This window comes from Equus asinus, chromosome 6, assembly GCF_041296235.1.
Source record: "Equus asinus isolate D_3611 breed Donkey chromosome 6, EquAss-T2T_v2, whole genome shotgun sequence".
NCBI classification, from domain to species: domain Eukaryota; kingdom Metazoa; phylum Chordata; class Mammalia; order Perissodactyla; family Equidae; genus Equus; species Equus asinus.
The window spans coordinates 43,175,443-43,319,621 of NC_091795.1; the positions used below are offsets into that span (position 1 = coordinate 43,175,443).

The 144,179-nt window shown below is 44.5% G+C and overlaps 1 protein-coding gene across 2 annotated transcripts; it reads left to right on the top strand.

Moving 5' to 3' along the window:
- The first annotated feature begins 313 nt into the window (after positions 1-313).
- TGFA (transforming growth factor alpha) lies at positions 314-109,263 on the top strand. 2 transcript variants are annotated; one of them, XM_014836690.3, is made up of 6 exons: positions 314-5,113; positions 39,191-39,244; positions 87,661-87,778; positions 99,683-99,832; positions 102,596-102,705; positions 104,698-109,261. In XM_014836690.3, exons 1-6 carry the CDS (start codon positions 5,074-5,076, stop codon positions 104,703-104,705), a joined length of 480 nt encoding a protein of 159 aa, XP_014692176.1. In that variant the 5' UTR covers positions 314-5,073; the 3' UTR covers positions 104,706-109,261. The 2 variants fall into 2 exon arrangements, with proteins under 2 accessions (XP_014692176.1, XP_014692175.1); XM_014836689.3 differs by having other exon boundaries at positions 4,884-5,113; positions 87,658-87,778; positions 104,698-109,263.
- The last annotated feature ends 34,916 nt before the right edge of the window (positions 109,264-144,179 follow it).

Here is a 144,179-nt window from a genome sequence, read left to right on the forward strand (position 1 = left end):
TGTGCGCCCCAATACCTGGACACTTCCTGGATGCTCCAAGAGGATGGAGATTTGCCCCTCCCGACTTTCCCATGATTAATGTTTGTCCGTAGCCTTGTCACAACCAACCTTGGGAGTGTTGCTGGGTTCTGGTGGGGGTCCCTCCTGAGAGAGGCCTTTCTATTCTGTGAGGTGAATTGAAGGCTGTCAAACCTTTCGCTCAAACTGGTCTCATCTGCATCAAGTCGTACAGAAATTCCTTGAAATGTCTGGTATGTGGGCGGAATCCTTTTTCAGTTTTGAAGAATGACAGATTTTCCCCTATCATTATTTTCCTTTGGCTGTGTCAATGGGAGTTTGGAAGAGAGACAGGATGGGAAGTTCAATGTGAGGATTTGAATGCCTGTCACAGAATAGAAGTCTGTCCTTGTACTTTTCCTAGTCTCTTTAGACAAAGTCCCCTCCACCTTATAGCCCTATGTATGTATAGCCCTATGTATGTATGTATGTATAACTGCCCCCTTCTCATCACCAAGCCCTCCCGTTTGGAGATACAAGAACAGTTTCTCTTCTATCAGCTCCCTGCTCCCTTCCTGGGCTCCCTATTAAACATATTTTGGATATCCTGGCTTTGTTTTTCTCTGTCTCATATCTTATGTCTCATAATTTTTTTTCCTTTTCCTCTGAGCTTGGGGAGAATTTCTTTCATCTCCAAGTCTTAGAGACTCTGACCAGTCTTTGTAGCTGCTTAGATCACCAGTGGAACCATCAACCTTCAAACTTTTACTGGGCTTTACACCCATCCTGTGATCTCTCTCGGGAAGGAAGGAGTCAAGCTTAATACACAATATCAACATGCATTCCCAAGGCAGACCTGAGAGCTGGGGGATGGAAGATGTTAAGCAGACGGTCAGACCGTCTTTGGACAACACTGTCCGTGAAAATTACCCAGGTAGCTGAGGACAAAGAAAATGCCTCTATGGCTTCTTGCCCCACCCATTATGCTGGTGATGAAAACCATGAAAATGGATTCAGCATAAGGTTTCCTATTTTTCTTTGGCTAGAGATAAGGAATACACTAATAGCTGAGGCCTCAGCGGGGGCGGATCCTTGGACAATACCTTACTTTGGATTAAATTTCTTTTCCTAAATCCCTTAACACATTAAAATCTCCTCACTCTGCCTAAACACAGTTCTCCAGAGCCCTTTATAAAACCTCTCTCTCTTTCTCTCTCACACACAGATGACATCTGACCTTTGCCATCCTACTGTGCCAGGCACCCTTTACTATTTTCCCTCTGGGTCCCCGTCTGCCAGTGCCACTGAGGAAGGCCCTGCAGCCACCTGAAGTCAACTCTGGTCATTGCTCTCCAAGGCCTGCCTGCAGCAATTGAAACTCCTTCAATGCTGTGGCTTATGGCTGTGCTTCCTCCATAAGAGTGTCTGGGCCATTTAGTCACTAATATCTTGGGTAAGTGCCGAGCTAAACAGTGAGCTCAGCTGGCCTGAATCATTCAGGGAAGACTCTGATGCTTGTGGCCCCACAATCCCTTCCACAAATGAATCAGGAAGGAGGGGGAGGCTGATTACAGTGAAGAAGGGGACTCTTTAAACATATGCTCTATAATGAGTACGTAGAAGAAAGGAAAGGGAAAACTGACAGAGGGATTTTACTAGCCTCTGAGTAGAACATACCTAGTTCTCTTGTTTGCACAGGGAGGAGAGGCTGTGATTCACTTGTTACAGAAGCGATTATCTTTGAGTTCAAGGCCAGCTGAAGTAAGTGTGTGCAAAGGCAGCCCAGGCGTATTCCTAGAGGGGAGGCCACATATTCATCAGGCTCCACATCACACGGAAACAGGACCTTCAGTGGCCAAGTGAACTGGCTTCTGTGCCTGTAGCTGAAGGAATGCACCCACATCTCCACATGGCTTCCAGGGGCCACAGCTGGAATTTCACTCAGCTTGGAGAGCAATGTCTTGCATACTCCTAAAATGCAAAAACGTCACACCACCCTTTAGGAAAAATGATCCTTGCTCTAATTTGTATCTTTTTACTGTTTTTTCCCCCCTCATTCCTCTTACATCACAGGCTGAGAAACAAATTCATAGCCCTGGATTACCTGTGAAATGACCCCCCCATAGAAGGTGCATACGCACACATATGCATATGCATGGGCAAAGGAACTGATATGGAAATGATAAAACAAAGATGATGGTGGGAAATTGAGAGAAGGCAAAAGTATGTCGACAGAGTTTTTCTTTAAACAATAGCTATGTTCATTGATATCAAATACTATGCTAAGCATGCAAATAAGTTCTTGCAACTTGTCCATACATCAACCCAACGAGTTCAGTATTATCCTTATTAAAAATGTGGAAACTGGGGCCGGCCCGGTGGCACAGTGGTTAAGTGCTCACGTTCTGCTTCAGCGGCCTGGGGTTCACCGGTTCAGATCCTGGGTGCAGACCTACACACTGCTTGTCAAGCCATGCTGTGGTAGGCGTCCCACAGATAAAGTAGAGGAGGATGGGCACGGATGTTAGCTCAGGGCCAGTCTTCCTCAGCAAAACGAGGAGGATTGGCAGCAGATGTTAGCTCAGGGCTCATCTTCCTCCAAAAAAAAAAAAATGTGGAAACTGAGGCAGCATAGCATGGAAGCCTTGGAACGAGCTCATTTTGCTTTCAAAATAAGGCTCTGCCACTTGCTGGGGAAGTTACTAAATTCTGTTAGTCCATTTGTTTTCACATAAAAGGGGGAGGGACTCTACCTCAGGAGGCTGTTGTGAGGATTAAATGAGATATATAAGATGCTAAAGGCAGAGTGTTAACATTTTAGGAGATTCATTTCCTCCTAGTTCTATAAATAAATGTTCAAAAATTAGTTCAGTCCAGTCACAAAAAATTGTAGATTTCTTTAAAAAAAAAAACCCAACCCCGATTATCTGACTTGAATGATTTGGAAGGTTTATAAAACCATAGATATAGACTAGCTCTTGAAAATGTTGAGGGAGAATTAACGGTTTCCAAGCACTAGAGTGTACTTTGATTTGGGTATTCTTTAGTTTACAAGATATCAGATTAGCCTTGATTAGAAAGATTTCACAGTCCCAAAGGGGACAAACTCATTTGCTTGATTCTGCTGTTTCTTCCCTCCACCCACAAGTCTGTGTGTAGGAGTGGGGCAAAGACGGAACTGCTGAGCCTGACTCCCACCAGCTTGGATGGCCAGCCCTCAGCCACAGTGAACTCGGTATGTGTGTCCCAGCAGGAAACACAGTGACAGGTCCATTCTCCAGTCCTAGTTGGGGGTCCTGGAGAAGAGGAGAAGGACTTGGAGAGCTCCTGATTTCTTCCCTCAGGTAGCCAAGGCAGACTAGTCTAGGAAGGAGACAGAAAGCCGCCCGAACAGGTCAAGACCAGTCTGAAGGAGGCAGACACAGGTGCTGAAGGGAGCGAGGGACAACTTACTAAGAGAGTGTGTGTACCCTGTACATGCATGCATGTGGACACAGGAAAAGAGCTATCCCCCTCCCCCTTACCATGAAACTCTCACCGTGGATCATTAAGGGTTGAAAGACCAGCAAAGTATCCTCTGACAAATGTACTGAAATGAATGGTTTCTCAAGGTAACTTTACACTGTTTTCAAAATCCCTTTCTACTCTGATGTTTCCTGCTCAAATGTTGAGGCCAATGGTCTGGTGCTTCCTTTTTGAAAGTAGGCCCCTCAGCTCATATGAAACTAACTTAAAAGTCAACCCTGAGAGTCTGAGCCTTGGGCCAAGCAAACGGCAAGTGATTCCCTCACTGTCATCCCCCACCTTCCGGAAGAGAGTGGGTCTACCCTGAGCAGCTAGCCCGGAGGGGTCAGGAGAAGAGAGTTCGTCCCTGAGCTCGAGGCATCTGAAGACTACTACTGGTTACTGCCTCTCGGGGGCATACTGTCCCCTAAGTACAGATCCCAGGGAACCTATGGTTCTTTCATTCTCTGGCCAGACCGTCTTCCTTCCACTTCCCCGACCTCCAGCACCAGGGCCCAGCTCAAGGCCACAAATCCTGAAAGGGCCAGCCAGGTGGCTCCAGCCCATACAACCCCCTCTCGCGGCGCACGCTACCCGGTTCTTGGCCTCCGCTTGCTGTAGCAGGGTGGAGTGGGGTGGACTGGGCATAGTGGTGGCTAACCAGGCGCCCCACAGACAGGAGACTCATCTTCATTACCAGCCACAGTCAAGATGTTTGTACGAAGGCCCGCTGATCTTAACAATGTGCCCGCCTGGGAACGTGGGGTGGCTGTGCTCGGGCGGCTGGCGTCCCTAGAATCGAGCGTTCTTCGCTGGGATGGGGGCGCAGGTGGGAAACCCGGTTTAACAAATTCTTCGCTTGATTCTGGGGAACATGTTCGTGGCGCCAAATCTTGGCAGGCGGCGGCCGAAACTCGCAGGTCCCGTTCCGGGCCGCGGCCCCAGTCCCTTGGCGGGGAGAGCCCTCTGCAGCGGCGGTCGGAGCAGGTGACGGGCCGTCCGGGCGGCTCCGCTCCCCTTCCTGGAGCCTAGAAGCAGCCGCTGCGCCCCGTCTGCTCGCCCTCCGTGGTCGGCGCCGACCTGGGAGCGGGGGCCCGTGGCCACACTGCGTTGCTCGTCTGCGGGAGGCGTCTGAAGTCGGCGCTTCCTGCCTTTTCCCCGGCCTGGGCTCCCCGCTCGCGCGGCGGGTACAGAGATTCCCGGGTCGCCCCGCCCCGCCCCGCCGCCCGCGCCCTGCTCGGTGCGCGCAGCGTCCCCGCCCCCAGCCCCAAACCCCCACCCCCAGTGCCCTTAGGGGGGCACCCCCATTGGGGCGGGAGGGTGGTCCGCCGTGCCCCGGTCCCCGAGTGGCGGAGAGGTGACGGTAACCGCCTTCCCATTTCCGCCCGGTCTGCAGCGCGGCAGGGTGAGTGCCAGCGCAGAGGGCTCGGTCCTCGCTCCGCCCGCCCGCGCCGGGGGCTGGCCTTGCCTCAGCCGGCGCCTTTTTCCCCCCCGCACCGCGGCGCCGCTTCGCCACTCGGGCACCGCAGGTAGGGCAGGAGGCGGGAGCGCCTGCCGCCCGCCGCCCGTAAGATGGTCCCCTCGGCTGGACAGCTCGCCCTGTTCGCGCTGGGTACGTACGCCGCCTGCTGCACGCCGGCGCCCCCTGCCCTCCGCCGCACCCCGCTTTCCCTGTCCTTCATGTCTCGTCCCCGGGCTTTTCTGCGCCCGCCTAGGAGGCTGGAGGGAGGCTAATACTTTAGGGGTTGGAAGTTGGGAGGCGAGGGGCGTCACTGGGGCTTACTGGGGGTTTGGGGAACCCGCTCCAAAGAGGGGGACCGTCGAGCGCCCAGGCTTGCCCGGGAAGTGGCCGCCTGGGCCGTGCGTGAGAAAGCCCGCCGGGGAAGGGGAAGCGGTGTGTGAACTTTAATCCGCCGCGGCTGCGTGTGTCTGTTCGTACACTTGCCCACACCTACCTGTTCACCTGGCTGCCTCCAAGCCGGTCTTCACCGGCGTTGGTGACGTGTAGACTCTGGGGGTGACCGGCGACCCACCCTCCGGCAGGACCTTGCCTGCTTCCCTTTCCTACCCCCTGCCCACCCCTGCCCACCAGCGATGGACAGAGGGTCACGGTCAGCAGCGGCACCCTCAATCTTCTAACTTGCAGAGCTCTTGAGCTTTGGGGTAGGTTTTGGATTTTTGTGCGGATTAATTGTTCTTTTAATTAACTTCCCCGGGAGACGTGGTTGAAGTGTCAGCCGAGGGCAGGAGTGAAACCCTAGACGGAGCGTTGCCAATTTCCTTTGAGTTTGTTCTGGGGAGGGAACAAGGGATGGGGGAAGGGAGGAGCAGACGGGTCTGCGGAGCCCGTGAGCTGCTCGGCGGTGGCGTCCGCAGGCCGGCGTGTTAAGTGGCGAGGGGCGCAGCGCCGCGCGCCCTGGCCGCCTCTTGCCCTTCGCGGTCGGGTCGCTCCAGTGTTGAGATAGCAAATTAACAGCCCAGGTGCCCTGGTTATTGCTGCCGCTCCCGTGAAAGGAATTGTTCTGCCGATATCCCCTGAGTTTAACCCTGAAAAGCAAGTTGCTCGCTACAGGGTCGTGTATTAGAGTGCGAGGAAAGCTATGGAGCCCCTCCCCCGAAAAGCTCAGAGCCGCAGCCTCACCCGGTTTTGCACAGGGTTTCACGAGGCGCACGGACCCGCCTGTAATCCTGCTGATGAAACGCTCGTAAAGAACCGCGGCCCGAAGGGAGGCATCCACAGAGGGAAACACCGAGCAGGGATGGAACCGGATGCGCCAACAGTACCCTATTGAAACTCACCAACAGGTGGCACGATTATGGGCCGCTTTCCCCCCCCCTCCCTTTTGCAAGATTTGATATTTTTTTTGTATTGACGGTTCTGATTTCAGATTTTTTTAAAGCAATGAAACATTACCAATACAGTAGCAGCTTCCTGTGTGCGGTTCCCTGTTGTAATGTGTTTTGCAAACACTAGTCGTAGTAATAATGAATGCTAATACTGTTGGAGCGCTTACTCTGTGCCAGGCACTGTTCCAAGTGCTTGACGTGTATTAACTCACTTAATTTTCACACCAACCTGGGGAAGAAGGTATCATCCCCATTTTATAACGGAGGAAAGTGAAGCTCGCAGGGCCCACCGTTAGTAAGTAGTTGGGCCAGGATTATTAAAGTGCGGAAGGAATGTGGATATGAAAAGTCGCCTAACTGGGGTCACTCTAGTCCCATCTCCCAGGTTTGGGATTTTTCCTTGAGGCTAGATTCTGTGAAATACCCTGCAACTTGCTGTTAAATTGGGTTTTCTGTTGGACTCCTAGGATCTCAAGGTGGCCTGAGGTTATTCAGTGAAAATTAAAGGCAGGAAATAATGAAGGTAAGCAAATTTGAGGAAGCATTGGAAAGTTGCTCCCCATCATAGCATACTTGCCCATGAAGACTGCATTCATTCATCGTGTAGTTTTTCTCTCGCCTAAGAGTTCAGCTTGATCTTTGTTTCCTTCCTTAAGAAAAAGATTTATTGGGGCCGGCTGGTGGCGCAGCAGTTAAGTTCGCATGCTGGGCTTTGGTGGCCCGGGGTTCGCTGCTTCGGATCCCGGGTGTGGACATGGCACCGCTTGGCAAGCCATGCTGTGGTAGGCGTCCCACATATAAAGTAGAGGAAGATGGGCACGGATGTTAGCTCAGGGCCAGTCTTCCTCAGCAAAAAGAGGGAGGATTGGCAGCAGTTAGCGCAGGGCTAATCTTCCTCAAAAAAAAAAAAAGATGTATGAACTTCAAAAGATTGGTCAATATGTAAAAGCTGGCTTCTACAATTCCAAAGTGTGAGCAGTTGAAACAAGTAGAGGAAAAACAAGAGTGGAGTAATTTACACCCTGAGGAGTCCTTTTCATTTATATATCTTTAAAAAAAAAAAAGCCATTAGTTCTGTGCCTTGACTAGAACTTCTGCCTCCCACCTCATTTTCCATAGATTACTAAATAGTACTTGTCAGTACCACAGGCAGCTTTCATTTGCACATTTCCTCCAGAGCTGCTTTCCTCTTTGATTTTTCTTAAATTAGCTAAAGGCAGTTCCAGGCAAATCAGCCAGTGTTCCATTGCTAATCAAGATCTAGAAAACTGGGATGTCTCCCCTTCTTCCCCACGCTGGTGGGGACAGTCTGAGAAGGAACCAGCTGTTAGGAGTCTCAGTCAGCACTCCTGATTGCTTGGAACCTGAACGTTGATTGATGTTTTGGCCGAGAGGATGTGTAGGCTGTTGCTTAAATGGCAACATTGGAAAAGTAATCCAGGTTCCTGTGGTGGCTGTCCTCCCATGTAAGGTTTCCATCACTGGCAGCGCAAACCTCACAGGGGCTTGGCACCTCCAGTCCCATATCCTCCTCTGTGTCCAGGGAGCAAGATGTGTAATCTTGGGCAAGTTACATAGCTTCTCTGTGTTTTTGTGGGGGTTTTTTTTGTCTGTAAAATGGTGATATTAATAGGGTTGTTGAATATGTTTAATAAATGCAGAATGGTGCCTGGCACTTAGTAAGAGCTTAATCGATCTTAGCGCCATCATCATCATCATCATTGTTCCTTTGAACCTCATAGAATTCCAGATATCATTCATTGCAGGTTATGTTGATTCCGTATCTGGAAGAGTTTCCCTTATCTCCCAGCTCCCACCCTTCCTAAGCCAGAAAAATACCATCCCACCTGAAAACCTACCTCATTATTTTGGTGAATATCCTTTGGCAGGTGACAAATTCAAGCGAGTTTAGGGGTTCTTTTGGACATCGTGAATTCTTTCATTTTGATGCAGAACATTTGTATTTCCTCCTTAAAGTTCATCGGTCAGTTGTTCATTAAAGTCAGCACTCAGTTCCAGTTTTCTCATTGTAAAGTGGGAATAATAAAACTGTACCCACCTCACAGTTTCTTATGAGAATCAAATGAGATGGTAAATATGGAAACTATTTAAAAACAGTAAAAGTAAAGGACTACACACAAAATGAAATTGATTTCATAGTACAGAAATGGGTTTTAAAATCCAGAAGTAAACATTGTTATAGCAGCTCCCAGAAGTAGAATGGATGTAGATCTACCGAAGGACGTCTTAGGATGCGAAGTGTCATCAGGGGTGGGTAGAGATGAAACAGCTCAGCTTCCCTGTGGATTCAGGACTGAGGGACCAGTAGGGGGCATGAAGTAAGATGTTTTTTTTCTCCATTACATGTAAATAATGTCTTTCAGAGTAGACAGTGGAGGTTGGCCCAGGACACATGTTTTCCTTATTGGGCAGCCATAATTAGGGAAAATTCACTTAGAACAAGGGCTGTAAAGGTGAATATGGAAGCTTTAGAGTTACCAGTATTTGCTTTTCCAAAATTTGGTTTCCTCAGGATAAAGTAATCTTTCTGTAAATACTCAATGTACCCTGGAAAGGAGACCTTTCTTATAGGAGTAAATGATGCTTCATGTTGCTGTGGTAACACATGAAAAATAGCCGCCTTTTCCATTAGCCCTACTACCTCTAAGGACCTTTTGAAAGTGTATTTGAACATGGTGCTATTCTTTGGGCTGCCCACTAAAAGGAAGCGGCAATGGGAAGTGGAGATTGGGTCAACCAAAGTGGGACTAGCCTGACACACTGAATTGGGCATCTTGTGCTCGGTTTCACACTCAAAACCTCTGTACTGTCTTCCACAGCAGTGCCCTTAAATCAGAACCACGTGGAAGGCTTGGTAAAGCAGATAGCAGGGCAGGAGGTGGGAGAGCGCGTGTCTGAGGAGTTCCCAGGTGTGGCTTATGCCCCAAAGGGGTGGGACCCTTTGAGCACCACTGCTCTATAGTCAGTTGCTGTTAGGGAAACTTCGGGCTTAACCAATTGCATTTTATCCTAAGTCCGTTCTGACGTTTATAAATGCCACTGTGGTTTTATGGGCCATTATTAAAGGCCTGTCTTGCGGACCAGGGCTGAGTTAAAACTCTTGCTGAGATCTCTTAATTGTCCTAAGTGTTCTAGTACTTTATCCATGGAAAATGTAACGGTCCCATGTTGTGACACTTACGCTGACCAATGCTAATCATGTCATATTTTCTCTTTTTGGATCACCAAAATTTGACGTTGTTTGGCTGCCATTTCAGATAGTTTTAATCACTTCATTTTAAAGTATGAACTTAATTCTATGCTAAAGGCTAATATGCTTCAGATTGCATCTGGATAGAAGATTGGGGTACTTTCATGGTGACTATTGGTTTGGTTTTGCTTTTTTTTTTTTTCTTGTGAAATCGCAAGTATAAAAATCTTTCATAGAATCAGGAAAGCCATAAATCCAGACTACCAGAACCAACTCTTAGGAGCTGTTCATTTCAAGTACAAGGCACATTCCCTATAGACCAGCTCTGAAATCTGGGTAAATTCTTTCAAAGCATTATGAATCGTTGTATTGAACATGACTTAAATAGTTGTTACCTGGGCTTAGAAAATGTTGGAAATTTATTGAAATGGAATTTTATGTATTTACTAGTACATTTTTGTTTTTTCTTAAGTCAGAGGAAACAATTTTCTTTCATATGGAGTCTGTCCCCTGTCAAGTTAATTCTGTGTTCACTACTTTTGCCTTTAATTTTTTCTTGTCCCGTTACTTTGAAAAGCTTCCGGTTTTCCCCCACCTTACAGTTTCTGCTTCTCAAGTGTCCTAGGTGGTTAGGGCTTCCTCAAGAAGGGATGTACACGTAACTTGTGTAACAAGCTCGTATAACTTGGTGGAACTCCAGACTGCTACTGCCTTGCCTTTTTTGGTTTTCATCTTTGACAGTGTTAATTTTTCTGGCTGGGAACCTCAGCAACCGAGTCCCGGCCCCTCCATGGCTTGCCTTGCATTAATGTTGGCTGGTGCTCACCCTCTCTTCCTTCCTAGTTTGAGGGCTCCCTGAGGGCAGAGACCTTTGGTTTTCGTCTCTGCCCTTGGCACCTCTGAGGACAGGCCAAGTCTCAGAGGAAACCAATAAGCCCTTGATGACCCCTTAGGGTGCCGAGCGCTGGATACTCCAAGTGTAGACTCAGTTGGCAAACACTTGGCCATGTGGTTAACATTAATCCTGAAAAATTCTGTAGTATGATAATAAAGGGTGCTTGCATGTAAATTCTTGCAACACCAATGCAACTAGTCTTCAGAATTCTTTTATTGTTGTTTTTAAAAAATAGTTTATGATTTAATGTTTTAATGATTGCAAAAACATTTTTCCTCTATAGCACTTGGAAAATTCAGGAAAGCATAAGAGAAAAAGTATTTTAATGACCTGTAATTCCACCACCCAAAGATAACCATGATTAACAATTTGTTTTGGAGTCTGATGGATGAATGTATAGGTAGATATTCTGTAAAAGCCTGTGTGAATTCCCATGAGCTTACCCTGTTTAACTTACTTCTTTTTGTAATGTAATTTTTCATAATAGAAATTTTTTATGTCATTTAACATTCATCTGTAACATCATTCTTAGTGGCTGGAAAATAATCCCTTGCATATATTTACTATAATTTAACTAATTTTGAAACCCTTTGGCCATATATGTTCTTCTTATTTCTCACTGTTATGAATAATCTGCACGTTGTTCTTGAGAATTTAAATTGATACGTTTTTGGAAGTCAGTGTGGCAATAGTTATCAATTTTAAGTGGCATAGGGGCTGGCCCCGTGGCCAAGTGGTTAAGTTCACGAGGCCCAGGGTTTTGCCGGTTTGGGTCTGGGTGCCGACATGGCACCGCTCATCAGGGCATGCTGAGGCAGCATCCCACGTGCCACAACTAGAAGCACCTACAACTAAAATACACAACTATGTACCGGGGGGCTTTGGGGAGAAAAAGGAAAAATAAAATCTTTAAAAAAAAAATTTAAGTGGCATAATTTGAGTCATCAATTCTACATAAATACTTGCCTAAATGTGCAAAGAAAAATATAAAAGATGGTGATTATTGACTTGTTTATAATAGTAACAAGTTGCTAGTACCAGAACTGTTATAATTATTTAAAGAGATTCCTTAAATAACTTACTTTTATATATCAATACAATGATTTACTACGTATCTATTTAAAAGAATAAAGGTTTTCATGATATATTAAATTTTTGAACACAGGTTCTAGAACCATATGTATAGTCCAGTGCCCTGGTTTGAATTGGTCAATTTTTTATAATAAGCATATATTAAATTTAAAATGTCTAAAGTCAAGGAAGATAAATGATACAACAGACATTCTTGTACACAGATGTTTGGCACATCTTTGATCACTCAGGATAAAGTCCTAGTAATTGGCCTTTTTTCCCACCAGCAGTGTGCGAATGCCGGTTCTCTTGAATCTTCCATGACACCTGAAGTTAGTTTTAACATTTGCTGAGTTGATTGGAGAAAAAGAACTCAGCTCAAATTTTGTATTTAGTATTTCTTAGGGTGAGTAAACTTGTTAACCATTTGTCATCTCGTTATTTGCATCTTAACCTTTTCAAATTTTTTTCTTATTGATCATCCTTTTCTTACAGCTTTATAACAACATCTTATATATAAAGGATATTAATACTTGACAAGTATGTCCCCCACTTATTGTTTGTCTTTTACTGTTTTATAAATGGTATTTTTGGTATACCGAAGGTTTTTATTTTTATGTAGCAGAAGCTATCAGTCTTTCTCCCTAAGCTTCCTACTTTTGCTTGTATATTTAGAAAAACTTTCCCTATCCTAAGATAAGGCAAATATTTACCCATTTTTTTATTCTAATTCTGTAGTGGTTCCATATATTGTATTGAACTATTCTATCTATAATTTATTCTGGCTTGTGATGTGAGGTATAATTCATATTTCATTTTTTTAAAACAGCCTACCAGTTAGTAGCCTGAACTGCCATTTGTGGAATAATCTATCCTTCCCTTTGTGGTTTGAAATTCTATTTTTATCATATGCTAAATTCTTTTAAGTACTTGACTGTGGAATTTCAGTTTGGTCCTATTATTTTGTATTTTTGCCCTTATGGTGAACTTCTTCCTTCATGTATTCTACGAATATTTATTGAGCACCTATTCTGGGCTGGGACCCCTTCTAGATGATAGGGAATCTGCCAAGAATGAACCCAAGTGCTGTTCTCATGGAGCTTGTATTCCAGCGGGTGAGACCTTTCCCCTATTCTCTATTCTAATTGCTTATCGCTGGTTTTTTAAAAACTTAAAAATATATGTTAACTTTAGTAGTCTTTCAGTTGATTCTCTTAGGGTCACAGGTAGATGATCATGTAATCTTGAATAGCGATAACTTCACCTCCTTCAGTTTAATATTCTGATCTATTACTTTTTCTAATCTTATAGTGCTGGTAAGAACTTTAAGAACAGCCTTTTTTAAAGGCAGTAGATATCCTTGTGTTTTTCTTGACTTACACATGATGTTTGTAGCATTTAACAGTTAAGTATGAGGCTTTTTGGTTATGTATATATGTGAATATGTATTTAGATATGTATATATACATGTAAACTTTATCATGTTAATAAAATGTATTTCTCTTCACAACTTACTAAAAGATTTGGCATTTTGCTTTATTTTTTAAAGCAAGATAAATAACATGTGTTGTTTTTTGGCTTTTTTCCCAATGTTTTGAGGACATTTATTGACTCAGTTATGTTATAGCCATCCGCAGATTCCTGGAATCAATCCTTATTGGGTTTGTGGTATTTTCTCTGTATATACTGCTAGATCTGACTCATCCTGAAGTGTTTGGGGTCTTGTTTTCTTTTTTTAGTTTTGATATCAGCATTATATCAGCTTTATAAAATAAATTTTAAAACATTCCATCTGTTTTTTTGCTCTGGAATAGTTGAAATATCATGAACCAACGGTTCTGTGAAGGCTTGAAAGAAATTGCTTCTGAGGCTTCTGGGCCTGCTCCCTTTTCAGTGGTCAGTTTAAGTTTTCTACTTCTTGAGTCATTTTTGGTAATTATTTATTTTCCTCACAATCTTTTCAATTCAGATTTCTAAATTTTTAGTATGGATTTGTAAATGATCTCCTTTTAATTAAAAATTTTTCTTTTACATCTGTGGCCTCAGTTAATGTGACTTTACCAAATATGAAACAAAGTAAGCACCCAGGCCCCCAAAATAGAATATATTTGTTTGTTTTTCTTGATAAGGATATTTTGAAAAAAAGAACCTTTTTTTTTTAGTTAAATCAAATTTAAGTCAAAGCTTCACATTTGATAGTGTTCCCAGAAGCCAGGTAAATAACTAGTTTACCTGCATAACTGCATGTGCCAAAGTAACAAATATTACAGTAATATACAGTTACATATTATCATTATAATTATACAATGTTACAGTATCATAGTAACAAAGTAACAAATATTACTTTGTGATAGTAATGTTTCTGAGTTGGATGCTGCATGGCATTATCATTTCTAGCAGAAGCTGCTACAGTACCTTCCTGATGGTTCCTTACACTTTAAAAGTTTAAAAACCTCCAAATACACTATTTTGCCCATTAGATGCTACTGTAGTGTTTGGAGCAAGATGACCAATGCCTGAGTGGGAGATTTCTGTGGTTTGCTTGTTTGCTTTTTGGGTTTGTTTTTGTTTTTGTTTTTTTTTAAGATCAGTACTTCTAGGTAAAAATATTGGATTCTTACAAAGAGACCGTGTCTTCCTCTTGGATTCTTTAGGGCCTTTAAGTTTGAATGAGGTCAGCAAACAATTCTCCTGGGCACTTAGAAGACAGATGTACCTTTACTGCTCTTTCGTCATCTCTGGCCAGGTCTGAGGCACTCTCTGTGTAATTACTGTACTTCCAAGAGGTGCAGGAGATTAACTGGCTAAATGGTACATGTAATGTGGTGACACAAAAGCAGCCAGAGCTGATAAATGGGAGGTTTGCAATTACACACTCTGCTCCCCTCCCTCTGCCAGGCCTTGGCAACCAACAGGGGAAACACAAACTCAAGATACTTTTCTTGATTGAAAGAAACAGCATAAGACCTGTAACTTTTACTGTGAGTGGCTCTGAGGAGTTGGCGTATGGACTACGAAGGGACATAACCTGTTCACCTTGTCGCTGAGCTCAGCTGGAAACTCTGGGCTTGAGCACTTCTCACCTTGGGACAGTTTCTGGGTTATTATTTTTGCACTGGAGGAGCACATCATCTGGCCGGTTTGCATGCTGTGCACACTCCCTGCCAGCAAATTTAAACAATGACAGCTGTTTTTTGCACATAGCAGACCTTGGGTGTTATAATTAGGGTTTCAGGGGATGAATCATAGGTCCCTGAACTGGAATGAAAGCAAGCCTGGGGCCTGAGCAATTTTTACAGAGGTGAGGTAAACTCGTAGATCACATAGATGGGGAATCCTTCTGGATCTGGGCTGTCCCTAAACCTCATCAGCTACTCCCTTGCCCCCCAAAGAAAATGCCCCAAACACACAGCTTTAGTGCTGGCCACAGTGTAGGCCACCCTGTGGTTGCGACCTCCTCATGTAGGGCATTCAGGATACGGTCCTTCTCTCCTGGCCTCGGTTAAATCCTGCTCCTTCTTTGTCTAAAATGAAATAGAAAGCAGAATCTACAAACAAAAGAATCTACAAAACACCCCCAAATTCAACTCACCAGAGACATCCTCTGGTAAGGTTTAATTACCAGGTGCCTTACCAGATCTCTTTCTGTGAATGGATACAGATATTTGTATATTCACTTTTTTTCCTTCGAAAATGGCATTTGGTATTTTAAAATCTGCTTTTCACTTACAGTATATAGGGGAAATATTTCCATGGCAAAAATACAAATATATCTATCAACCTATTCTTTTTTTTAATGACTAACACATTCCATTGTCCAACGCTATCATTGTTTACCCATCCTTTATTGATAAACATGTAGGTGGTTTTACTTTTAAATATTGAAAACTGAAATGAAAATTTTTGTAGCTAAATCATTACCAGCATCTCGTAATTATCTTCTATGGGTAAATCCCCAGAAATGGATTACTAGGTCAAAAGGTACGTGTTTTTTAACCTCTTAATGTGTTTTGACAGTCTGACCTCCAGGAAAGCTATACCGATTTATACTTCTGTGACCTATGTGTGAGTACCTGTTTATCAGCAAACTTGCCTTTGATGATTAGTATCATTTTCTAGACTTGGCTAATCATGTTGGCAAAATGGTATCTCCTTGTTTCAATTTGCATTTCTTTGGTTAAAACCAACCTTTGGTACAATTGACTGCTTTCTCATGTTTGCATATTTAAACCCACTTTCTTGAGGGTTACACATTTCTGTCCTTAGCTCATGTCTTGGGTAGGTGGGTTATTTTCTTATTGATTTGTAAGCAAATTTTAAAAGATATTAAATATTTTCATCATTTTGTCATTTTGCCTTTTAAATTTATATGTGTTGTGTTTGGGTTTACAGAAGTATGGTTTTGTTTTTGTTTTTAACTTTTCAAGACTTAAAATCTGTTCACTATTCCTTTATGATATCTGCTTTGTCTCGTGGTACGAAAGGGATTTGCTATGACTCTTTCATCTCGCCTTTCCCTTTGTACTTTTATTTTGTTACTTTTTGAAGTTCAATTTCAGTTCTTCGGGAATGTATTTTGGTGTAAGATGTGAGATAAGACTCTAACTGGCCTTTTTGTCAAATACTGATCCAGTTACCCTAACACCATTTGTTGAATAATTTATTCTCTACTCACTGATTTCAAATCCCACTTTTGTAACTCGATCCCTTCTCAGGAGTACGTGGGTCTGTTTGTGGCGTTTCTGCTCTGTTCCGTTAATCTGAGGCTCACCCTGTAATGAACCATTCTTTTGGGTTGGGAACGTGTCATTGCCCAGGGAAGTCGGAGCAGATAACTAGGAAGGTAGACAGTGTATTATAGGGGGTATTGCTCACTTCTCCCTTTCCTGACAAGACTTCTACTTCCCTCCCAGCTAGGGCGTGTTGGAGGAAGAAATGCATGTGGTGGTGGAGGCAAGGCACACTTACTGTGTTAGTGGGGAGGAGTACTTACCGTGTTTCAGTCACTGGGGAGAAAGGATGACTTACTCATTCCTCAGCATGGCTGAAGACTGATGGACCTTGGGTCTCACTGTCTTGAAAGGCTTGTTGAACCTGCCTGTGTGCTCCTATTCTTTCTGGAAATTTGTGCTTTGCAGGAATTGGGGGTCACGAGGCAGGCCTACAATTCTCCATGTGACATTCTCATTAACTGAGGCGGTATATTTCCATGTCCTCTTCTCAAATGGGAGTACTGAGGAGTAGGCTGTGGCATACCTGGAGCCCGAGACCAAACCTGGTGACACCTCCCTGGAACTGGGAACAATTAAAGAATCAAAAAGGAACCCAGCTGGCAAATCATAACATTGTTTTCTATATTAAAACAAACTCAGATGTATTAGTGAATAGAATGCAAGATTGAAATATCAAAATTAATTTTTAGGATGTAAGACTTTGGGTGAATTGTGATTTTTTTCCTTCAGTTGTTTCAGGTTGTGCCCCCAGACTCCAGAGGAATGGGTATGAGTTCCTTCTCTTTGCCATTTCAGGAATTTTGATGGAAAAGTTTGAGAAAGTGCTGTCCCATGTGAATGACTAATTTTCAGATGTTTAAAGTAGAACAAAACAGTAACTAAATGAATAACTTCATTGTTCTTCTGCTTACTTTGGATTTACTTTTCTTTTTCTAAGTTTTCCTAAGGTGAAGACTTAGATTATTAATCTTAGATCTTTCTTCTTTTCTAATATATTCATTCAATGCTATAAATTTCCCTCTAAGCACTGCTTTATATTTTTTGACTTCTCTTGAGATTTCACGTGTTATTTAGGAGTGTGTTTATTTATGTTATTGATTTCTAGTTTAACTCCTTTGTGGTCTGAGAGCAGACATTGTATGATTTCTGTTCTTTTGTATGTGTCAAGGTGTGTTTCATAGCCCAGAATGTGGTCCATCTTAGTGAATGTTTATATGAACTTGGGAAGAATGTGTATTCTGCTGTTGTTGGATGAAGTCGTCTCTAGATGTCAATTGTATCCAGTTGGTTGATGGTGCAGTTGAGTTCAACTGTGTCCTTACTGATTTGCTGCCTGCCGGATCTATCCATTTCTGAGAGAGGGATGTTGAAGTCTCCAACTATGATAGTGGATTCATCTATTTCTCCTTGTGGTTCTGTTAATTTTTGCCTCACGTATTTTGATGTTCTGTTGTTAGGTGCATTCACATTAAGCATTGTTATGTAACTTCATCATTCTTTAATGATTCAGAAGCTCTTTCAGGGTCTCTCAATGTCTGAAGACCATCACTAGTACACTCTCATCCCCAAGTGGTACCTGTAGTTGATGCAAAAATTTTATTACTATCTGTGAATGAGAAGTTCCAATGAGTAGAGTTTTCTGCCTGACTTAGTTAAGCAAAAAATCTGCTCTATTTTAACTTTCCTTATGGAGAGATAAAAACATAAAAGGCATTACTCCAAGTTCCTCTATTAGGATCAAGAGAGTGGGACCTTCTTTGATTGAGGCCATCATTTCATATAAGCTCTTATTTTGAATCCTCTGTAGGTTGTCGAAGGTTTCAGTGAATGGACTGGTTATGCCCCAGTGAACCGCTTGAAAGTTAGAGATTTACACTTAGGAAAACAACATCAACTCACCGTGTAATGTGAGCTTATTTTCTTGTGATGTGCCTTTTTCCTCTGTTGTGGAAGAGAGGGAAAAATAAACAAAACAGTCCTTTCAACTAATTGGATTTTTTGGATTTCAGATAAAAGGGAGGACATTTTTCTTTTAACTGTAATAAAAGAAGCATTTGGAGTATCTCAGCTGTCATCCCATGGAGAATATATCCAAATGATCAAACGGTAGTTGTGATTTTTGTGAACTGAGACTAATGTAACATTTGGTTCTTAATTCACCCAAGGTAGCTACTTTATTCGCTGAATGCTATATTTTAGAGCCAAGGGGATGAATAACAAAAATAAAATCTATCAGCTCAAAGTGTGGGATGCTATTTGTGTGTTTAGGTTATTTATTTTGTACGTGGTTTGTTCACTTTGGCAAACATTTAACTGTGTATCAGATTCTCTGCTGGGTTTGGTGATATTAACGCAGAAGGCAGTGACCTAGCCCTTGCCCCCAACCCCTGAATTCCTTGTAGATTGTAGCAGAAGCAGACACAGTTTTTCACAATATGACGAGATACACAGTGGGCACCTTGGGCTCAAGAGGAGGGTTCTTGGTATGACACGGCAAGGCACTCTGAAGAGATAATGGCCATCACTTAGAGCAGTGTCTGGTACATGCTAATTTCTTTAAGTGCCTTACGTGTTGCACAGGCTCCTTTAACCCATCTAGCAATCCTATGAGATATGGTGGTTATCCCCATTTTACAGATGAGGAAACTGAGGCACAAAAATGTTAAGTCACTTGCCCAGGCTCCCACAGGCAGCAAGTGGCAGAACAAGGATTTGAACCCAGGACCCTTGCTTGCTGGGCTAGCCATCCTGCTATTCTGCTTCTCCTTGTCCGTTACGGAAGGCTGTGGATGCTGAGGTGTCGAGAGTCATGTGTGAGAGTGCCATTTTGTAGCTAACATGAGGCCAAATGTAATCAGACTTTCAGACAGCCGCTCTCCTAAATATTTACCAAGTTGAGAGCAATTGCCTTGCAGGTAATTGTCATGCTGGCTAAAAAGAAAGAAATTTTGCTACTTCCCAAGGCCATGAAATATCATAAAGAAGCAAGTGTGGTAGAGTTCTTTTTTTCCTCCTTCAGTCAAAAATTCAGATGTTCAGAAGACAGATAATCACAAGATGTGCTACTTAATATATTCTGTTGTGACCAGGAAACCTCTAATAATAAATTTGTTATTGGAGGCCTGCTGGCATTTCTACCATGGCTTTAAAACGGCGTTTGTTTTAAAAGGTGATCTCTTGCATTTATGCAGGGATCCTCTCCCCCAGTGGGGTGACATACTTGAACATCACAGTGCATGTGAACTGTAACCTCTAAGGCCCCTGCTAGGGTGCTGGCTTCACTTCCTCCTCACCCCATTTCTACACCTCCCCAATTGACATTTCCCCAAATAATAGCGGAAGATGGCAGAGTCCGTAGCACTTTTGCTTCAACGCTTTTCTTCACAGTCCAACTAAAGATAGAATCTGTATGAGCACATTTGCTAATAGCTGGCTGACTTTCAGACTCTTCACCCCCAACTCTGGCAATGACATGTACCCACAAAAACACATGCATTTCCGTTGACTTGGTGGGACAGCAGATCAGAGCAAAAACATCATCTACTGTTTCACTGTATATAGGAATTTCCCTCATTCAGCTGGCAGCATTTTTTGATGGTCTTTGCACCTCTGAATAGATGGTTTAATATCTGGATCCCCAGGTGTTAGAGCAGGGCCACAGTGTGGACAGTCTACAGATGTTTATTAAAGGTGATTTTTGTTCCTTCAGTGAAGGTAGTGGAGTCCTATGCATTGGCAATCAGTATATTACTAACACACAAAACAGCCAGTGGGATGGACCTCTTTTGCTATGAGTGAGCTTCTGAAAAAATGTGGGTTTTAAAAATCTAGATCTTATTTCAAGGACCTTATTTGATAATCCTTTTCTAGAACAATCTTGCCTTAATTTGTTTATAAATCCAAACCATTCCCATCTCTGGTTTGCTTAAAGTAGATTCCTTCTCCTAGGGCCCCCCCCCCCCCCCCCGCCAAAAAAAAGTTGCCTATTTGGTAATTGTGTAAAAACCCATCCTGCTGGCCCAGGGAAGAGGAAAAGTTGATAGTTTAGTTTCCTGGCTCCCTAAAACATCTCCTGAGATTTTAAACACACAGATAGTAGCCCCTTATAAAAATTCTGTAGTTCTTGGAGCAGAGGGCCTGCTTGTATCTTCACAGCTTTCTCCCCACTGCGCTATATACTCCTTGGTCTTCATTTGCATCACCAATCTCTTAGTGACCCGCCATCTGGCATTTCTTCCTCTGATTGATGCTCTTTAGCTGTAACATTCAACAGGAGGAAAACGAAAAAGAAAGGTTTACTTTTGGAAGAGAGCAGTCCTTTTGGGTCAAAATTTCTTCATCTTTTCAGCTTGCACCTCAGAACTCGAGGAAGCCAACTGCATGGAGCTGGTGAGTGATAACACGGAAAAGACGGGGGAGATAAGCCTTGCTGTTTCCCAGCAGTAAAGAAAATAACCGAGCTTAGTCGTTCTTACATGTGCTTCACCTGCTCATCAGGGAACAACACTTCCCGGCTGTTTTCTGTGCTCCTGTGGGAGGAACCGCCTGAAGCAGGAGAGGGTTCTGCTCCAGGGGGTGACCGTTCACAGGCCAACAATAGAGTGGGGCTGTCGGAGAGGCAGCTCCTGCAAGGCCACCGTGCGGGTGGACAGCTTATTTGAGCTTCCAGCCTTGAGAAGTGAACAGCAGGGGTAGGTGTGGGTATGTTTTTTACCCCCAAAGATAGGATATGATGTGTGTCTTCCCTTGAATATGCTTCACTAGACAAGGCAGGTACCGACTGTCCTTGTAAATGGGGGAGACGGTCAGGCTGCAAGGTGAGTCCCCCTCCGTGTGCAAGGTCTTCATCCCTGAGGGCACCAGAGGCTGGTCCGGCTCAACCTAGAATGCCCTCTGGGGGCCTTGATGTCGTCTGACCTCCACTGTGAGCAGAGAAAAAGTGGGAGAATGGCCTCACTGTTTGGCCTTGAAAAGAACGTTATTAACTGGTGAAAAAGCATTTTTAGGCTCCCAACAAGATAATGAGAAAGCATTAAAGAAATCCGGATTGTTCTAAATTACCTTACTCTTGGCTGTTCTTGGCTTTCTCCACTTTAGCCTCTTTCATAAATGGTTCAGTCATTGTTTTCACCTGGGCTGTTTACCACCTGATGAGCTATTTTCAGAGGCTTCCCAGGCAGAAATTTTCTGAAAATCTAGGGCTTTGTTTATATAAAAATCTTTTGCTTTGAGGAGGTGGATAAATCAGTATGAATAGCTATTGACATTCTTAGGTATTGCCTTTCTTACACTTGGGGAAAAAAAGAATCCAGTTTCATTTTGAATTTATATCAGTGGATGTCTCTGGATGACCTCTTGCTCCCTTGACAGTAATTGTGTGTGTGTGTGTGTGTGTGTGTGTGTGTGTGTGTGTGTGTTTCATCTAGGGGTTTCATTTCCTACTTCATGGGCTTTTTCTTTCACCTTTCCCCTTGCCCCTATTCTCAACTTCTGCAGTGCCTTGCATAATACCTAACATTCAATGGTTGACCAGTATGTTTTTATTGATGACAGATAATTTGCTGCTAGAGTCTCTCTTCACTTCTCTCTCCTTTTCCTTCCCCTTCCCACCCCTTGTTCCCAAAACATCATTGACATAGCAGCAGATATTTTTTGAGCAGAAGTGGGAAATAGTTCCATCATCTAGGCCAACTGTGATCACTGAGAAGTGGCTGTTTAGAAGGATTTAGGGGGGCCGGCCCAGTGATGCAGTGGTTAAGTTCCCATGTTCTGCTTTGTGGCCCAGGGTTCACTGGTTCGGATCCCAGGTGCAGACGTGGTACTGCTTGTCAAGCCATGCTGTGGCAGGCGCCCCACATATAAAGTAGAGGAAGATGGGCACGAATGTTAGCTCAGGGCCAGTCTTCCTCAGCAGAAAGAGGAGCATTGGCAGCAGATGTTAGCTCAGGGCTAATCTTCCTCAAAAAAAAAAAAACCCAAAACCTAGAGGGGTTAGAGGCTGCATCTGAGTTCAGTGGGAAACAGTGCTGTAATCAATTAGTAATGTCTGCTGTGGGCTCAGTATGGAGGTGATGATACATGTGCAGTGTATTTGCATTCTGGCTTGAGATGGTGGGACCTTTTTCTTAAGGATGAGAAAAACACATGTGTTTCCAAGGAATTAGTTGAAGATGTTCCCACTTTTTCCGCCTACATTTCATGCTTTTTTTTTTTTTAATACAGTACTTCAGTTTTTAGAAGGTGTTCCATAAACCTGAAACCATAGCCATGTGCTATGGAGTCCTGTTAGGCACGATTAGCATCCCAGCAAGGCAGGGAACCTGTGGAACTGGTATGTCCTGTCATCATTCAGGACTCTGGGGTATTTGCCTCCCTTTGAGGTAAGAAGTGGAAAACCACAGCTAATGCTGGATCCTGGAGCTCTGCGTTCATGTTAAGTCTGCCGATCTTGGACGCTTGTTGAGTTTGTAGCAGGAGTGTTCTGGCTGCCCCTAGCTAGAAGGAACACTGACTTCTACCTTTCTTAGAGGGAAGGACTCCTTTCCCAAGAGGATATGTGGCACGTCGTTGTGTTCCAACCACAGCAGCCATCTCAGCATCGTTATACTCGCTTCAGGGGGGGTGACTGTTTCTGTTTAATTCTCTCCCGCAGGCACTGTGGGGAGATAGGAAGCAAAGTCGAGAGCTGGGCTGTGCCCACACGGGGCATAAGAGGTCACTGAGGAGGCAGGACATTTAGAGTAGAGAAACTCAGAGCAGAGAATAGTCTCTGGGTCTGTCTGTTTGTAGCTTGCACAGGCTCTGGTCACAGGTCAGCGTGGGGCCCGTTCACTTTGCTCCTTGCGGGCCCTCCCTTTCTGAGCCTGGGATGCTCTAGTGCAGCCCACGGGCCGTAGCGGAGGGACACGTGAGCGGGATTAGATTCTGCGCGTGCGTCCAGAAAGCCTTGGGTACAGCCATCAGCATCTGGAGACTAATTTATCCTGGATGTTGATCGAGTGTCACACAGGTAAGTGTGGGGTGACCCTGGACTGAGATCCCTGGGACCCGCCTGGGGAAGACCAGGGGCAGAAACTTCATTCCAGTTTGTAGCCTCCTGGAGGATCTCGGGGAGAGTGGGCAGACTTTGGAAGGGAACTGTTCGTGAAAACTGTTCAGAGAACCAAGATAAGGTTGACTGGTGTGGTTTGGCTCTTGTGGGCGTTGAGCCTGCTAATGGGTTTCTCTAGGCCTGTGTTCTTGTCTTTTTATTCATTTGTTTTTAATTTTTTGAGGGAGACGGGGGTCTTCCATCTGAGGTGGTCAGGAAAGGTTTTTGAAGACATTGATGTTTGAACTGGCTTTGAAGGTCGAACATGGCCTAGGAAGGTGAAGAGAAAGCAGGGACTGGTAGAGTAGAGAGGGGGTGAAGAGAGGAGGTCCCTGACAGAACGAGGCCAGAATGCACCTCCCATGTTCAGTGAGTCCTGTCCGCTGTGTTTCTGTTGTATTCTGCATCCAGCCACTTTTAACGTCCTCCCCTGCTCCCCCTCTCCTCTTTTGCCTGGACTTCTGCAGTAGTCTCATCCCCACTGCTCCAATTTCCAGTCTTGCCTCCTTAAGGCCTCTTCTGTTCTCAGTGCCCTGAGCAATCCTAACACACACATCAGATGCTGTGGCTCCTGCTCAGAACCTTGTAGTGGCTCCAGCTTGGAATAAAACTCAGACTCTAGCATTCCCCGTGTGAGACACCTGCCCTGGCATCTCTCCAGCCTCGTCTGCCGCCACTGTCCTGCTCCAGCCACACCAGCCTTCTTGCTCTTCCCCAAACAGGCTAAGTTCACTCCCACCTCAGGACCTTTACACTTGCTCTTCTTTCAGCTTTGGATGCTCTTCCCCCAGATCTTTGCAGGACTGGTTCCCTCATTATATTCAGGTCTCCGTTAGATGTCACCAGTTCAGAAAGGACATCCATGATGACTCTGTTTACTCACACACACGCCCCTGCCCCCATGATGAAGAAAATGCTCCAGTGTCTGCATTAGTTCTTGGAGAACTGTCATCACAGGAAAGTTCGAAGGTGTTTTCTGATTCCAGGATGAAAGAACCTAGATTCTGGAGTTCTTAGCAAGTGCTCCTGCACAAATAGGAGTTCAGGTGTTAACTTCTTTGGTTCACACTCCATGGACACCTCTGTGGAACTGTCTGGCAGGTTTGGCTTGGAAAGGAACTGAATTCATTCAGCAAGTATTGTTGACAGCTGTCTATGTGTCAGGCACTGTTCTGGGCACTGAGCATACGGTGAACCAAAAAACACTATCTCCCTTGCCCCTACTTGGTCCCAAGGAGACAGAAAATAAATAAATAAACATACAATAAAATGTCAGGTTGTGACAGTGCTGGGGATGGGGGGTGAGCCGCTTGTGTTGTTACCTTGCTCGTAGGTCCTCACAGAAGGATGATGTTGGACGATTAAAACACCACCACTGCTCTCTTGTTCCTTTTCTACCTGAATGTAAGAAAGGACAGGAAGAGGAGGTGGAAAAGTTCTCCATAACTGTAGCTTCATTTTGTTATGATAAAAGCTGTGCCTGACACCCACTTGGGAGCCCACTCTTGGATATAACTGGAGGGTCAAGAAGTCGGATTAGGGGCTGGCCCTGTGGCCGAGTGGTTAAGTTTGCGCGCTCCACTGCAGGCGGCCCAGTGTTTCATTGGTTCAAATCCTGAGTGCGGACATGGCACTGTTCATCAAACCACACTGAGGCAGCGTCCCACATGCCACAACTGGAAGGACCCACAACGAAGAATATACAACTATGTACCGGGGGGCTTTGGGGAGAAAAAGGAAAAAATAAAATCTTTAAAAAAAAAAAAAAAAAGAAGTTGGATTAAACTATCCTTCTAGCAACTCTTGTATTCTGCTCCCTCAGTCTCAGAGCAGATGACTGGCTGCAACAGATTGAAAACTGTATTAATAACTTGTCCTCTGGGACAGCATGTCTAGGATACGTCATCTGTTTTACATTATAAACCACAGAAGCAAGGCCAGTTGCCCTGAAAGCAGGATACTGGATTTCCTTGGTTGTTTCAAAATCTGCTCAGACTCCTGACTGTGCCTATCGCTCTCTCTATTGGAAGACCCCTCGCCCATTGTTCCTCCTCTTACTCCCCTCTGGTCCCCTCCCTTGCCTTATCCATGGCCTATTTCCACAAGGAACCTGGCTCTCTTCTGCTTCCTCTCATCTGATATATTCCCAGTTTGAGAGTAAGGCTCCGAGTACACTGTGGCCCAGCCCAGTCCTATCAGCCACTGACCAAAGCTGGTCGTTGCTTCTCCCTGGGAGCTGTTGTCAATAAACGTTCATTGAGCACAGCCCTGTAACACATTTCACAACATACGAGAACTGATTGTGCTGCTTCCCTCCCTGAGTTTTCAGCTGGCTAGAATTCACAGCGATGGCTGGGAAAGCAAGCTTTGTCGTCTGCCTGTGCACCCAGCCAAGCTGAGGGGGCAGCGATGAGGCCAAAAGCCATGGGGCTCCATGGAAGGTTGAGCAGTGTCTCCTTTGCATTTCCAGAAAAGTCCAACCCAAGCTGTTTATGCCAGCTTGGCCTTCCTAGGAGAAGGACTTTTACTTAAACTTAGGGAAGCAGTCTGACTGGACAGTTTAGGATGTGGAGTAAAGTAATTCAGCTTCATGGTGTTGTATTTGTCATCAGCTGTTTTTTTTTTTTTTTTAGTTGACAATTTTTTTTTTTAAGAGCAGTTTCAGGTTTATAGAGAAATTGGATGGAAAGTACAGAGAATTCCCATATACTTCCTTACCCCATCCCACACAATTTCCCGTATTAACATCTTGCTTTAGTGTGGTACATTTGCTATAATTGATGAGCCAATGTTGGTACATTATTATTAACTAAAGTTAATGTTTTTTAACTGAAGTTAAATGTAACCTAAAGTCACTAGTTTACGTTAGGGTTTCTCCTTTGTGTTATGCATTCTATAAGTTTTGACAAATGTACAATAACATGCATTATCACACAGAATAGTTTTACTGCCCTAAAAACCCCCTGTGCCTCCCCTATTCATCCCTCCCACCCTCTCTTCTCCCAAACCCCTGGTCTTGTCACTGTCTCCATAGTTTTACCTTTCCCAGAATGTCATATAGTTGGAATTACACAGTCACAGTGTGCGGCCTTTTCTGATTGGCTTCTTCCACTTGGTAATATGCACTTAAGTTTCCTCCACGTCTTTTTATGACTTGATAACTCACTTTTTATTGCTGCACAATATTCTGTCGTCTGGATGTACCACAGTTTATCCATTCACCTACTAAAGGACATCTGGTTATTTTCAAGTTTGGGCAGTTATGAGCAAAGCTGCTGTAAACATTTGGGTGCAGGTTTTTCTGTGGACATAAGTTTTCAACCATTTGGGTAAATACCAAGGAGCTTGATCGCTGGACCATATGGTAAGACTGTTTAGTTTTGCAGGAAACCACCACACTGCCCTCCAAAGTGGCTGGGCCATTGCATCAGCTGGTTTTGGTTCCTACATCACTTTCAGATTTAGATGAGTCTGATTTTTCTAGGCTGTGCTTCAGAAATACATTCAATATTAATGACCTAGGACCCTTTTCTTACTGCACTCCTATCTGGGACTTAAACCTACAGGGCTGCCACCCACATTCTCCTCTCTACGGTCCTCCTACTCGTGCTAGAACTAAACCATCCTAGCAGAAAAATTCCTCTTTTTTCTGCTCCTCCTTCCCTTTTGCTTCTCATTTCCACCATTTTCCCCTAAAAAGTCAAAGAGGCAAATAGAGAAAGGGGCAGGAGACGGGTTGGTGGGGAGATCCCACTCCTCTTGTCCCATAAAAGAGCTACCCGGTCTTCCTCAGGTTTGTGTCTTCCTTTAAAATGCTTTTTAGTACCACTGAAAGGTACATGATGCTCTCGACCCCGCAACTGTGGGGACAGGTGTGCCTTCTTCCTTACTGGCTTGTCTCCAGTCAGCAAATGAGACTGTTGCCCCACGACAAAGTGCTCTTGGGGCACTCACTGAGCAGCTTTTCCACATGTGGCCAGAAGAACACACGCTGGCCAGAGGGAAATGCGTCAGAGGTCCTAAAATCGGGCAGTGGACCAAGAGACAGTCAAATCCATCACCACCCTGTCAGTTCCCTCTCTCTCGGGCTCCTGGGAGTCTCTTTGGAGACTCATGACCATAAAACACCAGAGCGGGTTTATTTGTGGCTTGTCAGTCTTGTTAACTTTATAGGTAGGATTGTATTGTGCAACCCGAATGCTTCAGGTTAGTATGGAGAGTCAGACAGATGAACATGAGGATAGAGGGAATTACTGAGAGGGGAAGCAAGGATCCAGTTAATGAGGGCAGGCACATCTCCACAGTCCCGCTGTGAGCTTCCCAGAGACCGTATGCAAGCCTCCGATGAGTGGCCGGGTCCGTTCATGTGACGGCCAGCTTGTTCCCTTTCCCCTGAGTTTTGGTGCCTCGGCCCATGGGCACTTGGAGGCTAAATGACCTGTGGTTGAAGGGACTCTCCCTGTTGGGGTCTAGAATTTCTCAACAGGGTACCCTATTAGCATCTTATGCAGGACAAAGTCCTGTGCATTGCAGTAATTTAGCATCTCTGCTCTCACCCTCTATACACCCACAGTGGCCCCGAGTCATTGTGACCATCAAAAACTACCTCCACAGGTTTGCAGATGACCCCTAGGAGCACCACCAAATGTGAACCTCTGGGCTAGGGGTGTCCTGGTCAGGGTCTCCCAGTGAAAGGAGGTCAGTCTGAGCATCTCCTGCCCACTCCTCATCCTGGCCCTTTTCAGCGGCTGGTATCTGCACTCATCACCCAGGCCTTTTCTCACCAGTCTCTCCTCTTCCTCCTCCTGCCACTCACTTCCAGGGCCCAAGGAAAAGAACGTAGACATTTTCCTAGCCTGCAGTGTGATGTGGGTTGAGAAATGTGGGGTTATGAGAACCTCGGGGTGTTTTCCCCTTAACTCTTGAATATCTGTAGTTCCAGGGATTTGTGTCCTGTGTTTGAACCCTGCTTCTCAATCAGTGACCCTTATCTAGTCAAATGAGTTCTCTTAAGGGGTGTTCTGGGGCCTGTCCCAGGAACACAGGACACAGTGGAAGACTGACAGTGGTGATCAGCCTTGTGCAATGCTGTTGCCTCTGTCCACCCTGCAGGCTGGTGCTGCATTGATCTGAAGTTCTGCCAGGTCACACGGATATTTATCTTGGCCCAAACTCCAAGCCTCGCAATTTGTTGTCTGCAGGCTGGTTCCAAGGGTGTCCTGAGCAGAGCGGTGGGAAGGGACGAGTTTGTCATCACCAAGCTATTCACATGGAGGAAATGGGGCAGAGTTCAAGGATTGCTTATTTTTTACCTCCTCCCCACTCATAGCCTACTTTCAAGCCCCTCGCTGTGAGTGGCGTGTACCTGTGGCCTTGACAGAGCTGAGGGATGGGCCTGGTTTGTCAGCGCTGTCGAGAGGCTAACTCTGCTGGTCTGAGGTCCACACGAGCAGAGCCACTTCTGACTTGGGACCCAAAGGAAGGCAATTCTGGGGCCACCACAAGGCCAGGGGAAACTGAGATGGGGCCGGTGGGCCTCCACAGAACGGGGGCTGGCTTATAACATCCCAGTGGACTTCCCCAGAACTGGCATGATTCCTGGATTTCCTGGCAGCCAGGTCTCTGCTTAGTTGGATCACAGTGCTGAGGGGCTGGGCCCTGCAGCTAGAGCTGTCACGTCTGCCACTTTATCCCAGCCTTGTCTCTAGCCCACTCCCCTACCCCTTCTTGCCTCTGGGACTCTGGGAAAGTCGAGCATAGCTCTTCTCACAGACACCTCGATGCCTCAAATCAGTGTCACTCAGCTGGAACGAGGTTTCGGAGCGCCTCAGCTTGGCGCAGCTTCTTGCGACTTCAGAGCTCAGCTCTGGTAGAGCCTGTTGGTGATTCAGCAGCTGGGGAACTCCAGCTGGCCGGGAGGGCTCGGTGATACTCGCCTTCCTGCTGTGCAATCCCTGGATAGGGGCCCTCAGCCAGCCAGCGCAGGAGCAGGCCCCGTGGAAGAGGAAGTGTGACTAGTCCCCAGCCTATGCTCCAGGTCTTTGATAAGACTTTAACTCTGCCCGAGAGGTAACTGCTTCCTCCTAACAAAAAAGGGTGTGTTGTAAATCTGTGTGGATGGGAGTGGGCACAGGGCCTTCCTCGCTCAGAGGAGATGCTCAGTGCATCCTGGTTAACTGATTGTTTGATATTTTGCGCCTGTGTACTATTTGCTATCTCATAGGAAGGGGTCCTCTCAGACCACCAGATCGGTGGGCAGCCTTGTTCTGTAAGGCTTTGAAGTGGGTGGGGAGGGTGGAGAGGAAGATATCTGTGTAGCAGTGTGAGGCATTGCATCATGCCTGCCAGTCCTCAGAAGCAAAGGTCTCTCATGTCACCTCCTTTTACAGCTGGGTTGCTTCCCTGATGCCTGTGCCTGTGGTGTCAGTCCCGGGCATTTATGAAGACCTCAACTCTAAAGAGCTCAGAGCATCTTGCAAATATTCTCATTTGCCCCTTGAAGTGGGGAAAGAAAGACAGTCATCAGTTGTCCTAAATCAGAGATGGTAGAAGTGAGGTCTGGGGTAGGATGGGGAGACCAGCCCATGGGGGTGACTGGAGTGGACTCTTCACCTGGCCTGGGTGCTGACGGTTGTCAGGAGGTGAAAGGAGAGAGCATCGCCTGCTAGAGTGGTCGGCGGGCATTGTGGAGGACTGGGGGTCCAGCTGCCTCCTCCTGGGGGTTCCTGTTTTCTTATAAAGATTTCTGGAAAAGCTGACAAAATGAGTTAAGGATATAAAAATAAAACGTTTCAGGGGTCATCTCAGTGGGTAACCAAACAGCCCCGGATCAAGCTGGCATGCTGGTCCAGCAGGCCTAGTCCAGGTTCAGGAGAAGGATGGCCCTTCCCCTCCTCTGCCGTGGTCTTCTCCATATTCTAGTGAGGCTAGTTAACATCATTATTGAATTGGAAGACGCATTTCAACTCCCCACTCGCCTGAATGACGGTGCAGCCAGATGTTTATAATGGAGTTCAGTGTGACGGTTTCTAAGAACTGGAAGGGTTATTTCTCATAGGACGAGTGCGTGCAGGCATGGTGAGAGAAGGGACTTCCAGGCCTTTGCAGTCTCTGTAGCACCTAGACTGGTGTCTCCCACATCGTGCGTGCTCCGTGTTCACTGAATGAATGCCAGGTTTCGAGTGTTCTTTGTCTCCAGTGAAGTCAGAGTAAGAGCCAGGACTTAGAGCTGTAGCCGTGGGAGCCTAGGATGGACGTGAGGAAGGAATTCCCGAGGATCGGCTGCTCCTCTCGTTGCCCACCTGCACACTCTCAGTTCTCACCCCTCTAGTGCTGTTTTCAAGCTGGTGACCTCTTAGAGAAATTCAGCTCAACATACTCAGCATGAAAACCCTAACCAGATGCGAAGCATTGCGCCAGGTGTGAGGGTCCAGATGAGTAAGGCCTGGTTCCTGACCGCAGTAGAGGCGGGGGGCAGACAAGACTTGAAAACTTCTTAACTACAAGGCAGAATCAAATATGGACTGCTCTGGGGAAGAAATGATTCTTTCTGGCATTTGAGCGAGGCTTTAAGAGCCAAATTTGATTCCCATGGGTAGAGAAAGGGGCCCACCGACTCGAGAGATCAGCATAATATTAATGGTCACTCTCAATAAGCGTAGCTGCCGTTTGTTGCATATTTACTAAGTGGCACTCAGTATACCACATGCTCCTCACGTGTCCCCTCATTTCATCTTTACAGCAACCCTGAGCAAGAGATGGTTATCTTTATCTCTTTTTACAGTGAAGGAAACCGAGACTCAGACAACTAAGCAAAGGTCACACAGCTGCAATGACTTGACTCAGGACCCGAGTGGCATGAGCCCAAGGCACCGAGCTGAGTGGCTGAGTGAGGGCAGGTTGCATGCGGGGAAAGAGGGACAGTGCCGGGCAGCTGGAGTCAGAGTGCCTGACGGGAGTGGGTGGGAGGAGCCAGATGGAAATGGTGTTTGCGACCAGGTTCTGCCCCTAACTCTCTGCCCAGGACTTCAGACTGGGTTCTGTGAGTGGGGGAGCCCATGGAGAGTTTAGAGGAAAGGAGGGCTGTGGTCCAGCAAGTGCTTCAAGAAGCTCACCCTGGCAGCTGGAGCAAAGGTGAAAAAGCTGTTGGCAGGAAAACTAGTTAGGCAACTATTGTGATAGCCCAGGAGGGGTTTGAGGCCTGAAGGGAGGCACTGGCAGTAGGGATGCAGGGGATGGATAAGATGGACAGCGTGGAGGCGGGACTGTGGGAGGGCTTGGCTTGGATACAGGGTAAAGGGGAGGGAAGGGTGGGCGATGGCTGGCGGTTCTTCAGCCCCACCTACAGCTGGGGAGGAGGAGGTGGAACCAGTCAGGGGATGAGATAAGTTTATTTTTAAAAATATGTGGTTTGAGGTACAGGCCTCTGGAGAGTGGTCAGGGTTCCATGGTGCTTGGGGTGTGGAAGCAGAAGAAGCGCCTGTGGGAACGTGACGGGTGTGTGGTGCCTTTGGCAGCCCTCACTCATCTGCCTTTGCTGTGCTATGAAAGATTCCATTCTTCTCTGACTTTTATACTCCATTTCTTTTCACTTAATCCTTGCAGTATTCATGGGAGGAGGTGTATCTCCATTTATGGATGAGGACAGTGAGGCTCAGCAAGGTTAGATAACATAGCCAAGGTCTCACAGGTAAGGAGAGGCAGAGCTCGGATTTGAATCCAGGCCTGATAGCAAGGCTCGTTTGTGCTCTGCCATGATAGACCCTGAGTCAGAATTAGAGAATGGGAGAGAGTTGCAGTGTAGGCACCCATCTCTTCATTTCTTCCACCTCTCTGATCCTAAAGGTTCATTCTGAATGCTTTGGTTTTTCCCATCCACAGATATATTGAGGTGGATGTGAAGAACACCCATGAGCGTTCAGGTCACACTGGCTTGTTTTTCATGACGTCATAATCATGAGGTATTGCCTTAGCCTCATCAAGTTGGACTTTGCTGCTTATGGCCACCCCAGAGGTCATTAGGAAGGTCAGCTGAGGGTGCTGAGTTCAGTGACCCAAGTGCACTCCCTCATGGATGGTGAGCTTGGAGTATATTATCAAGCCAGTAAAAGTGTCTTGAGAATGTAGAAATGAAAAGTGTCCATCTGGATTTAGGATCTCTCCCATCTTCTGATATTTGATGTAAGTGCCATGCTAGATTGAAAGACAAAGTTGTCATAAACCGAACACAGTCATTGAGACAAATACATGCAGCCTTCATTTTGCCTGATCCATGTTCAAGGCAGGGATCCACTTATAAAATATTGGAATGAGGCCAGTGTGCCTTGATGGCATACTGTGTGCCAGATGGTTAAGGAAGATGAACAGCCCTGTATCTTCACAGATGCTTGCAATTTAGAGACTGGGCAGATCTTCTGGCCCAACCCCGTCATTTAAAGATGAAGGACCCAAGATCAAGAGAGGTGCAGTGACTTGCTAAAGATGACACCTTTCATAGGTGACACTAGTCTCTGGGCTCCCCATTAGCCTGCACTCCCCATATCACAGGACATATCTTGCTTATATCCAGGAGAGAAGAGGAGGAGGCCTTTTCTTTTTTTTTTTTGAAAGATTGGCCCTGAGCTAACATCTGTTGCCAATCTTTTTTTTCTTCTTCTTCCCAAAGCCCCCATTACATGGTTGTACATTCTAGTTGTAGGTCCTTCTGGCTCTGCTACATGGGACACCACCTCAGCATGGCTCGATGAGCGGTGCTAGATCCACAAGCCCAGGATCCAAACCAGGGAAACCCTGGGCCACCAAAGCAGATTGTACAAACTTAACCACTCGGCCATGGGGCTGGCCCCAGGAGGTCTTTTCTAACATGTCTGTGTTCTTTGGCTGTACTTCACAGGGTAACCAGAAGCGAAGTGGGGCCAATGGACCCTGTAGCATGAGCTTGCAACATCTGACACTTAGAAGCTGGGTGACCTTGGGCAAGTTACTTAATCTCCTGTACCTCCACTTTCTTTCCTCTAAAATGGGAGCATAGTAGTCCCTGCTTCCTAGGACTTGCTTTGAGTATTGAATGAGATGATGCTGGGCACATGGTACGTGTTCAAGCAAATGTTGTTGCTGTTATTATTAATAACACCATCAGCCACAATAATCTGTGACTGAACAATGTGAAGAGAGAGCTCTGGAGACCAATCAGGCTCTAGTGGTCTTCCCTCCAGCACCCCACCCCTGGCATAGAAATGTCTTCCTGGCTAACTTGTCCCATGTCACAGCTGTGTTTAGGCACAGGGTCGGGACCTCACTTGCGTGGGTTTGTAACTAAAAGCCGGCCCCTCCCTGCACAGTCGGTCTCTTTGCTCTGTGCCTCAGGACCTGCCACCTGAAACACAACACTAACCTTTTCAAATAATTTCTTGATAAGACTCTCTCCTTAGGTAGCAGAGTCCAACCTGGGTTTTGAAAGCAGTGTTCCAGATGCTGGGATGGTGGAAGAAAGAGCCCTCTGTCCCATGAGCCCGGCTGGCCACGGTGATTCATTCCCGTGTCACATATTTCTAAACTCTCCTTGCCATCCTCAGAGTTTTCCTAATCCCGTCTGGCCAGTTCCTCCACAAATTTCCCTGCAGCTTTGCCTGACATCCTCTGAATCGAGCGTCACTGAAGTCTCTGTAAGCAGGGACAAATGTGAACTTTCACCTCTTGGAGAGAAACCATGGCCTCCTGGAGGGCCGGCCTCCCTGCACTGGGCAATGGGGGGTGCCGTGTGGCTGCTTTCTGCCATGGCATGTATGGATATTCCTGCGGGGGGCAGGTTCCTGGTGCCACCAGCTTCCCTCCTTGCCCCTACCTACAGTGTGGTCCCTTTTTCTTTCTTCCTAATCAGTTGTTACCCTGAAGCCAGCATCTCACCTGGCTATCAAAACCTTTTGCTTTTAAAAATACGTACTGATAAAGTCATGCAATATTGCAATTTTTGCTGTGTAGTCAAAATCCTGCCATGTTTGCAGATAAAATTTAAATCTCAGGATATAATTCATAAGGGAAGAGGCCTTAGAACCTGTACCCAGCAGGCCCTGGGTTCTGTGTGACCCATTTACACATATTTTTGTGCCCACAAGGATGCCCATGGATGTCCCTTGTGCACCTCATGATTCTCACCCTCTAGGTACCACTCACCACTTCCTGAGCTCCTGATTCTGTCCCTCATGACACCCAGCCCCAAGCATGGTAGAAGAGGAAGGGGGGATCCTGGCTGCCCCCGGAGCAGCCACAGTCCCTGTCCCTCTCTGGCCTGACTCCTGCCCCTCCCACCTGCATTACTTTACCTATAGGACCTTGCTCACCACCTCCTCTAAATCCAGGACATCCTTCATCCGAAAGGTTCTGCTGCCCCCTCCCTCTCTCCTCCCCACATCTCTCTTGACACCAGAACTTCACCTTTGCCCCTTCCCTCTGGGAGCCTGGTTTAGAGGGTCGAAAAATGGATGAGATGGGGAGCTCCTGATTTTTTAGGGGGAACAACTGATCCGAACAGCGGAGTGAGCAAATACTGGCTGTCACAGATGCCAGAGAGCACACGGTCAACTCCGCTGGGATGACCGGGGGGGCCTGAGGATGCTTCTCCCAGGTCCAAACACTAGAGCTGAGTGTCCACAAAGAAGGCAGTCACCAGGCTGATAGGTGGGAGAGGATGGAGGGTGTCCATGTTGAAGGCACAGCCTGGGACCCAATCCCACGTGTGAACGAGGAGCTGCACTGAGGGGCTGGAGGTGGGGGGGTGCCCTGCTCTATGGCCCAGGGCAGATGGGTGCCTGGCACCTTGCAACAGCGTTTCCCATTGGCACACCAGTGGACGGGGGGTCATGATGGCTCCCTTCTGTGAACTCATGAGATAGATAGGTAGTCTCTCTTCGGACATTCTTTCTGATGGAAACTTTCATCTGCCTGCCAAACAGCTGAATTATAAGCACTGCAACCCTTGTCCTTCCTGAGGGCAGGCCTGGGTTCCCACTCCATCGCGGGGGCAGGGGCTGGGGGCCGGGGTCAGCCGTTCATAAGGCTTTTCTTCCATTGTGTGTGGTTTTCCCCTCACCGCCACCCTTTTTCTTTTCTTTTTTCCTTTTGAAGTCCACAATCCAGGGATTCCCCTCTTTGGATCTATTTAAACAGAAACGGGATGCTGGCAGGAGCAGCCTAAAAGGGATTCCTGCCCCAGCAGGAGGCTGGCTGGGTGGCCCTGTGGCAGCTGAGGTCCAGCTTTGAAACTCAGGCGAGAGGAACCTATGGCTGCGGCCAGCACACCTCCGTCTGCACGGTGTCTTGTCTCCCTGGAGCCAGTGTGTGTGGCGGCTGTCCCTGCGGCTGTGCTGTCCCCACACAGGTGCTCCAGGGGAGGATTTCCTGTGTTTCCGATGAGTCTCAGAGCCTGCCAAGGCCACGTGTTTCTGGAAGGCATTCATACAGCCAGCTTTTCCAAGACAGCCATGGGCTGGCAGCCTGGGCACCTGGGCTCACACAGATCGGCCATCTGGGAGTCTGGACGTTCACCCCGTACCCTCAGCAGACCTTGCTCAGAGTGGGGAGAGTTGGAGGCAGTGGGAAGGTCAGCGCCTCTGCTAGGCCTGCTGAGTCTGTTGTTCAGACTTGTTTGGGGGTTGTAACTGGTGAAGACACACCTACTGGTGTTTCACGACAGGCTGTGGGCAGAAGGACTGTTGCGTGGTGTGGTAGTTAAACCCTGTCTTGGTCATAGGAGTTGGGCAGACTTGAGCCTGAATTTGGCTGCAAGAGATCGGGCAGGTTTCTTAACCTCTCTAAGTCTCGATTTCCTCGCCTGTAAAACCAGGTGTTTCCACAGGCTGGCCCAGAAGGCAGGGAGACTGGAAAGTGCCTGTATCATGGGTTCTCATGAGGACTAAATAACGTAAGACACGTAAAACCCTAGTGCTGGGCCCGGGACTGGTACATGCCCAATAAGTGGTATCCCACCTGCTGAGAAGTGAAAGAGGCCTGACCCCTGACCTTTTGGTCTGGAACCCTCTGGGGAGCTCACCACGTCTGAAGGGAAAGCAGACACCTCACCACTCACCCCAGGGCCTCAACTGAAGTTGTGCCTGAGTCAAGATTGCAGAGAGGAGCCCAGGGCCTTAAGACGTGTTTCCCATGGGAATGTGAAGATTAAGGAAAGAACTGTTCTTCTGGTCTTGCTCAAATTATGAATAAAAACCTAGTGTCTTTCATCTACGGAATATGGTGGTTCTGCAAATTCTAATTGGTTCCCATAACACCTTTGTGGGTTTGGCAGTTGAAAGCTTACAGATGAGGAACACAGGGGACGAAGTAACTTGCCCCAAGGCTGGGAGAGCGGCCCCTCTGCACGCCCTGGAGAGTTGGTGATGAGCTCTGCTCTGTCCCGGCTGCAGTTGATCAGTATTTGTGTTCTTGTCTTAGTTTTGCTTAAGCAGAGGTCGACATGGAGCCCAGGAACTGTACGGACCATGCTTTCGCTGACTGACAGGATATGGGGCCGAGGAAGGAGGTGGGAAGATAATTCACTCGTTCAGGGACAGTTTGTGACAAGCCAGTGGCGCTTCTTCTCCAGAGGCATTTGAAACATCCCTGAGTGGTTCTTCATGGGACCACAGGTTCCTGGCTGACTTTGGCCCAGAGTGGTTTGTGGCAGTGCCAGCAAAGTCAGATTGCGACGAGTCCTCAGCTCACACTGTGGAACCACTAAGACTTTTCCTGGCTTTGGCAGCAATGCCTCACTTAGCACTTGGTGTGTGGATTACAGACTCAGCCTTTTAGATACGTCCAGGGGAACTCAAGAGCTGTGCTTCCAGAATTCATGACTGTTGGGCAGCAAGAAACAGTCACATGGGGAGGACATGTGTGATTTTATTAATTTTCTCTCCTCGGCCCTCAACTCCAGCCCAAATATCTGATTCAGGACTCTGTCGCAGCATTTGGGAAATCACGCCATGCCTCCTGTAAAAGGAAGCAGGTGGAAGTGTTGGTGATCTTTCTCATTCCAAAGGCCTAAGGGAAAGTCATGAGCATGGTTGCTTTATCTGTTCCAAAATATGTTTCTTCCCTGAGAGTCAAGGGCTTCTGTGTCTACACCCTGAGTGAAAGGGGAGAGGAGCCCCTGACACTGACCTGCACAGCAGGGGTTTGCACTGGTCCTGGGTGACGGAGGGGTAACAGCATAGAGCTCTGCTTGTTTTCTGTGCTGACTCGATCCATCTGCCTTCTAGGCTAACCCATAGGTGGCCCAGCCTCTTTGTATGGTCACCATGGCATCTTTTTGCATTTCAGTTTTAGGAAGTCATTCTAATTTAGTTCATGCTGATTGCATAACTCCTAAGAGGTTCCTTCTTCGTTGGAATTTTGCTGCTGTTTCCAGAAACCTCCGGTACTGTGCTGTGAGGGCACATGAGGTCATCTGCTGGCAGGGGAGGCTTCAGGGGCCATGAGACCTGTGTAGTTGCACAGAGTCTTATGCTCAGATGGACACCAAGCTTGGGGTTTAATACCATGCAGTTGTGGTCTTGAAATTCTTAATAGTTTTATCTCTGAGTTTATATCTTATACATGAAGTCCATTGGGCCAATGGACTGTGCACTGTGCCTTGGCTCTCGTGGTCCTGCCTACCACCACCTCCCTGCCTCTCCTGGGTGGGTTCTTTACCCCTGGAAGGGCCTGGATACAAGAACGGTTGGGAGTAGGTGCATGCACCCCTTGGCATCTCAGGGTAGGGCACGGTGGCAGCTGTCCCATCCCCGACTGGCAGTTCCGTGGCATGTTCAGAGAGTGACTAGACAGGGCCAGCCTCTCCCCAACCCCTGATCCCAGTACCTAGTGCATCCTGGCACAGAGGTGGTAATACCCTTGGGGGTCACCTGTCCACCTTGGGTCGGAGCAGCTGGTCCCTGGGATGAAAAAATACCTGACTGGATTTCCCTGCCCCTAGCTGGGTCATGGCATGTGGTCCAGCTCTCGGCTGGAGGGGAACTTGGCAGTTGGTGGGTCACGTGTGCACTTGCTCACTGTCCCTGGGGCCCCCATGCACCTGTAAGGAGCTGTGCTCACCTTGAAATTATCCTCATATCCAAAAAGGAGCAGGGACATAAATAGCAAATAACACCATGACATGCCCAACAACGTGAAGGTACTTAATGCCTCACAACTATACACTTAGAAATGGTTAAAATAGGAGGAGCCAGCCCTGATGGCCCAGTGGTTAAAGTTTGGCTTTCACCACCCCTTCAGAGGCCCAGGTTCAGTTCCTGGCGTGGAACCACACCACTTGTCTGTCAGTAGCCATGCTGTGGCAGCAGCTCACACAGAAGAACTAGAAGGACCTACAACTGGAAGATACAACTATGCACTGGGGCTTTGGGGAGGGGGAAAAAAGAGGAAAATTGGCAACAGATGTTAGCTCAGGGAAAATCTTTCCCAGCAAAAATAAATAAATAAAATTATGCTCTTAAAAAAAATGGTTAAAATAAGTCAACTCTATGTTCTGTACATTTTACCACCAAAAAAAATGTTGTAAGGTGTTTAAAAAAAACAAGAAACACCATGACAGGTGGAGGGACAGACTGTAGAAAGAAGGATAAAGCTTTATGTTTTAGTAACTCTCATACGCTCAGTTTTCCTGCCTTTTGAACAAGGGGTCCAGCATTTTCATTTTGCACTGAGCCCCCAAATTGTGTAGCCAGGCCTGCCTGTTGGCCACTTTGTAAAACTACCCAGTCTTTACCTCTCGAGATGCCCTTCCCTCGGATCCTGAAAGTCATTTGCTGAGCAGACTCTTACCTTTTCTCTCTTCTTCCCCCTCACAGGTGTTTTGTCGGCTGTGTGCCAGGCCCTGGAGAACACCACGTCCGCCCTGAGTGGTGAGTGTCGCCCCCTCGGTGTGGGATGGCATGTGGAGGATGGGAAGGGAGCAGACTCTGCCTAGTTTGGGGAGCCTGAGCTCAAAGCTTCCTCCCTAGGCACATGCCTGCTGAGCTCACGCACTGCTGTCCCCTGAGCCACCTCTGCCCTTTGTCCCAGGGGCCAAGGTCACGCTCCTGGGAAGTCTTGATCACAAGCCAGAGGAAGGCTGTTCCCCGCCCATGTAGGACTCACTGGCTCCCGTCTCTCTGTTCAGACTATCAGTGTGGGCAAGGCTGCTGGAAAGCAGAGCCCGCAGGACCCACAGTTGGAACTGTCCCCATTTTTTTAGCTCACGTAATAATCCATCTAAAGAAGAACCCACATTCCTGAACCGTCTTATCTGCTTCTGCCTGGTGATCTTTGTTTCGTTATTTTCTGGTTTATCTTTTGACATTAGTAGTGATATTTTCATTTCATTTTAAAGATCCTAGATCAACAGATGGAAATTTGGGAAAAGGTAGGAGGCAAACCCCCCAAGGTCAGAGTCCTACAGAAACATCCACTGTTACATTTGTGCATTGCTTTTAGCCTTTGTCCGTGTGCACTAATATTTTTATACAATTAGTCATGGTGAGGAAACTGTTTTGATTCCTGCTTTTTAAACTCAAGGTTTGAAGTTTTGCATTTTTCCATGTTGCTGGAATGTCTCAAAATTTATCTTTTTAAAATGTCATGATATTCCATTAAAATGGATGTGTCTAATTTAATTAAGCATTCCCCATTGGATATTTCTGTTGCCTCCTGTTTAATTATGACGCTACGTCTTCATGCCTAGAAGCTTTTTCCTTCTTTTGGATCCTTTCATTAGGATATATCTCCAGGAGCAAGAATAAATATATTATGACCCTTGGTATGAATTGCCAAATCACTTTCTAAGTGAATTGAGGTGATTTTTAAGCCAGCGATGCATGAGTGTGCCAGTTTCACTCTTCCCTCATTGACATGGAATATGCTCCCATCTGTTACTGCAGTGGCCCCCTGCTCTATCTCCCCAGTTATTTCAGGGAGGTCCTGGGAAGGGAGTGGATGTTTTCTATGTATTTATAAATTCTCTAATCAACCACACAGTGTCCCTGGTACTTTGCTCTTTTCCTCTTGCAGACATTTCCCTCCAAACACCGGAGGTGATGCTGCCACTCCCACTGGGTACCCTTCTGCGGCCCCACAGTCTCCCCTTAGAGCTGTCATCCTTGATGTACTTGAACCCTTAAGGTGTCCAAGCCACTTGGTGGTCCATGATGACATAAAAGAAAGTGACTCTCTTCCTCTGTGTCGCGCTTTGTTGGGGCCGGGGAAAGAAGGGTGTGTCCATCCCAAAGCAGTGTTTGTAGGGTCCAGGGTCTACCGGGGTTTCCACGAAGCAATTCTTTCACTTTTTAATTACCTCCCACATCACAGAGGGCTCAGATGTGAACATATGGGGAGCGGGATAGCTTAGTGACTCCCCCACGCTGTTCTCAAAATGGACCCCCTTCCTAAGAGCCATTTACCCCCAAGTGCATCCTCATCCCCTCCTGGTCCTCACTGTAGAACCTGTAGGCGAAGATCCAGGTTCTCTCCTGAGTTACTTGCAAGTGACAGGTTGCAATGATGGCAAATGCTGACACCACAGTTCTTTAGGAGGGGATGTTCTGGTTATTTGACTCCCTCCTCCCCGTCTCCATCCATTCATACAAGAATCGCCTAGGGGATGTGCTACCTGAGCGTATTCCCTCTGGGGCCTCATGTGGCTCCTCCTAGGCCCTTAGGGGTTTCCCAGTCTCTCCTGAGCAGGCATGGGAAGACCTGCTACATTGATCCACAAAATGACTGTCCTTGCTGCAGTAGTGACCAACCTCTGTTCCATGTCTCCTTGCTGGACTTGCTTCTGGGAGAATGTCTCTGAGAGCAACAAGTGCCTAGGTTTGCTCTCCCTCATTATGATGCATGCTCAGAAAACAGTAGTTGAGCCCTGCTATGGTGCACATTACCCTGTAACTGGCTGAGTGCCACTCTGTGGCCCAATATAGTGAGTGACAGCAGGGACAATGCCACAACTTCTAGTGTCGAGGGGGCCTTGAGGGCCCAGATTTGGTGGGTGGTCTGTGGAGAAGGGAGGTGGGCTGCCTGTCTGGCCTCTGTATTGTTCTTGGTTTAATGGGTTAGTGAACTATGAGACGTATGCCCCAGAGAGGTGAATGGAATAGCTCTTTCCACATTTACTTATTCTCTGCCCTGCCCTATTGGACCCAGACATGAGTCTGGAGAGGGCTAGGCTAGGAGACAAGTCCAGATGGTGATGACCATGTCATAGCCACCCCTCCAAAGACCAGGGCTTTGCAACTGAATCAGACTTGTTTAAGTTTCTCTTCCTATAGGGTGACCTTCCTGTCTCCTAGAAGATTCCTCAGACCCTGGTAGGCCTTGACCACCCCCATCCTACCCCCAATCTTTCCTCCCTAGACATGGCTGAAATCCTGTGGTGGGTGCAGCTCAAACTGGGGACCACCCTCACCAGCCACACTCACTACCCCAGCATTGGAGCATGCATGTATTTAACTCTTGGGTAATATAAATAAAACTATTTGCTGATATTTACTATAGGAATCTTCATACACAGCAGAAGAAAAGTAACAGTGAAATCAGTTCCCACATACCATCACCCATCTTCGACAATTAGCATCACTCTGCAATTTTTCTTTGATCTAATTCTCCCACCTTTTTGATTTTTCCCTTTGCTGGGTTATTTTAAAGCAAAGCCTGTCTCACTTGTGAATATTACTTATGTCTAACAGATAGGGACTTTTAAAAACAAAACCGTAGTTTCATTACACTAACAAAAGCTACAGTATTTCTTTTTTTGTTAGACCCTTAAATATGGAGGGTAGACGATGCTGCATTCAATTTTATAGCACTTCAATTTATTTGCATTTCCTTTAATGTTCTTATATTTTGCTTTCTACTTATATTTACTTTCAGGTGAACACTGTTTTTGTAAAATGTGCTCATTTATATAATGAGGGACTGACTTTTACATCTGAGTCCCTCCTAACCCCTTAAGCTCTGGATATTGGTGGGCTCGTTTACTAAATCCCAGAACTATCCATTTAGATGTGACGATGGGTCATTTTAGAACAGAAGCTACAGGGCTTTACCCATGATGTAAATATGCAGATCTCTTCACTCTGAGAGTCTACATAAGAAGGTTTGATCCACTCCTGAAGGATGGTTCTGGAACAAAGGACTGCAAGCATGCTCAGGATTAAGCACTAACATTTTTATGGAGCATCACGGAGAGAAAATTGCAAACTCCGTATGCCAATCAAGGATGGTATGTGAGCTTGAAGGATCATGGGCTGATCCCATCTGGCTTTCTTGTGCCTTTTGAAAAAAGTTCCATGTTCTTATTACTTGACAGTTCTCCTTGGGCTTTCTTGTTGAGATTTCATTGGTTTCTTCTAATCTTCCTCTCTCTTAGATCCCCAAATGTAGAGAGTAGATGATGCCATAGGCATAGGAAAGTGGCATTATTGTCATCAGTAGATACCTCTCAGACATCCACTTGGGTCCAGCTGGTCTCAGTTTTGCCAAGTCCCTGGGCAAGTTATTCCTCTGGTTCCTGTTTAGATCTTAGTTTCCTCATCTGTTGGACTTGAATCAGGAGTAGCCTGTGAGATTTTTCACATGACCACTCTGATGGATTGGTAGAGACTACTTGGAAAGCTTTGTTGAGAAGGATTATGAGGCTGCCTTCAGGCTGTTGGGAAATACAGCAGTGATCAATTGATGGCTGCCATGGACCCAAGGTAGGGAAGTGGTAGTGTGACTGCCATATATTTAATTCTCTTGGAACCAGATACTATGTTACGTTTAGGTTCTAACATTCTAGTTGCTGGAATTATACAAAGAAGCTGTCCTCTGTCCTTGTCCTCAAAGAGCCCACCACACAGGTGAAAAGACAGCATGAGAATCCATAATGAGAGCCTTGTAGTGTCATAAGGCAACCTCAGCTGCCTGCTTAGTGTGTGATTTAGAAAATAATTGCTATGGGAGTGACATCAATAGTTTGGGGATTAGGACAAAAATTTTATCTGGTTGGTTGTCAATTTGTAAAGCATGCAGAGAAACATTAGCTGGCAGCAAGGTGAGGTTGGCAGCACTGAGAGCTTAGAACATCTGTCACACCCTCCCAAGGAAGGAGTTATGACCTATCTTCAAAGGCACCTTGTAATGCCCCTTAAAAGAGACAGAATGCACCCGGTTAAGTTGTTGGGTGGCTCCTTGCTTAACCCTCCGAAATGTTGCACCGTTCCCAGGCCGCCCATCTGGTTCTCATATTTTCATGAGACTCCCTCTAATGACGGAGGGTGTGGTGACGGCCTCGCTCAGGCACCTGGCAGCCAGGCTGCAGACTTCCCTCAGCTGTCTGCCTTGCACGATCTGGGTACTCAGCGTGGCTCTTTAAACCTCTGAACTTCTGCTCCTTCCTTTCGCCTGTGTCCAATGACAACCACCTGGCATGAAGCAGTATTTGATTTAGTGTCTGGAAGACTTTTCAGAGGCGGTGATGAAAGAACATGGAAAATTCAGAGTGGTGTTATTCACGGGAAAGTCACCACAACCAGTGTGCTTGGGGACATGGTGGTCAGATTTTGGTGGGGACATTTCGAGGGTGAGTTTGGGCTGGGAGTGCACAGAGGAGGGCGAATCAGATGATAGGGAAAAGACTTTGAAGACGGTACTTGTTTGGAAAACAGGTAGAACGTGGGTCAGCCAGCAAGCAAGGGATCTGTTTATTGCTCATCTCACCTAACAAAAGCTTTTCAGAACTGCAAACTGCTTCCCCGTTCCATTGTCTGGAGTTTTCTCACGTGGAGCTGAAGTCATTCTAAAATTAGAAGGCTCACGTGTTCTACCCAGGTACATGGTTCACTGTTCCAAATATGTGTCTATAGCACAAGAGACTTGGCATGTCTTAGTTTGGGCATAAAAGCTCATACACCTGTCTTTGCTTGCTTTGGAGAATGCTTAGAGGAACGCGGAGCCTCAGGAGAGAATGAGGGATTCTTTCCTTTCCTCTCTAGGATTGATTCTGGTCGTTCAGTTCCTCATTTCACCTACTTTTTGCAAAGGAAACTATGCTGGATCAGGAGGAAGGTTGCTCGAGGTGGTTGACAGACCATAGGGTGTGGATCAAGGGTCATAATTCTGACTACAGTAGCTGTGTGACTTTAGTAGATCTCTTAAATCTCCCTGAACGTCAGCTCTGCCACCAATAAAATTAAGGAGTAGGATTAAGGCAGTATCTTTTCAGGGAGTCACAAAATCACTTTAGTGGTCACAACCAACAGTATTTTTTTAAATGACATTAAGTAACTTAGAATAGAGAATTTCAGAGTTCATTATACGAAGGAAGGACAGATAATGTCTCACAATACTCTTGTTTTAGTTATTACTTGTTTCATATGTTAGCATTCTGCATCATTTTACTTGTATAAGCTGCACCCATATTGCATCCTCTGTAATTTCCAGATTTGCTTTCTTCAGTGTAAGAACTTAGACACTAGCAGAGTAAATGCCGTAAATTTTTCTAGACCTGTACATTCCCCCTCACCCACCCCAGTGTTTTATAGTTGTTCACTCCTAATTTGACAGTTCTTTTCATCCTCTCACCTTTATCAAGTCTTTTCAAAACACTCAACTTAGAATAGAAACAACAGCTCTTTCCTTATGCATAGACATTTCATTAGTGTACATAATAAGTAATTAAATTACGTAAATACAGTAATGAGTATAACTGACATAAACAGGTTTGGGAACAAACACAAATGTCCTCTTGGTAAATATACCCCTTAACTGGTAAAAACAGAAATGGGCTGGTAAACTAGAGTGGCCACCCAACTGAGCCTTGCGTGCTGAGGCCATTGGTCTAGATGTTTCTGCAAAGGAATAGAGAGGATAGGGTTGGGCAATTCAGGGGTGTGGTCGAGCTCAGTTAAGAGAGCATCTACCATCTTTGAAGAAGGAGGGTAAGTGATACAACTCATGGGGGTTTTTAAAAATCCAAGCCTGTAGAAGCCTTCCTGTTCTCCCACTTTTTAGTTTCCAATGTTTATTTCGCACACATTTGTTAAATACTACCTTACACCAGGCATTGTGCTAGGCCCTGGAGATACACATGAGAATTAAACATGAGCCCTGCCATCTGAGAGCACAGGGTCAGGCAGACAACGTTGGTGATTTCTACATCTCAAAGTAACTCTAAACAGACAAAGCTGTGATCTACCGAGATGGAATTCTTTGAAGAAAACGTTTGTTTCTACTACATTCAGACTTCCCATTTTTAATCATAGTGTTTAACCGTATACTTTTTATTCTCTTTGTTTAATTGTGTCTTGCTAAGTGTGGCCCTTGGTGCTGGGCTGGTTTTCCATCTGGTTGGTCACTCTCCTGGGCTGCGGTTATCTGGGAAGTTGGCAAAGAGGGCGCCTCTGCCAGCCACCTTGGGTTGCAAGAACAGAACTCGACCACACGTCAGCCTCAGTAAAAGGGTGTTGATTTTAAGGAATCAGCCCTCTGAGAATCCATGGAAATGCTAAGCAGCCTGGCCCCAGGGAGTGCGGGAGCCAAGGTGACTGAGGCAGTTGGTGGTCATTTACTCTTTGCCTACCACGAAGGTAGTTCTCATGTAACTCCTTCCATCTCTGTGCTTCTTAGCTCAGAGCTTCAAGAGAGAGAATCAGACTGTTTGTCTTCCCTGGTCAGGTGGTCACCCAGCAGCTGTGGCAGGGTTGGCGAGGGAGGCTGCAGGTAAGAAGGTACCAGAGAGCAGCGTAGCCTGTGCATGGTGGAGTCCCTGGTTAGACCTGGAGGAGTGCAGATCAGCATTCCAAGTCACGGCTGATTTTTTGAATCTTTCATTCGATCAACAGATATTTCTTGAGCACTTACTATGTGCCAGGCCCTGATCACAACAGACAAAGGCTCTTTTCTCAAGGACCTTATTCTTCCCTAGGAAAGGTTGACATAATGCCATATTTTAGGTTATCAGATTGGCCTGCTTTTGAGAATGTCCATGCTGAATGCTAGTGTGTGTGAAGTGAGACAGCTACATATATTGTAACGAATGCAGATGTTGGTTTTCTGGGAAATAACTTAGTATTAACGGGGATCTTAACTCCTTAGTATGAGTAAGCAAGAATCTTAACAGTTGTCCGTGTCCTGTGACCCAGCAATTTCACTTTTAGGCATCTATTTTACAAAAATAATCAGAGATGTTAGATTATTATCCATTATAGTGAAACAGAGCCAATTTAAATATCAGCAAGAGAGAAATGGAACAGGTAGACAGATGGGCTGCATTAATAGTCCTTTAAAATCATGTTGATGAAGACTATTTAATGATATCGGAAAATGCACATGATGTATAAATAGAAAAAGTAGTATATAAAATTGAATGATATATCTCAATTTTACAAATTATACACACAGATACAAAAATAAAGGGCAAGCATCATATAGTATTAACGTTAATTAATTATCTCTGGTTAATGGGAATATAGATGATTTTAATTTCTTTCCTGCTTTCTTGTTTTTCTACCATGTCTGCAGTGAGTGTGTTTTAATGCTATAATCAGAAATAAAAGAGGCTACCTTTTTAAAAAGAAAGGAAAGGCGGTGCTGCTGTCCTGCCAGCATGGGTTGAGTGCCGGTTGTCTCGGTCGTGCTGTCCAGCGACTGCAGCTGTCACTGAGGCTCAGGCACTGCCGCTGTTACTGGAGTGTGGGGACCTGCCACACTGGCCTGCATGAGAGCTGCCCTCGTCCCTGCAGCTTGGTGCCTGCACCTCGCTCCCCTGCACAGCAGGCCCTCCAGGGACCTTGCTTTCTGGAGAGGTTGGCCCCAAGAGAACAATTGCCACTTCACTTCAGAGTTCTGGGGATGTTCATCCAGACTCTTCTTCAGTGATCATTTGGCTCCTACATCTTGATCCACTTTGCAGAAATTTTAAGTACGTGATATCTCTAGGTTTCAACAGAGAGGTTGTGTCTTTCTGGGCCCCCAGCTCTAGGTTCAGTCTCTAGAATGAGAAGACTCTGGAACTAGACAGACTGAGTTCAAATTCCACCTCTGCCACTTACTAGCTGAGACCTTCGCAAATCACTTAACCTCTCTGTGCCTCATCTTCCTTACATATAAAATGAGAGTAATAATACTACCTCCTCATAGGGTCATTGTGAGGATTAAGAGGTTGTATGTAAAGCATCTGGAGCTGTGCTCACACGGGAGAAACTCTAAGTGTGAGCTGCTGCTGCTCTTACTATGTTGTTGAGGATGCATATATCGTGAAGCAAGACCTGTATCTTTATGCTGGTTTTATCTCCCGGAGTTAAGTCCTAAGGCAGTGTTTTTCACACTTGAGTGTAGTTAAGAGTCATCCTACTGAGTGTGTTAAAATGCAGATTCCTGGGCCCCTGTCAGAATGTGACCCAGAAATCTGCACTTTTGGTCCTCAGCTGCGTTTTGCTGAGGCCCGACGGGAAGAAGCTCAGTGGTACCCGTCCTTATAGGCTGAGGTGCATTCTCCTGAAGGCAGTAGCACTTCCCCGTCCCTGGAGCTCTTCCTCATCCTCAGCTGGACAGTACTGGTTCCCGGGAGTCTGTGAGCTGTTTGTGTTCCAGGACTGACTTTCTCGCATTCACCCAGGAGCTTGGGAAGGAGAATAAAACGTCTTGGAACTTGAGCCATCACCTTGCAGCCTTGCTGTGATGAAATGATGAACACGGTGGCTTTTGGGTAAAGCGTCAGCTTTGTATTCTGAGAGCCGGAGCCCAGACCTCCAGCTCCTGAGTTTGGGGAACAGCCTGGAGTGTCTGGGTATTTGCTAATGAAGGACCTGTAGCTATTTTAATCCAGCCAGGCTCAGGTGTCCTCCTGAGCAGGCTCAGCAACCATTTGATTTACAGATTCATTATGTATCTCTCTTAGTTTCCTGCCTTGAAAGTTATAGCCCTACTCCCTTATCAGAATGTGTAATGGAAGATGATTGCACATATCTGGCCATTTTTTCACCAGGTTGCATTGGCTAAAAATATTTCTTAAATACCAAAACATGCTAGCACTAAACAAGGGGGAAACAGATAAGATGAAACAGACTGGGGGGCCTCAAAAAAATCCCACTTGCACGCTGGTGCCGTGTAGCCTTGGTTCAGAAGGAGAATGCTTTTCTTCCTAGTTGTCTCGTAGCAGCCTGACTAGGAATCTCTTTCTCTGGGTCTTTTTTCAGTCTGACTTTTAGGGGCTTGGGATAAATGAGCGTGTCTCCTGCCTTATGCAGGGCTAAGAAGGCATTTTTGAGATCTTGAAACTGGAAGGTGTTAGGTCTTGCAGTGCAGCCTGTCACAAATGAATCTCCTGATGCCCTGAGGCATGATGCATGGAAATATAATCAGGAATCATGTAACAGTCTCTGGGAGCCCCTATAAAGTCCTGTGTCTAGCTGGCTTTCCACCTGATAACCTGTTAAATAAACACAGCCCACCACAGAGAAAGGCTCCAGAAACCTCGATACATACCTGACCGAATGATACCAGATTGTAGTTGTCACTGGAGGCAGTTGCCCAAGGATGTAACCCTAAGTCAGTACTTCCCAACCTTTTTCAGGATAAAGACTCAATTTGAACATGAAAAGTGTGTGATAGTTGCTGTGCCTTTAGTATTAAATTACATTAAATTAGTTAATATGCAAAAGCTGCTATGAGAACTCAGTAACACTTTAAAATAAATTTGTATTTTATTGATCTCAGTAGAATTCGCACAGTAATAATATGAGCTAACAATTCTAGAACTCACACTGTATGCTGGCTACTGTTCTGTATCTCCTCACTCAATTCCTGCAAGTCTAAGAAGAAGGTGCTATTATTAACCCCATTTTACAGTTGACAAACTGAGGCACAGAGAAGTTGAGTAATTTGCCCAAGATCGCATAGTTAGAAAGTGACAGAGCTGGGATTTGAACCCAGGTAACTGCAGAGTTCTAAACGCTTCACCACTAAATACATGCAGAGACTCACATATATCTCATTCAGACCACAGATATTGTTTGAGGGGAGATTTACAAACACTTTGCGTTAACTCTGTGATTCTCTTTTTTTCCCCTTCCCAAGATAGATTGGGTACTACTTTCTGGGTTTTTAAATCCTCCATTCCACTGAAAGTTGGATATACATCTTCAAGCAAAGTATGGGTGTGTATGTGTGTGTGCATGTGTGAGCATTCGTGTGTGTGCATGTATGTGTGTATGTCAGCTTTTATTTAGTTTTATGTTCTCCTTAACACAAAACTGTGGAATCTTCCTTTACACATTTATTCCTCTATTCCACAAAGACTGACTCAGTTCCTATGATGTGCTGAATACCAGGGGAACAACCAAGACATCACTCCTGCCCTTGAAAATCTCACCATCTCGGGGCAGAACTGTCTAGCTAATAATCACACTCTTGTGTGGCACGTGTGCTGTCAGGTGGCTGCACAAGGTGCCATGGGACGGGGAGAGAGAACCCAAACTTGTTCTTTGGGACGCATCAGGGAAGGCTTCTCAAAGGAAGTGACTTTTGAACTGAGTTTGGAGGCTGAGATGGAGGTAGGCAGGCAGACTTTGGGGAAGAGGACATACTCGTAGGGTGTGGAGGTGAGGCTGGAGAAAGCAGTAGCCAGCTGAGGAGGACCATGCATGGACTTTGTTCTGAGCTCTATGGATTATTATTATTATTGAAATGTTTTGCATAGATCTAATCACAGGTGCTTCCTAAAACAATCTTTTCATAGATTAATGTAAAATGGCAGTGTTACTAGGCTCATGAAGCACAGGGGGTTAAACCTATAGGACTCCAAGATCACAAAGTCCGTGTGGATGAAAACGTGGTCTTTCCACTCTTTCACTTTATTACATGCGGTGTCCCCGTTTGCTAGCTGCCTCGGGGGTATATCCAGTGGGGATGGTTTCTAGGTTAGAAATTCTCACGTTATTCTTAGAGCATATGCTTTACTTGATTTCAGCTTCTCATTAGCAGGTGAGGGAATTAGGCTTTTTTCATCTATTTAAGTTTAGCTTGATGGAAAGGTGCCTAAAAATAAAAGTCATTAGAATCTGATAGCAACAATGACTAGAGTCTAGAGCCAGATGGCCTGGGTTCAAATCTTAACTATGCCTCTTGGGGACTGTGACCTTGGGCAAGCTTCTTAACTACTCTGTGCCTCAGTTTCCCCATCTGTAAAGTGGAGATAACAGCAGAGCCAATCTCATACGGTCATTGTGAGGATTAAATGAGATGACATATGTAGAGCGCTTGAACAGTGCCAGGTCATGGTAAGTTCTCTGTAAGTATTTGTTATATCAATAATCTTTTCATCTAGATTTGCAAAGATAGGGCATGAGAAAGCAATAACACATGTGTGAGCAATGGTACTGGAAACACCCAGGTGGCCTGAGCCAGTTGGTGGCAGGGATGTGATTAGAGTTTCAAGTCATAAGGGGCCATGGCGGGGGAAGACACATAACTTGTCTTTCAAGGACGTGCCCTTGAAACTCAAAGAAAGGGTCAGAGGAAGCCCCACTCTGCCTGTTGGGAAGTGGTGTTGTGGAACCTGCTACTAGATGGTGCCAAAAATTAAGCTTCATTTTAATATTATGGTACCCAAAGCAGAGGAAACCCAGTCTGCCCCTTCAGTGACAGTTACAGGAGATGTGATGTGTGCTCTATTCTGAGCAATGAGATTCAGGAGGAACATGGAGAAACCAGAGAGAACCACCATATGGAAAGGCTCAAGGCCAGAGAAACCGAGGCACCAGGGGCAGAAGAGGAAGATGAAGGAAAGTCTCAGCTCCCTGTGCCAGATGCCCGGCACGTGTCACAGGAGCACAGAGGCGAGAGCAGCACAGTCACTTGCTCCAGGACTTCACATCCTTGCTCACTACACGGAGCCCTTCGACACTGTTGTTTAAAATAAAGTATGAACGGGTTGCTCTCACTCCTGTGAAGGGTTCAGGGAGAGGTTGATGCTGTGGGGGCTATTTATAGCGATTTACATGAGAAAAGTTCACTCCTAATGTCTCTTTTATTCTAATGGTTTGACCCTCTAAGCGTGAGTACAGGTTCGAAGTATATACCAATGGGGAAATAATTAGGTAGTTAAACTGAGAGTGTACTAATTGAAGAGCTAGAGCTACTGGGATTAAATCGCTCTTAGGATTAACCATCCAGTGACAAAATGGAAGAAAACCATATCTTTTCAGAAAAAGAAAAAAGGGAAAGTTCTCTGGTACCCTTGAGAAAGAGGATATTATGCTGAAGGGATCTTTGGCCCAATTTAAGTTGACTTTTTTTTATTCTTATGATTGAATGTGAGGGCTTGCTGCAGGGGGCTGTGCTGGGCATCAGAGATGGACAAGGGACAACCCGTGCCCTCAGGGCCCTTTAAGTGGTGGGGGTGAGGACTAGAACTATAAACCTAAACCATTACTTGACTTAAATGACTGCTCACCAGAGTTATAAATAAATCAGTGCCAGGAAGGGCCAGGTGCAGGCTGTCCTCTGCCTGAGGGGACTGAAGAAGGTGCCCTAGAAAAGTGAATTTCTAATCTGTGTTCCACCACCATGGAAGGCCTTCCCAGCTTGGGAATCAGCGTCAGCAATGACAGGAGGCTTGAAAATGTGTGTTTGGAGCATCCTGAGTTAGTATCCAGGACCTCTCATCTGTGAACCATGGAAAAGGATACAGCCTCCAGACCAATTCTCAACAAGTTAAATTTAATATTTGTTGAGGATCCTGCAATACGGTGAAAAGTCTAGGCCCCCTGCTACCAGTGTTCGCCTTGGTGTGTCTTGTGCCAATTATGGCCACAGTTGGCTTCTCTAGGAGGACAAAGGGCCTCTCTGATTTGGATACAGTGGAGGAGGCCCAGCCAGCCTGTTTTTACTCTGCTTGAGGGAAGAGCTCTGCTGAGCTGGCTTTGCTCCCTACTGGTCACATTTCAAGTTAAAATTACTGACCTTGGTAAAGAGTGTTGGTACTGCAGAAAGCTGTCCAAATAGCTACTCTTGTAAAGTGTCATACTGGCTAATTAAGCCAAAGGAATTCTCCAAAGGTACATTTTGGCCATTAAAACTACAGGTTGACTGATTTTTTTAAACTTTACTTAAGTAGCATAACTTTGTGAGTAAATATAATCCCCCGAACCAGGATCTTGTTTGGGGAGAAAGCTTTGACAATGTCAGTACTTTTAAGTATCAGTGTATTTTTATTGGTGTTCGAAGACTTATATAATTGAAAGTCTGGCACATGGAGGATGCTCAGTTCATGTTAAGTGAATGAGTGCCCAATGCTCAGGCCACTTGCATATGTGTCTTCCTCGAAAGGACTCTGTCTTTGGAAGCCTCTGGCAGCTGTCTAGAACTGCACTGTCCAATACACCAGCTAAATCTGTCTATGGAGCACTAGATGTGTGGCTAGTCCAAAATGAGATGTGTTAAAAATATACAGTATACACCAGATTTTGAAGACTTAGTATATAAAACAGAAGAATGATCGATATCTTAATAAATATTTATATTGGTCATTCATTGAAATGACACTATTTTGACTGTATTGGGTTAAATAAAATATATTATTCAAATCAATTTCACCTTTTTTCCCCCTAAAGGCGACTCCTAGCCAATGTAAAATCACCCGTGTGGCTCACACTTACTTCTGCTGGACAGCACGGCGCTAGAACTTCGCAGCACACCTGTTGCCACGCCCATCACTTCCCTCCCTCCTGGGTCTCTCCCTAAATCCCAGCCTCTTGGGTCATCTCTCCTCAGTCTCATCCCAATGGTGTGCTCCAGCGCAACTGTCTAGTGCTTTCTTGTGCCTTTGTACCTGTGACAGTGTTCCGCTTAGGGAATGTTGACTTCTCCTCGAAGATCCAGGTCACATGTCTCCTTCAGAAAGCTTCTCTGACCATCTTTGAGAAAAATTAATTTGCCCCTCTTATAATCCATCCCCTTGTCTTTGAAATATTTGTTTTGTCCCCCCTGCTGTCTCTTCTCTCACGGTAAGCTCCTTGAGGACGAGGGGACGGTGTCCTGGTCACCTCTATGAAAGATGCCCTTAGCTCACTGCCTGACACAATAGATGCACAGTAAAGGGGGATGAATTAATGAACCTAACTCTCTGTAGCTCACCAATTTCTATATCGAGAAAGGAAACACAGAAAGTTAACATAGTATTGGGCTTGCATCTAAAGTGGAGGCCATAGGCTGCTAGCATAAGAATCACCTAGAATGCTTGTAAAAATTGATTCCCAGGCTTCACTCCAGACTAACAGATTCATTCAGATGTTAGCTTATGCTACAGGAACAAAATTTCATTGCCTTAATAGCAAAAGTTTAATTCTCACTCAGTCCACAGTGGGCCGTTGAGTGACTCCCCAGGGAAGCTGATGGTTCAGGTTATACGCCATGTCAGCAAGTGGGATGTAAGGTCTAGTGCTGGCAGTGGAACACTTCCGCCCAGAAATGTCTCAGTTTTTAGTGCTCATATTTGGTTGCCTGACACAACTCATATTACCATCCCAAACTTCAAGAGTGGGGGAAGACCAAGCATCCTGTGGGCCTAGAAGTACACATATTGATACACAAGCCAAATGCACATCTCTCAGGTGGGGCCTGAGAATATACATTTTTAACTTCCTTGGCGATCCATGTTCATACTAAAGTTTGAGGACCGTTGGGTAGGACAGGAGTTCTCAACCTTGGCTGTACATTAGAATTACCTGGGGAGTTTTAAAAACTGATGCCCTGGGGCCAGCCCCGTGGCCGAGTGGTTAAGTTCTCCTGCTCTGCTTCGGTGGCCCAGTGTTTCGCTGGTTCAGATCCTGGGCGCGGACACAGCACCACTCATTAGGCCATGTTCAAGCAGCATCCCACAGGACACAACTAGAAGGACCCACAACTAAAAATATATATAACTATGTACTGGGGGTATGTGGGGGGGAAAAGCAGGAAAGAAACAAAAAGATTGGCAACAATTGTTAGCTCAGGTGCCAATCTATAAACAAACAAAAAAACACTGATGCCCTGCCCCTCGAGGTCCTAATTCACAGGGGCTGGGATGAGGTCCAGTCATCAGTATGCATCTCCCCAGGGGATTCTGGTGCACGACCAGGGTAGAAAACCACAAGTGTAGGGAAAAGAGCAAGGGCCTTGAATCCTGACTGATACTGCCTGAGCCTTGGTTTGTGTATCTGTCAATGCCAGTGAAGATCAAACGAATGTGAAGGTATTTGTCAGCTGCGGCATTGAACAAATATTGGCTGTTATTATACACCAGTGGGGTGGACTTTTGTATAAACTGGATTTGTGCGCTCCCCTTTGTATGCATGCCATTAACCTTCCTCTCCCACACAGAACCAGGGAGGAAGGAGAGCATCCTCCACACCTTTGCACCTGCCTCCTTTATAGTCAGTTAAGTGGGTGGTCCCTTCTCCCTCACCTCTGCTTATCTTGGGGATGAAGGGGAGAAAAAAAGAGGACAAAAACCCCTTCCCTGGGGCCGGCCCTGTGGCGCAGCAGTTAAGCTTGCCAGTTTCGCTTTGGTGGCCCAGGGTTCGCTGGTTCGGATCCCGGGTGCGGACACGGCACTTCTTGGTAAACCATGCTGTGGTAGGCGTCCCACATATAAAGTAGAGGAAGATGGGCACGGATGTTAGCTCAGGGCCAGTCTTCCTCAGCAAAAAGAGGAGGATTGGCGGCAGTTAGCTCAGGGCTAATCTTCCTCAAAAAAAAAAAAAAAACCACCTTCCCTGCCTCTATTGTCCTCTCCCTAACCTCTTCCAGCACCCTTAGCCTAGGGCTGTGATTCTGCCATCGCCTTTCCCAGGTCCTGTTCCGCTCACTCTCCCTTCCACCTGAGACCTGAGCCTTATACTTCTAATCCCCTACAGCCCTATCTCCAACCTCTTCCCGTAGCCCATTCCCCTCTGACACTCCAGTCCCATGCCAGGACAGACAGTGAGCCCCCGGCCCTGGGAGAGGTCCCTTCCTGCTTTCTGACAGGTTGAGCAGCGTAGGGAGTCCATATTCTCAGCAAATGTGTACCCAAGGCATTTTCCCATAGTGGTGTTGGCAATGGCAGATTCCACAGCACTCTGTTTAAGAGGAAAGTATATGACAGGTAAGACCGGCTCCTGTGAGCTGGTCCAGCACTCTCGCTCGCTCTTTGGAATATTTTATTTCAAGAGCTTTGATTTGCAAGCAAGCTCTTGAAATATAACCATTCTGTAAGCTAGAAATTGCCTCAGAAGTCAGTTTTTTTTGGTTATAAAAATACCACATCAACTTTCTTCCATTGACAGAGCTATGAGTTAATGCTGAAATAAGCTGTTTTTAATTATTTTTCCTCTCGTATCTAACAATTTTTAAGGCAGAACAATGCAAGAGTACCTCGCAGGAAAGAAATGCAGTACAGTTTATGAAAATACAGATTTGTGTGTTTGATATAAAAGAGTCAAAAGAATCCCTTAGCCTGGACATCTGTGATATAGATCTTTCTGAGTGATTCTTACTGGGAACACTGATACAGCCGAGGTCCTTGGCAGTGGACGTTCTAAGTCAAGCATCAGATTATAGGCCCCCTAATCTTTCCAAAAGCTGTTGGCCACTTTCTTCCTTCCTACCCATCAGCCTGAGCCTTCTGTCCACTATTGGTTCTGAATAGAAGTTGGAAGGGCTAGAATGCAATGCATCCAAAGGAAAAGATGCTCAAGGAGCTCAGTTCCTCATCAGCAGGGACCACAGGTGCAGCCTTTCCTTGTCTCCAGTGCCTCCCACTTAGTAGGGGCAACAGGTGTTTTCATTGCTGTGCGTACCATGTTAGGGCTGGTATCGACACTGGAGATTCATTGAATTAAACATAAATGCTTAGCAATCTTAAAATGAGCCTCCTTAGGTAAGATCTCTGTGATGTACTTTCTTGCAAAGGAGAGAGTGGCATGTATTTGAGTTTCTGGATTAAACTGCAACCCAACGCGCTATCTCCACTATGACGCTATGTCAGCATCAGTTGCAAGAACAACAGCAGCAATTGCAACGTGTTCTCAGAGTAAGACCAAGCCTGCTCTTGCCCTGCGGGGGCCCCCTCGCATGCAGCCCCCGCCTCCCTCTCCAGCGCAGCTCACCTCTGTCCTCGTCCTCTCTGCTCCATCTCTCTGGCCTCCTTTCATTTTCTCAGATGTGTTGGACCTTCTCTGTCTCAAGGCTTTTGTATTTGCTCTTCCTCCTGCCCGGGATTCTCTTTGCCCGGTTTTCCCGTGACTGGCTCATTTGTGTCCTTTGGGTCTCAGATCTGCTTCCCCTTCTCAGAGTGGTCTTCCTTGAATGGTGACCTCCCATAGCAGGGCTCCTTCACACCTCGGTTCATTTCCTGCATAGCACTCGCTGCTGTCTGTAATGATTTCATGTGTTTGTTTACTTATCATTTGCGTGCCTTCCACCCGGCAGACCTAAGTTCCTGGAGGGCAGGGGTCTTGTCTGTCCAGTTCTTTCATGCATCTCCAGTGCCCAGCAGAGCATTTGGCACATAGAAGACACTTGGTATGTGAGGGAAGGAAGAAAGGGAGGGAGGGAGACAGGAAGGAGTAAACCAATACTAAGTACCATACCCAGTGCTTTATATCACCGTTGCATCTTTATAACATTCACTGTTGATGCATGGGGAAACTGAGGCCCAGAGGGTTTCAGGGACTTGCCCAAGGTCAGAATCAGTAACAAAGAGCTGAGACTTGGTCTCAGTCTACCTGCCTGCACAAGTTCCTGCCAGAGTCAGGTCTGAGGTTATAGTTCAGTCTTAAGTTTGTGCCTTATCTGCACCTTCACAGATTTATTAGTAGGACATATTTTGTTTATTCTTGAGGCTCAAAACTTTTTGTCTGTGGTCTTCTGTCCAGATCATTTCCCACTACTTTGTGCAAAAGGACTTGGTGGTATCAAAGAAGTGCTCCAGGAGAAGGATATTTTGGAGGGAGTTGTAGACATCTTGAGCATGAGGATTATAGATGATTCTTATTTGAGAAGTAATGTACATCTCAAAGTCTAGTTTTTGGAAAACAAAACAATAAAAATAACTATGGCAGCCCTTGGAAAGTGGGCCAGGCTCCAGACGACATTGGTAGTGCTCCAGTAAAAACACTCTTCCCCCAGTGGCAGGAGCTTCAGAGGTTAACACATGTGGGTGTAGCGGCAGCTTTGCAGTGCCGCTGAGATCTCTGCGGCAGCCACACTTCTGAGACTAGAAGACTGACAAAGGATGCTCAGCAAACTGGTTCGAAAGGAGATAAATTACTGTTTTACAAAATATATAATTATATACCTGGAAACACACACATAAACCACCAGAATGCCTATTAGAAATATTATGAGTATCCAGTAGAGTGCAAGTAAGAAAAGAAACAATCAGTGGGTTTCCTATAAACTATAAATAACCGAATATACTGGGGAAGATCACCTTCAAAATAGTTATAAAACAGACTGTAAACTATGTAGGAATAAACTTTAAAAGATGTATTAAGAATCTATTTGAAGAATACTGTAAAACTTTCCTTTTGAGCTAATTTATTTGGCTGAACAAAGAGACCTGCCCCTCAATAGGAAAGCACAATGTTATAAAATTGTGAGTTCTTCCCATTATTTAGAAAATTAAGGCAGTTCTAGTTAGTCTTTCCACAAGATCAGAATGGGTCAAGGTACAAGAGAATGTTGATTTAAAAGGTTGAGGGATTAAAATATTACTAAATAATACAAAGCTGCACTAATTAAAACATTGTGACATTGGCACAAGAATAGATATATTGTGGAAAGCTCCAGAAGAGAGCCAATTACAAGTAACAGGTTGATGTGATAAAAAGTAGCATTTCACATCTCTAGGGAAAGAGATGATGTCACAAATGTTTCTGGGGATGTATGCTAACCATTCAAAAAGAAAGATATGAAAACTTAATGACATCCTAAAATAAGTTCTAGCTGATTGGAACATTTTTCAAATGGAAGCATAAAATTTCTCGAAGAAAATATAGATAACTGTTTATATAACTTACAAAAAGGAATAATTGTAACATTCAAGACAAAAACCAGAAAGGAAAACAGACACATAAAATTTATAATTTTCTGAACATTACAAAAATACACTGTAAAGAAAATCCACAGGGAATATTTGCCAATATTTGAATCCTAAAGAGGATTCATGTCTTTAACAAAGTACTCTTAGAAACCAATAACAAAAATTTTCACACACCAGTAAGAGAACTCGCAAATTATTTGAATAGCTATGTCAAGATAACAACTAACTGTGGTCAATAAAAATAGAATAAGCCTTGCTGGTCATCAAAGAAATGCAAATTGATGCAAGATATCATTTTCATTGATCAAATTAGTGAAGATAAAAATAAGTGTTGTTGTACAAAGTAGATAAGGTTGGGGCTTTGTATCATTGGGTGTGTAAGTTGTTACAACTTTTATGAGAGCCATTTGGTAATATTCATCATAAGGTTTTAAAATACTCTGCTTACTCATTGACCCAGAAATACCACTTCTAAGAATTTATCCTAAGGAAATAAGCTTGGGTCAAGTCTTGATTTGTGTCAAGACTTAGCTATGATGATGTTCATTGCAGAAAGATATTTATCAGGAAAACTCCAAGCATTGAGATGGTGAGAGGTGCTGGGGAAGGTTTAGAATTGCTTTGGAACGGATGGACAGGGGCTGTGTCCATATTACTGGACACATGGAACATTTAGCACTCAGGTCACTGGCTGAGAGTCAAAGGAGTTGTACATATAAATGGCAGTGATGCATTTGATGGTCTATCCTTTGGGGGTTGTTTTGTTTGTTTTCCATTTTGATGGAAGCTCTTCAAGTTTGTATCTTTCACATTACTGTGAATTGAAGGCCAAATTTACGGTTTTGCTCTTGAACATCTGCTTAGGTTTGGGTAGTACTAGTGGACATAATCATTTGCTTGAATTTCTAATTTGTGTTGGTCCTCAGATTATACTTGTACAAACAAAAAGTGGAGGTTTTTCTCTTCCTACTGCTCTACCCAGTTTTGCATTTTAGAAGGATCATCCAACTTGCAAATATTTTTCTGCAGACACAAACAGATGACTGGACAAACAGAAAAGAATGCTTTTTCTTTGATGTGGTAAGCTGAATAGTGGTCTCTCTAAAATGTCCACATCCTGAGCCCTGAACTTGTAAATATGTTACCTTACATGGCAGAAGGGACTTTGCAGGTTGATTAAATTAAGAACCTTGAAATGAGATTATCCTTGATTATCTGGGAAGACCAATGTAATCAAAAGGGCCCTAATGAGGCAGGAGGGTCAGAGTGGGAGATGAGGGTAGCAGAGATGGAGTGATGCTGTCGGAGCCAAAGACTAGTCCTGGCAAACTCTAGAAGCTGGAAAAAGCAAGAATCCTTTCTCCCTCTAGAGTCTGTGGAAGGAACCAGTCCTGATGACACCTTGATTTTAGCCCCATTAGACTCATTTCAGACTTCTGACCTCCAGAACTATAAAATGATTAATCTGTGTTGTTTTAAGTCACTAAGTTTGTGGTAATTTGTTATAGCAGCAGTAGAAACCCAATACATTTGGAAAAGGAGGAAAAATCAAACTTATACTTGAGCCATGGCGATACATCAGTTAATCCTGAGTGAGAAGTTCAGAGACCTGGATTCTGGACACAACCTTGGGAAGTCACCTCTCTAGATGTTTATCTTCATTGTTAAGGTTGTCTTCTTGCTCTAAAGTTCTGTTCTTCCTTAAGCATTTGTTTACCATCATTAGATACGTCATTGTTATGACATTGATAAGTATGGGTGAGGCTGGTGAGTAGATTTTAGTTTATTTGTTTTGGAAGCTGGCTATGCTATTGTTAGCATTTTCCTTTTCGGGGTGTATGCCTGAGTGTGTGCTATGTTCTCATATGGAGGATCTGGAATATGGCAGTGAGGCCCGTGGAGGCAAGAGAAGACATACATAGAGGTTAGAAGCCATTAGAACTACAACAAATGGATGGCAAAGTGCACCTGAGATTGGGCGTGCAAGCCTCACAGAGTCTCCCATGGTGATCCGAGATCTTTCTAGAAGGATTTTTCTAGAAGATCCCTCCTACTCAGACCCCTAGTCCAAATTGCTGCAAAATTTTGCACATACAGAATGAGAGGTTTGAGGTTAAAATGTCACATCAAGGCACTGCAGTGGAACAGCCCAAGGGTCCACAGCCACTTGTGTAGCAGACCCGCAGGACCTGCCCAGAAGGGAGAGTGGGCTTTATCCAGTCTTCTCTCCTCATGTGCTGTCTGCTCTCTGGCCTTGAGAAGGCACACAGTAAATGTTGCTGAAGAAAAAAACTGTTGGAAACATTAACAGTGAGAGTTATCACTTGATACCACATGTATGCATGTGGAATAACTTGGTACGTGGGCATTTGGGCGTTTTATCGCATGCATTCTTTCCTTTACGATAAGCACAGAACCATAATCAATATCCATTACTGTTTGAATATATTAAAGATAAATATATACATGTAGTTTTCAAATTGTGTTTGTGCCTATAAGGAATCAGTGCTACATTTAAAAATGAGAATGAATTAATCTTATCACCACTGAGAACAAACTACTGTAGAATTTAGCATTCACACCAAAAGCACAGCTGTTTTTATTGGGGAATGACATGAAAGACACCTTTGTTTTTCGGAGCACATTTGAAGCACAATTGGTGATTGAGAAACATGCGAGGGGGTCATAGTTATAACTTGTTATCCTAACGTATGGAAAGGTTGTGAAATGGAACTGGGGTTTTGTAGTTAAACCTGGGAATATGGAAAGCCCCTACTTTACACAGATTCAGTTCCATCATCAAAAGGGATATCAAGGTGAACAAAATAGCCTATTACAGTGAAAAGGAAAAAACAAAATCCCAGACTTGGTTAGCCAGACAGTCTTGGATCCCTGCCATGGCTCTGATGCCAACCAACAGAACAACCTTGGGCAAGTCACTTAACCTCTTGAGTCTGTTTCCTTGCCTTTTACATGGGGAAAATAACACATGCCTGCTTGTCTGGTAGTGGTAAGAAATAGGGGTGGTGGCTGACACATGCAGCCACTCCTCCATACCTGCCTCCAAAGGACGTACAATCCTATTGAGAAGATGCCAGGACCATGCTCCACTGTCCATGATCCAAGACAGAGCTCATTCATTCCTGCTCTAGAATCCTCTCCCCTTGGCCCCACCTTGGCCAGGTGTTGAGAAGGAAGTGCCGCATGCGGGTACCTGTCCAGGCCATGGTAGGCTGTGGAAGGCTCCAGTCAGCATGAGATGAGCTCTGTTGCTCTTCTTCTCCTTCTGCACCACTTTTTGTGTTGAGTCCCAAGGTTTTGTCTACAGTCTCACTTCCTTTCCTTTGTCCTTCTTGATGCCTTCATTTTTCTCTCCCAAGTACTACCATAAGTTGGAGTGTGGGTTCTAATTCACCCAGGTATAAGGTCCTATGAAGGTATGGGATGACTTGCTCGTGGTTTTTCTCTTCCACAGCAAGTTTTCTCTTCTGTAGTAAGTTTTCCCACACAGGTAAAAAGCTCAGTTAATATTTGGTGAAAAAAATTGTAGAATCGAAGATCTCACCTACAGGATGCTGGAGATATACCTTTGTGCAGCTCATGTCCTGGACTTTGTGCTCACCTTATCCATGCCATGTGGACTGGTGCCCTGGGAGTGCCCAAGGGATGAGGGTAGGAAACTGACAGAGCCATGGTGTCATGGTGTCTTCTACATGGCGGGAAGCTGTATGTGAGCCTTTTCTCAGGGGGTCAGAGAAGAGCAAAGAGAGCCTTTCACTCATCAGAGTAGAGCTCTTCCAGGAAGGAAAATGGTACCAACAGTCACGTGCTCAAGACCTTGTTATGCCAGTGTCTCCAGGCTGGCTGGGGACAGGGTGAGACAGAGACTTTTCACAGTGTACACTTGTGTTCCTTTTGAATTTTCAAGAAGATAAAGGGAATGAATGCTTTTAAAAACCACATTTCATACAGGCCAGTTCACAAGGAGACTCATGGAAGCACAAGCGGGCTTTGGTGGAGCCACCTAGAATAGAGCAGGTCTCCTTTGCACATGCATGGTAGAGTGACTTCTGCATCATGTCAAGCTGGAAAGTTTGGTTTGGGTCTTGGAGGGTCGTTGGTCCCCTGTATGCTACTGTACTGAAAGCCACTGGTCCTGGCCAACCTCCTGACACCTCATTGGTGGCTGCCTCAATGTGGGTTTGTCCTGGAGGGCTCCATTCCAATGCCATTCCTGACACTGCATACCTGGAGCCTGAATCCTGAGACAGACACCATCCAGCAACTCAGGTTCTTATCCTCAGTTCCATTTGCAGAGAACTTGCCTAGTTTCTGGTGGGGCCGTGGGAGCTAACAGTATCTTCTTTAGAAGTTAAATTAAAGGTGGGTGGGTGGGTATGCGAACTCCATGCTGCCCCTGGGCTTGGAATACTGAATACTGACCGTTTTTTCCTCTGTCAGTTCCCACTGAATATGGTCATGTAAAACCTGATATGATTGGGGAAACCTGAGCCAGGAATCACTTATATTTTCCTCAATCTGTTTTATGAATGGCTTGAATTGAAAGGAAAGGCACTAAATGGTACACAGACATGTCTACACTTTGCTGTAGGCCTGCTCCAGAACCAGATAAACGTGTCAAGTGCGGGAAGCACCGTAAGCTAGACTTGGCTTTGGGGCTGACATCCTGCCTAGGTGGCTGGAACGTTAGGGAGATGCCTTTTCATAGCTCACCTATGAGTTTAAAGCAAAATAAGGCAGGAAGTCAGAGAGAGACCAATTCATACCCTCTTGATTATTTACTCAACATGATGCTGAAAGACATTTGTGTTTTTTGGAAGTTCTATCCCCTGGCAGTGAAATAAAACCTCCTTTCTGGGCTAGAAAGATTGATGTCCAACTACATTAAAGGAGTGTGTGAGTAAAAGGAAACTCTGTATTCTGCAAGTGAACACAAGAACTTCCACTGTGCTTATGTAACCGTGGTGCAAAGAGCATTATCAGACCCGAAGTTTGCAATGCAAAAATAAAATTGTTCTAAGAAGACTGAAACACAGAAATATTACCACTTACCATGGTTTCAAAATTGTTAGGTGAGGAGGGTTGTTGTTTATTAGTCGTAAGATTAGAAAGAAGACAGGAGAATGGAAGGGTTATCTTTGAACTGCACTGAAGGGTGATTCAACCTTGTTTTTGTGTTTCTCCTCTGAAGTACACCAATTATTGACGCCCTATGGGAAAGGCACGTCAAATCAGGGCTTATACGTTCAGTTTCTTCTCAATGAATTTTGCTTGTTTGCAAAGCTTTCTATGGTTCCATTTATAGTCCAGGAAGTAATTTCTTAATTTTTTTCTTTTAATCTATTTTAATTAATTAATTCTTAATTCTTTTAGTCTACACTAGACCAGTGTTCTCAAACTCCGCTGCATATTAGAATCACCTGGGGAGTCTTAAAAAAAATCCCGTCGTCCCAGCTGCACCCCAGAACACTTAAATTGTAATCTCTGGGGGTGGACTCAGGCATGGTACTTTTCCAAGGTGATTCTGACTGTGGCCAAGATTGAGAAGCACAGTACCAGAGCAGCACCTCTCAAACAAGATGTGTACATAGCCCTCCGGGGAAGTGTGTGTGGGGGTGGGGTGGGGGGGTCTGGTTAAAATGCAGGTTCTTTATCAGCAGCTCTGGGATGGGGCCTGATGTCCTCCATTTCTAACAAGCTCCTGGGCAGTGCCAACGCTGCTGGTCTATAGACCACACTTTGAGTAGCAGGATCCTAGACTGGAGAAGAGAATTTAGAGCTAGACGCTCGATTGTAGACGTAGGGATTATAAAATGCCATGCAGGTTCTCACTTATCCCTCCCTTGTAAACATACAGCAAAGCCACCAGAGTCCATTGTCTTCCTTTTCCTGTAAAGTTTTTTCACTTTTATTATTTGCAAACCCTAAAGGAAAAGCCCCTCTTTCTCAGACATTGCCTGATGGTTTTCTTGACCTTGAGAAAATCAGTCATCCCCAAGTTGGAGACTGGGGTCCTTCATCCTTGAGTGGGTGGCCGGGTGCCGCAGTCTAAAGGGTGGCGACGTGGGTTCTCTGCTCTGGCGGCTCACCCGGTTGTGGGAACATTCCCCAGGCAGCTCAGGGAACCCTGGTCTCGTGCTTCGTCTGGTAGGGAAGAGAGATTTTAGTAAACACTGCGTGGGAAGAGGAATGAAATGGGCAGAGAATAAGGTTAAGGAATGGGTGTGTGAAACGCCAGGTTGAGCGAGGCCAGGGTGCCTGGGAGCAGCATTCCAACACCCACCTCTCTAACAGCTGGTGGGAGAAGGCGCTCACCTGCCCAGGGAGGCAAGTGGTGCAGAGTACATGTGCCCAGGAGGGCTGACAGGGCCCTGGCCACACTGGCATAGCTCTGGGTGCACAGCCTGTCTGTACCTCACTCTGGGGCCTGGATGTAGAATGAACCGGCAGCTCCTGCCAGTGCCTCCCATTCTGGGCACTCCAGGACAGGTCTCCGTGCCCCGTCCTGTCTTCTAGGCCAGGAAAGATCGTCTTACTCTGTGCCCTTCATGCCCTCTCAACTCCTAGAAAGGTCTGAGTCAAGGCCAAGACTCCTAAGTTAATTTACCTTGATTCTTTGACCATCCTTTGGACCAAGGCCATTTTACGACTGGGTTGGACTTTCTCAACAAGGCCCTCTCTGTAGAATGGGTGGATTCTGTAGAACTGCTACCCAAGACTGACCTATGAAACAGACGTATGTTAAGTGGCTCAAACTCCATTTTCCTGCGTTGCTGCTCTCTAGTCAAGAATATGGTGGTTCCTGCTGTCCAATTGCATCAGATCTGATCTGCCCCCTCATCCCCCTCCACCGCCACCCATGCCTCTGGACCTTTCCACACACACTCAGCATTGGGGAACTGACTCTACGTTTGCTGTGCCTTTCAGGATCCCATGTTCAAGCTCACCTTCTCCAAGAAGCTTTCTCAGATTAAACTAGCTGCATTTAAACAATCATCCCTTTATTCTTTGCTCATTCAGCACCTAAGCATACCATTCATAATAGACATTATGTTTTAATTTCTATGAGATTCCATCATCCTCAAAGGGCTCTCCCATCCACCATCTCGCTTTTGATAGAATCCTAATTTTAATATGAAAGGAACTTTGGCAATATGGGGGCAACTCATTTTACAGAGGAGTAAACTGAGACCCAGGCAAGGGAGCAGTTTGGCCAAAGTCATCAAGTGTGGGTATCCTTGCCACCGCTAGGACCCAGGCTGCCAACTCAGTGTTTGGTGTTGTCATCCTTCCAGCCCTGGAACACCCCTGCAGCCTCCAGTGCACACTCTTGCAGCAGGCCAGCGTGGCAGGAGGCCTTTGCATATCCTATCAGGGATGGTTAACACTAAGCCGAGGGCGTTACAGAGAAATAATAAATCCAGCAATGATTGTCATGTGAAGGAGTTCCATGGAACTTTACTGCAGGATACACAAAGGAGATCTGAATAAATGAAAAAGCATAGCATGTTTGTGACTAGGAAAACTTAAATGGGCCAGTTACCTCTAAATTAATTTATAATGTCATCTCCAAAAGATTTGGATATGGGGGAGACAACTTGTAAATGATTCTAAAGTTCATCTGGAAAAAAATAAAGATGAGAATATCTGTTTTTTAAAAAATGAGGGAGAATGACAAATTTGTACTACCAGATATTAAACCATATTACAAGGTTACAGTAAATAAAATGGTTTGGTACTGGTCTAGAAATAGACAGAACCTCAATGGAACTAAATAGAAAGACCACAAAGTAAGTATTTAGTGTATGATAAAGATAACATTTCAAATCAATAGGGAAATGATGAACTATTCAATAAATGGTGTTGGGAAAATTGGCTGGCTATTTGGAAAATAATAAAGTACACACTAAACACTAAGATAAATTATAGATGGTTTAGAATTAAATGTAAACAATAAAATAGAAGGAAATGTATGTAAATATTTATATAATCTTAAGGAAGAGAAGGCCTCCAATCATAATGCTGAGGTAACTTTTGCATAAACAAAATGAAGACACAAATAACAAATTATTTACTATATATATATATATATATATATATATAAAACATGATACAGAGATCATTATTTTAGAGTTCTTACAAATAAACAGGAAAGAACATATCAGTAGAAAAATGGGCAAAAGTTATAAACAGCTAATTAACCAAAGTTGAAATACAAATGCTAATAATCATAGGAAAAAACATTTGACATAAGTAATCAAGAAAATGCAAATTAATGAGATTCCCATATACCTCCATGAACTGGCAAAGAGGAAAATGAAAGATAATATCCAGTGTTGGGAAGGATAAAAGAAACATTTATCTCCTCCTTAGGGGAGTGTAAATTGTTACAAATGTCCTGGAATGCAGTTTGACAATCTGTCTTAGAAGTCTCAGAAATGAGCATTCGTTTGTCACGCTAATTCTGCTCCCAGGAAAATAATCATAAATGTTCATGAACAGACATCTATGTAGAAGGATGTTCAGTTCTATCTTATTTACAAGAGTGAGATTGGGAAGCTGTCACAATGTCCAACAAGAGGAGACTGGTTAACGAAATCTGTCAGTGGAAAACTTCAACCGTTGAAGATTGCCTTGTACTGTAGTTCTTACTGAGTTGGGGAAATGTTCCTGATTGTATCACTTTATTCCCTGATGGGGAGTGAGTCGGGGCACAGAATAAAGACAAAGGTTACTCTCCAAAGTGCTAACAGGTTATCTAGGAGTGATGGGCTTACAAGTGACTTAGGTTTATCTTTCTGTGTGCTTTTCTGTTCTCCCAAGTTTATGCCTGGAACATGTGTTGCTTTTGCAATTTCAAAGTTATTAAAACAAGAAAAAAAGAGAGAGAAGGTGCAGTTGTAAGAACCTGGGTGGGATTTACTCAGATGTCTTTGAGAGACTGCTTAGGAGCTTGTGACTGGGGTCTGGCACCACCGGGAGGAGAACACCCTAGAGGGACCCAAACAAGGACCAAAGGAGGTGAAATGTCCTGCCCTTGTTTCCTGGGTCCTTCTTCCCATAAGGACTGGGGTGGAATAGATCTGAATGTTCATTGTTTCACCATGTTGGTCTAGAGAGGGCATTTTTGCTATGTTGTCTGGAGGAAAATATAGACTTTCTTCATTTTTAGGAAGTATCCCATAGATAGGTACATGCAGAAAAGATCCACTCCAGTGGGAGTAGAAAGCAATGACTTCCTGACTTGGGAAGCTAGGAAAAATATATTCCATACACATGAATTAAGAGACTTACTATGTGAGCTTTTGCCTTTCACCTCCATCACCTTGACACCTGGGAGAGTAGAAGATCCTAAGAGTTCTCAGTTCCAGGAGGAGGCAATATGGTCATGAATTGTGACTTCCTCATGAAGGGACAGTGTTGAACCTGATGCAGCTAATTAGTAGGTATCTGGTTTTTCTTTCCATCCATCTGAGACATGGTGGAGAACGGTCAACACAGACAGCCACCTAAGTGGAGTTGTTGCTTATATAAACATCATATATAACTATGACCATGGCCTATAAAGATTCCAGCAAGAGATGGACTGTAGCATGTAAAGACAGGAAAGTAAGTTTATGTTTGGCAAAAGAGCCACCCAGCTGATCAGTATGTCCTTAAAAGGAAATATGGGGGAGAGAAAGATAAAGATTCAAATAAAACTGTAAAGCTAGATATAGAGAGGGTGGCAGGTATAGTTTGAAAACTAAGAAGCACTCAGCCCTTTGAATTGATTCTCAGTTACAATATTGAATTTACTTTTAAATTTCATAAAACAATAAAGGAGGCCATAAAGTTATGTTTATCAATTTAGGAAGGGAGAGCTTGAGTTAAGAAAGAACAGTAATGATGCAGAACATAGCGTTACTATAAACAATGCTTAAAACCTCAGGTAGCTATAGATTTAGAGCTCACTTTAGGGGCAGTAAATGGACTAAAATTTCAAATTTAATGCCCTGTGGCCTTATTAGGGAAATGTTTCTGAGAAGCTGAAATAAATGGATGAGTCCAGTGAATTGACTGGGTGATTCCAAGAGGCTGTGTGTTTCGAGACTTGGTGGGAAGGAACGTAATTGGAATAAGTCATTGGAAGAATATGCCTTGTTCTGGAGTACATCAGCTAGAGTTCTTTGGTTGCAGCAATCAATTCTGGCTAACTGGAACAAAAGCAACCTTGTTGGAAGGCTGTTGGAATCCCACAAAACCAACGAGAAAGCTGGAGAATTGTACTTGGAAGTGAACAGTAACCGAGGTGGCTCCAGGGAGCCATGAATTGGAATCACAGAACCCATCTCAGAACAGGAACTGTGCTCAACATGCCGCAGTTGTAAGGCATGAACTCCACCTGTATTATCTCTTTGTCTTCTCAAGATTCAAATTCTAGGGGGAGAGGATATAAGGGAGGGTAGGGCATGTGATTGTGGCCATAAACCAGTGTAAACCCACAGTGGAAAAGGTAACTCCGCAAAAGAAAATCTCGGTGCTGTTAGGAAGTGGAGAAATGTTTGCCTGGCAGCCCCAAGTTGTTGAGCACAAGCTCAACAGAGACATGGATGTTCGATTCAAGATAAAAAAGGAGGGAATATCAAAAGTAATATCATCATGGATCAAGTCTATGGATAGGTGGTTTATCCAAGTAATTATTACTGTTTGGGTCCTGATTACAAAGTAGTCATAAGGACAGAATGTGGTTTGACAGCAAACTCCAGATTGGTACGTTTTCTGGAAATCTCAGCATGCCACAAATTGGACACCTGAAAAATTCTTTACATACCTGTTGGTAGTGCGATTACTCAGAAGGGTGAGAAGACAACAGGGACACCTGCTTCTTTGAATGGAGTCTTGACCAGAAAGGATAACAGGTTGGTATCTGTATGTGTCATTTTAGTTTGTAACAGTGAAAGAAGGAAACATTAGGCATAGTTCAACTTCAGGAAAGCCAAGTCTACAAAAATTCAGAGAAAAACCGGATGTGATCCCCTGTGTAGGATTCGAAAAAGGAATATGGTGTGGGGAGGTTGGGAGGTTCATAATGGTTCCAAGCTTATAGTCAGAGAGTGCATGGGAAAGACAAGGAAAGCACATTTAAAGAAGCCCCAAGTGCATCTGCAGGGGGAGTTCTCTGGTGTACCGTTGAATAAGTTGTGCAGAAATCAAAGAAAGACATGTCCCAAGAGGTATGACAAAGAACAGTACGGAATGGCACTCTGTTGAGTGAACAACCAGGTTGATGCCTCCTGGGTGGCACGTGTTATGCTGGGTTCTGGCAGGTGTTTACGAGAATGTCAGGAAAACTGAAGGACAGAAGAAACTGAGGATTGCCCACGTGGCTACTGGCCACGCACAAAAAGGGATTTTTAAAGTTATATTTGGGAACAGACAGGTAAGAAAGGAAGGAATAAGTCCATTCTTTGGTGCAGATAGAATAAGGTTAGTGCAGAACCAGGAAAAGACTACCACTGAGTATAATCTTGTTTTCATGTTTTCTGTCAAGGAGAAGGGTCTTTAAACAAGACAAGATAAAACAAACACAGTAAATAAGAAACAGAAGGGCAAATGAGGATCCTAGTAAAAGACCACTTAATGCCATAAATGAATTTATTTTCAAAGGTGCAGATGAATTATACCTTAGTATACTGAGGAAACTTGCCCTAAAAATTGTTCCATCCCTGTCGGTAATTTTTAAGAAATAGTAGTAAATGTGAAAACTGCTCAGAGGGTAGAAAAAGACTAACATGATTCTGACTTTAAATAAGTAAAAACACCTGAAGATTCTTTAGACTGTAGATGATAATACTTGGTGATACTCCAAGAAAACTCTAGACCAAATTATTTCAGGAGGTAGAAAATGAATACTTGGGTGCCTGAATGAATCCACCAAAAATGAGTCACAGCAGACTAACTTTATTTCTTTTTTAGTGTTATAGGACTGATGAGGGAAATACTGCCAGGGTAATGCTTTCGAGATAATACAATTTGATTTCAACAAGGCACATGACTAAATCAAAGTATTCAGTAGGACAGAGTGGAGAAATGTGGGTTGAAAGGGTAGCTGGTCAGTAAGATGGAATAATGACAGTAACCTCCTTAAATGAATAGATCCCCAGGCATACCCTACATGGGTTCATCTGTGAGCTTTTGGGAAGGACAGGAAGTTTTTAACGAGAGCATCCCCAGAAAATGTTTGCTGATATGTTCCTGTTGACCTGGGAGAGGACCTATAGGGTATGCCAACAGGATTTGTCTTCCTTTCCTGTTGAGAATTTTATGAGCAAATTGAAAAAAGACATATAAGGCAAATTTATCAAATTTAGAGGTGACACAAAGCCCAGAATGATAGCTTAAGTGTTGGATGATAGAATAAAAACTCAAAGGGGGGGAAAAAAGTATTGAGCTAGAACGATGGATCAAAGCCAAGCAACCAGATTAAATTGAACAGTGATACACTTAACAGTATTTAGGTTAAGAAGATTGAATTAATTAGGAAGGATATGAGGCCAAGTTTGACAGCAGTTTGTGTGGAGAAAAGCTAGAGGCTGTAGCTGACCACAAACTTATATAATGAAATAGCATGCCAGGACTGCTAGCAAAATTGACAGAGATTTAAGTTATGTTAGTGTAGAAATCAGGTCATGGGAGATGGACTTCCTCTTGTACTCTGTTCCCATAGCCCAGAGCTTTAAAGTATGGGCTCTGGGGTTACACTGCCTGTTTTTGGATTTCCCTTCTGTGTTTTCCTAGTTCTATGCTTTTGGGCAAGGCCCTAAACCTCTCTAAACTATATTCCTCAGCTGTGAAATGGGTAGAATAATAGAACTATGTCACAGGGCTTTTATAAGAATTAACTTAGGTAGGACATGTAAAACTCTTAGCACAGAACCCAACATCTAAAGCATTTCGTAAATGTTCTTGTTATAGTTGTTATTGTGGTTGTCGTTACTCTGTAGTGGACTATTTTAAGAAAGACGCTAAAAAAATGACAGAATCTGTTGTGAGGTAAAAAGTTTAGAGACTTTCTCACTTAAAGAGTATTTATAGGAACTTGGAGTGTATATTAGTTATTTATTGCCGTGTGACAAATTACCCCAAAATTTAGCAGCTTAAATCAATAAATGTTTATTTCACATAGGTTCTGAGAGCCAGGATTCAGAAGCAGCTTAGCTGAGAGGTTCTGGTTCAGGGTATCCTGTAGAGGTTGCCGTCAAGATGTCAACTGGGGCTGCACTGGCATCTGAAGGCTTGACTGGCGGCCAGATAACTTTTGGCTGGAGGCCTCAGTTTCTTGCCACATGGGCCTCTCCATTGAGTGTCCTGTTGACCTGGCAACTAGCTTCCCCCAGGTGAACAATCGAAGAGAGAAGGAGAGCAAGACAGAAGTTATAGTCCTTCTATGACCTAGCCTCTGCTGTCACATACCAGGCATATTCTGTCGCTCACAAAACCAACCCTTTAGACAGTGTGGAAGGGGACTTCACAAGGCCATGGCTACCGGGATATCAGCAGGTGGGGAACACTGGGAGCCATCTTGGAGGCTGGCTGCTACAGAGAGTTTATCACCACGAAGACTCAGAGATTTGATAGCGGACTGCAGATATACAGAAAGACTGTTGACTAGAAGAGGGAAACTGACTCTGTGTGGCTTCTAAGGACAGAATTCAAACCAATAGGCAGAGAGGTCTCAGGGAGGCATGTGCCAGCTTGGTTTAAGGAAGAACCTCCTTGCGAGAGGTTGCCCCAAATAGAATGAGCTGCCTTAGTGGGTAACGAGCCCCTGAGTACTAGAAGGGTCGTGCACAGTCAGGGTACTCCCTCTCAGGGACACCATATGGAAAGGCTCTGGGCTGGCTAGAAAGCTAGACTTGAGCACCTCCAACTCTGTGATATTTGGTTTCTAGGTTAGGGAAAAATTTTGTGAAATGGGGCCCTTTAGGGTTTCATTTCTATTATTTTACTTTTGATGGAAAAGAAGTGTTTCATCAAAATATAAGATCTTTGTTTCTGAACCAGTATGGCTTAGAGAAACTATTAAGAGGTAAAATGACCCTGGTGTTTCTGAAATCCCCTAACATTTCTTCTTTTAAGAGCAAAGTTCTGACATGGTTGGTTTATGCTTAGCCTGTGGGGTTTAAACCAAGAATTCCCAACTGTTTATGAGGCAAAGCCTTTAGATCATGGAAGGAGCCGGAACACTGGCACTGAGTTTTCTCTTTGGGAATCCCAGCAGACCTTTGAGAGAGGGATGAGGATGCAGCTCTGGGGGATATTGGCCAAGTAAGGCTCAGACATCCACTGGGGGAAACCAGGCTATTCTTTGAGCAGGCAAATGTATTTGCTGACACTTTGCTGGGGATTCCCATAGGGAGAACTGAGAATGCACTTATATTGGAAATAGCCTTCTGGAGAAACTTTCTAAATGGTGGTGAGGCACTGTGACATTGGTCACCCTGCATGTGTATAATGTGGAAAATGTCTGTGGGAAAATGAAGGGAGGCTTGAGCATACCACTTTTACTCCTGCTTTCTCCCATCTGCCCTTGGATGCTCATTAAAATGAGTGATCAGTGGAATATGAAACTATTTCTAAACTTATATCGGTACAGTTACACACCACATAACGACGTTTTGGTCAATGGACCGTACATATGATGGTGATCCCATAAGATTAATAGCATATAGCCTAGGTGTGTAGTAGGCTGTACCATCTAAGTGTGTGTAGGTACACTCTATGATGTTCACACAGTAACAAAATCACCTAATGACGCATTTCTCAGATCGTTTCTCTGTCATTGAGCAATATGACTGTACAAGAAACTCGGAAGAATTTCTGCCAGTGAATGTGAGGATGGGACCCATCCTGCCCCAGTGAAGCCACCGTCTCTCCAGAAGATGAAGGGATTGTCATTAGTAGAATTACACCAACAGCCCAACCTTGGAAGGCCAGGATATGGGGGTGATGGTGGGCCATGAGGCAATGGGCTGAGGAGGTCCATCTGGATCCTATCAACACCTCAGGAAAGGACACCAGTCAGGGCCACAGTGAGTGATGAACTTGGCCAGCTCTTATCCTGGCTTGGCATGGGTGCCTGGCAAATGAGGGAAGAAAAAAAACAACCTTCTGGCCCAAAGATAAAACCCTCTGCTGTACTTGTTCTGTCTCCTGCTTCTACCAAACAAATTCCTCAGATATTTAAAGCCAGTATATTTAAACTTTCCCTTTTCTATCTTTATCTGGGCCCAAAATATTGGACAGAGCCACACAGTCTCTGATGGAACCTACTTTAACTCCCCATCATACTCTACAAACTAGATCTTTGTCTGTAAAGATGATGATGCAAGAAATTACTGGCCACATGAAAAGATTCATTATACAAGAAGAATGTTCTTGAGGAATTTCAATGACTGTCTCTACTTCTAAGAAATGAGAGAGGATGGGTAATCTCTAATTTGTGTTTTCTAGACTGAAGCTGACATTGCATCTATGAAACCACAGCAGGGAACTATAAGTAAAACACAGCTGCAAGGAGACGAAAAAATATGGCAACCAATTGTGAATTCACAATGGACCAATGAGCAACAGACTGGATATTACAGTAAATCAAATCAGTGGAATTAACAACAACAACAAAAGAATACCTGGGAAATATCTCCCAAAACTCAAAAGGATACAAAGATAAAATCAATGAGGGAAAAAAATGATGAGAATAAAGAAGTCTGGGAAACAGAACTAAATGATCCAATATTGAGATAACAATAATTCCAAAAGAAAAAAATAAAGCAAACTAAGGTCGGCATAATCATCAAAGAAATAATTAAAGAGAGCTTTCTTAAGCTGAAAAAGACTTGTCTTTAAGACTGAAGGCATTAACTTTCCTTGTAACTTGACAAGTTTTCATGACAAACAAAAGTCTCATGAGCATCCAGGTGAAAATCAAAACAGATTACTAAAGGAATATGGTAAAGCCGCCTTCAGCCTTCTCATCCACTACAAGCCAGAAGTCAGTGACAGGAGAACTAGGGGTCTGCAGATTGTGACCCAAGTTGTCATTCATATGCAAAGCCGTGAACGTGGATGAGAGCACAGAAAGATATTCTCAGACACATAATACTTCATTATTTAGGCACACCCCTCACGTGTCCTTCCTGGGAAAAATGTTCCAAGATCCTCTTCAGCTAGATAACAGCCGTATCAAGATAAAAAGTCCCCAAGTGGAGAAGAGGTGGTATAGGAAACCCAGTGATGATGTGTGTCCAAGTAACTGCTGTCAATTTAGTTATACTAATACAGGTGTCAAAATTAATTATTTTTATATGTAACTTCTATTTTAATGAGGATATGAAATCAGATTATAGTAACTGGTAACTTGAAACAAGAGGAAGGAGGAAGTAAGAGTGTGCTCAATTTCATATCTAATGGAACATCTGATTTCATTCTTAAAATGGATAATTAGAGAAAATAAGTTAAATTTTTTAAAAATTTAAAGATTACCATCAACAGATTAAAAAGAGAGTACATATATTCAAATTAGTACAAAGGAAAAGAGATCAAAAAAGCACAGTCCCTTAGGCAAAGGACAAAAAAATGAAAACTACTAGAAATGATAAGCATTTGCAAAATGTTCTAGAGTAAAAGTTGTTTTATATGGAATGCAGTAGTAATACTAAAAGATGGATAAAAAGCCCCAATGATAATGAGATATTATCAAGATATTCTGGGTCGGGTGGTCATGTGTGTAGTTGTTTTTTCCACTGGTATTAAGATTTTACAGCTGGTGAGACTCAAGATATGGCCATTTCGAGAAATTGTAGGGTCCTCACCTTCTGCTTCAGGAAGACTAGAGTTATAGTAGTCACGATGCTATCCAGCCTTGGTGATTTCCCAGTAACTTCACATCAGCCGTGTCATTTCCATCAAAACTGCTGGGCCCGGCTTGCTGTCGATTGTGGCAGCGCTTTGTATTTTGCTCTCAGACTTAGACTTGAAGCAGCCTTTGCTCCATAATATACGTTGCTCAGTTACAAATGCTGATCTCATAAGCAATTAGAGCGAGGACTGGTCACTCCTGGCCCCTAAAAGCCAATTAGCATCCCTGCAGACGTTTGTGGAGTTGACTCGGCCCCTCTGGGCCGGAAAATGGACAGAGCATACCTTAAGCTGTGGAGCAAGGGTTTCAAAGTGGAGGCTTCCAATCAGGGCCAGATCAGCTTCAGATTCTAAGTGTAAGACATGTTGGTGTTTGGGGGAGGTTCCCAGAAGGGACGATGGGAGAATGGGAGAAAAGCAAATTATTTATTATGAGGATTTCTCCCTCATCAGAAGGTCTAATCAACCTCTAAAAGCTGTTCAGACTTCAGGCTTGCATTAGAATAACACTCCTGCTGTAGCAGATAAACCCCAAATGCTATTGATTTCTTGCTCATGTCAAAGTCTGTGCAGGTGTTACTGGCCTTGCAGTCTTTTTTCCAAGTGGTTATTCAAGGATCCAGGCTCTTTCCGTCTTGTGGCTCCTCCCTCCTCCATGCCCTTGGAAGAGTTCTCTGCATTTAGCCAGCAGCTAGGGAAAGAAAAAGGGAGATGTCAGTGGGGAGGTTTTTATGGACCAAACCTGGGAGTGGTGCATATCCCTTCTGCTCACATCCATTGGCCATAACCTGGTCACAGGGTCACACTTACCTGCAAGGCAGGCTGGGAAGTGTAGTCTGTATGCCCAGGAGGGAAAGGAACGGGGGTTTAAAGGAACCTTCTTCTCATTCCCTGCCTACTTCGTAGAGTGGTTTCCCTGCTGTCCTCTTTAAATTAAAAAAGAAAATGACATGAGTGTAGTGATTGGAAATGGAGTGGATCACAGAGGCCTGTTCTTTCTGGGTTGTGTTGTTATTTATAGTGGGAGGGAGTGAGGTTTCTGTGCCTAGAGGCTACGCCTGAGGTCAGCTCTACTGAACATCTTCCATCTGAGCATCCCGTCATCTCTAAATATTTGTGTCTCGCTCCTCCTTATCCACTTTTAATGATAAAACACATGATAGTAGCATGATTTTTCTTATGCAGATTCAAATCTAGGTTCCTAAAGGCCAGTCTTCTATAAAACTATAGTTCTATCTGTGAATAAAACAATAAAAAATAAAAGTTGTTTAAACTATACTTATGTTTATAATAGTACTGGGTTTTAATTTTAGATCATGTGTCTTTTCAAACTCTAAAATGTTCATTTGATAAAATTTGGAAAATTATGAAAGAGAAAATGATCACCCATAACCCCACTATTCTCTTAACATCTCATCGTCTTTCCTCAGGAATATAATCTTGATTGAAGGGCTTTCATCTAAGGGCAACCAAAAATCATCAATATAAAACTCAGATGGGAAAAGAAGGGTTACGTTTTTAGGATGGGACAAAGTTCCAGCCGCCAATTCATATCAATGTTTTTAAGACTGTTGGGCTTTGCCTTAAATTTGCCTCTGGATACCTCTTTTTCCTCATTTAAAATGAGGAGTATCCTTCATCCACCCAAAATGCATCCGCAGACTATAAATGAAAAAGTTCTGAGGGTGTAGAATGTTCTAGAAAACAATTGTCCCAGTAGTGCTTACATGTACTGAGTGTGGAGTGTTTGAAGAATTATGGTTCAAAGACTCAACAAGAGGAAGCATTTTTTCCTAAGGGTAAATTGAGGGTTTCCTGCCACCCACTTTACCTAACAATTTTGATATTAATAAAGAGGAGAACAGAGACACATACAGACTGCAAAGCCAGGTAGCCCTGGGCTCCAACGGGGCTGTTCCTCCAACAAAGCCGAAACAGAATTCCCCGTCCAGCAGGACTGGGCTCTCATTCCCAGAGCCGTTCCTGTTCTGGCGCAAAGCTGGCTGATGAAAGCCAAACATAGATATCCTTATTTACTTTGTAAATGGAAATTTGAAGTGAAGTATTTTCAAAATGCTGGTTGACACCCAAGAGGATCTAATTAAAATAAGGGGCTTTCTGGTTTAAAGATATGAAAGAAAGAAGTGAGCTGTCTCTTTGAAATCAAATTATTAAATAGTAAAAGAGAGAGAGGAGGTTTGGCTTTCAGTCTTCAAAGCAAAATCATGACCTACAATTTTCTTAATTGGGTTTTTCTTAAAATTACTAAGGCCAAGGTAGGGATAGAAGGATTGACCGGGGGCCTGGAGAAGGGATTTCTGAGAAGGCAGAGGATCTCAGTGGGGAGGGAATGACCTGTTTCTGGTGCGTTTCCTTTCTATTTCCATCTTATTTTAATCTAGAATGGATCTAGAATGCTGTTTGGGGGCTACTTGGGGCTTGTCGCACATGCTTCTCCCTTCCTCATGCCTTTTTGGGGAAGAGGTAGTGCTGCCTCGGAACTGGGTACAGGTAAGAGGCCACAGTGAAATCTGTGTGCGCAGGCTCTGGTTTTAGCCCACATGTCACATGATTTCACTGAGATTTTATTTTAGATCCTAAAGCCTCTTTGCTAATTAAAGCCATTTTGCCTGGGGAGTTTTAGCTTATTTAATTTTAAAATAGCCCTGAGAATTTCATGGTAATTCCTAATTTGTTTACTCTTCAAATGAAAAAGTTGTCTTAGCCGTGGAAAGTGCCCATAAGGATTTCTTAACCCTCAACTCATTCTCTCACGCACACCCGCGCTCTCTCTCTCTCCCTCCCTCCGTCCCTCCCTCTGTCTCTGTCTCCCTCTCCCTCTCTTTCTCCCCCCCCACACACACCCTCACCCTCACGAGTAACAATGTGGTATATTAGAAAGAGCGAGAGTTTTAGAGGTAACCAACCATGAGTTCTGGCTTGGGCTCTGCCATTTACTAATTTAGCAACACTGAATAATCTTAACCTCCCTGCGCTTCACTTTCCTCATCTATGAGACTGTGATAGTACTGGCTGCCTCACAGGATTTTTGTGAGGAGTAAATGGAATTCTCTGTATAAAATGCTGGGCATAGTGCATGCAGTTAGTAGACAATTTATTAATAGTAGGTACTATTAATAACAGCAGTCATCATCATCATCATCATAGTCCATCCTCAGGAAATCCACAGTGGGATCAAAAACTCTAAGCCCAGGTGCTTTGGATGGGATATGAACCTAGCAAAGTATTTCTGTGTTCGTGTTAACTGATTCTCTTCTCCCTGCTGGAATAGAAAAGGGTACCAAAAGTGATGCAAATTCTGCCTTTGCCTTCGAAATAAGCACAAGCAGGATGAACCCCATTGGGGTCAAATACCACCAGTGACTTTCTCTTGAATGTGTATCTGTTTTCCTCTCTCTCTCTCTCTCCCTCCCTCCCTCCCTCCCTCCCTCCCTCTCTCCCTCTCTCCCTCTCTCTCTCACACACACACATCCACACATCCACACCCACATGTGCTGTGTAATTAGTAACCCATATCTTTGTAGAAAAGTGAAAAATACATTGTCTGCTTCTTTAAGTTTTGTTCCATCACATCTGATGCCCCTTGGGTTTTTACCCAAAAAGAGTAATGACCAGAAGGAGCGAAATGAACTGAGATCTTCCCTTAGGTTCCCCCAGCATCTTGTTTAAAGCTTCAAAAGCAATTCGAGAGTCCATTTCAGCCCTGCTCTGAGCCAGAAGTTCCCGGTCTCTCGGATGTGAGCACCCTGTAGCCAGAGGTAGGGCCTCTGGGGGGGCGTTCTTTGTGGGGCAGCTCAGTACCATCCTGTGAACCGGCCCCCACCCTACCTCCAGCTCCTCCTCAATTAACCATCGGCCGTGGATGTATAGAAATCTCTTTTGCATCTATTTATACTTTTCAGCCACTGCTCCTTGTGGAAATAATAAGTTCCATATGTATAGTTCCCCATTCCTCCCCCAAATAAAGTAATACTTCCTCTTGTCTTTCCTAAAAGTGCCCCCTTTCTGATTACTAGAAACTGCTCAACAAGTGAAGTGTTCCCCTTCCCCACTGCCACATGATTGACACATTTTGGTTATGTGCCCTCACAGCATTTGCCCTTCTGGACTTGAATAGTGTCCTAATTTTCCACAGCTCTTTATTCTCTTAAAATCAGAGAGAACTGAGATAAAATTCCAATTCTAGTGCTTTCTAGCTACATGTCCATTGGCAAGGCTATCGAAGCTTTAGTTTCATTTTCTTATTTGAAAAATAGAGATTAGTAATGCTTACCCCACAGAGTGGTTTGAGGTTTATTAAGATAGTACAGCATCCGTGCCCTTAAGTGGGGATAGGGGATAGGTGGGGTCTAAAGCGAGTTTAAGATCTGGGAAAGGTGGAGGTCAAAAAGGGTCACAATTAGCCCGTGTTGGAAAAGACTGCTGAAGACTTAGTAAATCTGTGTTCAGGGATCGTGTTAAGGAAAAATATGTATCTTTTAAGTATAAGAGTTACTCTTAGGAAACTGAGAATCTTGGGGTGGTGGATGGTGGTGATAAAAATTGCTCTACCCTCCCGCTCACCTCATCAAGTAGAACGGCAGGAGGAATCAAAGCACCCAAAGCACCGCTTAAACTCACTTTCTTCTTTTATTGCTTAACTAAAATGAACGCCCTCCTCTCTTAAGTGACGGTACTGTGAAGCTAAATTCAGCTTTCAAATTGTTTTATATCTGTTATTTTTTAAGTATTCAGTGTTCTTGGGTTTAATAGTGAATGAGATGCGTGATTATACTTACCACACATAACGACCCCAAAACTGCAAAATCAAGTTCCCCTCGTTGGTCAGTAGCCCTTGAGAATAAGATGAATTTCCTACTCCTGATATAAATGTAACTGGGATCACTTTTCTATACTCTAATGACTTCCACTGCTTGTTTGAAAACTTCCCCCTTCCACCCACTCACACAGCCTCAGGAAATGCCCTCTGCGAGTATCTTCCTTGATGGGGCATTCCTCTGTGTGGTAAATGTCAGTAGCATTGCCACACATGATACTGACAATGCTCTTCCTCTCTGGGATCATTTAGAAAACTTCTAGGAACTCTTATTCTCGCTCACCAAATGCCCAAGGGACCAGGGCCCCTGCTCAGCAGTCTCTCTCTGGAGAGGTACCCGTGTACTGTGTTATCATTTTCTCTAAGCCCTGCCTCAGCATTTCCGCCTCAGCTGGGTGTGAGCCTCTGGACCAGCCTTTCCTTCACATGCTGGCTAATTTTTCAGATTCATGCATTGCCCCATGTGAGCGTGGAGTTCCATCCCTGTAAAATGGGCCCGCTGGTGGCCTGAAGTGAGCCTCGACCATCCCAGAACTGAGCCCAGAAGTGCTGTGACTCTAGCCTGGCCCCACCTGAGAGTGTCAGAGTGCAGACCTCAGATGTATACTCTCCCCTGGCTTCACTGGGGGCTGCTTGCTGACTCCCATCTTCCTTAAATTAATCTCCTGCCTTTTCTCCTAGACATTCCGGAAGCATTAGTTGGCTTTGCCATTGTAGTGTCTGGAGAGAAAATATTTAGTCCCAGGTCAAAAGCTTTGGCTGAAAGTTCCTACTAAAAAGCTAGGCCTCGTTATTAAATGGTCAGAAAGTTAGCCATGGTATTTGTGGAAGTAATGAAATGGCTATAAATGATGTAAGCTTTGCAACAGGCAAACGTGTTTGCAACGTCTGACATCTGGAGAAGAAAGTGAGGAGCCACGGCCTCAGCCAGCTCCCACCGACCAGCCCAGCGGAAAATCCAATTAGGGCTGCTTTTAAAGGCGGGAGTTTGTACTTGGTGGTGTGGACGCCGCTCCCTGGGGAGTAGGGCTGTCGGAAGGAGCTGTCCAGGTGACTGCCTCCCGGGCCCTTCTGAACTGGAGGGACCCCTCCTGTGAATTGAATCTGTGGTTTCCGTGCCCCTTGATTGCTATTCCAGACCCTCTTCCTGTGAGTGGAGCTGGGCTCCAGGCCCTATTAGTGGGTCTGTGGTCTCTGGGCAAAGCTTTCACAGCTTCCCCGGAGAACAGCGGTGTCTGCAAGATGTGCGTTTGGTTAACATGTTGAAGAGGCCTCTCATAAATTTCACAGCAGCAGGAACTGAGCGGCTTTGAAACTCCAGCTGCGCATGGGCTCGGGATGAAGTCTGTTCTGAAAACTGGGACAGTTGATTTTCCAATCAGCCTGGGTGCCTGCAGGAGGAGTGCGGGGTCCACAGCCCTGGGGAGCCAGGCAGCCCTCTCCTCTCCCCCCATGGACCTCCCGAGGGCCTGCTTTGGAGTGTCCTTGTCAGCCTTCACTGTCTTTCTTTTCTAAGTGGGTTTCTTTTTCCATTTTAATTCTCTAGGCCTTTCCTTCCTTCATTTGATAGTTCTTGAGTTTTCAGAAAGAAGAGAAAGAAAAAATAAAGAGGGGGAGAAGGAGAGACAGTGGAGAATAGTAGAAAAAGAATAGGGAGAGAGAGAGAAAAGTGGGGACGGAAAGAGAGACTGAGACAGAGGCTAGAAAACTCATTCTCTGGGAAGATGCTGGGAATTTGGGGGTTCCTTGTAAAGCTCATTTTTGTAGAATCACTAGAAGCAGTTTTACCCCCCAACGAGAAGCTGGTGCTGTCAGCTACTGGGCAAACCCTCCACCTGTGGTGACCACCTGCCCTGCTGGATTCATGAGATGACGTAAGGATAGCACTTGGCACATGGCATGCACTCCGAAAGGAGTAACCCCTCCTCGCCCCTCCCCAACCTGCCCCAGAGTCTCTTTCCTCTTGACCCTTGGTTAAGCTTCTGGGATCAATAGGAACATGAGTAGGAATGGTCCTGTCTGTCTGGACTGACCATACTGTGGTATTGGGGATTTTCTTTGCTGATTCCAGTGGTTTCTGAGGCAAACACCTTAAGAAACCCCAAAACAAGAACAGTTACTGCCCCTCTCATTGTGGCATGCTTTGGACTTTGCACAGGGCTTTTAGGTGCCTTAGCCCACAAGGCTGCACGGGTCCTCTAGGCGCAAACGACCCAATGCCTCCCCTCATTCTACGGCTGGCTCACCCTGAGGTTGCACAGGCAGAGCAGAGGGCCAGAATGTGGCTCACCCTTGGGACTGTCATTGGTCCCCTTCTCCCTGTCCATTTCTCAAGTGCAAACCACATTCCCCATCACTCACCTTACACACATTGACCTTCTTAGGGTTAGGGGCCAGGACTGTACCCTGTGCAGAGTCTTGAACTAAATGATGGCTTTTAAGATGGGTTATTATGTCAGGGGGGAAAACACATGAACAGAATAGAAACAATCAGCTTACATAAGCCTGTGTGTGTGATGTGCAGTGTGTAGTTAAGTAGTTCTAAGTGGTGGATTAAAGATGGGTTTTATTCTCTAAGATTTTTTTTGTACATTGGCATTTTCAAAAGGTTTCTATAGTGCTGTATCATCTTTTGTCATTAGGAAAAAGGTTTTTAAAAATAAACTGTCTTCTGGCGATCATGATCATTGACTCACACTGAGCTCCCTTGGTCCCCTGAGTGCCTTGGGTTGAGTCACACAGGTGGGATTGTGGAGGGCCAGGAGCCCGAGTGCTCAGCGTCAGGCTCCCGGTTCTCACCCTGGTCTCTGACTCTGACTGCAGAGAGCAAAGCCAGCGCTCATTACTGCTGTCATGTGACCATAGCATTGAGTTTCCTCATTGCCTGGGCTCTTTGGTTCTTACTGAGCCGTGGGAAGTGAAGGACAGAGACAGTTAACATGGGTGGTGCTTCCGCATTGTCTTTGGGAGGTCAGAGGGTGCTGTCCACCATAACACATGAAGTGCCCGTCGAAAGCACCGCAGGAGGAGAGAAGTTGCTCCCTGACCACAGACTCGGGCAAAGCTGAACCTGTCCTGCGTGTGCAGAAAGGGTGCGTTTCTATCCAATGAACTGTGTGCATCTTTGCTTGGACAGCTAGGAGGCACAGAGCTAGCTTTGCCACTAAGCTTCACAGGTGCACGTGACTCTGATGCGTGTCTGCCTATGTTAACCGCATACCTGACTTCTTTGCTCCTTTTGACCTCTACCCTTACTTGCCTTTGTCCTTATCTCCTTCCCTTTCTCACTGCCTGTCTCTGTCTCTGTCTCTCTCTTTCTCCCTCTCTCTCCCCTCCTTCCCCTTCTCTGCCTGCCTCTCTCCATCTCTCTATCTCTGTCTCTCCCTCTGTGTGTGTCTCTCTGTCTCCCTCCCTCCTTCTTTCCCTTCCTGTCTATGTGTGTGTGTCTCCTCTGTCTCCCTCCCCCTTCCTCTCTTTCTCTCTCTCTCACACACACACACACACACACACACACGCACCCCTTTCTCATTTGCATCCTCCTTTTATGGTACTTATTTTTATAAAGCCTCCTCACGTCATTTATCAGAAGTGGCAAAATATCCATAAATACAGGTCACATGAGACCATGGCTTCAAGTCTGGGCCTCACCCCTCATTTTGGAGAATAGTGTTCCCAAAAGACAGATCCAGAGTCTTTCTTTGAGTCTTTTTCTATTGACCGGACACTTCGCCTCAGAGAACCTCAGCGGATTTCAGGCCTCGGTGTCACAGGAGCTGGAAGAGCTAGAAGGATCGGCTCCAAAAGGATCCCTTCAGGGCCCCGTCATTTCACGTTTCTGAGAGGCCTTTTGTCTCTCGCCTTTGTTTCCTGTCCCCAGACCTCAGTGTGCATCAGAATCACCTGCAGGCAAACGGTGCTGTACGTCAATTCTACCCCACTAAACCTGACTTTTAAAAAATCACCTGGAGAGCTTGTCACACAGATTCCTGGGCCCCACCCCAAAGATCCTAATTCACTGGGTCTGGGGTGGGGCCCATGACCTCGGCTTTCCAGCAAGCTCCCAGGGCTGTGAAGCTGCTGGTCCACAGACCACACTTTGAGGAGCCTGGCTCCGTGCCCTGATGAGGGACTCCCTCCAGCCCCTAGTGGTTGTCTAAATGGCCTTTTGTGGAGCTTATCAAAAGCCTTTTTCAATGTCTAAATCAAATTAGATCCACTAGTCTCCGCCCCTTCAGCTCTCCATATTCACTCCTTGACTACTTTAGTGAGCATGGAGAAGCCAGTTATGTGAACCGCGGCAGACCCTTGCAGTCTCAACTTAACTCCCCAGTGTCCACTGTCAGTGAGTGACCAAGCCGTTCACCAACCAGTCACGTCTGGGACTCGCAGGTAACTGCAATCAGCCAAGACGCTTGGACGCCACGTCCTGGAGGCTGCTGCTGGACAGGGACGTGCTGCAGCCAGGAGCAAGGCTGCCTGGCAGCCCTGAGTCAACATCTGCTGGCTTTGGGTGTCTCTGCTCATCTTCACCTGTGAAAATAACTATAATTAGGGGCTGAAGGGGACACCTGGACTTTCGGTCCACACACTACCCTGAATTTATGGAGGCAAGGGGAGATTATGTACCATAGTGGTGGTATCACATGTGAGGATTTGTTAGCGTCTTGGGATGGTCAGGAATGGTGATAGAAGAGCTAACAGCTGAGCGGTTTGTTCCAGACAGTTTGTTGAGTACAGTACTTAACAAGCTTTGCCTCAGAGCCAGCCGTGGAGCAAGTGGACTCGCCATCTTATGCAGAAGGAGGAAGGCTAGGACATCTCAAGGACTTCATCCAGGTGGCAGAGGCAGGATTCAAACCCAAGTCTCTGCATCCAGAGCCTGTGCTCGTAACCATCAACCGCTCTCTCGCCTTCCACAGCAAGGATTCTGTTGTATTTTTAGCCTCTGCTTTTTCCACTGGAATTATGAGATTTCCAAAATTAGGATACTTTTAGAAGCAATTCATGAATAGAGAGCAGGCAGGGTGAGTTTAATATTTAGTGGTGGTCTAAAACTCCATAATATGAAATAGTCTGCCTTTTCTCAAAGAGCAAGAGCTCCAAGAACATATTTTTTCCCAAAAAAATAAGTGGGAAAAACCCACTCCCCAAACACCCAAAACACAACATAAGAGGACCTTTTGAAAGCAGCAATGGAAACTGTATACATCATGCCATCTTGGGAAAGGCTCAAGTGTCATTTGGACGAAACAACATGATTGGAATCTAATAAAAGAAATCCAGCTGGTGCCTTTTGTTCTGGTCAGGTGGTGTGTTCCTCCTGCAGTGCTCCTGCCTGACTATTTTTATTCCTGTGTGAGAGCCAAGGAAGGAAAACCCTGAGGTGCTTGGTGACACCTGAGCTCTTGAGACTTAGAGTGTGAGGAGGACGCATCCCTGCCCCCGACTCTGCTGCCTTCCCCTCCCTGTCATGGCTTTCCCAGTATGGCCTGTGCTGCTCCCAGATGGACTTCTGTGCCCTAAGTCATCTTCCTGGCATGATCACGCCTCAGCCCACCACCCCAGAGAAACCCTGCTACCATTTTCATGTATATCCTTCCCAGACTTCTTCACTTCTACATTTCTGTTTAAGCAATACAGGAGAGGAAAAAAATTCCTCTACCCTCTAGGCCCTTCTGGCTGTGGTATGAATTAAATTGACATAAGACAGAATAACAGGAGAAAATCAAACAAAGCTTTATGACATGATTACACGGGAGAAACCCAGGAAAACTGGGTAACTAACTCTCTAAAATGGCTGAGGTCACCTTAAATATCATCTTCAGTGAAAGACAAAGGAGGATGTTGGGGGTGGGGGGAGTCAGTTACGGGAGATTACTGAAAAAGCACAGTAAACCAGGTAAGGTTATTGTGCAGATTTAAGTCCTTGCCTTCTGCATTGATAAGAGTTTCTGGAGATAAGGTCATCCTCCTCTTCCTGGTACAGAGAGGGAGATATCTTTACAAATGGCGATTTCCCTTACAAATGTAAATGCCTCTTACAAAGGGTAACTTCTACTTGATTTTCAGAGCTTCTTCCATGTCTGCAGTTCTTTAAAAGTAACCAGCCTAAAATAATCCTCGTGCCAAAGAGACACATTTTGAGGTGGCCAATTCTGATCCCCCACAGTAGAATCATGCTTTACAGACCATATTGGAAACGCACCTGTTTCACTTACAGTAATAACATGGCATTGAACATCTTCTTGCAGCATTAACTGTCCTTCCTCAGCATCAGTTTAATGGTTATACACTCATGTGTCACTTAATGACGGGGATACATTCTGACAAACATGTCATTAGGCGATTTTGTCACTGTGTGAACATCACAGAGTATATTGAAGGGGAACAAAACTTGCCACCCAAAAATCTCTCTTTAACATGAGGATTATTTTAGACTGATTATTTTTAAGAAGCAAAAGACTCAGAAAGCTTTCCCTGTTACCTCCCCCTTAACCGCCTAAAATAATTCAGATAGAAAAACCTGTCTCAGGAAGCGAGCTTTCACCTTAGCGTAATACAAAGTAGGTAGTAGACAGGGAGGAACCTAGAAAAGCCTGTTTGTTGGGCTCCCCTCTGTGTTCTTCTGTTTCTGTGTGGCCAAACACTTATTTTCCAACCATTTTCTCCTTTTCACCTACCTGTGAATTGCCTTCTTCCCTTCGAAGTCCCTGACTCTCCCTACCCCTAACATCTTCTTTCGTCTTTAGCTGAGGATGGTATTGAAGGTGAGGGCTTCAGCCGTTTTGGCAAGTTATTCAGTTTTCTGGACTTCTCCCATGTATACACGTTATTAAACTTTTGTTTGTTTTTCTTCTGTTAATCTGTCTCAGGTCAATTTATTTCTTAGACCAGCCAAAAGAACCTGGGAAATGGAGGAAAATTTCTTCCTCCCCTACGGTACTTACACAAACCCAGATGGTATATAGTCTACTACACACCTAGGCTATGTGGTACTAATCTTATGGGACCACTATCATATATGCAGTCTGCTCTTGCCTGAAATGTTACGTGGCACATGCCTGTATAGTACTCTTTTGTACCTTTCTTCTGGCTTCTTATCTTTAAAACAGATTTTTATGAAGGCTGTCTTAAAAATGCAATCACTGTCACTTTGCAAAAGTAAAATTAGGTCACTCTTGGGTAATAGGCTTTAAATAGTAAAACTGCTCTGGTATCTCTGAATTACAGTGAATCTTTTGGAGAGGTTGTTTTGTTTCCTACAAAGGTAAGTAAAGAAATAAAGCCCTGTTGGGAACCACACAATGCAGGAGTCTCTGGTTCTGGATTTAGAAAGTGAGTGAAAGCTGAGGAGGGGATGCCGGTGGGAAATCCCAGCCATCAGGGCTCAACCCTCCTTGACTGGTGGGGTAGGGGCCAGGGAGCATGTCTCGTGATTCCAAATTTGGATCTGAGCCAAATATCTTTTCTCTCCCAAGCAGACCCACCGGTGGCCGCAGCTGTGGTGTCCCATTTTAATGACTGCCCGGATTCCCACAGTCAGTTCTGCTTCCATGGAACCTGCAGGTTTTTGGTGCAGGAGGACAAGCCAGCATGTGTGTAAGTGTCCCCTGGTGTCCCGGAATTCTGGAGCTGGGGGGTGGCCTAGCAACCAATTAAAAGAACATTTATCTCCACCAGGCGAGCCAGAGGCCCGTGAGACCCCACCCCTGGAGCTAGGCTTGTTGGAGGATCAGAACAGCGGGCTGAGGAACACCTCCAAACCCAGCTGGTTAAAAATCCAAGCTCCTGAGCCCCATCCCAGAGCCGAGAAGGCAGAACCCCTGGGGATTGGAGCCTGGGGATCTGCATTTTTAACAAGTAACTCATGTGACTCCTGGGTTCAGCAAAGTCTGAAAATTCCTGGATTCAAGTTTAATTTATTACTTAGAATTTCTGGAGGGCAAGGAACTGGGTTGGATCCCTTTGAGTATGAGGTCTCTGCCCTCCAGCATCTTGACAGTACAGTTAATAAAATAAGTGGGAAGTGCACGCAAAGGGTTAGTGTGCATAAGTGGTAACAGAATAAAGAGCAACTTGGAAATGAAGATGCATGCTGGGACATGGTGGTTTCCACACCAGGCTGAGCATGAGCCCCTGGGGCTGCTGCTTAAAGTATAGCTGAGCCCCAACCCACCCCACTGAATCAGCATCTCCAGGAATGGGACACGGGAGTCACATTAGTTAACAGCCACCGGTGGTTGCCATGGTCAGCCAGACAGGGAAGAAAGGTACTGGAGGAAAGCTTCCTGGAGCAGGTATTAGGGTTTAGTGGGGAGAGCAGAATGGTTACTCCAGGCCTGGGGTGTCAGGGGACCTGCTCTCACAAGTCAGTATGGCTACAGCAGGAAGGAGACAAGAATGGAGACAAATTGGAGACGAGAGCCTGTGGGAAGTGAGCCTTTATTCTCCAGGCAGTAGGAGCCATGTCAGTTTTGGAAAGGGATGTTTTAAGAAAATTAATCTGTCCCTAGTAGAATACTATTAGGTGGCTCTCTATATACAACCTTGGCACTATTGACGTGGAGGGCTGGATAATCCTTTGTTGTGGGGCCGTCCTATGCATTGAAGGATGTTAGCAGCATCCTTGGCCTCTACCTACTAGGTGCCAGTCGTACCACCCCCCCAAAGAGTTGTGACAATCAAAAATGTCTCTAGACATTGCCAAGTGTCCCCCGTGGGGGGGCAAAATCACCCTCTGCCCCCATTAAGAACCGTGCATCTATATGAAGTTGCCATTTTTATAGGTCAAAAATGGTTGAAAGCAATTTCATATGGTCCAACCTAATAGCCCCAGTCAATAATACTAAATGTTCATAAAGGCTAGCATTTTTTGAGCTTTTGTTTCATGCCAGGCACTGTTCCAAGCACGCCCCATGTGACTCATGTCACCTTCATAATGACCCTGTGAGATAGGTATGGAGAGGCTGTGCCCAGGTCACGTGGCAGAGCTTACATTCAAACCCAGGTGTCTGGCTCCTGAAGCTGAGTTCTTAACCATGATGCTTAAGGGTGTCATATGCATCAGCCCGAGAGAGATCGGGGACCAGGAGAGCCTGTCACAGTAAGCAGTGCTGGGTGGGGCTTTCTTCATGAGGTGCAGCTGCGTGAGACTGGGCAGGGCCCTCAGGGTGCCCTGAGCCTCACCTGGAGAGGCACACACATCTGCAGAGCGAAGAGCCCTCCCCATCCCTAAATACGAAGCACAGTGATGATGATAGTCACGGTCATTATTCATGATTATCATTCTTACTAAAACACCCCAAGGGCTCCCCGGGGGGCTGATGGGCTTGTTTCTGTTAGTAACCAGGTCATTGTGGAAAAACACCAGCCCTGAAGGAAGTGCTGCCTCTCCCTTCCTGGTATCTGGACACTCCCAGGGCAGCAGGCAGAAGGCATTCTCCCCTCCAGCAGTGCCCAGTGCTGGGGCCTCAGGTGGCGCCCCCTGTGCGCGTTGGGAGATCTCTTTGGAGAGAGAGGGCAAGTCTTTGCCGAGTTCTGATCAAAAGTGTGTCGGAAGCTCAGTTTTTCCTCCTCAGGTGGCTTCCCCACCAGATCGGGGGCTGGTGTAAACTTTCTGAGAGCTGGCAGCCTCGAGCCTGGGTCAGCAGATGACCCAAAGCAATCACCTTATCTGTGGCCGGACCCCCGTCAGCTGGGGGAAGCCTTCTGAAGGTGAGGGGTGGGCGGCTGCTCGCCTGTTCTCCCCAGTGTGGGTCCCAAGCCCTGCTCCTGGCTCAGGGAGATAATTATCCATCACATTTACACACCATTTTGTTTTGGTAATCAGGATGACTGGCTGTCTCATCCCCTATTTACATAAATATGACTATTAATAATAACAGTAAGCTCTCTATAAAAGTTGTGGCTATGTGCCAGGCACAGCTCCCAGCGCTCCACATACAGCGGCCCATGGAGTCCTCACAGCTCCCCTCTTGCTCTTATTGTATAAATGAGGAAACTGAGGCTCAGAGAAGTTAAGCAACTTGCCCAGAGTCCCAGAGCTAGTAAATGCAGAGCTGGGCTTCAATCCAATCAATTCCAACCCCAAAACCCATGCTCAGCTACTGCCCCGGAGGGCACTCCGCCTCAGCCTGGAAAAGCTCACTTCAAATCACTACGCTCTTTTGTTTCCAGGAAAAGTGTTGGCATCTTCTCCCTGCAGGTAAATCTTCCTCCAGAGAAAGGTCAGGGTCGTTCCCAAGCTCAGTGCCCTGACCACAGACTCTGAAACACTTCTTCCTGTGAGCAGGGCCTGCAGAAACAGCTGAGACACCCTGACAGTTTGGAAATCTGACCATCTGTGGGGATGCAAGGCCCTGCAGGAAATTACCACCTCTTTACCTCAGTTTCCCCACTGGATCTTAGCAGCCCAGGGGCAGTTTTCAGCCCACAGAAGTGTTTTATTTCATGGTAGATGATGATCCACGTTGTTCTTTGGTGGTTTTAAGTATCTGTCAGCATTTTGGAAGTCTGGTTTCTCATCTCCAGGCAGACGCCCAACTGCTCTTGAACAGGGCTTGCCCCCCGCAGTTCTCCGGTTTCCACCTGTCCCCACTGCTCCCGAACACTGAAGCGAATGCTGGTCCCCATCATCCTGCTGCCTCCTTGGTTCTGCACACACTTGCCCACTTTGCTCACGTCTGCCACTGCATGAGCCTTTAAGCTTAGTGAGGACAGGGCTATGCCTTATACCTTTTGTATTTACAGCACCTAGAAGAATGTCTTGATTAATTCCCTCTACACCAGAAACTATGAGTCCCTGCAGAGAAAGCAGAACATTCTGTCCCCGTTCTTAAGAACCGCCCAGCTTTGGGGAGCTGACACACACATTCTGGCCAATAAAACTGACACACCTTAAAGTAAGACCATGTCTGTCATGGCCTCGTAAAGAAAACCCACAGTGACCCGAGATTACAGTCTCAAAAGGGGGAGCTATTTCTAAAGTACTATCATTCTTATGGTTTGTTTTCCATAAGAAGAATAGTCTAGGTTTCCAGAGAACAGAAAATGACATCTCACTAAAATATGAAGTCAAGAAAAAAGTTAAATAACTAGTCAGAGATAGCCAAAGATAGCAGAAACTATCCTTAAACGTGTGCCTCAGATGAACCCTAGATTGATTTTTTTTTTAAAGATTTATTTTTCCTTTTTATCTCCAAAGCCCCCCGGTACATAGTTGTGTATTTTTAGTTGTGGGTCCTTCTAGTTGTGGCATGTGGGATGCCGCCTCAGCATGGCTTGATAGGTGCCATGTCCGCACCCGGAATCCGAACCAGCGAAACCCTGGGCCGCCAAAGCAGAGCGCACGAACTTAACCACTCAGCCATGGGGCCGGCCCCCTAGATTGATTTTTCTGTCTCCCTTAAATAAATCCCCGGTACCCAACTGCATCAGAAAACAAATGGGAAAAGAATTTCCCGACAGTAAAACATAGAAATGCAAGGTTAGGACTCACGCCATTTTTGCCCTGAGGCAGATTCCACAAACTGTTGGTCTGCTGCCTGCAGAAGCCTTCAAACAAAGGAAAACAGTTGAAGAAAGCCACCCAGGTGACAAGTTTTAAAGGCTCCAGTGTTGGCAGCCATTGGCAACTGGTTTGAAGTTTCTCACCTGTGCAAAATGCTCCTTCGTGACTGAACTCTCTGACTTCACTTTCCCACAGCAAAGTGTGAAAATAAATGGCTGTCAGCCAAGGAACACATGCCACATGGCCCTGGCCACAGTGCACTCCAGTGAGATCTGAGCAGAGTCGAACACCCAGGAAGATGTGACCACCGTTAGTGCACGAGCAGGCTGCCCATGTAACCAAGAGCACACCTCCCAAGAGATCAGGGTTGGGAGTGGTTTTCTTATTGGTGCTGGAGCCACTTTATGTAGATCTTCTATCATCGCAACAGCCAGAAGGTGGCGGGATGCAGGGCTTAAGAAGTCATGACGTCACTCCATCCACATGTCCAGAGGATGTGCATGTCCTCATTCTCTACCCCCACCAGAAGCTGATACTGAGGGTCACACACCAGCAGGATAACGCAGAGTCAAAGGCGTGGATTTGGAGGTCAGACCTGAGTCGCTCATACAAGTAGCTTAGCCCCATTGAGCCTCATTTTGTGCATACAACGGAGATATCAGTACTTCATAGGATTGTAACGAGAATCTAGTGACCGTAATGTATGCAGAGCTGTTGCTGTTCAAGATGAGAGTCCTAGACACGCAGGGCTGTTTAAATGAATTCATTTAATTAATTACAATTTAGTTTCTAGTCACACTAGCCATATTTCAATACCTCTACGAAGCTAGTGGTTACTGTATTAGTTAGCACAGACATAGGCTATTTCCATCATCACAGAGAGTTCTGTTAGACAGCACTAGAGAACATTCGAGCCCAGTTCCCGTAAGAGCATCTGCCATCAGCACAATCACCATGGTGATCAGCCCATCGTTATCACCACCCACCGTAGCTGAAGGATATAGTGAGGTCCTGCTGAAAGGAGCAGATGACGGTCTGGTGGGCCACAGACCCTGGGGCTGTCCCATGAGGCCCTTGGGTCAGGGCTGCAAAGGAAGCCCTTAATCCTCCCAGCCCACCCCTCCCCAGCCCCTGGAGCAGAGAAGTTATAGGACGTGGGAAATCCACTTCTTAAGAGGCCAACAATGGGGAAACCCAGTACAAGTATCCTTGGGCTCAGAGTCCCCACCCCCACCCCAACCCTGGGACATTTCTCCATGTTAAAGGCAAGTTAGTGTCAACGTATTTCTAAAACCATGGTCCTTGGCCCTTGGTCAACTTGGTCCTTGGCCCCCATATTAAAGACTTTATCTTAGGATCTATGCCAAAAGACTTGGCTAAAAATCAGAGCACTAGCCTCCTGCCAGAGAGTACATCATTGTTTATGAAGACATCTCTCAAGAGCCTCAATAATGCTCACTTCCTTTTATTTACCTTTTTTAGCACTTATACAGCCCTTCCCTTTGTGTCAGCCACTGTTTATTGCACTTCACAGGATGTTAACTCATTTAGCGCTCTTCAGGACTCTGAGGTCAGTTTTATTACCATCACATTTTAAAGATGCAGAATCGATGGCACAGAGAGGTTAAGTAACTTGCACAGGCAGTAAGTGGGGAATGAGAGTTGAACCCATGACACTTTGGCTCCAAGTCTGTGCCACGTTATGCCCACTTTTGGGACTCTGTCCTGAGGAAGTAACCTCAAATGCAAACAAAGATGTGTACGCAAAGAGAATCACCTGGCATTATTCATGATGTCAAAAAGTGGATACATCCTAAATGGGAAAGGGTTTGGTGAAGGAAACTGCGTACATAATTTACTGTACAACCATTTTAAATGATTTTTGCAGAGTTCTAATGACAGTAAAACAGTGAAGAGATGTTAAATAAGAAATCGATACAAAATTGTAAAAAAATATATCTCTTAACTATGTAAAAAACTACATAGAAATAGTGCGGAAGGAAACGTCAGTTGGACTGCTGTGGGGGGTGGGGTGAGGGGCATGCAATGATGTGAGCTTTCTTTTCTTTTTCTTTCTGCTTTATTCTAACTTATGTACTTTCCAGTTTGCTTAGAAACATTCCTTTTTCAGTTGGGGAAAACTTTCCTTACAAAAAAAAATTTTAAGGGCCGGCCCAGTGGCACAGAGGTTAAGTTGAGACATTCTGCTTCGACGGCCCGGGTTTCCCTCGTTCAGATCCCAGGTGCGGACCTATGTACCGCTTGTCAAGCCATGCTGGGGCAGGCGTCCCACATAAAATAGAGGAAGATGGGCACAGATGTTAGCTCAGGGCCAGTCTTCCTCAGCAAGAAAGAGGAGGATTGGCAGCAGACTTTAGCTCAGGCCTAATCTTCCTCAAAAAAAAAATTTTTCAGAGCCAGCTCTACATGCATTCTCGTATTCCTTTAAAACTTTGAAAAGGGCACTGTGAGCCAGGAGCAGGAAGAATTTGGGGGAAAACTGAAGATCCTGAAGCCCTGGGCAGAGGAGAAAGAAAGGCACACACAGATCATTTAATTCTCGTTAAAATGGAGAGGCCTACAACCACAAAGTTTGCTCCTAAGAAATGCGCGAAAGTGACCTGCAGACTTACTCGGTAACAAAAATGAAGGCCTCGGGGACCCCTGGCTGGAGCATGGGCCTGTCTCCAGCCACAGTGGCTCCTTTTGCAGCTCAGGCAGCCTCCTTAACTCTCCTGTGCACTTTCTTTCTTGTGCACTTCTTTCTTTTTTGGGGGAAGCAACCTGAATGTGCTTCCAGAATCTCATTTTCAGCATTCTGAAGACAAAACAGCATTCCAGAACCTTGTGTTTGGCACATGGCAGTCAGCGTGTCACAAAACCCACTCGAGGCAGATGAAATTGAATGGTAAAATGATACAAGAAATGTTCGGTCTTACACACTTCCCATTCCCCTTTGTGATAAAAGAATGCCAATTTTGTTCACATTCCTTTCTTAAACAGGGGTGCAAGGTCTTTCATTTCTCCTGCATCTGATATGGGGGGAAGTGCATTTTACAGCCACCACACTGGGGAGATGCACAGAGAGAGAGGGGGAGAGGGGGAGAGAGGGGGAGGGGGAGGGAGGGAGAGGGAGGGAAAGAGAGAGGAAAAGGGGAAGTGGCAGCTTCTGAATTGATGGCGCTTGGTTCTATGGACTTAAATGCTAGCTCTGCCTCAGTGCTTCTCAGGCCTGGCTGCACATTAGAATCACCTGGGTGCCCAGACCAATTGGACGAGCATTTCCACAAGGGGGGTGACCTTGGCTCTGGCATTTTCCAAAGCTTCCCAGATGCCTCTAATGTGCAGCCAGGTGGGACACAGTGCCTACCTGAGGCAAAGGAGAGGACAGCCGCTGAGTCAAGCTGCGACCAGATGAGGTGACTCTTGCCCTCCTTATGTGACTTGTACCTAAAATAATCAGCATAATTAAGTCTAATATTAGTAGAAGATTGGGAAGTTAAAAAAAAAAAAGTATGTTACTAAATCTTTTCTTCGCGCCCCCCCTCCCTCCCGGCTCAGAAAAAGCAAGTAGAAAGCATCCCCATTATTACAAACGATTGGGGAGGAGAAAGGACCTTCCTCCACCTCAAAGCCAGAAAGTCTAAATTGTGGTTCCCAATTTTGGCTGCCCAGTGGAATCAGCTGGGAGCTTTAAAAATACTAATGCCCAGGCCTTACCCCCAGAGATCCTGATTTAGTTGGTCCAGGGTGTGGCCTGGACATCAGGATCTTTTCAAGCTCCCCAGGCAATTCCAATGGGCAGCCAGAGTCCTCTCACTAGTAAAACCTTCCTGGTGGCTCTTTGCTCTGGCTTCATCAGGATTGCCTTTGGCCTTTTCTTTAAAACACCCAGACCCTATTTTCAGAGTGATTTTGATCTGGGAGCTCCTGGGGGAAAATCAAGCATCTGGACCACAGGCTCTTTGGCCTCCCAGCTGCAGCTGGCAGCCTGGGGCTAAGATTCACTATCCTTGAGCTCACCTGGGCCATGACCTAGAGTCTCATGCATTAGGCAGCAGTCCAGGTGCCGCCTCTGCCTCAGTGGGGAAGTCTTCATTCAGAAACACATTTGGCTCCCTAACTCAATGAGACCGAGATTTGAGTATCTGCAGCTGTGACACTAAGGTGACAGAGACATTCTAAATGGCATGAAGACCTTCCTAGTGGGCTAGGACCTCTGCCAGGGGTGGTTTTGAGGCAGGGCTGGTTGTGAAGGGCCCAGCACAAATAAATGAGGAATGTTCCTCTGGTAGGAAGAACATGGAAAGTCAGTAAAATGTGACCCAGCCCAGGGGGTTATCTTTCTTAGTTAAGGGGGCACTGTTTGGGGGCATCTTTGCAACTTGCCACACCCACAGCAAGGAGACCTCTTTATGGGGCAGTCAGCAGCCCATCTTTCTCTTTGCTATGAGGTTTGCGCATTTGTCAATAAATCGCTATCCCAGAGTCTCTTTCCAACCAATTTGCATCCCCCTAGAGAGGTAGTATTCATGGTTGGGATGCTGGTTCTAAGCTCCAGAAGCGCCTGTTTCCTCATCCATAAAACTAGGTAAATAGCAGCCCTGACCTCACATGGAGTTGTGATTGTTGGGATTAAAGAGATTAACTCATGTCGTAATTAGCACCGGGCGGCCACTCTCTTATTTCAGTGGGATTTCTTGGAGGCCTCAGGATTGACTTGTTAATTCTTAAGGTTTGAAGGACCACGTGGTTGTCGAGGTATTAGAATCCTTCTCTCCCAGGGCCTGCAGGTTAGAGTAGGAACATGTTAAGCTGTGTGAAATTGCCTCGTGGGGTGCTCACCCTCTGTAGCCTGGACCTTTCACAAGTGGCTGTGCAGATCCTCGTCGCACTACCCTTCCTAGGAGGAGGCGGCACTAACTCCTGACTACAGAGAAGTCCCATTGGCTTAGCTACAACTCCTGGTTAGAAAAATACAATCCACCCCAAGGCCCGGGCTCCCCAGCTCCCCTCTGTTCAGTGGTTCACCAGAGTTCTTGTAGAGCTAGGTCTTGCCCACGGGAGCCTGGAGGCTGGCCGAAAGTGAGGCTGGCAGAAAGGCAGTCAGAGAGGCGGGCATGCTCCTAAGGGCTTCCAGAGGAGGAGAGGCTAGATCCATGGGAAGAGCTATGGAAATGGATGGATGGGCGACTGGGCGAATGAAGAAGTCTGTAAATCATGTCTTTTTGAGAATGTGCTCTTCGAGATAGAGTCTGAGGAGGAGAGTCAGGAATAATATTCCAGGCAGAGAAGGTAGCAAGAGTTGAGGTGGGTAAGTGGCAAGTAGTCACTCATTCATTAGGCAGGTGTGTCCTGAGTGCCAGGCACTAGTTTATTTGACACCCAGCTATGGCAGGGCGGGGTGGGGGAAGAGGGCACAGCTTGGGTTGGCTGGAACCTAGGCAACGGGAGATCAAGTGGAGGGGGTAGATTAGGGCCCTACAAAGAGGGGGGTGTCAGATACCAAATAGAGGAAGCTCACAACCCAGGTGGGAGCCATCTGGGTACAGAGTGAATAGTCCAGGATGGGCTGAACAAGGGACCCTTTGCAGGGTTTTCTTTAGACACTGACAGCTTAGATTTATGCATCACCTAAGCCTGATGCTTATTACCTCTCAGCCTCTAGTCCCACCCACAGTCAGCCTGCCCCAGTGGGAAGGGGCCAAGGCCTTTGTTTTATGCACAACCTACAGAGTGAGCTGTTTCTTGACTTTTACCTTCACATAATTTTGTTTGAACATGACCAAACCAAAACTAAAAACAAAACCTGCCCCCATCCCTAGCCCCTGTCTTCTCCCTCCCAGCCTAAGTCTGTGAGAGTCAGTGTTATTCAGAGTTCTGTGATGCAGATCTTTTTTTCAAGAACAGTCTTCTTGCCAGAAAGTCCCCATCTTTCGCTTTGTTCCTCCCCCATCCAGGGCCTGCCCTCTTCTCCTTGGGTCTGTAGAGAACCTATTGGGCATTTCCCATCCTAGTTGGCCCTCCTTGTTGACCCTCCAGCCTTGTTGAACCTAAATCCTCAAATCTTTTACCCTTTCAAAATTGGAGGCTAAACCAAAGCCAGATTTAATCAAGAACTTAATCTGTGACATTCTTACCCCAATCCCTGTTCCATATGCAGGAGAAGCAGCCCTGGTGAATGAGGGAGAACCCAGCCTCTGAGGCAGCAGGCCTGGGTACGAATTTCTCTCTCTTCCCTGGCAGGGTCGGCACAGGCAAATGGCTTGACTTTCTGTGCAAGGATTAAGTGAGAAAAAATATGTCAAATGTAAAAGAACCCTTACAGAAAAGCAAGTGCCTGAATTCAAACTAAAACATACCTTTAAATAAGGTACATAACAACGGGGCTTTGGGTAAAGAGCACCAGTGAAAGCCTTTTCCAGTAAGCCGTGTTAAAGACAGAAGCTTGTGAGCTGTGGTCTCCCAGGCCGTGGCTTTAAGCAGCAATTTTTGCAGCACCTCCTATTTGCCGTAAATCTTAAACCTGTACAGTACCTGTTCTTTTAACATTAAAATGATTCGATTTTTGTTAACATTAAGCATACCCGATGCTTCAGGAAAATTTACTGTGTTTATCGTCTGGCTCCATGTACCGTTCCAGCATCTGGGGTCTGGCAGCCTAGGAGCAAAGGTTTAGGGGAATCACAAATGTAATGCCCCTGAGACTGGCCCTGGCACAGTAGCAGGCACACCAGGACCCCTAATCTCCTTTCAGTTTTAGGTCTTTTAATCTAAAAGTGAAGGTGACAACTGGCTACTGCATCAAAAGGTAGACTCTTTAAAAAATAAACAACTTTATCATCACCATGTCTGGGAGGAAAAACAAAACAGAATCTTTCAATCCAGTGTGAGAGGTTTGGTGCAAGGCTGCTTCTTAGGGAAGTGCCCCGTGGGAAGGAAGCTTCCCCACGTGAGGGCAGTGGTGGTCAAACATTTTCATTACAATAAGAAAGTCACCCCAGATGAAGGGACCTGTGTGTAAGCTAAGTGGCTTCTGTTGAGAAGAATCATATGCTTGGAGGGAAAAAAAACACCTGCATCAGAAAATGACCATCACTTCCTTGTGGCTGGTACATGTCCTAAGGAATCATCACGGGAGAGCCACTTGTACCCCCTACACAATCCAGGTGGGGGGAATTTGGCATAGGCGAGAGCTAGGTGGAAGCAGCAGCAGCTTTCAGCACAGAAGAGGCTGTGACTGAAATGATGGATGCCTAAGAGCCTCTGAATAGTAACAATACTGCTAATATCACATTGTGTTGTTACCGCCCTTCACAGCCTACACGCACGCCTCGTGATCATGACCTCTCTCATGCCATTAGCTAATCCTCTAGTGGAGGGAGGCCAGGTGTGGTTGGAAATGAGCACCAGGGTTCCTGGGAGATGAGTGGCTTCTCAGGTCCTACAGCTACCAGATAGTGACCCTGGCCCCTACTTCAGTACGTGCCCCACATACTGGGCCACCCGGTAAATGCTCACAGAACTAATTAAACTCGACAAAGAAGATAAAAAAGCAAACCACTGCCTGTGTCTCCCTCTGGTTTAGTGTGTTTCTTTCTCTCATCATCGGAAATTCTGAATACACACATTTAGTTTAAAAATAACCTGGATTTTTATGATCTGCCGGAATGAACTTCGTGTCACAAACACGTTTGCTGCCTTCTTTATTCCCCAGGATTTGGCATAGTAATAATAATGATGAAGTGCTTCAGCAGCAACCTCCATCCTCAGATGATAAAGCCGATTAGTTACCCCTGGTTCTCTAAGCAAGCGGTGCGTGTGCCAGGAAGTAGGAGCGATTTTGCTGACATCTTTGCCTCCAATAGCAAAGGCTGGAGGGGCCCCTTTGGACTTTTCTGAGGGCTTCAAGTCCCTCCACGCAGTCTTCCCTGGGGCCTGGGAGAATGAGACCTTCTTCCTGGAGAGCGTGCTGACATCCCTGTCTTCCCCAGCTGCCATTCTGGATATGTTGGTGCACGCTGTGAGCACGCAGACCTCCTGGCCGTGGTGGCCGCCAGCCAGAAGAAGCAGGCCATCACCGCCTTGGTGGTGGTCTCCGTCGTGGCCCTGGCTGTCCTCATCATCGCATGTGTGCTGATACAGTGAGTATCTGCTGCCCCTAAGATTGGGTCCCTGGCCCACCTGCCCTCGCAGGGATATCTACAGCATGCCCAGAGAAGAGGGCCACCTCAGCACAGTTTATAACTGTGATGTCTGACTGGTGTCAGCAAAGCCAAGAGGGACTTTGGTGACACCAAGCTGGGTGAAGGGCGCGCACCCTGGGAGGGTCCCCAACAGTGGGTCAATTGTCTGCGGAGGCCAGTATAGAACCAAAGGCGTGCTCTCTTTCTCTCCAGTGTTGTGTTTGGAGCCCTCAGAGTTGTGCTGGGGACCTGCACGTGCTCCAGAGAGAACTAGAAACAGCTCCCGGCCTGCTTTGGGCAATAGCAGAAGAGCTTCCTCTCTGCAGAAGGCACTTTGCAGATCCTAAAGCCACGTGGAAGGCCACTGTTGTTATTATGCTGGGCTGACGACAGCCCTTCCACTTTCTCCACCTCTCTGCACTCCTCATCCTCCAAAATGCAGGTTCCAGGAAGCCCTCCTGAGCCCTAGACTGATAGAGACCCTTCTCAGGTGTTTCTCACACCCTGCTTGCTTACCCGTATCCCCTGACTGGACTGTTCTGCAAAGGGAGCCCCCCGAGGGCTGTGTTCCCAGCATCTAGCCAGATTTATTACCTGGAAATATCTGGAGACATCTAAGTCACAGAGCAAGCCATCAGAGAATTTATACCTAACTGAATATGCACGAGGAATTCACAGAATAGCCAAAGGCTGCTGGTCAGCTCGGTGTAGATTAACTCAGGGCGGAGACCGAGTGGATGGGCCATTGCAATGGGCTGGAGGAGGCAGCTGCGTGTTAATGCAGGAAGGCAGACTTCAGCCTTCTGAGGTTGCCTAGGATTTGGACAGGTAAATAAGAGTCCCTGTCCTGTTTGTTTATTGGTTTGTTGCTGTTAAGGCATCTAAAGCACATGCTTCTGGTTCTGGTTGTTGACAGTAACCACAGCCTGCTCACATCCTTCTGGACCAAGCCAGCATTAGGTGGTGAGGGAGCTGGCCTTCCCTTCCTCCCCACACGGTATCCGTTCCACTCCCTCGGGTCTTGGAAAACACATTTGCAGGTAGTAAACAAGCAGCCCTGGTTCAGGCGGGGGCACAGCTCAGGCTCTGCCACTCATGAGGCCCCTCCCCGAGGGAGCAGGAGAAACCTAATGGACCTCTGGCTTCAGTTCTCACAGCTGCCTAGCTATATGTGCTCCCTAGTCCTGTTTCTGTGACCAGGAGGGTCCCAGAGCTTAGGAACAAGACTGGCTGCCTATGTGGACCTCCCCAGAAGGGCTTAAAAGCTAATTTTGCCAGATTGTCTGGAGACAGGAACAATCCAGAATGCCTGGACAGCCTCTCTCATTCCCAGGGAAGCAGCCAGTCCCACATCTCCTCTACCCTTCCCCAGCCCGTCCTTGCCAGAGACCAAGTTCAGAATCCCTGAGCCAGAAACTAACCCCTCACCCCCACCCATGCCTGGGAATGGGGCACTCCTGAGTTGCAGAGTTGGTTGGGACCAGCTCATCCCAAGCCAGAGGGAGCTAGAGGCCTTGATCCCACTGCCCTGGGACACTCCTGGCTGGGAAGTGATGAGGGTCAGCCCACCTGGCTAACTAACCACACGAGAGCAGTCTCTGATGGATCTGGAATCAAGGCCTCTAGGTCCTAGGACGCTGCAACTCATGAGGGACTGGGGCCCAGACAGACTGCTCTGGTCATCTGTGACAGAAGCAGGTTGAGCAGGAATGTCAGGGCCCCTTCTCAGCTCTGCTGCCCCAAGATTCAGGGGCCCCAGTAACCTTTCCATGGCAGTGCCGAGAGAAGGGGGCTGGGGTAGGGATCATGAAATGCCACCAGGCACCAAGAGGGACGCACAGCAGCAGACTTGTTTCCTCATCTGTTTTTGGGCTCATGTGAGCCAGGAGACCCCTCCCGGCCCCAGTTGGCAGTTGCGTAGACTGTATATACGTCAAGGTTAGACTGAGCAGAAACAAAGTCCTCCGTGGTTTCCCAAGGGAGACAGTCATCAGTGTCTCCGGGAAATTAATGTCTTACTCAGTGCTTTCTTCTCTGCCCTTCTTTTGGGTTCTCCGGTTCTTTTTTCATTCCTACTCTGCAAACTGTTCATTCCTGCCCACAGACAGGAGCAGGAGCATTCATAACCTTGCTGCTTCAGGACTCCGACTAACACAGGTTCCCGAGAGGTTGCGTTTGCCACAACTAGAGAATGCTAGTCCCCAGAGAAGGATTCAAAGCCGTCGGGATCCATGACTCCTTCTCTCGTTCTTTCCACTGGTCCCTTCAGCCCATCCATGTTCCCGGCTTTGCTGCTGGCAATACCCGATGGATGACACCCCTTCCATGCTCTCAGAGCCCTGCCTGCCTCAAGGGGCTGCTTTGTCCCAGTCCTAACAGCAGTTCTGAGGCTGTTACTACCTTTATGGAGTTCCCCAACTGCTCTTTACTGGAGAAAGCAGCTGGGAGGGTGGCCAGTCCCCTCTGACAGCCATGGAAGCTGGAGCCAGGATGCCCTGTGAGCCCAGAGCAGAGCTGCACAAGTGGAACTGGTGCTTTTGGGTGGCCAAGAGGCGCTTTTGTTGTTGGCCAGCGCCTGCCCCAAAGGCCACTGCCCTGCAAAGCCCTCAGCCCCCTGTCGCTCTGAGGCCCCCATGAGAAGGCTGGTTTGGAGCCCAGAGCTGCCCAGCTGGGCACTCCTGCCAGGCTCCTGCCCAGACTGTGTTCTCTGTGTCTCTACAGCTGCTGCCAGGTCCGAAAACACTGTGAGTGGTGCCGGGCCCTCATCTGCCGGCACGAGAAGCCCAGTGCCCTCCTGAAGGGAAGGACTGCTTGCTGCCACTCCGAAACAGGTAAGGGGCTGCCTTCAGAAGGAGCCTTCTCTCCCTTGGGAGACACTATTGGGTGGAGAAAAACAACCACCTTCTCCAGGTCAGGGCAGAGATTCTTGGAGGATGAAGCAGGAAGAAAAGGAAGAGGGTATTTATCCTACCAAGTCAGGTTTAGTTTATTCTAAGGTGTTTCTTACTCAAAAGGGAGCTCTTTGATCAGTAATGGTGACTGCGTGACCTTTGACAAGTTACTTAACCTCCCTGAGCTTCAGTTTTCTTATTAAAAAGATGATGTGCAAATTGAATGAGTACTGATATAAAGTACCTAGTATAGTGTATCACAAGCTGTAGACATGCAACAGATGTTCATTCTCTTTCCCTTAAGAAAGACACTTCCCCTCCCTCATTGGTGAAATGAGGGATTTGGCCTATAGAAGGTCTCTAGGACTCATTAAACTCTTACATCCCCTGATGTTCATTAAGATTACCATTGTTTCATGAATATTTTCACCAACATCCGCAAAAAAAATTGGACATCTGTACATGGGAGCAAACCTGTATCTTAGGAGCCCTGGTCTGAGCATCATTGGCTCAGGGCTCATGGAGTCAAATAGCTCCTTTATCCAGACTAGCTCTACAGTCTCACATCAACAAGTTTCTCTGGAATGTTATTTTGACCAATAGAGCCTATCATAAATTTAAAGTTCCTTTCCAGGAAGTAGTGGGTCAGGAGACAATCACCACAGGCTATCCCACCTGGGGGTGTCCTTCTCTGGTAAACAGTTGGCATTCCAGAAGCTCAAGGTTGCATGAAGAGGGTAGGAAGAAAGATGACTGGGAAGCTGGAACGCTGACGTATTCATTAAACCTGATGGTAACCTGACCTGGAGGGAACTGAAGGCCCAGGAGTGCCGCTTGTGTGTTCGTCATTTCTAGAACCATAGTAATTGTGCATGAGCAGTTCGTTTGATTTTGGAGGATGCTGATCCATTAATCCTCATAATGGCCTTAAGAGGAAGACGATTTGTGAGTGATGTGGGTAAACTAACTGCCAAAGGCCTGCTCGGGTCCCACATGAGTCCATGGGGAAGCTAGGGTAAGAACCAGGGCCTCTGAAGGCCCCACTCACATCTCTCTTCCACGACCTCAGGGGTACCATCCACTGAGCTAATGAAGGTAAATATTTTTATTTTATCTTTTAGCATCAATAGAAAAATTATTTAAACCTTTTAAAAGAATTTATAACAGATTTTGAACCATTTGTCTGCAGCTCAGCAGAGTCATTTAGGGTAGAGGAATTTTCTTGTTCTTGTTACTTCTTCTCTACCCACGTTTGAGAGGACATTAGCTTTGAGCCTGGGATGGGTCTGGCCTTCCAGAGACGGCCACTGAGGCTGAAGCCCCTCTCCATGAGATGACATGTACCTCCCCACCTCCAGAGGGAACAGGGCTAGAAGATGTCCAGGCCGAGCTGTGCTCAGGAACTCCTGGGTATTGGGTCCATGCTGCCTCATGGTGCCAGCCACAGAGGATGCCCCCTGGGTACTGGGTCCATGCTGCTTCACGGTGCCAGCCACAGAGGATGCCCTCAGGGCCCACCCATTGGGAGGCAATGAATCCATTCTTGGATGGCCTGAGGAGAAGCCATTCTGTTGCCACAGCCCTGGACCAGCCCCTGAGCTGCCCACTAAGCCTCCCCTTATGGGAGAACTGTCCACAGGCTGGATTGAATCCCCTCCAATTGAATTCAGACCCTCACAACAGGGTACATGCCCCATTCTCTTCTGCCACAACTCATTCCACTTTCGGTCAGCCTTTCCTTTGGCGCCGCAAGCACACTTTCAGAAGCTGCTGCCCCTGGGGTTGAACCAGCAGAATTTGGACTCTGGCCTGACTGCCCAAGAGAAACCGGGTGACTTTGGCTGATGCATCTCCCAGTTTCTGTCCCAGGTCTGTTTTCCCAGCATGGCTGGGGTCTGGCCTGTAGACTTAACCTGTTTTTCCTCCTTCCAGTGGTCTGAGGAGCCCACAGGAGGAGTTGGGCCCAGTGGCCCTCGGCAGCCTGATGGAGAGAGGACTGCTTCAGGACGGCACAACGAGCGATGCCTGGGACGTGCCGCATGACTTCCTCCCAGCACCTGTGCAGCCTGTTTGTCTTTTGTGGGCCTTCCTTCAAAACTTTGTCAAGAACTCTATCTGCTTGGGGTTATTCGGTGTGACCTAGAGAAGAAATCAGTGGACCATGACTTAAAGACTGGTCAAAAAAGAACTGCCAAGGTGTGGACTTCCTGTTTACCTAGATAAGGTGTGTGCCTCGTTGGCGTCTGAGTCCAGGCATGTGTAGTTGTCTTCTGCCAGTCAACACTGCTGGGCTGTGTTTCTTTTTAATAGGCCCACCTCCCCACAGCAGTATGCGCATGCGTCCTGCCCAACACCGGAGATTCCTATAGTTACGGTTTTTTTCTCATCGGCTTATTGGGGAAGGAGATGGAGAAAGATTACATCAAGACGCCAAGTGTAAGAGGAGCCGTGTCTGTCCTCTGTCCACGAGACCCTCAACCAGCCCGACGTCCTCCACAGACACATGATGTCAAGGACCTTCCTAAGCCGTCACCACGCTCGGAGATCATTTCTTATTTATTAGATGATGATGGTTTTATTTTTAATCTCTTAAGTCAATGTAAAAAGCATAAAACCCTTTCATACTTCTGCATTAACGATGTATGCCTCGCTGGCTGAAAAGTTACACGGATTAGAAATACCTGCCCTCTTTGGAACAGCTAAGGCTTGGGAAGAGCCACCCAGGGAGGTGCAGAGATGGAAGCAGAGGATGAATTGCTGATGGGAGCAAAAATCGGGGTTCAGAGGTCATGCCATTTAAGACATAAAGCAGATAAAAGCCCCTGGATACATTCCGATAGAAGAGTTAGCAAATCCGGCAGCGGATTTGTCACCTCTGTCGGGGGAGAGAGGACAAGAGTGCCTGTGTGTGCGTCTACATGGGATCAGCACAATCTTACTAGACTGCTCTGTGATTAAACTATTAACTTCCTAGAGAGCCCTCCAAGAGGATGTTTAGAAATAGAGCATTCCAGAGAGCCACGGCATTTGGGGCCGCATCCATGAAAGGGGGACCAGCCGTTTCTTTTCCATGTTGTTGCTTGGTTGATTTGTTTATTTCCAAAAGGAGAAACTTAACTTTCCTATTTATTTTCAAGCATTAGGAGAAATATTCCAGTGATTTTTTTTTTCTTTTCCACTCAGGATGCTGGTTTTATTAACAAACATTCTAACAAGCCACCTCCACCTTGTGGGTCTCACTTTATCCTCAGAGAGGGGGAGCAATTGTTCTCCTGGGCATCTGGATCCGTTCTGACCCATTGGGCCAGCCTGTGGGAAGCACTGGTTGCCTCCAGCTGAACAGTGGGGAGCTCATCCCTAGGAATTTTCATTAAACTTTGGAAACAGAATAACAGTGAAATAATATATAAACTTATGTGAGGGACCTCTATTCACTAATGTTTGAAAAATGAAAGCTCTCTACCTGTTAATTTTTCAGTGCATCTAGCTCCTCACGTTGTGAAAGGGACCTTTAAAATATGTCAAGTTGGCTTGAAATTTCTATCAGGTAATTTTGTCCTCCCCTAACCCTTCTTTCCCAGTCTATTTCGATGATTTTTCTCTTTATTTCTTACAGCTGAGACAATGATATGGCCTGTGTCTTCACTCTGGCACCTTTATTGAATGAGGCTCACCCCAAGCACCAAAAGCAGAAATGGGATCTGTTCTCCAGCTCCCGGGTTTTAGTTATAAAAGAAGATAGGTTTAAGTGTGCATTCCTTGGGCCAGACCTACAGCAGCAGCAAGGTGGGCTGAGGCTTGACTGCAGCATTTTGCTCAGAGACCAATGCAGTTGACATTGGTGTATAGACACCCATTTACACTCACTTTTTTCATCAGACTCTCCTGAGAGTCTGAGATTCTGGTTTAGAGAGACTGTTGAAAGTGGAGTGGCCTCACTTGTTTTTAACTTGAGATCACATCTTTACATTAGGACAATCTTTCCTCAGTCTTCTAGAGGCTATTTGAGGCCTGACTGCCTTTAAAGAGGATGAACTGATGTGAAAATATTTCGTGGGGCTTTCTCCACCCAGTGGATGGAAGGATCGGTGTCCAGTCTGGGCATCCGAGAGCCCATGCAGAGGTGTGAGAAGAGGAGGATGGAAGCAGAGGGAACCTTCTTGGTTCCCTGTGGGGACTTCAGAGTTATTGTCTGTGAGTGCTCTGGTCCTCAGGTCCTCAAGTTACAGTTGCCGGTGCCCCCTTCCTTGTGCCTGTACAACCATGTAGTGACTGGTCTCGAATGCGTGCCTCCCTAAAGCACTGCCTCGAGTCAGTCCTCTGTAAACCAGCAGGTCTGAAAAGAGTCGGAAGCAGAGGCTGGGGTCAAGGCAGGCCTGGGTGGACCTTTGTCCATGTCCCAGGATATGACAGCCTTGCTTCTTTGGTGATTTCTCTTTTAGAAATCAGGTGGCCAACAAGCCTTGGATTCCTGTGCCATTTCATGGCATTGGTACTTCCTGGGTTAGCTGTAAAAATGCCCCCTTTTCAGGTTAAAGATGCATCTTCTCATGCATCTCTGCAGGTTCCCTGTGTTTCCTTGCTTTGTTAGAAAGCTAAGTGTTCATTACAATGGGGGAATCATTCACGAGACCCAACCTGGTGAGCAGTCGCACACCTGGGAGTGGAGAACTCAGCTGTTTCCAGTCTGTCTCAGAGACGTGAAAAGCTCCCATTTAAAAAAAATTAATAAATTTAAAAAGCGAGGGAGGGGGTGCTTCCAGATCTTTTATGGAGCCTGGATTCTCCCACTGCTCTATAGGCTGTGACTTCCTGAAGCATACCGGGAGGAGACATTTTCTTCTGGATGGAAAGATATATAGCCACCAATCCTGATCTGGAAGACATGTCTAGACACACGGGGAGCCAAGCAAGATGTGAGCTTGCCATTGTGTTCCAGCAGAGGAGGTGGGCAGAGTGTCCCCAGACTCTATTTTCCTACAGAAGGAGAAGGAAGTGGTCCTAGAGCTCTTTGGGAGACTGTTCTCTGCAGGTGGAGAAAAGCATCTGGCATCTTCAACCAGGTTTGCCAGGGCCAGGTTGTCTCAGTGCACGTGGGCCACTGGTTGCTTTTCCAGGCAATTTTGGCAGGAATGGATCAACGAGGCTCCAACACTGCTCAGGAGATCCCAACCCCTTTGTAGGGTCTGGGCTCTGATTTCTCCCAACCTGCTCAGCCAAGGAGGGGAGCACGATTCAAAAGCCCAGGAACAAAGGGGCATCACAGAAACACACACATTTGTTCTTATGTTCTAATGTAAGACCTGTTCTCTCTACTCATTGATTTTATCAGGCTTTCTGAAAGATCTAGTGGTAAACACAACACAGAGAATGCTGAAAAGCAGCCCCTCTTCCAAGTGTAATAACTTACTGAAGTGTTCAACTTTTCATTATCTTTATTATAACAAACCTGATGCTTTTTTTTTTTAGAACTTGTTACTCTGACTTCTGTATATGTTGCACTGAAAAGGTTAATATTTAATGTTTTAATTTATTTTGTGTGGTAAGTTAATTTTGATTTCTGTAATGTGTTAATGTGATTAGCAGTTCTTTTCCTTAATATCCGAATTATACTTATTTAAAGAGTAGTGAGCAATATAAAATGCAGTTGCATTTTTCAGTAATGTGCATTGTTGTTCAGTTGTACTGTACCTTGTTTGGAAGGATGAAGGAATGAACTCTTTTGTTTTTTCCTAAATCAAGACTGGAGCTTTTCTTTCATGATTGGGATATTGCTGAAGCAAATTACGATTTTTCTCTGCAAATGTGAATGATGAGAAAAACTTAGATGCTCTTTTTCAAAATGTGGGAATCCTAAAATTAACCACAGTTTATCCCTGTCTACTTGAAGAAACCAAATTCTCTGAAGTTCTTCTCAGTATATAAGTATTTCATCTACTATTTGTCCAACAATATGCTAACTAATGTGAAGGAAAATATAAAATACACAATCCCTGCCCCAAAGGAATTGGATCTGGCTTGGAGGGCTGACATGCAGAAAATAATTCTGAACTAGTTCTAGACAAAATACAAATAAACCGTGCAATTGGAAGGTAGAGATCATGTGTTAATAGCTGTGGTTCTCAAAGTGTGCAGCATCAACATCACCTGGGAACCTAGGAATGCAAATTATCAGGCCCCACCCCAGACCTATTAAACTCTAGAGGTGCCCCATGCCCCCTCCAGCTTCCAGGTGATTCTAACACATGCTCAAGTTTGAGAACCACTGTGCTCTAGGACTCAGCGAAGAGCCAATTAGCGCGGGGCTACACTTTTTAGGAAAAGCTCTATAGAGGCTTTGCAGAAGAAGTGCAACTTAACACAACTTACTCTTAGTGTTCAAAGTTAACAGCCATCAGAAAGTATAGTCTTGAATAAAGGCCTGCATTTATTTGGATCTTCTCTGCTCAGCCCAGTTGAAGGGAAAAACAGGCCTGTCTGTCTCCTGCCATACCCCCACCCACACCCCACTCACTCACCCACCCCCGTTTCCCACTGCCCGGTTTCTACTGTAAGGAATTGTTCTAAAACTGTCAACCCCGTTCTCCCAAGCCTCGCTGCACTTCTCACCTGTGTGTGGACCTCACATGTTCGACAGACATATGAGGAGCTCATAGAGAAGCAGCAGAGAGTGAAACAGTTGCTGAATGGCATGAGATCTTGGTCCTCAAGTTCAGCTTTTTGTAGCAGTGTTTGAGCGTATGGAGCCTGTTGTCCAGGCCCCAGAGGACTTGGGATCAGCCTAACTTGCAGGAAGATGGAAACCCAGGCAACAACTTGTCCAAAATCCGTGGACTGGCATTTGTCCCTCAATAGACCTTTACCCACTCCTTAGGAGAGGGAGGGAGAGACCTGCTACCCATAGGTGGTGTTCCCCCTTATGACCCTATTCAGTCTTCAGGGACATGCCCAGGCCTTGTTTCTAACCCGTGGCATGCTCTACTGGTCCTGCTCCTCCTCCTCCTCCCCGGTTTCCAAGCCCTCTTCCTGCCAAGATAGCCTGCCTGCCAGGACCGGTGTCCGATGGCTGTCCCTGGTCCTAGTCAGGTGTGCTGGACTGTCCGGGGCCTTGGGGGGAGGGCCCATCCCAGGAAAAGCACAGAGCTTCTCTCATTTACCCAGGTGACCAGCAGGTGCTAACTTTAATCCATGTTCTGGACTGTTTTGGCCTGGTCTTTTTGGATGCTCTTAGCCCAAACTTCAGACCCCTGTTTTGCCTGGTTTCTGTGTGCCCTGACTCCTGCCTGGCCCAGTTTTGCGGTGCTTGAGTGTGAATTAGCCTTGCCTCCACTCAGCTCAGAGCTCCTCGCCCAGGACCCGCCTGGAATTCTGGCACCAGCACTCTCCCCTGTCTCCTGAAACTCCCTCCTCCACATTTGCTCTTTGCAGGACTTGCTACTTCCAGCAGGCCCTGAGGTTTCTGCCATGGCCTTTCACCTCCAGAAATAGGGAGCGATGTGCCCATGGTCATACAGGCTGGGTCTAGCAATGCTTGTTCCACCAGGCTAGCATCTCTCACCCCAGATCAATTGAATTATAGAATCCTTGGGGGTGTTTTTTGAAAATCTCTCCCAGTGACTCTAATTCAGTCCCTAAGGCCCTCTGGGATACACCAAGCCCCAGGGAGCAGATGGCATAGGAGAGGTTTGATGCCTTGAGCTGAGAGTACCCACCCTGGTACCCACGCAGGGCATCCCAGCCTGGTCCATGCTTAAGTATCCTTCACATCCAGCAGATGTTAGCCCCTGGGGAAACTTGGAGATGTGGGCCTCCTTGCCAGTGGGATCGTGTGACGCAGAGAAGTGAGAAAAACATCTCTGGGAACAGGGAGTGTAAGGAGTACCACAAGGCTTGCGCCTGAGGTCATACACACGTGGGCAACGGCTTTTCAGGAGCCAAATTTTGCAACTGGGAATAAAAATATGGCGACATTTATGCTGAAACGGAGACGAAAGAGACAGGGAAAAAGGCCTCCTTCCAGGTACGTTGGCTCCGGGAAAGCTTCAAGCCCTGCTGTGTGGCTGCGCAGGCGCCCTAGGCTGAGAGCAAGCCTGCTGCCATGAAGTCTCCAGGCAAGGTCAAGTTCTGCGGGGGAGCCCCTCTCGGAGGTCAGACGGAGGGAGTCCAGAGCTGTGCAACGGACAACTCCGCTACCTGGGGCGGGCTGTCCTGCACATCCCAGAGAGGGACTCCTCCGTCTGGAAATGTGACGTCCCAGAGGACTGTGCCGAGGAGCCGGCAACACTTAAACCCGATCCCACCAGAACAGAACGAGGAGCCACGCCCCTCCCCTACAGCGTGACTCTCCCACCTGCCTTTGTAAAAGAGCCCCCAACCAGAACACAGGGGTCCGTGCCCCTGTGGTGGAAGAAGGCCTGGAAGTGAAGACGGAGCTATTTCATCCCCACTCCCTCCCTGCTTGTCTCCACCGTAGTTATGCACCCAAGGCTGGCTCCCTTCCTCCCCAGCTCCGGCTCTCACCACACTTCACTGACGCCGCTTCCTCCCCTTGACCCTGCTGCCCTGGGGTGGTAATGGCTTCCCGCAGTTACCAGTTTAACTCTGCCAATCCCCCCACCGCACACTTGCTCTTTAATTTCTGGAAATGCTTAACCAGAGACTAAAAATCCAAATGCCTCCAGGAGTGAAAGTGGTCATCTAATTAGTGCAAGGGCTGGATGGAAGCGTCAATGCCCATGAAAATGTCTGAATCTTGGGGGGCCGGGGGGGGGGGGGGGGGGGGAGTGGACATTGCGATGAACTGCAGGGCAAAGACGCTTCTCAGTTCTAGCCGGTGGTGGAATCCAATACGGTAGCCAGATTTCCCATTTTTTCAAGAGGAGCAGGAAATCTGGACTTTTTTCATAGAATATCTCCATTTCTAAATGTGGCTAAAATGTATAAACCATTCTGTGGCCCACCGAAGTCTGTCTGCCAGTCACCGTCCGTTTGCAGCCTCCACTCTCAAGCTGTCTGCTTGTCTCGGGTTCTGCCAGACCGCTTCACGCCTCTCTGCCTTCACGGTCCTCTTTGCTGGGAATGGCTTTTTTCTGCTGCTTTGCCTGACAAACTTCTGTCCTTTCAAGAACAGGCTAATGCCTCACTTTCTCTCTGAAGCCTTCCAGGAGCCCCCAGGCAGAGCCTTCCCCATGCACCCAACAGCACTTTATGCAGGCTTCTTTAAAGGTACACATGTCATTGTGTCGCCACTGTCTGTTGACAACTCCTCCATCAGTTGTCCTGTGCCCGGGGGTCATCTTGCGCCCCAGGTCATGAGCTCCTCAAGGTCAAGAACCTCTGTCCTGTGTGTCATTGTAGCCCAAGCATTTAGCCCGATGCCTGAGGAATAGAGTGTAATGCAATAATATTTTGTTGACAAAATCAGATATGTTGGGCTTTGGTTGGACCAAGGTATGTCTCTGGAGGCAGGGGACAAATGTCACATGGGATCACTGGGTCCTGAGGGGCTGCGTTATTGGGACTCGGTGTTGGCTGCTGCAGTTGGACACCTCACAGGTCAAGTAAGTCTTTGTGATCCTCCCTGGTTTCCTATCTACTGTGAGGAGCTTTGCTTCTAGGCAAAAGCACATTACGCATTCTGACCAGTGCCTTACCAAGAAAGTTGTCACAGCCTAGGTGAATTTGACAGGAATGTTTATTCCTCTTTTTTTCCCCAGCTTTATTGAGATGTAATTGACATATAACATTGTGTAACTTTGAGGTGTACAATGAGATGATTCAATATACATGTCTGTTCCAAAATGATTACAATACGGTTAGTTAACATCTCCAACCCCTCTCATTTTTGTGTGTAGTGAGAACAGTTAAGAACTAATCCCTTAGCAACTTTCAAGTATATAATACAATGTTGTTAACTAGAGCCACCATGCTGTACGTTAGATGCCCAGAACTTATTCATCTCATAACTGGAAGTTTGTCCCCTTTGACCAACATCTCCCCATTCCCCCACCACCCAGCTCCTGGCAACCACCACTCTACTCTGTTTCTCTGAGTTCAGCTTTTTCAGATTCCACATACAGGTGATATCATGCAGGATTTGTCTCTGTCTGACTTATTTCACTTAGAATAATGCCCTGAGGGCCCATCCATGTTGTCACCAATGGCAGGATTTCCTTCTTTCTCATGGCTGAGTAGTATTCCACTGTATATATATGTATGCCACATCTTTATCCATTCATTTGAAAATGGACGCTTAGATTGCTACCATATCTTGCCTATTGTGAATAATGCAGCAATGCATAGGGAAGCGCAGATAATATCTCTTCTAGAACCTGATCTCGTTTGCTTTGGATATATACCCAGAAGCAGGATTGCTGGACCATATGGTAGTTCCGTTTTTACTGTTTTGAGGAACTGTTTCCATACTGTTTTCTGTAGTGGCTGCACCAATTTACATTCCCACCAACAGTGCACAAGGGTTTCCTTTACTCCACATCCTCACCAACTCCTGTTGTCTTTTGTCTTTTTTTTTTTTTTATAGATTGGCACGTGGGCTAACAACTGTTGCCAATCTTTTTTTTTTTTCTTTTTTCTGCTTTATCTCCCCAAACCCGCCCTGTACACAGTTGTATATCCTAGTTGCAGGTCCTTCCAGTTGTGGGATGTGGGACGCCGCCTCAACGTAGCCTGACGAGCGGTGCCATGTCCACGCCCAGGATCCAAACCCTGGGCCGCCGCAGCGGAGCGCGCGAACTTAACCACTTGGCTGCGGAGCTGGCCCCTGTCTTTTTGATAATAGCTGTTCTAACAGGTGTGAAGTGATACCTCGTTGTTGCTTTGATTTGCATTTCCCTGATGATTAGTGATGTTGAGCACCTTTTCATGTACCCATTGGCCATTTGTATGTCTTCTTTGAAAGATATCTAATCAAGTCCTCTGACCATTTTTTAATCAGGTTGGTTATTTTTTTGCTATTGAGTTGTGTGAGTTCCTTATACATTTTGGATATTAACCCCTTATCAGATGGATGGTTTTCAAATATTTTCTACAATTCCATAAGTTGTCTTTTCATTTTGTTGATTGTTTCTTTTGCTGTGCAAAACCTTTTAGTTTGATGTAGTACCACTTATTTATTTTTATTTTTGTTGCTTGTGCTTTTGGTGTCATAGCTACAAAATCATTGCCAAGACCAGTGTCAAGGAGCTTCTTTCCTATTTTCTTCCAGGAGTTTTCCAGTTTCAGATCTATGTTTATTTAAGCCTTTAATCCCTTTCAAGTTAATTTCTGTGAGTGTTATGAGTCCAGTTTTGTTCTTCTGCATGTGGTTACCCGGTTTTCCCAACACCGGTTGTTGACAAGACTATCATTCCTCCAGTGAATATTCTTGGCTCCCTTGTCAAATGTTAGTTGACCATATATATGAGGGTTTATTTCTGGGCTCTCAATTCTGTTCCCTTGCTCTATGTGTGTATTTTTATGTGGCAGGAAAGGTAACCCCTTTACCATTCTACCTTCTAGGTTAGTCCCTTACATTGGAGAATGTTCACTGTTTTCAGAGCTCAATGTATTTGCTTATTGATAGTCCACACCCCAGTAACCTTCCTTCAGGAAACCACTTTGCCCAGAACCATGTGAGTGGCTTCTGACTGGAGATGAGAAGGCTACACATGGAGATGGATGAGAGGAAAAAGACAGGAGGGGCTTTCTCCTAAGCCTTAGTCTACATGATTTCTTTCTTGAGGTTGGTTCCTATGACTTCTAATATGTTCTCTCAGGAGGCCTCAGATCAAAACGGATAATGATGTGAATGATAATCCTATTTCAATTGAAATAAAACATTTTTTAGTGTTGGAAATAGGCAATGCAGCAAGTACAGGAGCAATCTAGCAACTGACTTTGTAGCAAAATTATGTCCTTCCTCCATAATGCCGAACTTTAAAATTGGTCTCCTTTAAAATGTGAACTCCCCCAAAAGCGAGGTCTGAGATGAGAACTTGAAGACAGATCGTTTGTTTTGGAGGTGGTCCCAGGAAGTAGGAGTGAGGGCCCAAGAAGAGTGAGACAAAGAATGAGGAAAAGCCAGTGATAGGTGTCTTATTGAGCTGGTACCATTGTGTGAAATTGGGGCTCAATCCTACTGGGCACCCACTGAGGAACTATGTAGAATGTCACCTCCAAACTGAGCCTCTGGAGATCAGAAGGCTTGGGCATTTATCCATTGACTCCCATCGCCCACTGGTTGGGAGTTGCTGTAGGGTATTTAATTTCCACCCACCACCAGCCCCCAATACACACACACATAAGCTGATCCTAGTGGCCTGCATGTGACACTGACAATGAGTAGTGGAATGATCTTCCAAAGCTGTAGCTGAAATTAGATGGTTTGAGGGCATATGATGTGACAACAAAGCATCTACTACAGTTGTGAAATATTTTTAAGAAATTATAAGGGTCAACTTTTTCATGAAATTTGGATTTTTTTTTTCCTTGTAACCAGAAGTTCTCTTGCAGATGGAGATAGTCTGTGCACCTCAGTTTCCTCCACTGTAAAATGGGGGTACGCTCAGAAGTGGTTGTGGAGATTAAATATGCAAACCTTGTAAAGCTTAGAACAGTGCCTGGCACACAGTGTGGGCTGTCATTTTCACCTCCTTCATCCTCTGCATTCTAATGGACTGCTGTCTTCAACTGGATCAGAAATACATTCCGAACACTCTGTCACCTTCTTCTATTCACTTAAGGATCTGTAGACACAAATACCTCTCAATTGAGTATGTTTGGTAGATCTATACGGGGTTTCATTATGGTCACATCTAAGGCTCACCCCTTCAATATATGTTTAGGTACACACCAGGTTATTTCCATTCTAGGAAAGAAAGTACAGATGACATGGCTCTAGTAAAGGCATATCGAAAACCCAATTCCAATGCTATGGTCTTTGAGTTGTGCTTGGAGAGGTCATAAACACTCTCAAAATCAGTCTGTGACTAGGGTGACTAGAGTGAGTATTTGAAACATTGACATCAGATGAAGGGTGTATATCAGACATTGGAGGCAACTTTTTCTCACAAAGCCATGTACTTTGAAACAGAGCAAACCTTAAAGTTGATGCAAAAAATGTACAATTAGCATTTTTTAAAGACAATATACTAAAATGAGAAATTAATCATATGAATTTAACAAGCTACAACAATAACAAAAATAACAATATTTTTATTAAGAAAAGACTCATAAATAATTTTGGTCAGCAGACAGATAAATATAACTAAAAACCAACTACAATATAACAAAAAAAGGTTGCATATCAGGGGCCGGCCCCATGGCCCAGTACTTCAGTTTGCACACTCCGCTTCGGCGGCGCAGGGTTTCCCTGGTTTGGATCCTCGGCGGGGACATGGCACCGCTCATCAGGCCATGCTGAGGCGGCGTCCCACATGCCACAACCAGAGGCACTCACAACTAGAATATACAACTATGTACTGGGGGGCTTTGGGGAGAAGAAGAAGAAGAAAAAGATTGCATATCAAAATTTATAGGCAGTAGCCAGTTGATACTCAGAAGTAAAGTCATCTTTATTATTTAATTAAATTAACCAAGGAACAAACAAAATAACTAAATGTTCAACTCAGTAATTTACAAAAGAACCAACATAATGCCTAAAGAAAGTAAAAGAAAGAAAATACTAAAAGCAGAAATAAATAAATCAAAAATGGGAAAAGATTGAATTCAATAAATAAATTCAAGAGTGCTTTCTTTGAAAAACCTCAGGCAAATCCAAACAAGAAAAAAAAAGAGGTAAAAAAACACCCAAAACTCCAAGTTAGAAATGATAAAGCGCTGAAATACAGATAGTGAATGCTTTTTTTATTTTCAAAGAATGCTAATCATTTATGCTAATGACTTTTAAACCTCAATGAAATGACCAATTTCTTGCTAAAAATATGTCACCAAAAGTGACCCTACAACAAGCAGAAAATTTAAATAGGCAGTTCCCTTTATCTAGGGAAAATTCTGAGAAATGTATCCAATATGATCCCCCTTTGCTTAGAAGACTTCAGGCCAAGTTAGTTCACTGGTAGTTTTTCTTTCCTTTCCTCCTCCTTCCCTCCCCTCACTTCCCCATCCCTCAGACTTCGTATAAAAGTTATATCCCTGGGGCCTGCCGAGTGATGTAGCAAAGTTCACATACTCTGCTTTGGCAACCTGGGGTTCACGGGTTCGTATCCCCGGCACAGACCTAGCAATGCTTATCAAGCCATGCTGAGGAGGCATCCCACATATAAAATAGAGGAAGATGGGCACAAATGTTAGCTCAGGGCCAATCTTCCTCAGCAAAAAGAGGAGGATTGGCAGCGGATATTAGCTCAGGGCCAATCTTCCTCAAAAAAAAAAGTTATATCCCATCACAAGAAAAAGAAAAAAACTAAAGACCCATATCTCATGAACAGATGCAAAAATCCTCTAGAAAATACTAGCAAACTGAATCCAGTAACATGTAAAAAGAATTATAACCATGGCCTAGTGAGATTTTTCCCAGGAATGCAAGGTTGTTTTAGCATCTGTAAATAAATTAATGTAATACATCATGTCAATAGAATAAAAAACAAAAACCACATGATCTTCTCAATAGATGCAGAAAAATGCATTTGACAAAATCCAACACACTTTCATTATAAAAAACATTAAACCAACTAAGAATACAAGAACTCTTCCTCAACCTGATGAAGAGCATCCACAAACAACCCACATTTAACATTTCAGTTAATGGTGAAAGACTGGGTGCTTTCTCCTGTTAGATCAGAAACAAAACAAATGCTCACCACTTCTATTCAACAGCGTACTGGAGGGTCTCACCAGGGCAGTTAAGCAAGAAAAAGAAATAAAAGGCAACCAGATAGGAAAGGATCTCTATTTGAAGATTATGCAATCTTGTATATAGAAAATCCTAAGGAATCCACTAAAAAATATATTAGAACTAATAAATGAGTTCAGCAAGGTTGCAGGATACAAGATTAATACTTAAAAAAAATAATTGTATCTCTATACATTTGCAATGAACAATCCAAAAATTAAATTAAGAAAACAATTCCATTCACAACAGCATCAAAAAGAATAAAATACTTAACAGGGCCAGCCCGGTGGCGTAGTGGTTAAATTCGTGCGCTCCGCGCCAGCAGCCCAGGGTTTGTGGGTTGGGATCCCAGATGTGGACCTAGCACCGCTCATCAGGCCATGCTGTGGCAGCATCCCACATAAAATAGAGGAATATTGGCACAGATGTTAGCTCAGGGCCAATCTTCCTCAAAAAAAAAAAAAATTGGCAAAGGATTTAAATAGACATCTCTCCAAAGATATAGAAATGACCAACATGCATATGAAAAGATGCGCAACATCATTAATCATCAGAGAAATGCAAATCCAAACCACAAGAAGATACTACTTCATGCCACTAGAATGGTTAGAATGAAAAAGTCAGATAATAACAAGTGTTGACAAGGATATGGAGGAATTGCAACCCTCATACATTGCTGGTGGGAATGTAAAATGATGCATCCACTCTGAAACAGATTAAGCAGGCAAGCGCTTAATCATACGGTTACAACATGACTCAGAAATTCTGCTCCTAGGCATAAACACAAGAGAAATGAAAATACATGTGCACACAAAAACTTGTACATGAATGTTCACAGCAGTATTACTTATAATAGCTAAAGAGTAGGAAAAAAATGTCCATCAACTGATGAATGAATTTTTTAAATGTGATTTATCCATACCTTGGGATATTATTTGGCAAAAAAAAGGAATGAAGTACTGGTATGTTCTATGACATGAATTAATCTTGAAAGCTTTATATCAAGTCAAAGGAGCCAGTCACAATAGACTACATATTGTATGATTCTATTTACACAAAATATCTAATATCTAAAATAGGCAAATCCACAGATTAGCTGTTGTCAGGGGTGAGGGAGAGGAGAGGAGAGGGTCTGCTGATGGGTACAGGGTTTCTTTTGGGGCGTTAAAAATGTCCTAAAATTAAGTAAAGTGATGGTTGCATACCTTTGTGAGTATTCTAAAAACTGGTGAATTGTTTACTTAAAAACAATGAATTTTATGATATATCAAATACATCTTAATAAAGCTATTACTAAAACAAAGAAGATAATTAAAAATTCCATTATGTAGAAAAGGAAAAATAATCAGTCGATGAAAAAAATCATTGAACTAAAGAAATGGTCTGAAATTTCAATTGTTTTTGTCTCAACACAAATATACACTTGCTGGTAATGCTGTTGCTCACTTCGATGAAGCTAGGGTTCAAAACATTCATGACAAGTTAGGTGGTAACAATTCGATGATTTGTGAGTTTTTTTCTTGTAACTGATGAGAATACAGATTTAGATAATATCGTATACCTAAATATACTTATTCATGGAATCCAATAGGTGGTATTGGGTTTGGTGTTTTGGTGGGGGTTTTTTTTAACATGAGCAAAGAATTTTGGGGCATGGGCCCATGTCAGACATTGGGGAATAAATTATTTTGCATTGAGAACATTCTTGAAAAGTTTCGTAATGTAGACAGGTCAAAATTAGTCAGCATAACTACAAACAGTGCATCTGTAATGTTGATGTTAACATAGGACTTCCATGGTGGCACCATTCAGCAAAGAAACAGAATTTAAATTCATTGTGTCATTCCCCAGGAATCTCTTTGTTGCTGAAACATTAAAAAGAGAACACATGATGAATGTAATAATTAACTCTGTATACTAGATTCCCCCCCATCCCCAGCTTGACCCAGACATTTCAATGCACAATGGATTGGCTGCGCAAAATGGCAGGCCACTGTACTACACAGAGGTTTTGTGGCTAACTAGTGTCTTGATGCAAATACATTTTTTTTAAACTGTGAGGGAGAAAATTGCATTGTTCATGTCATCTGAGGAAAAGTCTCCACCTCAGCTCACCAATTAAAATTGGAGAAATTCTTGGTATTTTTATTTGTCAAGGCAATACCTCCAAAATGACTTTGAAGGACATTGACAAGTTGTTCCTCAAACATATGATTTGATTTTTTCATGCTAGATAAATTGTGTCTTTGGGAAACTTATTTGACAAGAAATAACCTGGCTCGCTTTCCTACGCAAAAGTCAGTTTTCTAGTCATGAAAGTGGTGATCTGAAGTTCATTCTCAAATTGAGGAGGTAAAGATTGAATTCCATAAACGAGTCTCTGTCATTAGAGTTATGAAAATGAATTAACATTACTCAGTCGTCTTTCTCAATTAATTTTGCCAGTGTGGATATAGAACTACAAAGAGTTTTTCAAATCTGGCGAAAACTAAACAAGAAGACACTGGTGTACCAGAATTCTCCAAGTGCTGCTGTGATGGTTACTCTATTTAAAACAAAAAACAAAAAAACATTGTGCAAACACTCTATCTGTTTAGGAATATCATACCTTTAAACTGATAATTTTCATTTTGAAACTAAGTTGTGCCTCCAGGAAAGGATTCAAGACTGAATTCTGCCTTCACATCATTAAAAGGAAAATGAGACCTACTTTTGAATTCTTGGTACGGGGGAATTAAAACCGAAATTCATGTTCTACAAAGAGGAATAAAATACTACGGGAAAACAAAAACATATAATTTAAAATTTTTCCTCTATTTAACTCTGTATTTAAAACATAATTGCCAATATCATGCATATTTCTATCACACCAGATGCTTCTCTTCATAATTCAATAAAAACAAAGCTTGATAATACTTAAGGCTGGTTGTTTGTTCTACCAGTCTTGTTTCACTCAATTGTTTTCTTTTCCTCATTCCTGTGGGCATTTCAATCTCTTTTTTCTATGCTTGTGTAGACATATACAAACATTTACACACATGCATAGATTTTTTCACAAATAATGGATTGTACTATAAAGGTTACTATTCAAGTTGCTGCTTTTCATATAATAATACATCACAAACATCCCTCAAGATCAATAGACATCAGTCTAAATCATTCTTTCTAATAGTTATATAACATTTTATTATATGGATACACTACATTTTATTTAGCCACATGGCTATTTCTAGACATTCCATTTCTTCTCAGTTCTTTGCTTCCAAAAGCAATGTTATACATAAATTCTACATAAATCTCTATGTACTGGAATTTCATTTATTTAGGGTGGAGTCACACATAGGAATGGCTGGTCAAAAGGTATGTGTGTGTCTGATTATAGGCATATTTGACTACCAGTAATAGAAACTCTACTAACAGAGGCTTAAACAAATAAGGATCTGTTTTTCTCACGTAACAAGGATCTGTAGGTGAGTAATAGCAGGTTTTGGTTGAGGATCCCAAGCTCTTATATGTCTTTCTGCTCTGCTATCCTTAGCGTGTTGGCATTTTTTTCTCATGCTTGCCTCCTCTTGGTTACAAGATGACTGCCTCAACTCCAGGCATCAATCAAGTTCACATTCAAGGTAAAGGGGAAAACGCAGCAACATCCACATTTGTACCTTAAATCAGCAGAGCAAAGCCCTTCTCAAAGATCCTTCAGCAGTCTTTCCCTTACACTTTGTTGACCAGAACTGAGTTATATGACCACTGCTAGTTGCAAGGGAGACTGGGAAATTGAGTAACTGAAAAACAACAGGATTGTCATGATGGCTTAAATCAATTACAATTTATCACTTTGCTTCCATAAACAAAATCAGGATTCTGTTGGCAAGGAAGATAAAAGCTGTGCTTATTGGATAGGCAATTAACAGTGTCTACCGTAGTGTACATTTCATTTTAATACATATTGCCAGCACAGTTTCCGAATAAATTGTAATAATTCACACTTCTCTCATAGGCAGAGTGCCCTCTTTCTGCATCCTTATCAGCCCTATATATAATAAACCTTTTTCATTTTCACTGATCTGTCATGTGAAAAAATATATCAATGATATTTTAATGTGCATTTTTCTGACAATTAATGAGTTTGAGCCTCTTGTCACATGATAATTGGCCATTTGGATTTCTTCCTCTGAATTATTATTCGAATTCTTTATTCATTTTTAGTTGGCTTTTCTTTTCCTTAGAACTTGCAGAATCTTTTTCTATGATATTAACTATTTTTCTGTCATTTGTATTACAAATAAGTATTTGTTGTCTTGTTATTTTATTTATGGTGTCTTTTGCCATGTTAAAAAATGCTAAGTATGTAATCAATTTTGTGTATTTTTTTCTTAATTGGATCTTGGGAAAGACTTCCTTTTTTCCTTCAGTGAATTGGAGTCATTCCAGAGCTCAGAAAGCTACTCATTTCAGTACCAAAGCAAATACGACTAGGTGTCCAAACAATAGAGAGAGAGAACTATAGCTCAGTCTCATTTATAAATGGATATTTTAAAATTCTAAATAAAATTTTAGATTTTTTAACTTGAAGTACATTTTACGAAAAAATATCACAACCATTGGGCATATCCCAGCACTGCAAGGATGAGGGACAGCTAAAACACATTAGAATACGTCAAATGAGAAAAACCTTCCATTTGAGTCAATTTTCCTAAAGCATTTGATAAAATCCTATCTCCATCTCCAGCGCAAAATATAAAATCAGTAGGAACATAGGCTACTTTTCCAACATGATTATCTCTTTCAAACCAGTAGCCACCATCACTCTTAACAGTGAAACACTAAATTATTCATTTTAAAATCATGAACTTTTCACCATTGTCATGATTACTTAGCATTATTTGGAAAGATCTGACCAATACAATAGATATGAAACAGAAATTAGAAATATAAACATAAACAAAGAGGAAATACTATGGTGATTTAATTTTACACTTAGAGAACGCTAGCAAAGCAACTGAAAACTCTATCGCAATTAAAGACTTCAGTTTATTGAGTAAATGTAATAAAAACTTTTCAAAAATTGGCATCATTTCAGCTCTCAGGTTGTGTCGTTTACTCAGGAAGCTCTCCTTAACCCCTCCTGGCCAAGAAATCTTGTTTTGTTGGTTTGTAAAGTGCTCTCATGTTGTCTTACTCCATTCCTTCGGGGCTCTTATCCCAGACTGTGGCTATACATCCATTAGTGTGACTGTCTGATTCACGTTGGTCTCCCCCACAACGCAATAAGATCCATGAGTGCGAGATGTGCCTGTCTTTGCACACCATCAGCATCCCAGAGCCTAGCACAGAACCTAGCACAGAATAGGTATTCAATAAAGATTTGCTCAGTGAGATCCTATGGGGAACTCATCCCGACAAGAGAAAGAGACAAAATATCTGGAAGTGAACTTACTGAGAAATACGCAAAGTGTGTATGAAGAAACTATTACATTTTAGTCAAAGATGTTTTCTAAATGAAGAGACACATCATGTTCCTGATTTGAAAAAAATTAATATTGTGAAGTTTTCATTTCTTCCAAATGTATAATAGATGTGATGCAATTCTAATCAAAATCCCAATGGGAATTTTTAATAAGAAAACTTAACTAAATTTTATATGGTAAAACCGGCAAAGAAAATATAGAAAAGTAAGAGTAAGGATAGAAGCAAGCTTATAATAGACCTTAAGACTTATTATAAAACTGTGATAAATAAAACAATATACGCATAAGAATAGCAGAAGCAAGGCAGTGGGTTAGAGATATATGTATATATACCTGTATATACACACACATGTGTGCGTATGATATATACATATATTACTTTAATAATGGTAAAGAGGAATAAAATAAGGAAGAACTATAAATTGGTAAAGAAGTATAAAAACCTATTGAGACACAAAGGATTATTCAATAAAAGGAGTTTAAAAACTGGCTATGATTTAGAAAAGAAAATCACTTTAGAACCTCACCTTATCTACCAAAGACCATAGTAAATTAGACAGATTAAAAAGTAAGATATAAAAAATTCAAGTCATGGGGAAAAAATAAGAAAATAAAAGTGAGCATTTACCAAACCTTGTGGAAGGGGAGACTTTCCTAACTTGGAAGTGACTGAAAATATCACAGAGGAAAAGATGACTTTACTACATACAAAAATGTAATCTTCTATATGTAAAAATGAAAAGACAAAGAACAGAAACATAATTGCTGCAGATTTGACAGAAGGATAATATCTTTCTTATATAAGGAACGCCTATAAATTGACTGAAATGTGTGAAGACTGGAGGAGTCAAATGGACAGAGACTGTGACAACTCAATTAATCAAAGAAATTACTAATAAACAAACATATGAGGCAAGTCCAACCCTACTGATAATCAAAGAAATACATGTGAAAACTAAGTCCTGTTTGTCCCCTACAAAATTAGCAAAGGTTAAAAATAAGGCTAGAGGCCAGTGCTTGTGAGGGTGTGATGAGAACGGCCTTTCTCCTACATCCACAGCTGGACTACAAATGGGGAAATCAATTGATTATCTATATCAAGAGAGTTAAATATGGGTTTTTTTAATCTCATAATTCCATACAGTCAAAAGCTAATTCCCAAAAAGTTAAAAAAGCTTTTCTTCAGAAAGTTATTCAACACATTGCTATTTTTAAACCGAGTAAAAATCAAAAATACCTTCATTGTCCAAAATTGTGTGTCTAAGTAAATTGTGTCTTATCACTCAATGGATTATAATACAAACATTTAAACTAATGTTTATAAAGACTGTTTAGTGACATTAAAAATATTTATGGTTTAATGTAAGGAAAAAGCTAAAGTGCAAAATTGCATGCACAGTATGACAATTATGACAAAACAAGTAAATTCTGTAATTTAAATAAAAACACAGACCAAACAATAGTGACGCCTAGACTCTACTCTTGATGAGAAGTTATAAATAATTTTCACTATCATTTTCTATATTTTATTAAGATTTATAATGTAAAAATAAACACAAAGATATAACTGATATTTGAAGGATTGTGTTTAACAATTGGTCCAATATAGTTTTTAATTTTACAGTTAATTCCTATGAACATGTTTTCATGGTCAAGAACACAGGCTTCTGATTAAGTCCTGGCTCCACCACTGTGGACTCTGGGCAGGTTACTTAACTTCTTTAGGCCTCAGTTTCCTCATTAAAAGGAGGATATTAATTGTACCTAACCCGGGGAGGTTTTGTGAGGCTTAAACAGTTAATGCATAAAAGTTCTTAGCCCAAAGATTGGCACAAAGCAAATTCTTCAATAAATAGCTATTGTATTAATTATTACTAGCAATACAAACAATCTGCATTGCATGTCTGTTTGTCTTGTTGCTTTCACCCTCATTGATCTCTGGGAATCGTGTTACATACACACAAAGCAAGATCTCACTCAACACAGGTGTGTTGTGAACCATCTTTGAAGCTGGTTCCCACTATCATGTCAAGTGTCTGTTAAGGGAACACAGTAGAGATGAGGGGAGCCAAGTGTTCGCAGGGGAGCTGGGCCAGCCAGGTTTCATCATGCCAGCTACCTGGGAAATGCATTCAGACCTGTGCCCAGCGACTCAGCAGTCATTGCACAAGGCACAGGGAACACGCCCTCGGGGAGACGCACATAGTCACAAAGCAGGTATAGTGTGTCTGCCAGGGCCCCCCACCCCTAAACCAGAGGGCAGTGAGAGGTGACAGACACAAAGATGAGACTCAGAGGCCATGTGACAACTTCATTCTTAAGGGACTCCTCCAGCCCCCCTCACTCACACCCCTTCCAGCGGGCCCCTGGGGCACCTGCGCCAGAGGGGACAGCTAGAGGACCTTGCAGCACTGACTGACTAACCATCGGAAATTGCTGCTCAGTGAGCACTTTGAGTCATCCTTTCAGGACTGGACATGGGTTTGCCTGGATCCTTTCTTCCACTCCTACCCCTGCTGCCTGAGAGTAACATTAGCAGGAGGCAAGTAGAGAAGCTTCCTACCCACTCCCAGAGCCCCTAAGGAGCCCAGGAGCATGTGTGGCTTACGCGTACTAGCAAGGGCTCAGGACTGACTTAGTTAAACTTTCCTCAAAGGAATCACACTCGGGGCACAAGTGAAGCTTGATTTAGTTCCACTTAAAGATCTGCAATGGCTGGCTTGGCCTTGGTCCTCTCCCTAGATTTCTCTCTCCGCTGATTTTTATCCTTTCCTATCACCCCCACCCCACTCCCAAGTGTGGGAGGCAGGCATTCCACCGCTGTAGCGTGACAGTGACATTTCAGCCTAAGCTACATGGAGCGAACAGAACAACCAGCCAAGATTCAGGAAGGAGTTTTCTTCTGACAGAATTAGAATGTTGAAGGTTCCATGAGACACAGGCCTAACCCTGGACTTAGATATCACCGATCATAAGTAAGTTTGCAAAGAGCTTCTAATGATAGGGAGAAACACTCACAGTCTAAAGTCAGGAAAGAAGACTGTAAGAGAAAAAAAAAAACTATAAGGGAAAAGATTTAAAATTTGCTTTTTCTGAATAGCAGGATTGTGATTTTTCATTTTCTTCTGCATGCTTTTTGGCATTTTCTATGGTGTGCTTTTTAACCTCATTTTCATGTTTCTCAGCTAGACCTGAATTTAGCATGTGTCCCTCAACGTGCCAAGCTCCTGTCACTGTCTCCCTGCATGTTCACCCACCCACCCTGTGCTCCTAACCCCAAATGCCTCTGTCCCCAGGTTCTGCTTCCAGATGTGCATCCTTATAGTGCACACGGTCAGCAAACAAAGGGATGTATCAGAAAAAAATTTTTTTGAATAAGATTTCAGGCTTCTCTTGAGAAATCAGAAGACTTACCATACTGCTCCAGGATTCCCGTGAGGCAACGTCACTTGGTGCTGTCTATAACTGTCCGCTTTAGACAGGTACTCTTTCCACCACCATATTCCCCATGCGGCTTATTGTCTCCCCAACCTGGAGGCTGAGTGTTAGGTGGTTTATTTTTCAAAAGAACACTATTTTTCTTTTTCCATTCCCATAGAACAATGAAAGGTAAACCAAGAGGTCCATCTGCACCAAGAAAAATTAAAGAGAGCCCCTTTCTTCACAAAGTAAAGAATATTCCCACATGTTTAATAAGCTCACACAGGCCTGTTTCATTCATTTATATCACTTGCCTAACCTCTGACTTAGACAAGGTGCCTTTCTTTCCAGCTTGGATTCTCATGATTTCTGGATGTGCTGGGCACTCTCTGGCATAAGAGGAGAGTGGAAGAGAGGCTCTCTGGCCGTGTTCTAGCTCCTGATCCCCCACTTCTCCATCAGGCCAGGCTACGGATTTGGTATTCAGTAATACACTCTGCAGTCTGCAGGCTTGACCTTGGGGAAATGAGAGAAACAAATGATGCCTACTGTGACCCCAGGACTGCAAGCCAGGAAACAGTTATCCCCCCTCACTGGGCTGCATCCCACCTGCATAATACTTTGGACTGCAAGTAACTGAAGACCCAACTCAAAGTGACCTAAATGATAAGTTTGCTATGGGAGTCTGGGGGTGGGCCATTTCCAGAGTTGGCTAATTCACAGGCTTGATGACACCATAAGGGACCCGAAGGCTTTCCACCTTTCTGCTCTGCCATCCTCAGCATGTTGGCGACATCTCCCCTCACAAGTTGGCTGCTGCAACTTCAGGGATCACAGGCGTGCCTGACAGCATCTGTGAAGAAGGGGGCTTTTCTTCCCATGCATCCCTTTCCATAAGGAAAGAAAATCTTTACCAGAAGCCTTCCCCCCAGCCTCCCAGCAGACTTCCCCTCAGGTCCTGTTGACCTAAGCTAATCGCAGGAAGAGGAATTACCATGGTTTGTTGGAACCAATCAGGATTCCCCGTCTGTGGCTGCAGTCAGAAGCAGTTTCCCCAAGCACAGGAGAAGGTGAGCAAACAGCCCCAGTGCAGCAAGAAAGCCTGGGGGATGACTGCTGGATGGATGACTCATACTCCCCGCATTATCTCCCAACACCTCAAGTTCATCTGCGCCTGGAACCCCACCCCAGAAAGCCCCCCAACGCCTTTGAACCAAGAGGGCTGATTGCCCAGATGTCTTCTTTGTGATTAATAACTCACAGTCTTGTGGCATTTCTTGAATGTGTTTGACAAGTCAGTTCTCACAGAATGGCAGATGAATGAATGGATGGATGAATGAATGAATGGTTATATTATTAAGTGGACTGAGGGGGTGTGACTGGAGGAAGCCAGTGCCTTCATTCAGGAAAGGGAGAACGGACTTAGACAAAAACAGGGATTATAAGGATGAAAAAATGGATCACATTTTAGAGAGAGTTGGTAAGATCTAGTCACTGGTGGAATGCAGGGTGGCGAGGTGTCGGAGGTGTTGATGCTGCCTCCGTTTTCTAAGTTGAACTCTGTAATTCTATTCATAGGAGAGAGAAGTCAGGGGCTTCCGGGGCCTTGACAGTACCTTCCTCTTACTGCATTGCTGTCTAGTGCTTTGGGTACACGAGGATACTTTCTGGAGAACAGGAAAAAAAAGCCCAGTAATGAGATTGGAGTCAAGATTGTTGCAATGGGGCAGAGACAGAAAGTGCATGCAAGGAGGGCTGATATCTGGGTTATATCCAATCACCGGAAACTCCCCGAATGCAAAACACTTGCTCAGGTCCCGAGGAGGGAGGGGACTTCTCAGCTGCTGGGCTGGGCTGCTGTCATATTAACTCTGGTGCCAGAGTCGACGTCTAGGCAGAGGACATAGCTCCCTAAATGAGCCCCGCAAAGCACTGAGGTCACATGCTGCTGGGAAGGAGGGAGGGAGAGCTCCAAACACTGCAGCAGAAAGTGGGATGGAAAGAGCCCCAAACCTTTAACTAAATGAAATCAGATTGACCTGACCACTGTATTTTACGTTTCTCTAGCGTAAAAAAAGGAACGCAGAGGTGTTTGGAAGATCATGCTCCAGGATTTGAAATGGAGGAGGAATAACACCAAAATTATCTCCAAATGAGTTAAAATGTCTCTAAGAATGGAAACGTAGACTAGAACTGGCATTTGTGGTCAGAAAGACCTTCCTTACACTGAATAAAACCCACCTTCAGGAATTCAGGTTGATCCACACTCCCAGCAGAAAGACCACACATCAGCCACCCTTCTCGAAAGACCCACCATCCAGAAATGAAAGGCTTTCCCCTTCCCACTGCCCCTTCAGTCTTCTGTTCTCTGGCCTAAACAATCTTTATTCATTTTGCTTTTCTAAACTCACTTCTTTAATTTGCTCACTTCTGAAGCTTGTTAGCTGTTTCTCTTCTATGGCACCCCCAAATTGTTCCAACAAGGAGTCGGGAGCCCAGCCATGCTGAACGCAGTGAGGAAATTGCCACACGTTTTCCTTACATTCTGGATTCCTTTTCTCTGAAAAGCAGCCAAAGGATATAAGCAGACATATCACAGAAGAAGAAATATAGTTGGCCAATAACATATGCCCAACTTCACTAATAAAGGTATGCAAATCAAAATAACAACATAGCATTTTTCACCTACCAGATAAGCAAAGATAAAAATGGCTCTTAACATTCAGTGTTTTAATGAGGGATTTTTCAAATTCTGTTGGCAGGAATATAATTTGGAATAAACTTTACGGGGGAAGGGAATAACTTGACAGTTGTATATAATTTTTAAGACATAATCACTATCGTGTCTATTCCACTTTTGTGAATTTACCCTTCAGAAATGTTAGCACAAATGTGCAAAGATATATGAAAAGAGCTGTAGTAATGTGTGTAGTCAGAAAAAACTGGAAGCAATCTAAACAATCCAATAATAAAGACTGGTTAAATAAATAATGGTACAGACATACAATGGAATTCTTTGCAGCCATTAACAAGAATGATGTAGATTGTAATCTACAGAGTTGGTTGATGTCTGGGATATTTTGTTAAATGAAAACAAACAAATTTCCAAATTATGAGTAAAGCATGGGTCCATTTTTAATGATCTGTGTGTGTATGCACGCAGAGCGGTAGAGACGTTATGTGTGCACATAGAAAAAACTCGATGAAAGAGTGGTTCTGAAGGTGAGGCCCCAGGACCAGTAGCATCAGCTTCACTAGGGAATTTATTAGAAATACAAGTTCTCAAGCCCCACCCCAGACCAGCTGAATCCGAATGTCTAGGGGTGAGGCCCAGCAATCTGGTTTACAATCCCTCCAGGTGATTCTGATGCACGTTAAAATTTGAAAATCACTGTTCTAGAAAGAACAGGTATCTGAAGGTGAAGAGAGAAGACACGTAGCTTACAGGGAAATTTCTACTTGTTTATCCATTTCTGCACTGTCGGAAAAAACTTTAATTATATTAATGAGCAATGCTTCTCAAAGTCACGCACACAGCTTATTAGGTTGTGGTCACTTTTCAGTTGAATTGACTTCGGTGCTCTGCTTGAGGAAAAGCCAACGTGTAAACATTCAGACGTGTGAAGTCAAAACGTAGGGAGATACTTACGTTACTGAACCGTTTCTGACATCCCCAAAGTAAAGGAAAATGAATGCATGCAGCAGGAATTGAACTTGGCTCTGCTGTGTGAGCTGAGGAAAGGGGACTCAGAATCTGAGCCTTGGTTGCCTCATCTGTAACTGAGGATGACAACAGCTACCTTGTCCGCTCGCAGGCCACAGAAGCAGATGACATACGGAAGGCATGTTACTGATGGTCATATTTTGGTACCAAGGTTTCTTAGCACATCAAAGTGCCCTCGACAACTTAATCAACTCACTCCACTTTTCAGAAATCTCATCAATACATAAAATTGTCCCAGAATGATCCTCCCATTAGAAGCGACTCTGCCAGAGAGCCATGTGTCAAGGCCCAGAATGCTTTCCCTACTGAAACCTGTGAAACTTTGATGAGCCAGTGAACAAGTGCAAATGATTTCTTTGCACCCACTCCCAAGCCCTCCCGCCCATCCGCTCAAGCCTGCTTTGTGTAGTGTGTCTCTTTTATGGTCTGTGAAAGGCCTTCTTCTTGTCTCTCTCACCTCCCTGTCCTCAGACAACAAAGCAGGCTTTTCTGTTTGCACAAAGTGCTTGTTGCTTTCTGGATCCATGAGAAAACGTGGAGCAGAAGAACAATAATGTGCTACTTCTTTCTGCTCCAATAAAAGGGAGTTATGAAACAGAAGCCTGGGGCCAGAGCAGGCTCGCTGTCGTGTGTTTTGACAAAGAAATCATTTCTGTAAGCAGTCCCCGGGCAGATGGCGGTAAATGAGTCTGTGCGGCACAGATCGTGTGATCTGGAGGCTCCCTCACTGTCGATGGGACCCCGGTCTCTGCACCCAGCTAAGTGCCAGAGTAGCAGGCAGGACCCTGGTCTTCCATTCAGAAGGCCTGACCACCGGCACCCACCACCCGGGAAGAGGGGTGCAGAGGGCTGCTGCTGGGGGATTGGAGGCCCCCGGGGCTGGCCGCAGCTCCCAGCCTTGTCTGCCAGCCTTTCAAGGGTCTCCATCTGGCTACATGGAAGCTGTTGAGACAAATATAGGTGGATTCTCAGTTTTCCCCACTGTGATACTGATTTGATAAGTCTAGGGAGGAGTCCAGGAATTGGCCTTTTTTCTTTTTTTCTTTTTAACCTCTCTGGATGATTCTGATGAGCAGACAAATTTAGAAATCTGTTTTAGCGCCATCTAAAATGTTTCCTCACCTGTGAAACCCTGACTCCCCCAGGCAGCACTGGTCTCGCCACCCGCCGGGGCCTTCTCCCCATTCTTCACACGGACCCTTGAAGGGAGCCCATACTGATATGAAACCAACTACTCCCTTTACACATCTCTCTCATGCCCCAAAGGTGAGTAGGGGTCGGGTCAGCTGGGAATAACTCCAAGCTTTGCCACTTACCAGCCCATGTCCCTGAGAAGCTGACTTAAGCATTTGAGCCTCAGTTTCCTCAGCTGAAAAATGAATTACTGCATAAAGTAGCTGGATTGAAAAGGACGAGGGATGGGAAAGCAGTGGCAGTGTAAAGCATCAGCACAGCCTCTCATTGTTATTCACAGGCCGTGGTTCACAGCTCTCTTCCCATTGGTGGTCCTCAGACTAACTCCTGGCCTTTTAGAGATGCCGCAATGACCAGCATCCTTAGTTCGTATCTGACCATTCCTTTGTGTATATGGAGGGGAGAGGGACAACGAGACCCAGCAGGCAGGACCTTGGGTGTGGATGTACCCCAGGAACTCTGCTTTGAGCAGTGTCTCTACCCCCACAAGAGTTCCTTTAGGGAAACTGTTTCTATGCTGAAATAAAACCAGGCTGGGGTGGGTGTAGGGGAGCACCGTGTGTGGAAGGATTGATCTTCTATGTGCCAGGAACTATAATTGTCATTGGGGACATGAGGAAATAATGATAAAAGGCAAGCCAGGTTCACCTAATTTCCAAAAGGAAAATATCTCCCTTTTTCCAGGGCTTGCTTCCTCTCAATCCATCACTGACCTTTGCCATAAAATGTTCCCCAGAAAACTGGGGCTCCTCAAGGTGGCTCTAAAAGCCCCTTCAACAGTATTAAAATGTAACCCTTGTGTCCAATGTGTGTGCCATTCCCACCTCCCAACATCCTCCCCATAACACCACTATGGAGCCTGAAATTCTAGAACATGATAAAGGGCATAATTCAAGTCTGCAAACCACTGACTAAGTCCCTGCTCCAACCTTCGTCTTCTCTCCTCTCCTCCTCTCCTTTCCATTTTTCTTCCCTCTACTCTGATCCCCACACCTCTCCCCTTCTCTCCCCGAAACAGCACTGTACTGAGGGCAGGTGTCCTTAGATTGTAGTCCTGGCTTTGTAATCAACCAGTGATGTGACCTCAGGTCAGTTATTTAAGGATTCTGGACCTCACTGTCCCCATCTGTAAAATGAAGACATCAGAATAGGCATTGTCTGTCATTTCCTCTAACCTCTAATCAATCTCTTCTCCAATATGGACATCCATAGTACCCTTTGGTCTTAAAGTCTGAGTGTGACTTGACCATGCCTACCTACCTTCTCAGGACAGATCATGGCCCTTCTCTCAGGGGAGATCATGCCAAGGTATCTGCGTCTTCCTTGTAGGTGAAAATGGGGTGGTGGGGGGAGAAATAGCCTGAAGAAATTTCAAGGTCAGAACCCTCAACGTTGGAGTGAGCTGATACCGAAGTTTTTTGAAATTTCTAACTATAATTGTGAATTTTTCGACTCCTTTCCATTCCATCAGTATTTGCTTTATGTACTTTGACACTCTTTTATTAGGTGCATATGTGTTTAGAATTGGTATGTCTTCTTAAAGAATTGGCCTCTTTATTATTATGTAATATGCCTCTTTATAATTGGTAGTAGTCCTTGTTCTGAAGTCTCCTTTGTCTGATACTAACAAAGCCACTCTACTTTTTTAAAATTACTGCTTAAATGGTATATCTCTTTCCATTTTTTACTTTTAACCTATTTATGTCTTTATATTTAAAGTAATTTTTTGTGGACAATATGGTCAGTCCTACTTTTCTTTCCACTCTGACAATCTTTGCCTTTTATTTGGACTGTTTAGACTTTTGCATTAAGATAATTATAAATATGGTTGGATTTAAATCTACTACCTGATCATTTGTCCCATCTGTTCTTTGTTCTTTTTTTTCTCTTTTCCTGCCTTCTTTTGGATTAATAGGTATTTTTTTATAATTCAATTTTATCTTACTACTAGTTTAATAGTTATACCCCTTTGTTTTACTTTTTAGTGATTACTTTACAGTTTACAACATATAATCTACCATCAAATATTTTTAAGCCAATTCACATATGGTAGTATAACCTTACAACAGTATACTTCCATTCCTCCTGCCCATCCTTTGTGCTATTTTTGTCTAATATTTTACTTCTAAAATGTTATAAACCCTCAAGCAGGGTTCCTTCCCCTCCCATAGCAGAAGATGTCTTTTACTCCACCTCCAGCCCAGTGGTAGTAGCTCTTTGCCTAAACCAGGGGATGGGACAGTTTCATTCCTCCCCTCACCCCCTACCCCAGAAGCATGGAGCTTTTGCTTCATATGAAAGAAGAATCTGGGAAGCAAGTGGGGTTCCATGTCTGTGCAACAGGGAGGGGAGGGCTTTCTCAGGTCTCCTACACCACTCCAAGTTTTCTCTATGAGCACAGGGTGGAAGCTTAAACAAAAGAGCTGGCAAGTAAGTTTGGGCTCCCCTGGGATCTGGGGTTTCCAGGAATTCTAAAATGTCATACTAGAGCCACACTTGGCTCTTAAGAATTCATTAAAATTTCAGCTGTTTTCTTCTTACCTGTTCTTTTGACAACTCCTTCTTTCCTCCATACTCTACCAAAGGTGAAACGGTGCATCTGTCCTGTCTCTCCTCAGAAGAACTTCTCACTCCTTGGAATTCAGTTAACCTGATTGATTTGACACCTCAGTTCTCTATTGGGCTCAAAAACATTTAATGACCTTTTTTGAATCTTTATCCAACTGTTTCTCATTACTAATGTGTGCACAACAAGCTCTTGTGGCTTTTTATCTTCTAAAAAGAAGTGGAATTTTTGTGATATTTCTTCATTGAAATAGAATTTAGGAATTACCATAAGCTGAAACATGTGAGACACAGCTCTACTTCCATCCAAAAGTATAGAATACCTCTCATACTGAGTAATCTAATACTTTCTTCTAACACTTCTTGCTTCAAATCTTAAGCAATGTTTTTCTAAGCATCATTCAACAATTTTCAACATCCTTATTCTGACAGATGTATGTGTCTTAGTTTTTTGCCATATTGTTTACTGTGCATTTCAGCCAAGAAGTCAGGAAGTGTTTCTTCAATAGCGTATGACTTTTTGTCTCTTGCTATTATGTAAGAAACCTCAAAAGAGACTCTAAACATGTATTATTAAGTTTAATAAAATTTCTTAACAAACAGGACTGATTTTTCATGACTTTAAACATTGCTGAAAAACTGTAGAGACCTTCCTTTATGTTCTGGGTGCTTCGTGTTTAAATACGTTGTTAAATGTGATGGTTTTATATAACCATTAGCTATTATCTCAAAGCATGCTATAAATTTAGAGGGAGGGTCATCTTAAAGTTTGTACGTGTAAATCTATATTTCAAATAGTCTTCTTTACCAACTTTACCCTTTTTTACCAACTTCTCATCAGATCTGACTGGCTTGCCATTGTTTTTGCTTTGTAACACAGCTGGCTGGTACAGCTCATTCTGAGAGTAGAAGTGTTCCCCTACTATTTTTTTTTCTCGTTTGCTTATATTTAAATTTTAATATTATTCTTCAACTTCTCACTTCTTTTTAAGCCACTCATCCACTTTGTGAGGGTTATTTTAAAATCAATAAATCTATTCATATTGATTTCAATTTTTCTCAGTATGCTACAAATGAACAAGCAAAAGTCTGAGGATGTCACTGTCAGCCTTCTTTGTGGTTGTAATCCCCATTCTACCCTCAAGACACCTCAGGTACAAGCATGAAGATGCTTTTTGTTAGTGCCGTGGAATCAGTTCCAACTTCTAGTGACCCTGTGTACAGCAGAGTGTCTGCTGCTATTCACAGAGTTCTCACAGCCAATCTTTTTGGCAGTAAGTGGCCAAGTCTTTCTTCCTGGTCTGTCTTAGTCTAGAAGCTCCACTGAAACCTGTCCGCCATGGGTGACCCTGCTGGGATTTGAAATTCTGGTGGCATAGCTTTCAGCAAAGGTGATGGTTTCCATTAAATATGAGTATACTTAAGTTCTTATTTCTTGGATTAGAAAATAAATACAGGAGAGTGACATCAGCATTATGGTGGAGTGAGTTGTTCCCTTTGTCTCTCCCCACTAAGTTACAATTAAACAGACATTCATTAAACAACAGAGAATTCCCTACACAGCACAACAGGATGCCTGAGGGATGCACGCAGCCATACATCTGAAGATGGGTGGACTGGATCCCCTGGAAGTAGTGGAACTAGGGGAATGGAACCCCCACTCCCTAGTGGCAGTGATCCAGGTTACGAGTCCTCCAACAGTGACTGTAAGACGAGGTGGGGCAGCCCGGCCTGGCTCAAACACTTTTGGAGTGGTAGCCTTGCCCACTTGAGCACACATCATGCTGTGGCATCCCTACCCATGGGAATGCTCCCCGCCAAGCAGCAGCTCAGCCTCTGTGAAGGAGCCCCACCCACCAAGCACAGCAGCTCAGCCAGTCCCCCACCAACCATAGCAGCCCTGCACACTAGAGAGTGACCTGCCAGTGGAGCACAGAGGCCTACCTGCATATGCATGCATGACCCACCAAGCAGCTGCAGCCAGGCCAGGCAAACACAGAGCAGCCATACCAACACAATTTCCAGCAGATGGGGTGGCATCAGAAAACACACGTCCTGCCCCTAGCAGTAGCAGGTGGAATCTGCAACCTGATACAACCACAAATGCACCAGCAAAGGATCAATTCATCAAACACCATGAAGAACTACAGTAACACTTCAGAGCATAAGGAAAATGACAAGTCTCCAGAAATAAATCCTGAAGTCACAGAAATTTACAATCTCAATGACAAAGAATTCAAAATAGTTGTCATAAGGAAACTCAACGAGTTACAAGAAAACTCAGAAAGACAGTTCAATGAGCTCAGGAATGAAATTAATGAGCAGAAGGAACACTTCACCAAAAAGATTGAAACTCTAAAAAAAAATCCAAACAGAAATTCTAGAGATAAAGAACACAATTAATGAGATTAAAAAATAATCTAGAATCCATAAAAAGTAGAGCTGATATTATGGAGGACTAGATTAGTGAATTAGAGGATAAAAATGCTTCAGGTGGTGGAGGAGAGAAAACTAAGATTTTTTTAAATGAAGAAATTCTTCAAGAAATTTCTGACACAATTAGGAAAAGCAACATAAGGATTATAGGTATTTCAGAGGGAGAAAGGAGTGGAGAGCTTGTTCAAGGAAATAGCTGAGAATTTCCCAAACCTGAGCAAAGAACAGGACTTACAACTACATGAAGCCAATAGAACTCCTCATTACATCAATGCAGAAAGACCTTCTCCAAGGCATATAATATTAAAAGTGGCAAAAATCATTGACAAAGAAAAAATATTAAGGGCATCAAGGCAGAAGAAAATAAGCTCCAAAAGAACCCTTATCAGGCTTTCAGCAGACTTCTCAGCAGAAACCTTACAGGCTAGGAGATAATGGAATGATATATTCAAAATACTGAAAGATAAAAATTTTCACCCAAGAATACTCTGTCTAGCAAAATTATCCTTCAGATGTGATGGAGAAATAAAAACTTTCTCAGATAAACAAAGCTGAGGGAGTTCATCACCACGAGGCCAGCCTTACAGGCAATGTTGAAAGAAGCCTTCCCATCTGAAACTAAAAAGCAAAGGACTACAAAACCTTGAGCAAGGAGATAAATAGACAGATAGAATCAGGAAATTTCAGCACTATATCAGAATAGGTTAGTAAACATTTAATTATAACATAAAAATTAAAGGGAAGGAAAGCATCAAAAATAACTATAAACACTTCAATTTAGTCACAAACTCACAACACAAAAAAGAATAATTTGTAACAACAATAACCCAGAAGGGGAAGAGAAAAGGGATGGAACTTGCTTAGACTAATGGAGATAAGAAGCTATCAGAAAATGGACTATCTCATCTATGAGATCTTTTAAAGAAACCTCATGGTAAGCACAAAACAAAAATCAGAGCAGAACCACATAAATCATAAATAAAGAGAAAACTGAGAAAACCATCACAGAAAACCACTAAACTGAAATGGCAGTCAGAAATACAAGAAATACAATGTACTTCTTCTATATAAGAAATATAGAACAACAAGAAAACAAGTGATAAAGTGGCAATATTAAGCCCTCATATATCAATAATCACTTTAAATGTAAGTGGATTGACTTCTCCAATCAAAAGACACAGAGTGGCTGGATGTATTAAAAATAAGACCCAATAATGTGCTGCCTCCAGGAAACACATCTCAGCTCTAATGATAGGCATAGACTCAGAGTGAATGGACAAAAGACAATACCCCAAGCAAATGGTAAGCAAAAGAAAGCAGGTGTTGCCATACTTACATCAGACAAAGCAGACTTCAAGATAAAAAAGACAATGAGAGACAAGGAGGGGCAGTGTATAATGGTAAAAGGGACATTTCACAAAGAGGAAATAACACTTATGAATGTGTATGCACCTAACACAGGAGCACCAAAGTATATAAAGCAACTATTAACAGACCTAAAGGAGAAATTGACAGGAACACAATAATAGTAGAGGACCTAAACACCCCACTTAAATCAGTGGATAGATCATCCAGACAGAAAGTCAACAAGGAAACAGTGGCCTTAAATGAAATACTAGACGAGATGGACTTCAAAGATATATATATAACATTCCAGCCAAAAATAGCAGAATACACATTCTTCTCAAGTGAACATGGAACATTATCAAAGATAGACCATACGTCTTTGATATGGGAAACAAGGCAAGCAGCAATAAATTTAAGGAGATTAAATTGGTATCAAGCATCTTTTCCAACCTTAATCCTGTGAAACTGGAAATCACCTACAAGAAAAAAGCTGGGAAGGTCACAAATATGTGGAGACTAAACAACATGCTACTGAACAACCACTGGATCAATGAAGAAATCAAAGGAGAAGTCAAAAAATACCTGTAGGAAAATGAAAATGAAAACATGACATACCAGCTTTTATGGGATGCAACAAAAGCAGTCCTAAGAGGGAAATTTATAGCAATACAGGCCCACCTCATCAAACAAGAAAAATCTCAAATAAGTAGTCTTAAACTATACCTAACAGAACTAGAAAAAAAAGAACAAACAAAGCCCAAAGTCAGCAGAAGGAAGGAAGTAATAAAAACTAGAGGAGAAATAAATGAAATAAACTAAAAAAACAGTAGGAAGGATAAATGAAACTAAAACCTGGTTCTTTGAGAAGATAAACAAAATTGACAAACCCTTAGCCAGACTTACTAAGAAAAAAGAGAGAAAGCTCAAATAAATAAAATTAAAAATGAAAGAGGATAAATTACAATGGATGCCACAGAAATATAAAGGATTACAAGAGAATACTATGAAAAACCATATGCCAACAAATTGGATAACCTAGAAGAAATGGATAAATTCTTAGACTCATACAACCTTGCAAAACTGAACCAAGAAGAAATAGAGAATCTGAATAGACCAATCACAAGTAAAGAGATTGAAACAGTAATCAAAAACTTCCCAAAAAACAAAAGTCCGGGAGGCCAGGCCCATGGCCAAGTGGTTAAGTTTGCACGCTCCACTTCAGCAACCCAGGGTTTCGCTGGTTCAGATCCTGGGCATGGACCTAGCACCTCTCATCGGGCCATGCGGAGGCAGCATCCCACATAGTAGAACTAGAAGGACCTACAACTAGAATATACAACCATGTACTGGGGAGCTTTGGGGAGAAGAAGGAAAAAAAAAAGATTGACAACAGATGTTAGTGTGGGTGCCAATCTTTTTAAAAAAAAAAAGTCCAGGACCAGATGGCTTCTCTGGAGAATTCTACCAAACTTTCAAAGAAGAATTAATATCTATCCTTCTCAAATTATTCCAAAAAATTGAAGAAGACAGAATACTTCTTAAGTCATTCCATGAGGCCAACATTACCCTGATATACCAAAACCAGACAAGGACAACACAAAGAAGGAAAATTACAGGCCAATAGTGCTGGTGAACACAGATGCAAAAATGCTCAGAAAAATATTGGCAAATAGAGTACAGCAATACATTAAAAAGGATTATACACCATGATCAAGTGAAATTTATACTAGGGACACAGGAAGGGTTAAACATCCACATATCAATCAATTTGATACACCACATTAACAAAACGAAGAATAAAAATCACATGATCATCTCAATAGATGCAGAGAAAGCATTTGACAGGATCCAGCATCCATTTATGATAAAATTCTCAATAAAATGGGTATAGAAAGAAAATACCTCAACATAATAAAGGCCATATATGATAAACCCACAGGCAACATCATTATTAATGGTGAAAAACTGAAAGCCATCCACCCGAGAACAGAAACAAGACAAGGTGTTACCACCCAAGAGGGGGTCATCTGCTCACCACAAGACATGCCAATAGTCAGGAGGCAATGTGGTAGGAGAGAAAGGACTTTCTTACAGCTTGCTAGCAAGAGGGAAGATGGCCGACTCATGTCCAAAAGAATCATCTCCCAGAACAAAGACCACAGGCCAGTTATATGTGGGGCTGGTCTCTGGGCGGGGCAGACATCCAGTCCCAGTTCCTGATAGTCCTTTGTTTTACTGGATATCCATCAGAGAATGGAGCAAAGCCCTATACCCTGATCTTTCAGTTGTCGCTGATGATGGCTATCAGCACAGGCTCTCTGCCTGGGGGTCATCACATTCCTAAGGAACTCAAAAGAAAAAAGTTATCATCTTAAAGCAGCTGGGAGGGGCCACAAAATCTACAGAGCATGCCTGGGCTAGTTAGTTAGAGGTCATTTAACGCTACAATATGGTTTCTTTTCTACAATATGGCTTCCCTTATGTCAACCTTGTGTTGAGTCGGTATCAGAGGGTGCCCACTCTCACCACTCCTATTCAATGTAGTACTGGAGGTTTTGGCCAGAGCAACTAGGCAAGAAAAAGAAATAAAAGGTATCCAAATTTGTAACGGAAGAAGTATAACTCTCACTGTTTGCAGACAACATGATTCTATATATAGAAAACCTTAAAGAATACACCAGAAAACTATTAGAACTAATCAACAACTACAGCAAAGTTTCAGGGTACAAAGTCAACTTACAAAAATCAGCTGCATTTCTATACACTAATAATGAACTAGTAGAAAGAGAAGTCAAGAATACAATCCCATTTAAAATTGCAACAAAAAGAATAAGATATCTAGGAATAAACTTAACCAAGGAGGTGAAAGACCTATACACTGAAAACTATAAGATATTATTGAAAGAAACCAAAGATGACATAAATAAATGGAAAAATATTCCATGCTCCTGGATTGAAAGAATAAACATAGCTGAAATGCCCATTTACCTAAAGCAGTCTACAGATTCAATGCAATCCCAATCAGAAACCCAATGACAATCTTCATCGAAATTGAACAAAGAATCTTAAAATTTAGGTGGAACAATGAAAGACCCTGAACAGCCAAAGCAATCCTGAGAGAAAGAACAAAGCTGGAGGCATCACAACCCCTGACTTCAAAATATACTACAAAGTTATAATAATAAAAAGAGCATGATACTAGCACAAAAACAGACACATAGATCAATGGAAAAGATTGAAAGCCCAGAAATAAAACCACACATCTATGGACAGCTAATCTTTGACAAGGGAGCCAAGAACATACAATGGAGAAAGGAAAGTCTCTTCAAAAAATGGCATTTGGGAAAACTGGACAACCACATCCAAAAGAATGAAAGAAGGGCAGTATCTTACATGATACACAAAAATTAACTCAAAATGGATTAAAGACTTGAATCTAAGACCTGAAACCATAAAACTCCTAGAAGAAAATATAGACAGTACACTCTTTTTGACATGCGTCTTAGTAGCAGCTTTTCAAATACAAGGTCAACACAAGCAAGGGAAACGAAAGAAATACTAAACAAATGATTCCTCTTTTGAGGAGCATTTTCCCATTATGTATTCATAATAATGTTAATTTCAATGAATGAATGATGTTCAAAAAATAAATAAATAAACAAGTGGGACTACATCAGACTGAAAATCTTCTGCAAGGTTTAAGGAAACTATGAACAAAAGACAACCCACAAACAAGGAGAAAATATTTGCAAATCATATCCAACAAGGGGTTACTTTCCAAAATATATAAAGAACTTATACAACCAACAACAGAAAACATACAACCCCATCAAAAAATGGGCAGAGGATATGAACAGACATTTTTCCAAAGAAGATGTACAGATGGCCAACAGGCACATGAAAAGATATTCAACATCACTAATTATTATGGAAACACAAATCAAAACTACAATGAGATATCACCTTACACCAGTCAGAATATTTATAATTAACAAGACAAAAAAATAACAAATGTTGGGGCTGGCTCAGTTGCACAGCGGTTAAGTTCACAAGTTCCTCTTCGGCGGCCTGGGGTTTGCTGGTTCAGATCCTGGGTGCAGACCTATGCACCACTTGTCAAGCCATGCTGTGGCAGGCATCCCACATATAAAGTAGAGGAAGATGGGCACAGATGTTAGCTCAGGGCCAGTCTTCCTCAGCAAAAAAAGAGGAGGATTGGTGGCAGATGTTAGATCAGGGCTAATCTTCCCAAAAAAAAAGTAAAATCAAATAATAAATGTCAGAGAGGCTGTAGAGAAAAGGGAGCCCTCATACACTGCTGGTGGGAATGCAAACTGGTGCAGCCACTGTGGAAAACAGTAAGGAGATTTCTCAAAAAATTAAAAATAGAAATACCATATGACCCAGCTATCCCACTACTGGGTATTTATCCAAAGAATGTGAAATCAACAATTCAAAGAGACTTATACACTCCTGTGTTCACTGCAGCATTATTCACAATAGCCAAGACACGGAAGCAACCCAAGTGCCCTTCTACAGATGAATGGATAAAGAAGATGTAGTGTATATATATACAATGGAATAGTACTCAGCCATTAAAAAAAAGACAAAATCGTCCCATTTGCAACAACAAAGATGGACCATGAGGGTATTATGTTAAGTGAAATATAAGCCAGACAGAAAAAGACAAACACTGCATGATTCCACTCATATGTGCAAGATAAACAAATACATGGACAAAGAGAACAATTAGTGGTTACCAGAGGGGAAGGGGATGGGTGGCGGGGCAAAAGGGGTAAAGGGGCACATATGTATGGTGATGGATGAAAACTGGACTATTGGTTGTGAGCACAAAGCGGTCTATACAGAAAGTGATATATAATAATGCACACCTGAAATTACACAATGTTATAAACCAGTATGACCTCAATAAAATAATTTTTTTAAGAAAAGAAAACAAATACAAATAGAAGTCCTATGATGTTCTTTAATGGGTCATCCTTGAGGATCTCACACCCCACATTGGAGAGGATTAGTGTAAATAAAATGCAGAGTGGGTACCTCACACAGAGTGGGTGCTGAATTAATGCAAATTCTCTTCCCCAGGGGGAACATGTTTGGAAAAAGACACTCAAGATGCCATCCGGTCCTCAGCTCCCTGGTGAATCTTGGAGGTTTAGCTCTACAGGCAGGGGACTCAGGGAAGAACAAGGAAGGAGCCCAAGTGAGGGCACTTAAGCACTTTTGAGCCTGGACAAGTCTTTTGTGAGACCAGAGCCTGAGGGCAAGGGATAAGAGTTACTGAGTCACCCCCCATTGGAGTCCTTATCAAGGCCATAGCATGGGGATGGCCACCAACAGAAAAGGCTCGGGTGTTCTCCAAAGCAGACTCTCCAGAGAAGGAATGAAGACTGATGAGAGAGCCCAGGTCTTCACCCAAACCATCTAACCCGCTGAACAGCTGCCTTTAGCTGACAGGAGCCATGTAGATCCCTACGGATGGGAGCCTCCATCACATTCCCAGCAACGTACAAAGTCCCTGACTCAAAAATGCGGCAGTCCTCTTGTCTAAGAGCACTCTTAAAAAAGACGAGAGGGAGACTCTGCAGCCAAAGCCACCAGCCTGGGGAGCCTGCCTCCCCGGCTGTGACCTTGAATATTGCTCGTCTTGCCTGCTGCTTCTAGAATCTGGACGAAGCCTTTAGACCTCCTCTTCCTCAATCCTCCTCCCCACGGCATGGATGGAAACCAACCATGGCTCCTCCAAGGGGCAGCCTGACAAGGAGTCTCTGTACCCACACAGGAACAGCTCTGTGTGTCCAGGTCCTGGCCCGTGGCCTTTGATAAAGCCACCCAGGGAAAACCTCTTCTGGGTAACAGGCATGGCTAGCAGAGGGTCTACCGGCCCCCAGCCAGTAAGTCGCTGTGGTGGTAAGTCACTGCCTCCACCCTCCAACCACCTCAGAAGCACAACTTAAATAACAGCTTTCATGTTAGGCTCTGAAGTGAGCCAAGGTTTGGGAAGCTCCTGGCTTTTAAGATGTGGCTTTCCTCCTGTTTTGAATGGTCTCCTTTGACTGCCTTAAACCAAGCTATCAATCAACAAAAATTTATTGAGCACTTACATTTCATTTCACTTCCACAAACATTTTTTTCCAACATGCTCGCTTGTACCCAGCTACAAGCAAAGCTTCAAATAAGAGAGACAAGGTAGAAAATAGAGGCAGGGACTCCGGATCTGGAGGAGACTGTAGCTTAACTTCTGTGGTAAAGGTGACAAAACAGAGACCCGAAAAGTTAACTAAAGCATCAAGGGCTTCCAGCTAATCCCAGTTAATCAGCAACATTAGAAGCCAAATTGTAGAGTCAGAGTGGGGAGGGACCTCATAGTGTGTTTTATCCAGCT

Bases quoted from the DNA above. Each gene is read 5' to 3' on its own strand.
- TGFA (XM_014836689.3), top strand. From the start codon at position 5,074: ATGGTCCCCTCGGCTGGACAGCTCGCCCTGTTCGCGCTGG. The intron at 5,114-39,190 runs GTACGTACGCCG...TCCCCCTCACAG, and splicing joins GCTCGCCCTGTTCGCGCTGG to GTGTTTTGTCGGCTGTGTGC. The intron at 39,245-87,657 runs GTGAGTGTCGCC...TTCTCTCCCAAG, and splicing joins CACCACGTCCGCCCTGAGTG to CAGACCCACCGGTGGCCGCA.